Genomic DNA, 144179 nt, shown 5'->3' with positions numbered 1-144179 from the left:
TATTCCATGGACTCAACATGCCTCTCAGCAAATAGCTTGGGGTGTCTACTTTCCAAAATAGGGTCATTTGGGGGGGTTTTGTGCCATCTTGGCATTTTATGGCCTTCAAAACTGTGATAGGTAGCAAGGAGTGAAATAAAAAATGTACGCCCTTAGAAATCCTGAAGGCGGTGCTTGGTTTTCTGGGCCCCGTACGCAGCTAGGCTCCCAAAAAGTCCCACACATGTGGTATCCCCGTATTCAGGAGAAGCAGCAGAATGTATTTTGGGGTGTAATTCCACATATGCCCATTGCATGTTTGAACAATATATCATTTAGTGACAACTTTGTACAAAAAAAAAAAATTGTCACTTTCCCGCAACTTGTGTCAAAATATAAAATATTCCATAGACTCAACATGCCTCTCAGCAAATAGCTTGGGGTGTCTACTTTCCAAAATGGGGTCATTTGGGGGGGTTTTGTGCCATCTTGGCATTTTATGGCCTTCAAAACTGTGATAGGTAGCGAGGAGTGAAATAAAAAATGTACGCCCTTAGAAATCCTGAAGGCGGTGCTTGGTTTTCTGGGCCCCGTACGCAGCTAGGCTCCCAAAAAGTCCCACACATGTGGTAGCCCCGTATTCAGGAGAAGCAGCAGAATGTATTTTGGGATGTAATTCCACATATTCCCATTGCATGTTTGAGCAATATATCAATTAGTGACAACTTTGTACAAAAAAAAAAAAAAAAATTGTCAGTTTCCGCAACTTGTGTCAAAATATAAAATATTCCATGGACTCAACATGCCTCTCAGCAAATAGCTTGGGGTGTCTACTTTCCAAAATGGGGTCATTTGGGGGGGGGGGGGGGTTTGTGCCATCTGGGCATTTTATGGCCTTCAAAACTGTGATACGTAGTGAGGAGTGAAATCAAAAATTTACGCTCTTAGAAATCCTGAAGGCGGTGCTTGGTTTTCGGGGCCCCGTACGCGGCTAGGCTCCCAAAAAGTCCCACACATGTGGTATCCCCATACTCAGGAGAAGCAGCTAAATGTAATTTGGGGTGCAATTCCACATATGCCCATGGCCTGTGTGAGCAATATATCATTTAGTAACAACTTTTTGTAATTTTTTTTTTTTTTGTCATTATTCATTCACTTGGGCCAAAAAAATTAATATTCAATGGGCTCAACATGCCTCTCAGCAATTTCCATGGGGTGTCTACTTTCCAAAATGGGGTCATTTGGGGGGGGGGGGGTTGTACTGCCCTGCCATTTTAGCACCTCAAGAAATGACATAGGCAGTCATAAACTAAAAGCTGTATAAATTCCAGAAAATGTACCCTAGTTTTAGACACTATAACTTTTGCTCAAACCAATAAATATACGCTTATTGACATTTTTTTTGCCAAAGACATGTGGCTGAATACATTTTGGCCTAAATGTATGACTAAAATTGAGTTTATTGGATTTTTTTTATAACAAAAAGTAGAAAATATCATTTTTTTTCAAAATTTTTGGTCTTTTTCCGTTTATAGCGCAAAAAATAAAAACGGCAGAGGTGATCAAATACCATCAAAAGAAAGCTCTATTTGTGGGAAGAAAAGGACGCAAATTTCGTTTGGGTACAGCATTGCATGACCGCGCAATTAGCAGTTAAAGCGACGCAGTGCCAAATTGTAAAAAGTGCTCTGGTCAGGAAGGGGGTAAATCCTTCCGGGGCTGAAGTGGTTAATTAGATTCCTGTGTACAGTTTGTATTGTTAGGGTAATATGATCAGGAGGGAGTTGTCCTCCTGTGGGGTATATTTTCTGTGTGAGTTTGTTCAATAAAAGTTCCAGTTTTGCAGCTGAGCTAGTCCCGCTTAATTCTTAGTTGCAATATCCGGCTACAATACCTGATATCTATGTTCAGACTGGAGGAAGCGGTATACTGATGGAAGCACTGAAGCGGAGTGTGGGACGGTTCCATCACAACATCCTTGCCTAAATATTATAATGACTATATTTGGTTAATGTTGCCACCCTAGGTTCACCGGCACTGTGTTGACATTCCAGCAGTGCTGAGTATTGGTGAGAGAGGATCCTTGAAGCATGGGTCATTGAGGGGGCACGGATCATACTTAACCCTTACTCATTCACGTAGGGAGAGGGCTTCCTGTTTCCAATAAGTCCCCTCCAAAGATTCAGTGGTCCAATGATGTGGGAATGAGTTCCTTGTACCCCACACTGGGACAAGGTTCCTTGCAGTGGGAGGGAGGCTTTGTGACACCCCCTCCCAGTATTGAGGGCATGTGGCTTTGCGTAGTTTACTCGATGCCCACCCCTTTCAGGGTCAGCAAGGCTACACGTGTGAATAAAGGCATGGATTAAGTGAGTGGACCCCATGCGTTTTTTTTTCCATTAAGGCACAGTGCACATTTTTGTAAGCAATGGGGTTCTCCTAAAAATCCACATCAGACCTTTAAGTAGAACTATAGGCCAAACTTTTCTTTTCATCTTGGATAGAGCTGGGGTGGGGGGTTATAAACCCCTGCCAGATTTTTTTCCCGCCGTTTGTGTCCCAGTGCCGAAATTTCCCTCCACTTCTTGTCTCGTAGCCAAACAGGAAGTGAGTGGAAATTCCTGCAAATTAAGGGAATTCTTTGGGGACCCCCAGGGCATTAGAACCAGTATCCTCATTGGAAGATTTCTCCTCTATTACTTTTCTGGGGACAACCCAAAATTTGGGATTTTTGATTACTTTCATTTTCAATGATCATGGTAGTGGGAGTGGCAGCAATTTCAGCTAGTCAAGGCTCCATCTCCCAGCCCCGTAGCAGTCAATAGGGTTCTTTTACCCATGCAGGCAGCAGGAAGAAGAGTACCGGTTGGCTGCAGGCAAACATTGCAGCAGGATATGGCTGGACAGGATACCAGAACTTAGTAAAAATGAGCTTTGAGGTGGATATGTTAAATCAGCTCAGTGGGGGAGGGGTGTAAAAAACTGGTAGAGAATACATTATTGACAGTTTCCTTACCATTTAAAGCTGTTGTTCAGAAAAATTCCTTTTGTTGTTGGGGTATTTCTTTATGCAGTCCTTCATCAGGAAATGCTGCCTGCTAACTGTTGCAATGCCTGCATTTCGTATTGAGGAGGCTGATGACCTAAGACAGCTAGCTTTGTGTTGAGCAATTAGTCTCCTCAACATCACCACACTAGTACAGCAGGACACATTGTCCTGAAGACTGCTTTTCCTGGTGTAGCTGAAAACAGAAAAATCTTTGAGCTGGGTTATGACTCAGACTTTGAAGAAAGGCAAGATAAGTAAAAAATAAATGTAGCACACTACCCCCGAAGGAGCTGCAATTTGTGTGTTCTATCTGTAATTCACATTTGCCATCTAGCCCATCGCAGCCCAAAGAAATAGAAAACAGTCCATATTGTAATTTTCTCTTGCTTTTATTGATATAACGTGAACTGGGATATGAGAAGGGTTTTCTGAGATGCTCTTATAGTGCTTTGTAATTTTTTCCTTTGCCTGTTTCATGCAAAGACTTAGAACAATGCGAACTATAAGAAATAACTCTGAATGATTTCTTTAGTGGGAAAGACGGAAGTAGATTTACTAGAGAATATATGGTAAAGAGTCACTCTGAATAACTTCTTCACCTGCAGAACTTTTAAGAACAGTCTGTATCTCTATTTGTGATTGGAGCTTTACCGCCACCTTTTTACCACTACTTCCCGTCTGCATGGTACTTCCAAGTTGAGCTAAAGAAGAGATTACTCTGAATAATTCCTCCTGCCTGACTGATTGGAATCCCGGGGCATTGTTGAACCCAAAGTCACAGGCCATCACCACCTGTTTCGCTGACTTGCGTACCAACATCCCTCAGCCTCTGGTAGTACCCTTCCCCTGGGCTTTCACTCACTTGATCGATAGTCCATATTCCACTCACAAACAATCGACTGCCCAGATGTAGTCCGCTTAGTTGCTACTTCTTCCATAAGTGTTTCTCTGTCCCTTCTCTCCAATCTGGCACGCTCCCTTCCCCACAGGGTCGTTCAGCGACACCCGCCACTACATGCTGTCCGGTGTCATCAACTCCTCTCTTCCGTGTGTCCCGGTCTCCCCCCTGTGTCCCGGGGGGGCTCCACTTGGCTCCCCGCAGGGGAACCTCTCTCTGCGGGCTCTCCCTTTCTGGAACTCCAACACCACTCCACTCCGTTTCTGTCATGTGACCCCAGCTTTTATGAGAGTCCCGCCTCCTGCCAAACAAATTAATGATTGGCCAGAACTCCCCTACAAGCTGCCTGTCACTCAGATCCCAAGTCCAACCTCTCTTCCAAAATTACTTCATTGAAAGCAAGAGTGGGCATCTCTGGGTCCAAGCACAGGTGGCCACACCCTGCACTATACTGACACTCCCAGTTCCCAAAATAAACAACCAGGCCTGATATAATAGTACAAGCCTGCCTAAATTTTACCTGAAACTGTACTTTATCATTTAAACTCAGAAAGGGTCACCTACATGAAAGTAGGTGCCCGCTACATACACCCCCCACTTAAATCACAACTGTCCCCAGTTGTGGGGAATGAATTTAGTGTACCTCCTTAAGTTTAAGGAGAAAAAAGCATCTCATTACATCAGATGGAATGGGGAAAAGGAAAAAAACTTGAAACAGGAATAACATCAATATCACTGTACACAATAGCAACACAGCATATTTTCTTATACAATTTACAGTCTGACTGTACATCCCTACAGCTAACATTCCATACAAGTAGAACCAAAGCATTACTCCCGCAGGAGGAATACTCTGCTTACCACAGGCCTTCATCTGTAAGATAGACAGCCGTCACATCTTCAATTTACCTAAAAGAAGACACAAAATTATTTCTAACTACTACTAACTACACATTACCAAACAGAGGGGGTTATTATCCACTATTGGGTAATCAATCAAATATACAAAATCTTTTCTTTTATGGCATGTATGTTTCTGTTAGGGTCAAAGGAGTCTAACAGACTTCCTGCAGAGCGCTCCCTGAACAGACATGCTCAGCAAATGAATCCATCTGCCGTTGGCAAATAAACTTTCTGTTTGGCTCCTAAACAGGAGTCCTTTTAGAAATACTTGTGGCAAAAGGGACTTAGCAGAGACAGCACATTCTAGTGTCCATAACTTTGTCCTTGTCAGGCACGCTGAATGTGAGTCTCATGCTAAACAGATTATTTTTGGGGAAAACCCACCGTAACCCATCTGCCATCCTGCAGTCAATATGGGTACTGAAGTACGCTTGTGACTACCCCTCCAGCAGTCCTGCTTACAAGTAATACCTTGGGTCAGGTAACCTTTTTAGATTGTCCCCTTGTCCTCTCACTGAGATAGAGTAACTGCGGGTGTTTTGTCCAGCCTTTACCACCAGCACTCTGTCTTTGTGAATTGCTCTCCCAAGTCTCCATTCACGATGAATGTCTTTAAATCAGACTCAGACTTCACTATCCGGTGTCCACTTGGGCCTAGGAACATGAAGATAGTCCCAAACAAGATCGTCTTGGCACGCTTCCTGGGAACTCTCAACGATCTCCATAATCCATTCAGGAACGTAAGGATAATCTAGGCCCCACTCCTGAGCCACTTTCCTTTGAACTTCCCGCTGGAACCTTGAAAGTCTGGGTAAATCTTTAGCCCTTCCTCTGCCAGGCAAAACGCATGAGTCAGAAGCTCTACTGACCCACTGTTGGTATGTGGCTGCCCTGGTATGAAGAACAGTAGTTGAGACATTGAAAGGTGGTACTGGGGTTTTGGATGTGTTGAGTGATTTCTCTGACACTCCCGTAGAAGCTTCCACTGAGGTAGAACTCTCCAAGAAACATTCCTCCTCATTGCTAGACTCAGCCTCTTCAGGGGATGACCACTCAAATAGGTTGTCCATGGATCCATATTTCTCCAGGACTTGCGGTGACCCCCAATCCACAGCCCGGCCTCTGCTTACCCTGTCCGGCTCACCCAAGGGATCCCCCTCCTACAAACTAGGCTCCTTCTGGACAGGCACAACAAAGGACTTATTGCCAGCCGGCTCCTCAGGGGTTTCCTCCAAAGACTGTACACTAACTCCGGCAGTCCCTGGGGCCCCAGCCAGGCTACAGGCTCCCCCATTAGATCCTACCTGATCCTCTGGTGGCTCCGATTCAGCCGAATCAGACAGAAGCTCCTCCGCTGCTGCAGCAGGTGATACACGACCCTCTCCGGACTTCCAATTCACCTGTATCTGTGGCAGACAAAGTCCGGTTGTAGGACTGGCGATATAGTACTGGACTTCCTGTTGAACGGGTCCCAGTCGTGTTAGCTAAGCACCTCAATGCCCACACACCGAGCCCAGGCGACGACTCCAACCGTAGGCCTCCGACATCCGGGACACAACATGCAAAGTCTCTCCACTCCATCAATCACTCCTAGTGCCAGTCCTCCGGTGAGCTCTAAACGAACACCGGTATCGATCAGAACCTGGTCCTGCAACTCAGGTAACCGCTGCATGACGGGTGTACTCCCAACACCTTCCGCCATCTTCCTCCACCTGCTTCGATCCGGCACGTGGCACGCTAAACGTTGAACGCTGAACGCTGAAAAACTTTTCCTCTGGGGCGTGGCTCCACCCCCCACTTGTTGGTTCAGCGTGCAAGGAACTGTAGCTGCACATTTTCAAAGTCCTCCCCAGCGACACCTGGTGGCAGGCACTATTATACTGCAGACTATCTTGGCAACAGTTACTGAAATGCAGACTCCGTTGCTATGGGAGATGGCTAGTGGTCAAATATGAAACAGAAATCTCGGTGGAAGGAGCTGCAATTTGTGTGTTCTATCTGTAATTCACATTTGCCATCTAGCCCATCGCAGCCCATAGAAATAGAAAACAGTCCATATTGTAATTTTCTCTTGCTTTTATTATTATAACGTGAACTGGGATAGGAGAAGGGTTTTCTGAGATGCTCTTATACTGCTTTGTAATTTTTTCCTTTTCCTGTTTTATGCAAAGACTTAGAACAATGCGGACTATAAGAAATCACTCTGAATTATTTCTTTAGTGGGAAAGACGGAAGTAGATTTACTAGAGAATATATGGTAAAGAGTTACTCTGAACAACTTCTTCACCTGCAGAACTTTTTAGAACAGTCTGTATCTCTATTTGTGATTGGAGCTTTACCGCCACCTTTTTACCACTACTTCCCATCTGCATGGTACTTCCAAGTTGAGCTAAAGAAGAGATTACTCTGAATAATTCCTCCCGCCTGACTGATTGGAATCCCGGGGCATTGTTGAACCCAAAGTCACAGGCCATCACCACCTGTTTCGCTGACTTGCGTACCAATATCCCTCAGCCTCTGGTAGTACCCTTCCCCTGGGCTTTCACTCACTTGATCAATAGTCCATGTTCCACTCACAAACAATCAACTGCCCAAATGTAGTCCGCTTAGTTGCTACTTCTTCCATAAGTGTTTCTCTGTCCCTTCTCTCCAGTCTGGCATGCTTCCTTCTCCACAGGGGCGTTCAGCGACACCTGCGACTACATGCTGTCCGGTGTCATCAACTACTCTCCTCCGTGTGTCCTGGTCTCCCCCCTGTGTCCCAGGGGAGGGCTCCACTTGAACCTCTCTCTGCGGGCTCTCCCTTTCTGGAACTCCAACACCACTCCATTCCGTTTCTGTCATGTGACCCCAGCTTTTATGAGAGTCCCGCCTCCTGCCAAACAAATTAATGATTGGCCAGAACTCCCCTACAAGCTGTCTGTCACTCAGATCCCAAGTCCAACCTCTCTTACAAAATCATTTCATTGAAAGCAAGAGGGGTCATCTCTGGGTCCAAGCACAGGTGGCCACATCCTGCACTATACTGACACTCCCAGTTCCCAAAATAAACAACCAGGCCTGATATAATAGTACAAGCCTGCCTAAATTTTACCTGAAACTGTACTTTATCATTTAAACTCAGAAAAGGTCACCTACATGAAAGTAGGTGCCCGCTACATAAACAAGAGAATTTTCTGTAGAGCAGCCATTCTCAGCTAGGGTTCTGTGGAACCCTAGAGTTCCTCCAGATGTTGCTAGGGGTATGGACGCCAATGATCGTTTTAGCTATAAAGGTGGTATTCCGACCAACACTGTAAGAGGGGCATTCTTCCCACTGACCACCAATGTAAAAAACATTATTCTCACTCACCCCCAATGAATTATATTTTTAGCAAGGGTTCCCTGGACCTGAAAATTACTTCAAGGCTTCCTCTGAGATAAAAAGGTTGTGAAAAGCTGCTCTAGAAAGAAGGGTGGAAAACCAAGGGGCTTAGGTTTAGGACTGAGGTGGACCCTTACCTGCACAGAACCAAGTCCCTGATCAAGGATCTATATGTGCAGATTTTCCTCTTGGATTAGGCAAGAAACTGATTAGAAGCTTCCTGTCTCACATTAGAGTTAAAAAGAGCATTTTTGTGCATGCAGACTCACTCTGTTACTGCTATTATGTAGCTAAGGGAGAGGTAAGGAAAGTGAGAAGGATAGGATAAAAGAAGAGTGAAAGGATTGGGGGAAAAGCAAAGTATACCAAGAAAGTATACAGAATGAAAGGGTGAGTAAAGGGAAAAGTCAAGGTCATGTTTGTTGCTTGCAACTTTCACTTTATTTGGAATGTTCGTGTTGTCCTTTGCCATCAAGAGCCTCAGCAGTTCACATGATTTTTGAGAACATATGACGTCAGATTACATGCTTACACATAGAGGTGAATTTTTTTATAAAGCAATGAAGTATCATGAGTGTCAGAGGTCATGAGCAGGGGAGATTAAATTTGATGCAGGATGAAACATATTAGAAGTCTTGGAGGTGAAAATAAGATACATTTTTCTTACTTCATTATATATACTGTATGTATGTGAATTTTGAGTTATCCAGTATATATTGCAAATTGAAATATTTAGAGTTTGACATATAAAATTGCTGTGTCTGTGAAAATAACGTCTTTCTTAATGCATTTTTCAGAATTTCTAGAAATAATAAGCCCAGATCAGTGATTAGAATGAATGTTAAGTTTCCTTTATGTCCAAAATGAACTAGCTCAGTATGCATATCTGAAAGTCTATAGGGAACAATGTAGCATCTGGCTATGATTATATGAGTGTTCTGTATGATTTAATATCTAGTCAGATATATTCCCAGTCTCCTGTACCTAAAGCTTTACCCAAATCTCCATGCCGCTTTTGCGTGCAAAGTTCTCAAGGTCTTAGCTGTGATCATTTAATGGTTATTAAGGTTATTGTAATGAAAAAGTGAGTTAACTATGACATTAGCTAGAAAGTATATTCTATAGAAACATACACAATTCTTAAAGTGGTTGTAAAGTCAGTTATTCCAATTCCTGCCATGCCCTCTGTAATAACAAGATGTTATACACATATCAGCAGCCATTATTACCATGGTCAGCACACTAGGGGGGCCCCAGGAACAGGCAGGATCAACCAGGTATAATACAACATAGAAAGAGACAAATGACACCGCACAAATACTATGCTGTTTAACACGCTTTAAAGGAACAGGGTCTTTATACTGTGGCAGGTTGGCTCGGCTGTGCGAATCGCCATATGTGTACATCGGGCTCGTACATGGTTTTCTGTGGGCACGCGCTGATTGGCCAGTGAGGGAACCAATCAGCTGGTCCGGTGGACTCGATGTCCACCAGCCGTCCTCAATCATTCCCTGCAGAGACAGAACAGGGATCTGCTGAAGTAAACAAGGCAGATCTCCGTTCTGTCAGGGGATGACAAACAGATCCTGTCTTTCTGCTATGCAGGAAGACGGATCTGTGTGTTGTCCCAAGCAGCCCATCCCCCATACAGTTAGTAAATACACCCAGGGAACACGTTTAACCCCTTGATCGCCCCTGATGTTAACCCCTTTCCTGCTAGTGTCATTAGTACAATGTCAGTGTATATTTTTAGCACTGCTCACTGTAATAATGTCACTGGTTCCCAAAAAAGTGTCAAAAATGTCAGTTAGGTGTCCAATCTGTCCACCGCAATGTTGTAGTTCCGCTAAAAATAGCAGATCACCACCATTACTATTAAAAAATAAATTTAAAAAATGCCATATATCTATCTCCTATTTTGGGTAAACCATTCAATATAGGCTTATTGGGGTTTTTTTTTTACCAAAAATATGTAGCAGAATACAAATTGGCCTAAAATGATGAAGAAATGCTAATTTTTTACTTTTTTTAATAGGGTATGATTTATAGCAGGAAATAAAAAATATTGTTTTTTTGTTTTTTTTTCAAAATTGTCGGTCTTTTTTTGTTTACAGCACAAAAAATAAAAACCGCAGAGGTGATCAAATACCACCAATAAAAGCACTATTTGTGGGAAAAAAGGACATCAATTTTATTTCTGTACAGCGTCACGTGACCGCGCAATTGTCAGCTATAGTAACGCAGTGCCGTATCGCAAATAATAGGGACCACCCCCCCCTTAATGAATTTAGCAACAGGTGCACTAGATGGGCAACAATGAGATGACCTCCAAAACAGGAAAGGTTTTACAGGTGGAGGCCACTGACATTTTTTTCCCCTACTCATCTTTTCTGACTGTTTTCACTAGTTTTGCATTCGGTTAGGGTCAGTGTCACTGCAGGTAGCATGAGGCGATACCTGGACCCTATAGAAGTTGCACAGGCAGTCCAACTCCTCCAGAATGGCACATCAATACGTGCCATTACCAGAAGGTTTGCTGTGTCTCCCAACACAGAGCATGGAGGAGATTCAAGGAGACAGGCAGTTACTCTAGGAGAGCTGGACAGGGCCGTAGAAAGTCCTTAACCCATCAGCAGCACCGGTATCTGTTCCTTTGTTCAAGGAGGAAGAGGATGAGCACTGCCAGAGCCCTACGAAATGACCTTCAGCAGGCCACTGGTGTGAATGTCTCTGACCAATCATAAACAGATTACTTGAGAGTGGCATGAGGGCCCGACGTCCTCTAGTGGGCCCTGTGCTCACTGCCCAGCACCATGGAGCTTGATTGCCATTTGCCATTGAATACCAAAATTGGCAGATCCACCACTGGCACACTGTGCTTTTCACAGATGAGAGCAGGTTCACCCCGAGCACAAGTGACAGACGTAAAAGGGTCTGGAGAAGCAGTGGAGAACATTATGCTGTCTGTAACATCACTTAGCATGACCAGTTTGGTGGTGGGTCAGTGATGGTCTGGGAAGGCATATTCATGGAGGGACGCACAGACCTCTACAAGCTAGACAATGGCACTCTGACTGCCATTAGGTATCAAGGACCCATTGTCAGATCCTACACTGGTGCAGTGGGTCCTGGGTTTCCCCTGGTGCACAAAAATGTCTCATGTGGCGAGAGAATGCAGCCAGTTCCTGGAGGATGAAGGAATTGATACCACTGAATGGCCCCCATGCTCACCTGACCTAAATCCAATAGAACACCTCTGGGACATTAGGTTTTGATTTTGACGCCGTCGGGTTTCACCTCAGTCTATTCAGGAGCTCAGTGATGTCCTGGTCCAGATCTAGGAGGAAATACCCCAGGACACAACCCATTTTCTCATTGGGAGCATGCCTCAACATTGTCAGGCATCCATACAAGCACGTATACAAACTACTGAAGACCATTTTGAGTTGCTGCAATGAAATTTCAGCAAAATGGACTAGCCTGCTGCATCATTTTTTCACTTTGATTTTCAGGGTGTCTTTGAATTCAGCCCTTTGTAGGTTGATACTTGACATTTCCATCAAACAATGTGGCATCCTTTCATTACTAACACATTACCCAGTCCATATCAGTACAGATATCCAGCATGATATTTTTCCCTATTAGGATCTGATGTGTTTTCAAAGTGTTCCTTTAATTTTTTTGAGCAGTGTATATATATATATATATATATATATATATATATATATACTGTATGTATATCGTATCTTCATACTGTTAACCTGTTCTTAAGCTGTCTTTGGGAAATTCCTCTTTCCTCTACCGAGTCTGGGCTGTTATTCATGATTCGGTTGATCTATTGCCCTCCTTTGTAAAATGAATACTACTTTGCTACTGCAGTAAAAGCTGAGTTAATATAAACATTGATCTGTGTCATTTAAAGGTGCTGATGGAAAGATGTCTGAACCCAGAGTGTCAAGTGGCTCATGATGATGCAGATGAGCAGGTAAATCCAAGCAGTCCTCAAGGGACCGTGCTACAGAGGGATTTCTTTTCACTTCATTAATCTGAAAATCTGACAGGGGTAAAAACCCTCCCTTACTCTATCCAAAATGGAGAAAAAGCTTTGCTCTCATTTTTTTCTTAATGGAATTTTCCAGGAGTGTAATTGAAAGGATTGGGGTTTTTTCCCATGTTGCCCTCAAAGTTGCATTAAAAGGAGGTCCTTCACCCCACTGTGCAATGTTTAAACAGTTTGATCTGCATTTGTATCTGTACCCTACAGTGGTGCCCAGCTCCCATTGCCTTTTTGACAAACCTTTGCCTATTAGCCTTGAAAATTTTATATTTTGACAAATTCATCAATGCTCTTGTAAACAATAACTCTGGAAACCCAATACATACTTCTTTAAGCTTCTTTAAGCTCTAATTTCTTTTTTTGTAGAACTATAAACCTCAGCTGTCCAATAATGTTTTAGTTGAGTAATGAGTCTGAATGCATTTTTGAATGCAATAGGCATACAGAGTTAATTTTAGTCTGTAGTGGATGTAAAGAGGACAATAGATGTACCCTACCAAGACAGATAAGTAAATGCTTGTTACTACATAGTTGGGACTATACATAGAAGATCCTGAGGTCTGTCCTCTCAGCCCTTTTATACTGGGAAGTTCACAGGTTCATTTTTTTTAACAGCCAACCTATAGGACCCCACTCCTCCCCCAGGCCCCACAGCAGTCCAGTGGGCTGCCATAATTATTGTTATACCACTGTATATTTTTTAATTGCACATTTGCACTTTATTTCCTACTCAGCCTTCTAGCTGTTGGAAATGTTCCACATTATTACTAATGGGAACAAGATCTGGTGGATGATGAGACCTAGAAGTGAAAGGTGTGGGACTTAGGAATGAGGTCACGGACCCGAGTCAAGTATTCAAAGCAGATTCATTGCTACCAGAGTCCACTGATTAGGGTTAAAATATATGATGGCCCACTAAAATTATATGGACTAAACTTCTAGTGTTATACAAAAGTCACTGTTATAGCCCTGTACTGATTTTTTTCTTGAAACCTCATACGTTACTAGGCATGCCTGGTCATATTATCCATCTCAGACACACATGTCCTTCATTGTAATTCTACTATACATAACTATACAAGTCCCAGAGTGCCCAGTCACGTTTCTACAGGTATGACTGATAACAGAATTTTGTTTTGTCTTTGACAGGTGTGGCACAAAGCATATTCCTTAAACTGTAGCTTCATTGTCTAGTCATGCTATAATTTTCAGACTGCTGGTAAATAAGGTGAAATGTTCATAGAGTTATCATTATAGCTGGGCTTTGGCGTCTTCTGATAAATGTTAAGAATGCTGAGCACTCGCTTGTGTATCCTATGAGTAAGCTGAAGAAAGTTCATTTTAAACACGACACGTTCCACAGGTGTGGCTTGGGTGAATACTTCTGGTGAATTTAGGTCTGGAGTAGAGAACTGAGTGGCCTGGATAGTAATTACTGTTTTTCTTATAATGACAAAGGGTAATAAACTTCTGAGGGATGTCTCTAGGATTTCACTCTGAAGATGAAAGCAGCCTGTTGTCCTCAGGAATGTATTGACCAGTACAGAAGTATCCTTTTCTGCAGCATATTTGTCTACATGTTTGTAAGACTTGCTGAAGATAGGCAACTTACTTTTTAGATTTGTTTTCTGAATACAGTAGTAATCCATCCTATACGACCGGTCATTAAAGGGCCTTCTACCCAAAAGTGGTATTTCCGTTTTGAGTCACAGCTGGTCGACTAGTTTATCCAGTGCTTACCAATATCCCTTGTGAACTCCAGCAGTGACATACATCTTGCCATACAGTAGTTTCTAGGGTTTTTTTGGCCAACTTCTGAGATTTTCTATTTTTGCTGTTGCATTCAACATTATATACAGTAAATTTTAAATCTAATAGCAAGGATGAGATCTCCTCATCATTATGAGGGCAGGTACATAAACCTGGGATATCAAGCATATCAATGTCATCAGTGGGATTTTCTGGAGCAGCTGTTTTCAACCAGGGTTCTGTGGAACCTAGGGTTCCTCCAGACGTTACTAGGGGCAGAGGCAAGCAGGAGCAGATTGATCTCCCACATAACAGTGCCTACATAGTTCAGAAACCAATGTCTCTAAGCAGCCAATAGCAAGGGACCAGTGGAGACTTTCCATCCACTTACCACAAATGTAAGGGGGTAATGTTGGTTAAATTCGATGAACTTGTGTCTTTTTTCAACTTTACTACCATTATGTAACTATGCTGACTCCCAATTTAAGAGGACATTTCTTCACTAACTGCCATTTTTTCAATTCAATCTCTTCTTTATTGATGTTTAAAGGCAGACACAAGAACAGTATCAATAATAATAAATAGTGCTTCACAGGTTCACAGTTTATTATAACTACAACTTAGGGACACTAACCACCAATTTAAATGGGCGCTATAATTTTCAGAGTATGCATGTCTTTTCTGGCAACTATTATTATTTGTTTAATTTTAATCATTTTTATGGACAGCAGTTTTGTCATATGGAGTAGGGGGTGTTAAAACATGAGTATGACATTTTTACTTTCCTTATTCTTTTATTTATTACTTTATCACCAATTTAGTTATCATGCTAATGTATTGTGAGCTATAGACACAATTATTTTAGTAGGAGTTCCCAAGGCCTGAAAATAATCTCCAGAGTTGCTCTGTGGTAGAAAAAAGTTAGAAAGTCTGCTCAAGGATATTGTTAGGTACCTTTCCTGGTGGGCCTTGTTGTGTATCATTAAACTGGCCCAGTGTTAATTTTGTCGACCAAAATATTTTCGTAAGACTATTTTAGTCGACTAAAATACGACTAAAACTAAAACAATTCAGATGACTAAAATACGACAAAAACTAAAATGGCATTTTAGTCAAAAGTCTAAAAATATGACTCAAACTAAAATGGCATTGTAGTCCAAATTAATACTGCACTACCATATAAGAATACGTAAGGGGCATCTACTAAGCTGCTGAAAGAAAAACAATTAAGAAAAAGGCTTTTCTTATTTTTTTTCCTAATATTTAATGTTGGTAATATATTAAGGTAATATGTGCAATGGCATTACAGCCAGTAGAGATTATGTTTTGTTTTTTGTTTTTTATATTTTCAAGTTTGTACGTCTGCTTCTCAAAAAGCAATATTTTTGTTTGTTTATGAAACTTGGTTTTATTTATAAAGACGTAATATATCACGCGGCTAATGCTGGCCATACACTATACGAAAAATCAGCCGAAATTCGGTCATTTTGACAGTTCATTCGTTCTTCGACCAGTTAATGGGCACAAAAATCGATAATCGTTGGGACATTTTTGAGCTGAAAAAAGGACAAATTTGGAAATGTTCTGCCGAACGAACGATAAGTTGAAAGGTTAATGTGTTTCCCATCCAAACTGTCTGCACTAGGTATATGTAAAAAAACAAACAAAAAATGCATTCATTTATGTCCACTGAACGATATATCGGTCATTACATGATGGCACTATCGTTCGCGCTCACGGCCGAATGATCGTTTTTCGAAAACGAGTTAGGCTGGTTTTTCGTATAGTGTATGGCCAGCATAAATCTTTGTCTGTAGTGCATGTTTAAACCTTAATACCATAATAATAACATGTTATTAGATTTTTCTTCAGGGGTATATAATGTTTGGCAATTCTAAAGAAATAATGCATTAAAATTTAACTAAACCCATTAGATTTTAGTGGACTAAAATGTACTGGAGATTTTAGTTGACTAAAATACAACTAAAACAATTCAGATGACTAAACCTAAAATTACATTTTAGTGATCAAAAGACTAAAATAAGACTAAAACTAAATTGCCATTTTAGTCAAAAGACTATAACTAAGACTGAATAGAAATTTGCTATGATCCCTCTTGTATTGAATTGTATTGTAACTGTACTGTCTGCCCCCATGTTGTAAAGCGCTGTGCAAACTGTTGGCGCTATATAAATCCTGAATAATAATAATAATATTTAAAGGGCCTCTATACCCCAAAACAAATGCAAAAGTATTGAGTTATATCAAGGATTCAAATCATATCATACATAGGAATTATTAATGTGAACTATTTTGGATCACCCAGGAGGGGGAGTTAGCTTAGATCTTTTTATTAGTTATGTCTGTACTTTAAATAATACATTTTTTACATATGTAGCTGTATAAATTAAAACCCCCCATCCCTAAAACAGTTTATAAAAAATATTTATCTTCAGTATAATGGCTAACCCATACACTTGTGATACACCTTTTTTTCAAATTCATCTCTTATTTAGAAATAAGAATGCTGATTTTGGGGTGTTATTGGCTTAAGACAATAGACACACATTATTTCAATTGACATTTGCAAATAAAAGTGAAAACAATAATTATAATAAGTGCATGTATTATTATTATTATTATACAGGATTTATATAGCGCCCACAGTTTACACAGCGCTTTACAACATTAGGGCAGACAGTACAGTTACATTACAATTCAATACAGGAGGAATCAGAGAGCCCCGCTCATTAGAGCTTACAATCTAGGAGATGTAATACTTTTCCAAAGCTAATAACTATTAAAAAAGCTTCCCAAATTCCAACATTCTAATATTAAAAATAAATTGTCTCAGATTAACCATAGGTAAGAACAACTATTTATTATATATATTACCATATTTATCGGCGTATAACACGCACCGGCGTATAACACGCACCTCAATTTAGGAGGGAATTTTAAGGAAAAAAAACTTTTAGGAGGGAAGTTGAAGGGAAAAAAACTTATGCCGCGTACACACGGTCGGACTTTTCGTCTACAAAAGTCCGACAGCCTGTCCGACAGACTTCCGGCGGACTTTCGGCGGACTTGCAGCAGACTTTCTAACGAACGGACTTGCCTACACACGACCACACAAAAGTCCGATGGATTCGTACGTGATGACGTACACCGGACTAAAATAAGGAAGTTCATAGCCAGTAGCCAATAGCTGCCCTAGCATGGGTTTTTGTCCGTCGGACTAGCACACAGACGAGCGGATTTCGGGGTCCGTCGTAGTTACGACGTAAAGATTTGAAGCATGTTTCAAATCTAAAGTCCGTCGGATTTGAGACTGAAAAAGTCTGCTGAAAGTCCGGAGAAGCCCACACACGATCGGATTACCAGCCAGCTTTAGTCCGTCGGCGTCCGTTGGACTTTTGTAGACGAAAAGTCCGACCGTGTGTACGCGGCATTACATTTAAATGCCCATCATTGCAGCCTTCTCAGTGCAGCCTTGTCAGTGCAGCCATGTCAGTGCAGCCTTGCTAGTGCAGCCATGTCAGTGCAGCCTTGTCAGTGCAGCCTTGCTAGTGCAGCCATGTCAGTGCAGCCTTGTCAGTGCAGCCTTGTCAGTGCAGCCTTACTAGTGCAGCCATGTCAGTGCAGCCATGTCAGTGCAGCCATGTCAGTGCAGCCTTCCCCAGTGCAGCCATGTCAGTGCAGCCTTGCTAGTGCAGCCATGTCAGTGCAGCCTTGTCAGTGCAGCCTTGCTAGTGAAGCCATGTCAGTGCAGCCTTGTCAGTGCAGCCTTGTCAGTGCAGCCTTGCTAGTGCAGCCATGTCAGTGCAGCCATGTCAGTGTAGCCATGTCAGTGCAGCCTTCCCCAGTGCAGCCATGTCAGTGCAGCCTTCCCCAGTGTCCAGTCCAGCCTTGCCCCAGTCCAGCCTTGCCCCAGTGCAGTCTTGCTGAAGCCTCTGAGCTTCAAAATCGCCAACCGCGATTTGAAAATGGCGCCGCCGGCGCCGAAATACACAGAGCCGGTCCTCGGCTCTTCTCGGCGGCTCTCGTTTACTTTCGGTTCCACTCGGATGGTGAGCGGAGCTATCTGAAACTAGCCGAGTATACTCGGCTAGGTTCGGGCGGCGCTCGAGTGAAACCGAAAGCCGCCGAGAAGAGCCGAGGACCGGCACTGTGTATTTCGGCGCCGGCGGCGCCATTTTCAAATCGCGGTCAGCGATTTTTTCGTTCTGACAGGTCAGGATCGCAGGGGATCGGCGTATAACACGCACCCGTGATTTTAAGGGGAAAAAAGTGCGTGTTATACGCCGATAAATATGGTATATATTATGATAAACCTGCCCTTTCTACCTCATCATTGATATGTATGTAGCCTGTGCACAGTGAAGAGATGTGGGAGGGCCCCGCTAACTACAGACTGTCCCCAGAAATCTACAGAGTGCAAATACAAAGCCAGACACGCTGAACAAGGAGCGAGGGCAGCAGCGATCGGTCTTTGTTACAGGAAGATCCTGCACAAAAGCAAAATTCCTCACTGGAATACTGCCAGGGCCGGTGCTACCACTAGGCAAACTAGGCAGCCGCCTAGGGCGCACTGCTGCCTAGGGCGCCCGGCCACTGGTGTTCCTACTCTCTTCTCTCTGCAGCAAGCAACTAAGTCTCAGCATCAGCAGGAAGCCACCGCTCTTTTCTCACATTGCACATAGACTCCCAACTGAATGTAAGCAAGCAAACATTCATTGATAGTTCCTGCATTTGATGGGCACTGGTGAGGCTGCATTTGATGGGCACTGGTGAGGCTGCATTTGATGGGCACTGGTGAGGCTGCATTTGATGGGCACTGGTGGGCTGCATTTGATGGGCTCTTCATTAAAAAGGTGGGGTCTACATGGGCAGGGTAAAGGGGTGGAGTCAGGGGTGGAACCAAGGGGGGTGGCAATGTGAGGTTTCGCCTAGGGTGTCAAAAATCCTTGCACCAGCCCTGAATACTGCACGGATGTAGACAAAATACAAATAGGACACCGTACCTAAGTAAAAATAGACATGTCTCATACATTCAGACAATATTTGCCTTTCATTTAACCACTTCAGCTCCGGAATGATTTACCCACTTCCTGACCAGGCCATTTTTTGCGATACAGCACTGCATTATTTTAACTGACAATTGCGCAGTCCTGCAACGCTGTACCTAAATAAAATTGATGTCCTTTTTTTCCCACAAATAGAGCTTTCTTTTGGTGGTATTTGATCACCTCTGTAGTTTTTATTGTTTTCGCTATAAACAAAAAAGGACCGACAATTTTGAAAAAAAAAACAATATTTTTTATTTTTGCAATAAAACATACCCAATAAAAAAAAAATCAAAATCTTATTTCTTCTTCAATTTAGGCCAATTTGTATTCTGCTACAAATTTTAAGTAAAAAATTCACCCAAGACTCCATAAAAAAAATGCAGAGCTATTTCACAGGACGAAGGGCGCTGCAATTTTTTTTATAAATACAGTACACCCCTTACAGTAAGTAGAGCTCAAGCCACAATTTTTCTTTTAGCTTTGAGTAGAATAGGAAAGACTGTCTAAAACCTCACACGGGAGATCACCCCTCACTCCCTGTTGCAGTAAGGACTGTGCTGTGTATGGGCACACCCTATTATATACTATAGCCTGGTACACACTTTGAGTTTTATTTCCTTTCAACGCAGCGGGTTCAACAAAATAAACTGTCAGCTCCGGTCAGAGCCGCTATACTAACAGTACAGTTAGTTAGTACAGACGATCCGAGGTTAGTACAGCGATCTCCCTCGCTGAGCTGTTGTGTTCTGACAGGGGGGTGGCCATTGGCTGAGAGCGCTGATTGGGAACTGGTCAGCTGCTGGTTTTCCAGCATGCCCGTCTGACAGAAGCCGGCCAAATGGCCAGCTTCTGTCGGACCGGCTGCCGTACACATGGGCCAAATGAAGTAGTTTCTTATATTATCTGATTCTGGACTGATCTTTGGCGGTTTACTGGATTGCTCTCCTGTTTGCTGCCTGTAATATTTTTCCTGCAGGCCTGTTAGCAATACACAAAGTCAGAGTAAATAGTATATGACCTGGAGCCATCTGAGTACTGGTGGGCTTTAAGGGAAAGGTGGTTACTAAAGGTGAAGTATACTTACTCACTTTATATTTGGACCCCAGAGTATTTGCTTATGCAGCCTCACAAGCCGATCCTAGAACTGCCATTTTCATAACAGGCGCTCTCAAAGGATGAAAATTGAATGTTCAGAAACAAAGACAACCACTACAGTATTTATACAATTTTTTACAAAATAAATAAGAAAGATTATAAAAATTACATTTACTATCGGAGCACAATAACTTTGAAGAAGTCTAAAATACATGCAAGTTTCCATTAATTCAATGTATTCTAAATTTAGCCCTGGCCACTTCTTTGAAGTGTTGTTTTAACTTTAGTTGTCATGCAAATTCCCCTGACTAACTGCAATCCCATAAATAGTCAGAGGACACACAAGGCAGGCAATGGGTGTGCTACTGTCAAAAATGTTTATATAAAATCTGTAAGCTGCATATTCAGATTTTTACATCATGCTTCTTTATTCTGTAGAGAATTCTGAATATCAAGCTTGAAATAAACCATTTCTCAATAAAATAATGTTGTGACCATAGTACATACATTTTCAGAAATCATTAATTTCCTGCACAAACAAGTGCAGAATAGAATAAAAAAAACAATAGATTAGAATAGATAATACAAAAGAATTTAACAATATAACTGTTTTCTGAAATTCAAATTTCGATTAGAATAAATTTGAATTTAAAATAGAATACATTTGAATTTGAATAGAATAGAAACTAATAGAATATAGAAGAAAAGAATAGAACAGAAAATAAAAGAATAGAATAGAACAGAAAAAAACAATAGAATAGAATGGAATAGAAGGAATATAACCTTCTTCCAAAATTTGAATTTCGAATAGAATAAATTTGATTTGAAATACAATTTGATTCAAATGGAATTCAAATGGAATTTGAATCAAATTCTAATGCAATCGGAATGGAATTTGAATTTGAATTGATTTAAATTTGAATAAACTAAACTAATTTCAAAAACAAAATTAAACCAATATAAATAAACAAATTTATGTAAATATCAAATCAAAATGAAACAATTTTTTTTCAATCATATCTATTTTTTACCTTAATGCAAATAATGCATTAAGATAAAAAACCTTCTGTCTTTAGAATCACTTTCATTATTTACTCCCACCACCCTGAATGTTACATAGTTACATAGTTAGTCAGGTTGAAAAAAGACACAAGTCCATCCAGTTCAACCTTAAAAACAATAAATAAAATAAAAAATATTGTACAATCCAATATACCCAATTTTATACTCACAGTTGATCCAGAGGAAGGCAAAAAACCCCAGCAGAGCATGCTCCAATTTGCTACAGCAAATACCCAGTTATATTATGTACATTTAGGAAAGTATCCAGGTCTTTCTTAAAGCAATCTACTGAGCTGGCCAGAACCACCCCTGGTGGGAGTCTATTCCACATTTTCACAGCTCTTATGCCCCGTACACACGGTCGGATTTTCCGATGGAAAATGTCCGATCGGAGCGTGTTGTCGGAAATTCCGACCGTGTGTAGGCTTCATCGGACATTTTCCATCGAATTTTCCGACACACAAAGTTGGAGAGGAGGAGATAAAATTTTCCGACAACAAAATCCGATCGCGTCAATTCCGACCGTGTGTGGCCTGTTCCGACGCACAAAGTGCCACGCATGCTCAGAAGAAATTTTGACACGGAACAGCTCGGTCTGGTAAACTTAGCGTTCACAATGGATACAGCACTTTCGTCACACTGCAATGTTCAAAATGTTTTAATACAGCGCACTCTCTTCTTCTTTATAATGTGACAAGAATGAAGTAGTTTTGCTGCTCATATTCACACACACACTTCTCACAAACATTTTTTGTTGTTTTTTTATTGTGATTCACTGAATATATTGTTATTTGTCACATCGGACAGAATGTTTTTTATTTATTTATTTATTTATTTATTTATTTTTTTAAGCCATTTTTGGTTTAGATTTTATGTTTGTATTTTTTCCAAGGCTGATCTTTGTTTAATGTTGTTTTTAGTTTGACTCCAGGATATTTTTGTGTGTGTTTTGAGTGTCAAGTTACCACAACACCATTGATATCTTTTATTATTTAATCTCAAGGAGATTGTTTGTTGTTGGTGTCCCTTGTTAATTTCACATTGTATTTTGGAAATGTACCTGAATCCTCAACAACAAACTGTCCTTTTTGAAGTAAAACACACATAGGCAAGTATAATTCCAACAAAAATTCCTTTATTAAGGGCTCAGAACCAAACAAAGAGGGAGGCAACACTGGATCAACATGAGAAATTAGTGAAGCCTGGGACCCCCACGGCAGACATCAATTCTTGAACATCAAAATTGGTGGCCTGAGGAGTCCATATGTAAGGGAGGGCAGTCTGGTCCAGAAGTCGCAGAGATCCGGAAAGCAGCAGATGACATCTGTGTCCCCAGGCTGTGGTACCACAAGAGGCTGCATCTTTTGGCCGACCAGACTGGATCCAGGGTCCTCACTTTCTGGTCTTCCTTCCACGCTTCATTCCGGGCTGTGGCTGTGCTGTTGGAGATGTGGCAGGAGGAGGAGTAGGACCTGGAGGAGGAGGAGGACTGGGAGGACCTGGAGGAGGAGGAGGAGGAGGACCTGCAGGAGGAGGAGGAGGACCATCTGTGAGTTCGCAAAGGTGTGTCTGAGATGTAATTTGGCCCCTCATACCTTTATTAAGAGCCTCCAATATGAGGGACTCACACATGAGTTGTTGTCCCTCCTCCATCCTCTGCATTTTAGAGGCAATGAGGGCAGCAATGTCCTCCTCCACTGTGTGTGGTGCTCCCAGGGCCTCTGTAGCCCTCCAAAAGAGACCTATGGCAGCCTCCTCTAGGGCACTCCTCCTCCTGCCACTTTCTCTTTCCAGGTGTTGGGGAGGGACCGGCATATCAGGCAGGCGGCTCGGCCCAGCCACCTCCTGGCTGAGACTTCCCTGTGTATGAAAAAGGGACATGGTTTTAGTTTTTGCATCATCAATCACAATCCTAAATTAGTACTCCAAACTAACATCTAGTTAACATCATTGATTGGACAACCAGCAATATTTAGAGGAATGCTATACCTGGCTCAAGCTGGGCTCCTCCACATGTTGTTGCCTGGAAGGCCCAGGTTGGGCGTCAGAAGCCTCAGCTGGGGCGGAAGGAAGCGTCGAAGGAAGACTGGAGAGTGATGACCTGGGTTCAGTCTGACCTGCCAGAAAATGCAGCCTGTCATAGTACCACATCCTGGGGACATAGATGTTATCTACTGCTCCGGATCTCTGTGAATCCTGGACTTTCTGGCGCTCCCTTACATATGTGCTCCTCAGGCCACCAATTAAGATCTTCAAAAATGTGATGTCTGCCGTGGGGATCACCTGCTTCACAATTTCCAACAATTTATCCAGTGCTGCCTTCCTCTTTGTATGGTTCTTGTAATGTGGGTTGTTGATCTCCCACAGACATGGCAGCTCCCTTAACATATCAATGAATAGTGACATGAAGTCATTATCTTTTAATAAGATATTCATGTTCACTGCAAGACACAACACAAGACAAAGCCTAATGTCAGACAAAACTCTCCTAATCTTGTTACAATATAGGCCTCAATCTAGAAGCAGTATAGGCACAAGTTTGTCTCTTACCTTCGTTCTTACAATCGGCGTGTCCAATGCTCCTTCGTCCGCTCACAGATTGTACGTACTACGCATGTGTGTTACGCTTTATACACACTGCGCATGCGTGTAACTCCGCCCGCCCCTGACGTTCTTTCTAGTCTATTCCCCGCCCCTTTTCGTTCGGCGCAGTGGGTGAAGAGCACATGGCGAAGTCAGAGCAGGTGCGTGCTAATTATAGCAACGAGGAGGAGGAGGAGGAGGAAAGCCCTGATCCGGACACGTCCCGATCCAGAAGGAGACGATTTAAGGCCACAAATATGTCCTTTGGGGAGATGTTGGAGATGGTGGACATCATGAAGAAGGCCGACTATGATGGAAAGTATGGGCCTTACCCCAACCCCAATATCAGAAAGGCCAAGATCATGGCGAAAGTGATCAAAAGTCTGCACAGGAATTTCAGGGTACGACCATCGAAAGATCAGCTCAGGAAGCGGTGGTCGGACCTAAAATTAAGAGAGCCCGAGCAGTACCGAAAGATCCGGAGAGTGCTGCAAAAAAGTAAGTAGTTGTGCTGTGTTCCTATTCTTTTTGTCTTTATTACGTTCATGCTGCTCCATATGCTTTTCTTAATTGTACAGTTTCAAATGTCAATTTTAATGTTCATGGGCCCATTATTCGTTCGTATCAAACATTTTTTTTTTCGCCCTCTAAAACACCATTGTTTAGGCCATATGCATTTTCCTACATTTTTTAGGGCCTACTTGGATGCAAAATATTTGGTTGTGTAGATGGGTTTGTTACTAGAATGAAATGCAAACTAGATTCTGTGTAAGGAGAGGACACTCAGCAGCTGTTTTCACATCTGGACACTGGAGCACTAGTGTGGGACACAAGAACACCATTTTTATTAGGGGAGGCACACAGGTGCTCCAGTGTATACTATAGGGGGGTCTCCATCTGTGAAGCTTGTACTAAACAGGTAAAGTATTGCAGGTTGACAAAGGACAATAAAAAAGCGACATCTTTGAACTCTGCTAAAATTGACAATTGTACCCCACTTCCAAGCAATGTTTCCTATTTATAGTTCTGCCATCAAATCACTGTGTGCTAATTATACCCTTTTTGTTTTACATAGGGGAGAAAAGACTCGGAGGACACCCCTCATCCGAGGAGACCAGAGACCCCCCACCTGTTAAGAAGGTGAAATACCCCCAACCCAAGTGGAGCAGGAGGAGGAAGAAGATGTGGTTGAAATAGGCACCACAACAGGTGAGTGTCTGCGACCACAGACTCAGGTAAGAGATGGATGCTGGCAGATTTTTGATACCTGTTTTTGTTTGTTTTCTCTCTTTTTAGGTGATCGTGTTGTTAGGGATCGAGATCCGTTCACATCAGAAAGTGCCCAGATGCTGATCGGGGAGATCATGGGGTGTAATTTAGAATTGGAGAACCTCAAGTCAAAAATCAATGATGTGATTAAAAAAAATAATAACATCATTGATGTTTTGGGTTGAATTTAATACCCCACAAAATCACTTTGGTTTGGTACAATGTTTAAAATATTTTTGAAATGTTTCGAAAAGTCAAATTTGGAGGATGCACACAGTGTGCCAACTTGTGCTATCTGCCATCACGGGAGATCATTGGATGCGTTTTGGGGGTGCAACCCCTTCCTCAATAATAAAGTAGCGGTGAGGAAGGGCTTGCTCCCCCAAAACACGTCCCTTGATCCCCCGTGATGGCAGTTCGCACATGTTGACATTCGTAAATTGGTGTGCATCTTCCAAATTTGGCTTTTCAAGGGGTGATTTGACCCCATCTGAACGCAATATCAAACACAGTTCCTAAATACTCATGTCTGATATTGCCTTCAGGTTTTACCATATGTGAACTTTGTAAGTTCAAGTTTTTTGTCTTTCTTATTGGTTTTACACAGGCCTGTTTTATCATAAATGGACATTTCTATTTTTGATAATGCCACCCCAAAAATTGTTATACAACAAACATGTTGATTTGTTCTAAAAAACGTTTCTAAATGCACATGTGATTGTGCAGGTATTAAAAAGTTTGTTAATCAAGAATGTGTGGATTATTGTCTCAACGCGACAACATTTTGTGGTGATGTCATTGCTGTTTTCGTAAAAAATGGTGGTTATTTCCTAAGGGCAAATCCTCTTTGCACTACAAGAGCATTTTCATTGCAGTTTCAAGAGCACTTGTAGTATAAAAAGTGTATACGCCTTTAGTAAATAACAGCCAACAGTGCTTTGTATAAGGTTACACAATCACACCATTTTCAGGACTCCACACATTGCTGTCAGGGTCAGCTAAAACAAACACAAGCAGTAAATGTCCACAAAGAATTTCTTTTTTATTGGAAAAAGGCTTCACAAATTTGAAGGCATATTGATGGCAACCCTACACGCAAAGAACTCCAGGTATCGTAACCGGACATCACGGGCACTCAGGGAGGGCAAGCCAGGATGGCTGCTTTCAAGCGCCGTCAGTGTTTCAGGTATCACTCCGGCCTCAGGCCCAACTGAGCCAGCATAGTTGGCCGAATGTTTCCTTAAAAAGTTATGGAGAATACAGCACGCCAGTATAATATGGTTCAGTTTATACTCCGCCATATGGATAGGTGTCAGAAATAGGCGGAACCGGCTGGCCAGGATTCCAAATGTGTTCTCCACCACTCTTCGGGCTCTGGCCAGCCGGTAATTAAAAACCCTCTGTTCCGGGGTGAGGGTTCTCATCGGGAATGGTCGCATCAGGTGGTCCCCCAGCGCAAACGCTTCATCAGCAACGAACACGAATGGGAGTCCTTCCACATTGTCCTCTGGAGCTGGCAAGTCCAAGCTGCCATTCTGGAGACGCCTGTAGAACTCCGTCTGGGCGATGACTCCACCATCGGACATCCGGCCATTCTTCCCCACGTCCACATACAAGAAGTCGTAATTAGCCGACACCACCACCAACATCACAATACTATTGAACCCCTTATAGTTGAAATAGTACGACCCTGAGTTGGGTAGTGGGATGATGTGGACATGTTTCCCATCAATTGCCCCTCCGCAGTTAGGAAAGTCCTACCGCTGGGCAAAGTGGGAGGCCACAGTCTGCCATTCCTGTGGCGTGGAAGGAAACTGTTGAGGAAAACAAAAATAAATTAATATTGTTGCACAGAAACATGGCAAGCAGATTAGGCACAAACATTCTGGGGCAACCTCCAGATAGCATTTATTAAGGAGAATTTAACAACACCAAAGTATAAGGTACACCTATCATATTCTCCCCCCCCCCCTCTCATGGGCCATTTCGAACATTATGGGGGGTGTGGAAATCTTGGACAGTTAACCCTCTTCACTTCATTGAGAGATGAATGCCTAAATACAGGGTATTACTTGGAACAGCCCCTCAGTTACACTATTGGCAGCCCACTGGACAGGTAAGAAGTGTCCGAATACAAAGATATAAATACACATTGTACACATTTGAGCACATTTGAACATTCTGCTATTACCTGACTCAAGATAATAATAGTATCTTAAAAATTCAAACAGTACCATTGGAAAGTATACAGGCAGGCCCTTGCACTACATGCTTTGGGGAATTCATCCATAAATCAGAGCACAAAAGAGATGGGTATAGTGTGTATGGGTTTGGCAAAGTCAGCAGATAGATGATTGAGGATAGATAGAGAATTGGGATCAGCTGACTTAGCAGTTGGGGGAGGGAGGGTTACTAAAAATGATTTGGGGACACCACAAAAAATAAGCCTCTGCCACTCTGCCAGAATTTAAAGCTAAAATAACATTTCTAAACATTTTAGGGGGTGTTTGGGGTAAAGCACTACTATGGAGCTGATAAAATACATTGTTAAGTGACTACATGAGGTGAATATAGGGCCCGTAGAGCATGCTGGGGAGGTTAGTGAAGGACAATCTGTATGAAGGACCTAAAAAATTAATTACATAAAAATCCAGCATGCATGAGGACAAAGGGGACATTCACAGCATATTCCAATCATGGTAATTAGGGAACGAGGAAAGAAATACAATATATTAGCAAACATTAAACACAATAAAATGTGATATTAAAGGATAAAAATCTTACCTTCATATACTCCTTCTGCAGGACCTGTATGATGGCAGAACAGGTCTCTGGGATGATGATACCCAGAGCCTGGGGGGAGATGCCTGTCGAGAACTTCAAGTCCTGCAGACTTCTCCCTGTCGCTAAATACCGCAGGGTAGCGACCAACCTCTGCTCCGGAGTGATGGCTTGCCTCATGCAGGTATCCTGCCTGCTAATATAAGGGGTCAGCGAAGCCAACAGACGGTGAAACACGGGGTCCGTCATCCTGAGAAAGTTCCTGAAATCATCAGGATTATTCTCACGGATCTCACGGAGCAAAGGCATATGAGAGAACTGGTCACGCTGAAGCAACCAATTCTTGGTCCATGAACTCCTCCCCACCCTGTTCATGGACTGGACTTGTGTCAAGGTCAGGACCCCAACACCAAGCCCCCGCACAGCACGAACTCTACGAGGAGTACGCATACGCAACATGGCTAGAAAACGGTCGGCTGCTCAGAACGAAGTAACAGAACGCACTGAAGAACAGCAAGGCCTGTGAAGAGCGACCTGAAAAACAGTAACGAACGAACAAGAATACAATGACTAAGTCACGCGGAACTTGCTTGCACGCACTGAAGAGGCGATACAAACCCACAAGCACAAGCTGAACGGCAGAAAACGATCTGAAAACCACGAGTCTGAAAAAGCGCGAATCGTCTCTCACCAAACTTTTACTAACACGAGATTAGCAAAAGGTGCCCAAAGGGTGCCGCGCTTGGTTCTGAACTGGCCTTTTCTAGTCTCGTCGTACGTGCTTGACGTCACCGCGTTCTTGGCGATCGGAAATTCCGACAACTTTGTGCGACCGTGGGTACGCAAAACAAGTTTGAGCCAACATCCGTCGGAAAAAAACCTAGGATTTTGTTGTCGGAATGTCCGAACAAAGTCCGACCGTGTGTACGGGGCATTACTGTGAAGAAACCTTTCCGTATTTGGAGATGAAATCTCTTTTCCTCTAGACATAAAGAGTGCCCCCGTGTCCTCTGTATTGACCGTAAAGAGAATAACTGAACACCAAGTTCACTATATGGAACCGTTATATATTTGAACATGTTGATCATATCCCCCCTTATTCTCCTCTTCTCAAGAGTGAATACATTCAGTTCCTCTAATCTTTCCTCATAGCTGGGTTCCTCCATGCCTTTTATCAGTTTAGTTGCCCTTCTCTGCACTTTCTCCAGTTCCCTGATATCCTTTTTGAAAACTGGTGCCCAAAACTGAACTGCATATTCCAGATGAGGTCTTACTAATGATTTGAACATGGGGAAAATTATATCTCTCTCTCTGGAATCCACCCTCTCTTAATACAAGAAAGGACTTTGCTCGATTTGGAAACCGCAGCTTGGCATTGCATGCTATTATTGAGCTTATGATCTACCAAAACCCCCAGATCTTTCTCCACTACGGATTCCCCCAGTTGTACTCCCCATAGCATGTATGATACATGCATATTCTTAGCCCCCAAGTGCATAACTTTACATTTCTCAACATTAAACCTCATCTGCCACATAGACGCCCAATTAGACAGAGCATTGAGGTCGGCTTGTAAATTGTAGACATCCTGTAATGACATTATTCCACTGCATAGCTTGGTGTCATCTGCAAAGACAGAAATGTTACTTTTGATCCCAGACCCAATATCATTTATAAAGGTATTAAAAAGTAAGGGTCCCAGCACTGAACCTTGGGGTACACCACTGATAACCTTAGACCATTCAGAGTAAGAATCATTAAACACTACTCTCTGAATTCTGTCTTTTAACCAGTTTTCTATCCATTTACAAACTGCTATTCCCAAGCCTGTAGACTTTACCTTACACATGAGCTGCGTGTGGGGAACTGTGTCGAACGCTTTTGCAAAATTCAAGTATACCACGTTCACAGCCACCCCTCTGTCCAAGGTTTTACTTACCTCTTCATAAAAAGAAATCAGGTTTGTCTGATAACTTCTGTCTTTCATGATTCCATGCTGTCTGTTGCTTAAAATGTTTTTTTCCAGCAAGAACTCGTCTATGTTGTCTTTTATTAAATGCTCCAGTATCTTCCCGACTATAGAAGTTAAACTAACAGGTTTATAGTTACTTGGTAAAGACTTTGATCGCTTTTTAAATATAGGCACCACGTTCGCCCTGCGCCAATCCAGTGGTACTATTCCCATCATTAATGAGTCCCTAAAAATTAGATACAATGGCTTTGAAATTACAGAGCTCAATTCTTTTAGGATCCATGGGTGGATGCCATCAGGTCCAGATGTTTTATCCATCTTTATTCTGTCTAAATATTTCTGGACCGTATCACTTTTGAGCCATTGTGGATCATTCGGGGCTGTGTTAATACCACCCCCATTATGGACATGAGCTCCCCCATGCTCTTTTGTATACACAGAGCTGAAGAAAGTATTTAATACATTTGCCTTCTCTTTTTCTCCAGTCACCCACTCTAGATTATTTTGTAGAGGGCCTACATGCTCAGACCTGACCTTTTTACTATTAATATATTTGAGGAATTTTTTGGGGTTTGTCCTACAATCTTTTGCAATCTGTAGTTCGGTTTGAATTTTTGCATCCTTGATTTCCTTTTTACAAATTCTGTTAAATTCTTTGTAACATTTAAAGGACACTAGTGTTCCTTCATTTTTATATTTTATAAAAGCTCTTTTCTTATTGTTTATAGCTTTTTTAACTTTGACCGTGAGCCACATAGGTTTTATTTTTAGCCTTTTAAACTTATTGCCCATGGGAATATACTTTGCAGTGAGGTCCCAAGCGGTCTTTTTGAAGAATTCCCATTTCTGTTCTGTTTTTATCGATGCAAATATTCCCTCCCAGTCTAAATCCTGGAGAGCAGCCCTCATCCTTGGAAAATTTGCTCTCTTGAAGTTAAGTGTTTTTATCTTTCCCATATGTATTTCTTGTTTACAGCTAACATCAAATGAAATCATGTTATGATCACTGCTACCCAGGTGTTCCTTTATCTGAACATCAGTAATAAGCTCTGCATGGTTTGAGACTACCAGGTCAAACAGAGCTTCATTCCTAGTTGGGGCCTCAATAAACTGGACCATAAAATTGTTCTGTAATAGGTTAATACATTTTTGCCCTTTAACTATCCCAGCAGTACCATTACTCCAGTCAATTTCTGGGTAGTTAAAATCCCCCATTACTATCACCATCCCAGCCCTTGCAGCCCTTTCCATCTGTGCAAGGAGCTGAGTCTCCACCTCCTCGTTAACATTGGGTGGTCTATAACAAACTCCAATGATTAACTTTGAACTACCCACATCTATATGCAGTTCCACCCATAATGCTTCAGCCTCATCACACTCTCCGTCAACCAGGTCCTCTTTCACACTTGCTTTGAGATCACTTCTCACATAGAGATAGACCCCGCCACCTTTCCTTTTTACCCTGTCTCTCCGAAAGAGTGCATAGCCAGGAATATTAATAGCCCAGTCATGTGAGGATTGAAGCCAAGTTTCAGCAATACCTATTACATCATAGCTCTCCTCATGTACCAGAGCTTCCAACTTAACTATTTTGCTTGGCAGACTTCTGGCATTGGTGTACAAACACTTTAATGCATTATTACATTTTGCTCTGGTGTTTTTCATATCATTTTAAGTAGTACAAATGGCACTATAGTTTCCAATGGCTGTTTGCAACATGGGAAATTTCTTGTCACCTGCCATAACCCTCACCCCATCTATCCCCATTCCACCCTCCATTAATGTCTGACCCCCTAACTGACCTGTCTGCCCGATGTAATTCTAGTTCACCCTCCCCCTCAATCCTAGTTTAAATACTCCTCCAGCCTTCTCATAAACCTCTCCCCCGGCACAGCAGACCCCCTTACATTCAAGTGTAAATCGTCTTTAGCATATAGGTTGCACCCCAATGAAAAGTCAGCCCAGTGCTCTAGAAACCCAAATCCCTCCTCCCTACACCATGCATTCAGCTCTCTAATCACCCTCTGCCTTTCCTGTGTTGTGCATGGCACAGGCAATATTTCAGAGAATATCACCCTGGAGGTCCTTCCCTTCAACTTGCAGCCAAGTTCTTTAAATTGATTCTTAACGAGCCTCCACCTTCCATGTATACTGTCATTGGTTCCAACGTGGACCAAGACAGCTGGGTCATACCCAGCCCCTCCCAGTAATTTATCCACCCGGTCCACCACATGCCGAACCCTAGCACCAGGGAGACAGCAAACCATTCGGTTGAGGCGATCCTGGCGACAAATTATTCTATCAGTCCTTCTGATTATAGAATCCCCTATTACCACCAACTGTCTAGGCTTACCTGCACTCCCCTCACCACCTCTACTAGATGGGCTGCTCTCCCGGATGTTAGGGGTAGCAGTGACATCTAGATCTAGATCTAATCTAGAGCTGCCACCTCTGTGTTTGCCACCTCCACATCTTCACCCAACTTGGCAAATTTGTTTTGATGCACAAATACAGGACTGGCCTTCCTTTTCTGCGAGCCCCTTCCACTCCCTCTAACTACATTAACCCATCTTCCTATCTGATAATCCTGACTTGCCTCTCCACCCTCCACATCAACCCTACTGACCACCTGCTCAGTAAGCAGAGGACCCCTTTCAAGGTTGTCCTTTCTAAAATAGAAAGACAATCCTGGTAGCCACCAATTCCTAGATGCTAAAACGTAAATAAAATACCTAAAGCTGCTAGCGTTACACACGTCACATATATCGTGCAAAAACAATTATAAATATATATATACGCTGCGCTAAAAGGCATGTATAAGAAGTGCACAGTAAATAATTGATCACAAATTAAATAAACAATGAATCAGTGAATTATAAATGTTAATACACATATATCATACTATGGATATAGTTAAGTGCCTAGTGCTAAACTGTGTATCACAAGCCCAAAAAAAAAAAAAAATATATATATATATCTATATATATCTATATATATATATGTATATACTGTATATAGATATATATCTATATATATATATATATTATGAGCATAGCCTGTTCCAGGAGTATGCTCGTAATCCAATGTACTCGCATATCAAAGAGAGTAAGAGAGTGTTCCCATTGAAGTCAATGGAAGCGAAAATAATTAGTTCCGCTTTGACTTCAATGGGATGCAATGCCGCATGCGCCAGAGAGCCCCGGAAACGGCTGAAAAGGCCCGAGCACACTCCGGCAGGCCTCGGCAAACCTCGGAAAGACTCTGTTCATGAGCCTTTCCGAGGTTTGCCGAGGTCAGCTGAACTGTCCTCGGGTCTTTTCATGCATTTCCGAATGCCGACGATCGGCGCTGTTCAGCTCCGGCGCCCCCCACCTCAGGCCAAAAGCGGTACTGCACACCGCTTTTGGCCTGGATACTGCTCGTTTTGCGAGACAACACTCGCAAACCAAGTTAGAATTTTTAGAAATACAGTGCTCGTTTTGTGAAACGCTCGTTAACCGCGTTACTCGCAAACCGAGGTTCCACTGTATATCAAAGTGCTTCTGTGCTTTCATATAGTGTCCAAATAAGTCAATAATGACCGTGCTTTCATACAGTGTCCAAACATGTCAATAATGACCGTGCTGAAAAACAATGCTGTAAGTGATTTAAATTATATGCTAAAGTGCTCATGTACATGCAAGTAGCGACCAATTGCGTCACTAATCCAGTATTGATAAAGGTCCATATAATCCAAAAGCTGTGATCCAAGCAGTGCTAAGGTGTCATCACTCAGGTGCCCCCTTAGGTAATAAATGCTCACCTTGGAGCGTGCGACTTTGCAATTAAGCTAAGTCAAAACACGTATGTGAACCACCTCTGGGCTCTATGATGGTATTGGGCTCCTGGATTCCTCAGCATACACCAACCGGGATATGAAACAGGAAAAACTTAGAGCATGCGACTTTGTGATTAAGCTAAGTCAAAACAAGCATGTGAACCGCCTCTGTGCTCTATGATGGTATTGGGCTCCTGGATTCCTCAGCATACACCAACCGGGATATGAAACAGGAAAAACTCGATAGTGCAAGTAGAGTTTGAACCGTTTAAATTAACCGATTAACCGATTAAATAAAGCAAAAAAGATCCCCTTCAGGGGTACTCACACAGATTAGGTGCGTCAGTGCACCACTCTATAGTAAGCCTATACTGGTGTATACCAATGGTGGTATCGGGATGATGCGGGTGTCCTCCTCAGTGCTCAAGATACCTGCTGTGCTGTCCTGACCCCTCCCCTTTCTGTCCTTACTGCCCAGTGTTGCAACTTGCTCCTCCAGATCTCTAATGCGAGCTTCCAGAAGGGCAACCTGCTCACATCTGTCACAGCGGTATCCATCCTGGAGCAGTTGCACCAATTTTGCATACATGTGGCATACTGTGCACTGAGCAAAACCTTCAACCCTGCTAGCACTCATTTCCCAGTTACAATACAATTACTTAAAGGAAGTTTAAGATGTTACTTACCGGTTAGAAGACTCCTGTCTTAACTCCTGTTTTCAACTCCTGGTTATTAACTTTCCACTTTAGTTCAAAATTCCACTTATGTTCGCAAAATCCACATGCAAGCCACCATCAGCAGGGAGCAAAATGTTGCTCATACCTTCAGTCCTGATCCAATGACACCAAAAATTCAGGTATGTACTAATTATTACATATAAAAAACTGAAATCTGATCCCACTGACTCGTATAGTATCCAATTGGCGGCACTGGTGGATTGGGGTTTTGGGGTGAGAGCCCTAAACCCTAAGGAAAGAAGGTATCTAGTACCCAGTGCCAATCGCATACCTGTGATATACACATTACCTAAAGTGCATAAAAGTATTCAAAATCCCCCACCGCGTCCCATAGTAAATGGGATTGGATCCGTAACAGCAAGGCTAGGAGAATATTTAGATAAATTCCTCCAACCCAGTGTAAAGGCGACTAGAGCATATCTAAAAGACACCTCAGATTTGCTACGTCTGTTGGAACAAGTGAAGGCCTGAACTGATCTTCTACCGAAGATTCATTGATGATATCCTGCTGATATGGGAGGGCTCTAAGGATACTTTGGATATATTCCTTGAACAACTGAATAGGAATACAAATAACATCAAGTTGGAATACCTTATTAGTGATGCATCAATCAATTTCTTAGATGTTACGATTGAAAAAATGAATAACTCATTAAAAAGTAAGGTGTATTTTAAGCCGACGGACCGCAATAGCTACCTATCCGTAACTAGCGGTCATCATCCATCATGGATAAAAAATATCCCGAAGGGTCAGCTATTGCGGATCCGTCGTAACTGTACCCAGTTGGGGGATTTTTTGATGCAATCGAACACTTTAAAAGAAAAATTTATCCAGAAAGGATACAAAAATGAAGATCTCACCAAAATTGTGCATGAGGTAGCCAATATCCCCAGGGAATATTGCCTGAAGGAAAAAGAAACAGAAAGAGGAGATTCCCAGCATCAATTTAGCTTCATCTCGGGCTTCCATTATCAGTACAGGGAGATTGAGAACATTTACAAAAAGTACTGGTATATTCTCTGTAAAGACAAACACTTAGGAGGAATACTACCAGCATGGCCAAAGTTTATTTACAGGAAGGCCCCAAATATAGGTGACCAGATAGTAAAAAAGATCCTGGATCCACCAAAACCAAGATCTTTGTCCTTTGATTTTAAAGGTTTTTTCTGTTGTAGGAAATGCATTTGTTGTAAAACAGTTAGGGTCAGCAACAGAGGCATTACGAGTGTCACTAACAGAGAAGGGGAAAGGTTTGAAATTAAAGAATTTAGCACATGCACTACTACACATGTGGTATACCTGATGTGGTGCCCGTGTGGCCTGTACTATGTTGGGAGGACCAAGAGGCAGTTGAAAGTTCGTATTAATGAACATCTCACCAACATAAAAAATGGATACAAGTATCATAGTGTATCTATGCACTTTAGAGTCAAACACCAACAAGACCCCTCACTGTTACAATTTTGTGGCATCGATGTGGTCTATCCATCCTGGAGGGGGTCCAACAGGGTAAGAGACCTCTCACAAAGAGAGACGGAATGGATATTTCTCTTTAAGAGTTTGACCCCGAGAGGCCTCAACATTGAATTGGACCTAAACTGTTTTTTAAATGATTTTTAGACAGATTCTATTGGTAGGCAGACTACATAGTTCCCTATCCCACATATGCCCTTACGTTGTTATGAATGGGGGGCTATTTTTACGGATTGTCATTTTTATGGATTTTACATAGATTATTATGCCCTTGTAGTTTGACTAATTAGATATGTCAATAAGTCGATCTACTGTACTATTTCAGCAATAGAATTATTGACATTTTTTTAGAAGTATTATATTTTATTTTTCAATATCAAATAATGACCATTTTCCATTGAAAGTTGAGATCTGGTCATTTAAATGATATTATTTAGCCACTTCTATATATTTTTAATATTTTTAATATTTTTAATATCTATTCTATGTGTATTTTTTAATTATTAATATTGTTTAATTACACAGAATATAGTAAGCTCGAAATTAGATAGAGTCCCTGATTATAACCATGTTTAAGAGGTTGTTTCAATATATTTGACTGTGAGGATACTTATATCATTTATATTGATAAGCATTGTAATGTTAATGTAGGACTTTATATGTACATATCGCTCTAACAGGTGTGAAGCACAGTGTTGGTTTCATATATGACATGTCAGGGTTAATTAATGCTGTTGTATGCTCCACCACCCCGGGATGCCGCTATGGTAATGGTGGTAGAAAGAGGTGGGGAGATTGTTTTAACAACTTTAGGAGAGACAGCAGCATGTCATGTTCTGCTGTCACGAGTGACGGGGGTTTGCGCTCACGGGGACACTCGTAAGGCGCAAGTGCCGAGTAAATAGGTGCGCATGCGCACTAAGACTCCTCATTTGATTGGTGAGAGGAGGGGATAAAAGGAATGATGGGTATCTAGAGCGGCCTATCCCATGATTAAGATACAGGTGTATCGAAACATGTCGGGGGCGTGGCCGCATGAAGGATAACACCACGTACGAGTGACAGGAGAAAGTTAGCTGCACGGATTACCGAGTGGGGGAGACGGCTATACTCATTCAAGAAGCAGGCGGGGAGAGGGTGAGAGATACTTCCTATACGCTGGCTTTTAGAGGGTCCGCCGTGACCGCATACCCCCTAGGAGATTGATCTTAGCAGCCGGTTAATACTACACCGGACAGATTGCTGTGGAGTTTGCTGTGTTTTTATTTTTTACACAATGTGAGTGAAACTGTTGAAGTGGTATTTGCATTGTGAATCATTAAAAGTGTTTTACAGTATTACACTATTGGGAGTTTTCTTGTTTCTATATGGAACGCTCTTCCGGATGGATAAGAGTTTTACCCTTGCCGTCAGGAGCAGACATCTATGCCTTTTAGCCTCATACGTAAGTGGAGGCATGAGGAGCTGGTGAGTGGCTGTCCATAGGGAGAGTGGTCACTGAACACAGAGGTGTGGTGGAAGATTGCACTAGAAGAATCTACACTCCTGAAATAGAGAAACTTGCGGATGCACCAGTTTTATTGCTTTTATGAGCACTGATTTGGACACTTGTTGGCACACTTGTGTGATATTTAAAGGGACTTGATTTATATATTCACTTTTATGTAGAAGTGTGTGGTGATGCTCACGGATCGCCATCTGATGGGCTTATACATATGAGTTATCATATTATAACAGCATCTGAGTGATATTGACACTAAGTCACGTTTATTTATTTTTGTGGTGTTTTGACATATTGTTTAGACACATGTTTTTTTGATGTGGATTCATCAATAGTATGTTTTCATCTTAGTACTATTGTACACATCTATCCATTTTTTACACTATATATAGATGAGCACCGGTCAAGAGGTGTTTGTTAGATTTCGTTTTTTTACCTTAGGAGGTGAAATAGATTTATGAGTAGTAGCGCCACGATTTAATTTGTCACGTGTGGTCTTTGCACTGAGCACATAGCACTTATTTAAATCTAATACACAATGTACTAATTATTATATAAATGAATGTGGCTTTTAAGTGCAGCTAGTGTGAGTATCTGAAATGTATCTTGTTATCATCTTCCTGCAATTGTACAATATAACATAGACTGGAAAATAAAGCTGGCCATACACTATGTGAACAAGATGAAATTTGCTCTGTTGATGGCCCTTTCATAAACCATACAAAAAGCTCCTGGCTGGTTCTCCTTTCCGCAGTGAAAAGCTGTTTGGAGAATTTTGACAAATATATCCAAAAAATATCAAGTTGGAAAAGTACTCTTTTGCCAGTTAGGAAAAAGAGTAAACTTCCCTCATTTAAACAGACTCTTTCTCCAGTGTCAGGGACATCAGCCTCCAGGCAGTCGCGACGGCCTCCTCCGTCAGGTTCAAGAGGTAAACCTCAGGGTCAAACCCAGGGACAAAAGAAGTCCTGGGGGAGGAAACCTACAAGACAGAACGCTAAAGCCTCTTTATGAAGGGACGCCCTCCCTCGTTCGAGTGGGGGGAAGACTTCTGCAGTTCTCAAGGGTCTGGCAGGAAGAATTTTGAGACAGATGGGTGGTCTCCACAATAGGTCTAGGTTACAAACTAGAGTTGCGAGAATTCCCGTCTCCTCGTTTACTCAGGTCAAATGTCCCCAAAGATCCAGAGAAAAAGAAGTCTCTCTTTCAAGTGTTAGACCAACTTTTGTTGCAAAAAGTGATCATGGTTGTTCCCAAGGAAGAGCAGGGGTTGGGGTTTTATTCAAACCTTTTCACAGTGCCAAAACTAAATGGAGATGTCAGACCCATTCTAGATCTCAAAGATCTAAACCGGTTCCTAAATATCCGCTCTTTTCGCATGGAATCTATCCGATCAGTAGTCTCCATCCTACAAGGAAGAGAACTTCTGGCATCAATCGACTTCAAGGATGCATACCTGCATGTACCTATTTTCCCCGCTCACCAGAAGCATTGCCTTTCGGTCTAGTTCATGCACCTCGGGTGTTTACAAAACTTCTGGCCCTTCCTCTGGCCATATTAAGTACTCTAGGTATAACGATAATAGCGTACCTAGACAACCTGCTCTTGATAGACCGGTCAGTAGTCCGCTTGGACCAAAGTATGGTCACCACAGTCAACTACCTGGAATACCTAGGTTGGTTCCTTAACCTAGAGAAATATTCTTTAAAGCCAGTAAGAAGATTAGAGTACTTGGGTCTGGTTATAGATACAGCCCAGAAGAGGGTGTTTTTACCCCAGGCAAAGATCAGCGCCATAAAGGAGCTGATTCAGGTGGTCAGGTTGAAGAAGGGTCCTTCTATTCGCCTTTGTATGAGGTTGTTGGGGAAAATGGTGGCTTCATTCGAAGCGGTTCCCTCTGCTCAGTTTCATTCGAGACTGCTGTAAAACAGTATCCTGTCTGCCTGGAACACAAAGGTCCAAGCACTAGATTTTCTGATGCGTTTGTCCCCAAAAGTGTGCCAGAGCCTCAGTTGGTGGAGGATATCTGAGAATCTGCAAAAGGGGAAATCCTTCTTACCAGTTACCTGGAAGGTGGTAACAACAGATGCCAGCCTTTCGGTTTGTGGAGCAGTCCTGGAAGAAGCGTCTGTCCAAGGGAAATGGTCCAGAACCGAAAGGACCTTGCCCATCAACATTCTAGAAAAACTAGCCCTAAAGGTCAGGCCCTAAAGGTCTGGACATTCAGGTTGTGGGATTCTCCTGTCAGGATTCAATCCATAAATGCCACAGCAGTGGTTTATATCAATCACCAAGGGGGCACCAAAAGTCAGGGAGCCCAGGGAGAGGTAAACCATATTCTAACCTGGGCAGAAAAGCATGTGCCGGGCATATCGGTAATCTTCATTCCAGGGGTAGAGAACAGCAGTTGTTCCCGGGGGAATGGTCCCTTCACCCCGACATCTTCCTGGCTATATGCCAAAGATGGGGGATCCCGGATGTAGATCTGTTTACATCCAGGTTCAACAACAAAGTCGACAACTTTGTGTCAAGAACAAGGGATCCACTCGCATGCGGAACAGATGCGTTGGTGACCCCGTGGGATCAGTTCTCACTGATTTATGCATTCCCTCTTATTCTGCTGCTACTACGACTTCTTTGCAGAATCAAGCAGGAAAAGAAGTCGGTGGTTCTTGTGGCCCCAGCGTGGCTCAGAAGATCTTGGTATGCAGAAATAGTAAAGATGGCGGTAGGGGCCCCATGGACCCTACCATCACGTCCAGACCTGCTATCACAGGTACCAGTGTTCCATCCTACCTTACAAACGCTAAATTTAACGGTTTGGCTATTGAAACCCACATTCTGAGAATCGTGGGCTTTCAGGCTCAGTGATATCTACTTTGATTAATGCAAGGAAGCCAGCTTCCAGAGTCATTTATTATAGAGTCTGGAAGGCATATGTTTCCTGGTGTGAATCCAGGGGTTGGCATCCTAGGACTTGCCTTTCTGCAAATGGGGTTAGAGATGAAGCTGGCTATGAGTACCATCAAAGGCCAGATGTCGGCCTTATCGATTGCCACTTGCTTCGTATTCTTTAGTCCGAAGCTTTATACAGGGGGTAATGCGGCTTAATGCACCGGTTAGAGCTCCCCTGAACCCTTGGGACTTGAATTTAGTTCTGTCGGCATTACAGAAACAGCCTTTTGAGCAGATACGACATATTCCCTTAGTCCTTTTGACAAGGAAGCTAGTTTTTCTGGTAGCCATATCTTCTGCAAGAAGGGTATCAGAATTGGCGGCTCTTTCTTGTAAAGAGCCATATTTAATCATTCACAAGGATAGAGTAGTATTGCGTCCTCATCGTAGCTTTCTGCCAAAGGTGGTTTCAGGCTTTCATCTAAACCAGGATATTGTTCTACCTTCATTTTTTCCAGAACCCTGTTCTACGGAAGAAAAGTCACTACATTCTTTGGATGTAGTGAGAGCAATCAAAATCTATGTGAAGGCGACTGCTCAGATTCGGAAAACAGATGTTTTGTTTGTGTTGCCTAAAGGTCCGAGGAAAGGACAGGCAGCGTCGAAATCTATTATTGCCAAATGGATTTGGCAAGTATTTATTCAAACTTATGGTTTGAAGAGGAAAGTTCCACCTTTTCAAATCAAAGCACACTCCACCAGGGCTGTTAGTGCTTCATGGGCAGTGCATCACCAAGTCTCCATGGCTCAAATCTGCAAGGTCGCAACTTGGTCTTCAGTCCATATATTCACCAGATTCTATCAGGTGAATGTAAGAAGGCATGAGGATATCGCCTTTGGGCACAGTGTGCTGCAGGCAGCAGTATTGGTCCTCAGGTCTGATTGCACCCTACTTTTGTTGATGTCCCCTCCCCTCAGATAGCATTGCTCTGGGACATCCCATACAGTAATTACTGTGGCTCTGTGTCCTGTGATGTACGATAAAGATAAAAGGATTTTTATAACAGCTCACCTGTAAAATCCTTTTCTTGGAGTACATCACGGGACACAGAGTTCCCTTCCCTCTTTCTGGTTACACGTGTATTGCTTTGCTACAAAACTGAGATACTTCCGGTAAGGGGAGGGGTTATGGGGAAATGAACTTCCTGTCTAGGGTGTGCCAGTGTCCATCACCTGAAGTTGCCAAATAACCCATACGGAAATTACTGTGGCTCTGTGTCCCTGATGTACTCCAAGAAAAGGATTTTACAGGTAAGCTGTTATAAAATCCTATTTTTGAAGAAAGGCCACATGCTTTGCCAAAACGCACCTTTAAGATTCTGAGGCCACATGGAAAAAGGTGTTATGGGGAAATGAACTTCCTGTCTAGGGTGTGCCAGTGTCCATCACCTGAAGTTGCCAAATAACCCATACGGAAATTACTGTGGCTCTGTGTCCCTGATGTACTCCAAGAAAAGGATTTTACAGGTAAGCTGTTATAAAATCCTATTTTTGAAGAAAGGCCACATGCTTTGCCAAAACGCACCTTTAAGATTCTGAGGCCACATGGAAAAAGGTGTTATAGTCAGATACGACTAAAATTTAATTATTTGGCCTCAACATCAAAGGATATGTCTGGCAAAAATCCAATACAATAATCCATATAACATAATTCCTACAGTAAAGTATTAAGGTGGTAATATCCTGTTATGGAGATGTTTCTCTGCAGCACTTGTCAGAATAGAAGAAAAAATGGATGGGGCAAAATACCGTTGAATTCTTGAGGAAAATCTGCTGCCCTCTGCCAGAAGGTTGTCAATGGGAAGAAGGTTTACCTTCCAACATGACAACGACCCAAAGCACACAGCAAAAATGACCACACAGTGGTTAAAGGAGAAAAAGATGAATGTCCTTGCATGGCCAAGTCAGAGCCCAGAACTAAACCCCATTGAAAATCTGTGGAATGACTTGCAGACTGCAGTCCACATACGGTCACCATCAAATTTAACTGAACTTGAGCAATTCTGTAAAGAAGAGTGGGCAAATATTGCAAAGTCTAGATGTGCAAAGTTAGTAGAGATGTATCCCAACACACTAAAGGTTGTAATTAAAGCAAAAGGTGGTTCAACAAAATACTGACACAAGGGGGTGATCCTTTTTCCAACCCAGTGATTTTGTTTTTGATACAGCTGGATAAAACAGCAAAATGTGATTATTTTAAAAGGGAGAGGGGTGATTGTTTTCTATACCCACTGTAAAAATTAGTATCCAGTTATATTATGTCTAGAAAAGAATCCAGACCTTTTTTCAAACAATCTACTGAGCAGGGATGAGCTTTGAGTTCGAGTCAAACTCATATTCGACTCAAACATCGGCTGTTCACCAGTTCGCCGAACAGCGAACAATTTGGGGTGTTTGCGGCAAATTTGAAAGTTGCGGAACACCCTTTAAAAGTCTATGGGAGAAATCAAAAGTGCTAATTTTAAAGGCTTATATGCATGGTATTGTCATGAAAAGTGTTTGGGGATCTGGGTCCTTCCCCAGGGGACATGGATCAATGCAAAAAAAAGTTTTAAAAACTGCTGTTTTTTCGGGAGCAGTGATTTTAATAATGCTTAAAGTGAAACAATAAAAGTATAATATTCCTTTAAATTTCGTACCTGGGGGGTGTCTATAGTATGCCTGTAAAGGGGTGCATGTTTCCTGTGTTTAGAACAGTCTGACAGTAAAATGACATTTCAAAGGAAAAAAAGTCATTTAAAACTACTCGCGGCTATTAATGAATTGCCGGTCCGATAATACACATAAAAGTTCATTGATAAAAACGGCATGGGAATTCACCACAGGGGAACCCCGAACCAAAATTTAAAAAAAAAATGGCATGGGGTCCCCCTAAATTCCATACCAGGCCCTTCAGATTTTGAGGGGGACCCCCACGCCTTTTTTCTTTTTTTTTAAATTTTGGCTGGGGTTCCCCTTAATATCCATACCAGACCTGAAGGGCCTGGTATGGAATTTAGGGGGACCCCCCACACCATTTTTTTTTAATTTTGGTTCGGGGTTCCTCTGTGGGGAATTCCCATGCTGTTTTTATCAATGAACTTTTATGTGTATTGTCGGACCGGCAATTCATTAATAGCTGCGAGTAGTTTAAAATAACTTTTTTTCCTTTGAAATGTCAATTTCTGTCAGACTGTTCTAAACACGGGAAACATGCGCCCCTTTACAGGCATACTATAGACACCCCCCAGGTACGAAATTTAAAGGAATATTACACTTTTATTGTTTCACTTTAAGCATTATTAAAATCACTACTCCTGAAAAAACATCAGTTTTTAAAACTTTTTTTTGCATTGATCCATGTCACCTGGGGCAGGACCCAGGTCCTTGAACACTTTTTATGACAATAACTTGCATATAAGCCTTTAAAATTAGCACTTTTGATTATTCATGTTCGAGTCCCATAGACTAACGGTGTTCGTGTTCGAACCAATTTTTTGCCTGTTCGCATGTTCTGATGCAAACCGAACAGGGGGGTGTTCGGCTCATCACTACTACTGAGCTAGCCAGAATCAGCTCTTAAGGGAGTCTATTCCACATTTTCATAGCTCTTACTGTAAAGAAGCCTTTCCGTATTTGGAGATGAAATCTTTTTTTTGCTCCATGTGGATGGGGGAATCCTCCCTCGGCACTATTGCATTCTGACAGTGGAGAGACTTCCCCGCTGTCAGAATACACTGATCAGCATCGCAGGCTGTAGCCTGCAGCACTGATTGAGTGGTGAAAATCCAATGGCACGGATGTACAGAAGTCTATTGGTAGATGCAGGATACAGCAGCACAAGGGGCATATCACATTGAAGGTAAGTATTGTCCCATATACTATACATATTGTAACTTTGTGTTTAGCTGTTTGCCCAGAGTTCACACTTTTTAACTGGCACAAATTAAAGCGGAGTTCCACCGTTTTGGAAGTTTATTAAAAGTCAGCAGCTACAAAAAGGGTAGCTGCTGACTTTTAATAAACAGACACTCACTGTGCCGCGGTCCAGTGATGTGGCCACCCGAAGCCTCGCTTCTCTCCTTCTTCTCTTTGTGGCGCCCAGCTGTGATAGCTTGCGACTTCGCAGCCGGGCACGCACTGCACATGCGTGAGTGGCGCTGCGCTCTCTTAGTGGCCAGGCAATCTTCTGGGACCTGTGACTTGTCCCAGAAGAGTGCAGAGGGAGGGGCTGCCTAGGGGGAGAGGAGGAGTTGCCTAGGCGGCCAAGCGACTCCAGGTGGAAGTGGGACAGGAAGTACCTGTCAAAACCAGGTACCCATTCGCCCCCCAAAAAAAATTACATACCAAATGTGGCCTGTAAGGGGGCAAGGAGTGCTTAAAACGGAAGTTCTACTTTTGGGTGGAACTCCACTTTAAAGTAGAACTATAGGCAAAACTTTTTTTTTTTTCATTTTGGATAGAGTAAGGGAGGTTTATAACCCCTGTTAGATTTTTTGTTTCGTCATCTGTGTCCCATTGCGGAGATTTCCCTTCACTTTCTGTCCCATAGCCAAACAAGAAGTGAGAGGAATTCCTTGGGGACCCCCAGGTCACTGGAACTAGTGTTCCCATTGGAAGATTTCCCCTCTATTACTTTTGTGTGGACAAACCAAAATTTGGGATTTTGTTTTACTTTCACTTTGAATGATAATGGTAAACAGGACAAATAGAGAGGGTGAATCTCCTTAATGAGGGGCACAGACAGCAATAAAAACTGACAGGGGGTCCAATCCTTCTCCACTCCATCAAAACTAAAAGAAAAAGTTTGGTCTTTAGTTATACTTTAACTGTTTCCTGCATAGTGCTAGTAGTCTACTGACTGGTGTCACTTGTTTCTCAGCGTTCCTCTGTAGTATGTTCTCTGTTATCTCTGTTGTAGTGTTACACTAAATAGTATGGTTGACTCGCATATTTGTTTACAGGGCTCCTTGGTCTGAACTGCAAGCCAACCCTAGAATCTGCTGATTATTTCGAAACCGCAAAGTGTATAGCTGTTTAAAGAAAAGCTGAAGACAAATGATATCGTGCTTCACCCACCCTGAAGACAAGCAGTACGGCCTCACACATAAACTGCGTGTGCTGCTGAATGCTTGTGCTGGCTCATTGTAATAAGTGTTAATGTGTATCTAGCAGATCCATTTAAACCTTGCCTAGCCCAGAGGTCCTTTGTCTCACACCGTACATCTGCTCAAATAGACTTTTCCATAACTAGTTGCTAGGTGTGGTAACCAAACAGACGTAATGACACTAATATATTATATTCAATAATGTTATAACATGACCCTTCAAACAAACAAGAATATATCCTGACAGCTAAAGAGTGCACAGACTGGCACCGTTTGTAATACACACGTATTGTACATAGAGACGGGCAGGGGAATTCACAATTGCATTTACTCCACAAATCTGAAGTTACTCAGCTACATGTTACCTGTGCACCTAATTCACTATCACTTAAAGGGGTTGATTTACTAGAGGCAAATTCACTTTGCACTACAAGTGCACTTGGAAGCTTGTTCGCTGTAGATCTGAGGGGGACATGCAAGGAAAATAAAAAAACAGCATTTTTGCTTGCACATGATTGGATGATAAAATCAGCAGAGCTTCACCTCATTTCAGAGCTTCCCCTCAGATCTACAGTGATCTACAGCGACTGCACTTCCAAGTGCACTTCCAAGTGCACTTTCAGTGCACTTGGAGTGCAAAATGGATTTGCCTTTAGTAAATCAACCCCAATGTTTTTGATTAAGTACAAGATGTTGCCATATGTGACAACCATCTCTTCTGAGACATGCCAGAATACTGTGTACCTACCTAAGAACCTTCTTTAATCACCTCAACGGCCTATACCTATACATTGTCAAAGCAGTTGTGTTTCTAAACATGAAACACATCCTCAAAAGTCAGTATTTACTGCTCTTGCAGTCTTTACTGATTTCTATCATCCAACCATGTGCAAGCAAAAATTATGTTTTTTATTTTCCTTGCATGTTCCCCTCAGATCTACAGCGACCGCACTTCCAAGTACACTTGTAGCGCAAAGTGGAGTTCCCTTTAGTAAATAAACCCCAAAGTGTATATATGGTCAAAATGTAAAATGATATATTCATTTCCATATTGGATTTGAAATATTTCTAGCTTACTCCTTTAAATCTGAATAATCTTGAAATGTGTAAACTTACTTTGTGAGGATCCCCACATTTACTTCCTTAAAGTGGAAGTAAAGTTCCACACATTACTTTCACCTATAGGTAATGGTGCCCGTTTAGGAGATATTTACATTACATGCAGCCAGTGACATAACTGTCACATGCACTCTGAAGGAACGGCCAGCCGTGTCGTTCCTTCCGAGCTCTGTGTCATAATTGGCGGGTCCCACACGCCTGCGCAGGAGTGATGTCATCGCGGCTCCAGCCAGTCACAGAGCTGCAGTCTGCGAACCCGGTAGCAAGACAGGTGAAGATACCCGCTGCAGCTCTTTCAATCTCGGCACAGGAGGGCTTTGTTTTTAAGGTAAGTTTAACCTAAAGTGTTAGTATGCAATGTATACTAGCACATTATGCCTTTACATTGCAGGGTGTAAAAAAAAAAAAAGTCCAGCGGTTTACAACTACTTTAAATTCTGTGACATGTATTCACTATGCCCTGTAAATAGGCACTTGTGGGAGGGGACAGGAGTATGGTACCCAAGATAGGGAAATGGCACAAACAAAGTCCAGACAAAGTTGAACCGTTATTGTATTCAGTAAGTTGCAGGTCTAAAGGACAACAGGGTTGATGGCAGTCTGCAATCATTAGCAATAGTATTATTGCTTTATTGGGCTTGTAGTAACAGGCCCAGTAACACTGGTAGTGACCCTTGAAAATAGGTATGCAGAGGTATCACAAGGTGACACATAGGCATGGCCTACATTACCAGGGTGGCACCTGCAGTGGGGGGGTTGACTGACAGGGCGGTGGCTTAGGCGGCACTTGAGAAGGCAGGGTAGGTGGTATAGAGTAGATTCATAGACAGGTGGAAGGCGAGACATGCAGCGGTGTCCCTATCCTTACCCTAGACACAAAGGAGCCTCTCCCTAAGGCTGTTTAGCTGATCCTGACAAGCATGGATCCTCCCCTACACTATCTATTCAAATGCATGCCAAGATGTTTATTAGTACTGCCTGAACCAAGATGGTTGCAAAAGGTCACTGGGAGTTGCAGCAACCAATAAGACAGCTGCTTCACCAGTGACACCCAGGAAGGCTACAGGGGATCATCATTCCCCCAAGTCTCCACTCCATCCTTGAGCAGCAAGGTACCACCTGCTGGGTGAAGTAGAGTACACCTTCCAACCAGTGGCAGCTGGTGGTAATTTCTTTTGGGGGGGCGGCATACAGTGCACCCACAGCCGTGATTGGCGGCGAGGAGATTCAGTGTGAAAATAGCGAGTATTCATTCATTCGCTATTGTCACACAACTGGGTGGACTCGCTTTGCGGCACTCTGCGCCCTGAGCCCACCCTGATTTGAAGCTTATTTGAGCCTCTGGCTCTAAGCACGTGCTTCAAAAAAAACACCCCCCATTGGAATTCATGCATCGGGCATCCTGCATGGGGGCCGGACGCATGGTTGGGGGGGGGGCGGCACCCGTGTGCCCTTAATGGACGGGCCACCCCTGCTTCCAACACACTGTTGTGTCACACATTTCACAGAGCCTTCTTCGTGAACTACAGAGGTGATGAAAGTTGGACTATTATCTAATAACAATAGAAAAATGAGGTTCCCCTAAGTGGATTTTCCTGGCACTTGCACATAAATCGTGGGGTCATGTGTGAACCTGTGCAGACAACTCAGGAGTGTTCTGTACAGGAACTATTCTTACTGTTAAATATCCATCGTTAGTTATTTAGAATTTTTTGATTTAGCTAACCAATGTACTTTATACAGGAACATGTTGTCTCCTTATCAGTATTAAATATATACCATGTAAGGTAGGAATCAATTTGTACCTTGATATTTATATGGATTATTAATCCTATGTCTGCCAGTTAAAAAGTCCAATATATGATTATGTTTATTAAGATGATTTGACGCAACTAATGAATGTAATGACTGCTATGCTTATCTGCATCTGACAAGAATGAGTTAAATGTATAACATCTGAAATGTCAATGGACAACATACTATATTTAAGTCAATGAGATTTTGCATGCTATCCCTTAGTCCTTTATTTACACTGTATACCAGTCTCTGCCCACTGTAAGTTAATCATTCATATTAGGCATGTGTGAGTTTATAATTACATCCAATTTTTGTGGGTCTGGAATTTTTCTCTGCTGTTCCTTATTTACTTTGTAATATTAAGTACACATAATATAATGATCTTGCTTGGGTGTTGCAATTATTAAAAAACATCCCCAACAAGTTTTTACAACGTATAAATATAACTTTGTTTTTCCACCTTGTTTGTTTTCTTTTGCCCTTCCTGGGGTGCGTCTGGCCCGAGCGATTGCCCGGCACGGAAAGCCGCCCAGGATCCTTACCTGGGCGGCGCTACAGGAGGTTACCAGGGCGATCTTACATTCACGCCCACCACCTCCATATTGCCACTCCGGCAGACATGCCCAGTCCGCCGGAGAGGCAATATGGGACGGGTAATCTGTGGGACGGGTGTGCGCGACGTCGCCCCAACGTCACTGCGCACGCGCATGCGTGGCAGGGGCGGCACCAGGGGGCCTCTATGAGGTTTCCCAGCTGACGGGCTCCACAACACAGCTGAGCGGGATTACGGCACCAGCTGATTGGAGCCCGTCCATTATATAGATTGGCTCCACTCATTCCCAGCTAAGGCACTCTACCTGCCGGATGCTGGGATGCGTGGTCAGCCGAATCCATAGACTAACAAATTAAGGTATTTACCTACTTTTTTGGTTGTAAGAACTAGGGATGTGGCTATATTCCTCCTTTTTTTTCTCTATGCAATCTTTAGTTACCTCTGAGACTGCAATGTCAGTGTCTCCTGTAATCCAGGATTTGCACACACTGCTAATCTAGCACCAGGTCCACTTTTGTATACCATTTAGACTCTCTTCACCCCTTGACTATCATCTTTTTGCTACTCTCTAAATGAGTTTCATATGGTGGCAGCATCATTGTGCCAAATAAGTTAATATTAATAAAAGGGTTATGAAGATTGCATTATGAACTATATATAATCCATATAAGATCTCTACTTACCTGCATAGATCACACATATTCTTCTTGTAATGACTCTATAACGGTATTGTTTACATAAAAAACTCTGAATAAATTTATTCTATAATACAAGAAAATTATGCTATATAAACCCCAATGTGTATTTAATAATCATCTACACTAGCCTGCCCCCCAACTTTTTAATGTCAACACAATAGATTGTCCTTATACTTATGGTACTTTGACTTTTTGTATTTAGGGTTGCCTCTTTCGGCCCCAGTATATCGCTCTGGCCTGCACGCATCCGGGAGAGGCAGGGGTAGGTGAAAGCATGTACCTCCTTGTGGAGACTTGTTGTCTACCAATACCTAGCTAAAATCACAATAATCAAGGAACAGCATCTGTACCCACAAAAATACACTCGTTCACCATCTCTTCTAGCACGCCTTACTTTTTCATGTGGTTTTTTAAACCTTTCCTCAGAGCAACCAATGAAACATTTTCAGGTAGGTGATCAACCGATCATTTAACCTATAAATAGATATCCATTGAATTTTACTCAAAAATTGATTGATTTATTATATTTTTTCAACTAATCTAGATGAATCCCTCTTTTCAATTATGCCCCTGAAGAAGGACTGAAATACTAAGTACCCCGAAACGCGTCGGGCTTGAAAAGATTTTTTCTGTATACAACATAACTGTTTATTGATCGATATAAACTATGCTAACCATGTAATATGTTTTTGTTGCTTACGATGTCCATAATGTTTTTAGAAAATGAAATTCCTTATTAAATAAAAATATCCTTTTATTCTTTATACTAGTTTGTACTTTTCTACTGTATACAATTTATGTATTTTTCTATTGTTTATGCTTTATTGGATGTGGCACGGCTTCCCTTTCTTCCTAGGAGAGTTGGTCGCTTTTTTGCTATTATCTAATAACTGTTGTTTGTATTGTAATTATTGGGGATGAGCCGAACTGTCCAGGGTTCAGTGATTTTCAAAGGAGTTTAGATGCCAAACCTGAACCCCATTGCAATAAATGGGAACTGACTAAATCTATCAAATAAAAAATGACCATTTTCCTGGGCTAATAGGCAAAGGGTTGTCCCATAATAGCAAAAAGAGGTGGTCACTGACCTGGCAAACATGTACCAGTGCAAAAAAACATTTTTTCTTTTTAATTCTATTTGGCCGGGAGCAGTGATTTTTTTAAAACACTGACATGTACAAAGGAAAATGGTTTTAAATTGCTGCCAAATAACATTTCCCTTCCGGCTTCTATTTAAAAGAACGGCACACAGACTTCTCAAAAAGTCCCTTTTTTTTTTTTGTAAATGTCACTTTTGCTGTAGCACATCCCACAACATGAATGAAAACAAAATTTGTCAGCTCCTGTCAGAGCCCCTGTACTAATTATTAGAGCTGCACGATTAATCGTTAAGAATCGTTATCGCGATTTTTTTCCCCCTTGTGATCTTGGCAAAGTATTCCTGCGATTTCTCTGTTCAGCTGAAGCTGACAGCCATCAAAAGAAAGGAACAAAAGAAAAAAAAAGAAACAGGCAGTCTGCCAAGTATCACAACATTCTTTAGCAGTGGAACTAAGTATAAACATTGTAACGATTTGTCCTTTAGATCAAAGGTATACACTTCGTGTGTAAATGAGGAAAGTTTAACCACTTAAACACTAAACTTTTTTCTGACACTTGTTGGTTTTAAGTTTAAAATTTTTTTTTGCTAGAAAATTACTTAGAACCCCCAAACATTATATATATATATTTTTAGTAGAGACCCTAGAGAATAAAATGGTGGTTGTTGCAATATTTTATGTCACACTGTATTTGCGCAGCAGTCATTCAAATGCAATTTTTTTGGAAATAATTACACTTTAATGAATTTAAAAAAACGAACCAGTAAAATTAGCCCAATTTTCTTTTGTATAATGTGAAAGATTTTACGCCGTGGACTTGTGAGAGAATCGTGATTTTTATTCTAAGCAAAAGAATCGTGATTCTCATTTTGGCCAGAATTGTGCAGCTCTGCTAACTATGCAAAGTTAGTACAGCAATCTCCCCTGCTAAGCTGTTGTGTTCTGACAGGGGGACCCCTCCTCCGCCAGAACACTCTGATCAGCGCCCTCCGCCATTGACGCACCTGATTAGAACCAGAGGCTCTAATAGACTTTAAAATAGGGTGGGCTCGGGGCGCAGAGAGTGCGCCCTGATCCCACCCAGTTGTGTGACACTAGCGAATGAATGTTCTCTATTCTGCCACATTCTCCTACCGGCCAATCAGAAAGCACCTACTGGCCAGGGAGTCTTATGACTCCCTGGCCAATCGTGTCTCAGAACAGACTTCTGGGTTCCAATCGGCCGGAAAGGAGAATGCCTGTGTCTTCGCTGGAGTGGCCCGGCTCCTCCTTCTCCCTGCCTCCGTGTCTCCTCCATGCCTCCACTTGGTAAGGTGATCACTGCTGGCTCTGTCTACCGCCAAGGGGGTGGTGCTGTGGGTTGATGATCACTGTGGGGTGATCGCTGCTGGATGTGTCAGTGTCTGGGGAGGGAATGCCGCGGGTGCCTGCGGGAGGGATACTGCGGGGTGATCGCCACTGGCCGTTTCTGTGTCTTTGTCTGGGGTAGTTGTGTTGGTTGTGCTGTCCACTCCAAAAATAGTAGGCACCAGCCACCACTGCTGTACAGCAGCGTGGTGTGCTGCGCTGCTGTACAATGACATGCTTTCCTTCCTGTATGCTGCAATAAAATGCAGTGAATCATTGTTCCCAAGTGTAAAGCCCATTAAAGGGTAGACAGTGTGCTGGGGCTTTAATCATGGGCCTTGGTCAACCCAAGCCAAAAGCTTCTCCAACCACAAAACATTCTAATTTATTCAGCTCTGTAGAAAGGCAAAACAGCTCTTGCTGTCAACACCTCCTAAAATGTCATCCGTCTGCCAAATCAGCTTCAATCAAAAGACAAATATATGTGTTTTCTAGCCGCTTTGGGTGCTGTATGCCGTTCCATGCATGGTCAGTTCTTATTTTAGAATTGCTCTTGTGCTATGCAGCTGCCTTAACCTGCATGTAAGTAGGGGTTAGTGTCCTTTTAGTAAAGTCCCCCCTCTGGGTGGGTATGGTTTGTGAGTCTGGGTCCAATATATTCTAGATCCGGAAGAGCTTGGGAGAGAGTGTGATGGGAAAAGGCTACCCCTGGTATACTGATATGTAAGCCTATAGGAAATGAACCCTTAAGGGTAGGTCTCTGGCAAACTTGGAAGAATGACCCACATATGTGAAATATCTGTCAGGTCTCGGGAAGAGGAGATGAAAAATGGGAACGAACTATACATTATACTGTTGCTTTAGTAAAAGCGATAAAAAGCTGAATGAGTGGAAAATCCTTATTTCCTGAGATGGGCCTCAGGCCTGGAGAATGTGAGTGACCAAAGATGACAGCGTTTCTTTTTGTAACAGATTCGTGGGTGCCCTATCTTATTTCTGTTACAGGAGGACGGTAGAGGTGACTTTGGGCACCATTGGCATTGTATCAAGGCTTTGTACATGTAGGAAGTGACACAATGGGGTTGATTTGCACTGCAAATGCACTTGGAAGTGCAGTCATTCATGGAAATGAATATATAATTTTACATTTTGACCATATATACACTTTGGGGTTTATTTACTAAAGGGAAATTCACTTTGCGCTACAAGTGCACTTGGTAGTGCCATCACTGTAGAATTGAGGGTGTCATACAAGGAAAATAAAAAACAGAATTTTTGCTTGTACATGATTGGATGATAAAATCAGCAATCAGAACTTCACCTCATTTCAGAGCTTCCCCTCAGATCTACAGCGATCTACAGCGACTGCACTTACAAGTGCACTTTCAGTGTACTTGTAGTGCAAAGTGGATTTGCCTTTATTAAATCAACCCCAATGTTTTTGCTTAAGTACAAGATGTTGCCATATGTGACAACCATCTCTTCTGAGACATGCCAGAATACTGTGTACCTACCTAAGAACCTTCCTTAATCACCTCAACGGCCTATACCTATACATTGTCAAAGCAGTTTGTGTTTCTAAACATGAAACACATCCTCAAAAGTCAGTATTTATTGCTCTTGCAGTCTTTACTTATTAGGGCAGACACTTGCATTGTAAACTTAGTTTCAGTTGGCATGTAGGCACTCTACAGAAGGATTACAGGTCACTGTGCATAGCGTATTTTAAAAACAAGTTCCACATTGCCCAGGGAATACATACAGTACATAGTCTTACTTTTACTAGCACAAAACATAAGGAAATAAAGAATTCTGACTTTTCTCCACTTTTCATTTGGTGGATACTCAGTTTGGGTCTGTGACCCAGAAAAATAGAAGCTACTGCCATTTTCAAAAGAAAGAAAATACTGAATGCCTGCCAAATTCTTCTAATTAAGTGTACTTAAAAGCTTTCTGTCAAACTATAAACACGTGGAATGTGAACTAGGCTATTGTCATTAAAAATGAGCTAATTTTAAAATCTTTGGCACTAGACAATATCATTTATATACTGTAGCCATATTGCGCAGGTTATGGATAGTCTATAACACATGGCAACCAAGCTAACATTCCTCCCTGACAACTAATACTCCTCTTGGATGCCTTCAGGCAGGGAATACACCAACAACAAGAACAGCTGTGGCAGAATGATAGATTGGTCGAATTTTTCCTATATAATATTTTTACATATTGACCTGCAGATGCAAGAGGAAGTGAAACAAAAACTCTCCAGGGTGAGGTAAATTTCCTCCTTCACCTTTGTCACAAGAACAAGTGCCTCTGTTGAAAGATTTCCCCATCAATTCCCGATCTTGTGATAGGATAAATATGTAATTTTTGTTCAACCATCCAGGTTGGTGGATCCATACAACAAAATTTGTTTCTTGGCAAACAGTTCAACTAATAAGTAAATGTAGCAGGTCTTAAAATAAGGAATCAGATTTGCATGTCATAGAATAAAGTATCAATGTAGTTCCCCTTGAAAAGGAATGTAGACGATCATTCAAGTTTCAGTCACTTGTGTGTTGAGGTTTCACACCTTGCTCTGTTTGTGGTGCATCGTGATGCCTTTCATTGCATGTCAAAAAACAACAAACAAAAATTCCCAGCTAGCCTGCAACAAACGGAATTGACACCATCTAACAGTTCATGTCAAAAACAAGGGGTTTAGTTTGCATGCATTTACAAACATATGTATAAGCTGCAGCGGCCACGTCACGGCACCCCAGTGTACTGCAGTCCTAACTTTCATTACATGTACATATATACAAAAACTTTTAGGCCTCATGCACACTGGATGTTTTTACAGCTGCTGTTTTTGGCTTCAGATGTTTTTTTCTGCAGCCAATATACTTTCCAGCATGTTATCCTATGTGTCCATGCACACACAGGCTGTTATCAGTGGCGGAACTACCGCCATAGCAACCCACGCGGTTGCTATGGGTCCCGCGATCGCTATGGGGCCCCAGCCCGCTGCCGAGTGGGGCCCTCCAGCCGGGCCCTCGGCATCGGCAAGCTCCTGTGCAGGGACAGAATAACCGGCGCCATCTCTGTCCCAGCGGCGTGACGTCACTCGGCCGGAGCCGCGATGGGAGGAGAGGCGAGAACTACTGGAGCCTGCAAGCACAGGCAGCGCCGCCGAGGAGGAACCTCATACACCGGTCCGTGACCCACTATTGCAGAGAGACAGAGACAGAGTCAGCGAAGCGATCACTCACATTTCCAGGTAGGGAAGCAGCACAACTAAATTAAGCTGATGCAGCCACCCAGTGATGCCATGCAGTCTGAAGAATACGAACTGTCTTTAGGCTGTGACTTTGATTTTTGTAATATGCAGCATGGCAGGGGGAGGGGGGTAAATGTCCTGCACTGTAACTGACTGCTGTATTAATGTCCTGCAGGCTGCACTGGTCACAGTCACTAATGAATGATTTTACTGGTCACTGAGGAATTAATTTACTGGTCACTGAGGAATGAATTTACTGGTCGCAGTCACTGATGAATGAATTTACTGGTCACAGTCACTGATGAATGAATTTACTGGTCACGGTCACTGAGGAATGAATTTACTGGTCACGGTCACTGAGGAATGAATTTACTGGTCACTGATGAATGAATCTACTGGTCACAGTCACTGATGAATGAATTTACTGGTCACGGTCACTGAGGAATGAATTTACTGGTCATGGTCATAGATGAATGAATTTACTGGTCACAGTCACTGATGAATGAATTTACTGGTCACGGTCACTGAGGAATGAATTTACTGGTCACGGTCACTGAGGAATGAATTTACTGGTCACGGTCACTGAGGAATGAATTTACTGGTCACTGATGAATGAATTTACTGGTCACAGTCACTGATAAATGAATTTACTGGTCACGGTCACTGAGGAATGAATTTACTGGTCATGGTCATAGATGAATGAATTTACTGGTCACAGTCACTGATGAATGAATTTACTGGTCACGGTCACTGAGGAATGAATTTACCGATCACGGTCACTGAGGAATGAATTTACTGGTCACGGTCACTGAGGAATGAATTTACTGGTCACTGATGAATGAATTTACTGGTCACAGTCACTGATGAATGAATTTACTGGTCACGGTCACTGAGGAATGAATTTACTGGTCATGGTCATAGATGAATGAATTTACTGGTCACAGTCAATGATGAATGAATTTACTGGTCACGGTCACTGAGGAATGAATTTACTGGTCACTGATGAATGAATTTACTGGTCACGGTCACTGAGGAATGAATTTACTGGTCACGGTCATAGATGAATGAATCTACTGGTTGCAGTCACTGATGAATGAATTTACTGGTCATGGTCATAGATGAATGAATTTACTGGTCACAGTCATAGATGAATGAATTTACTGGTCACGGTCATAGATCAATGAATTTACTGGTCACAGTCACTGATGAATGAATTTACTGGTCACGGTCATTGATGAATGAATTTACTGGTCACTGATGAATGAATTTACTGGTCACGGTCACTGATGAATGAATTTACTGGTCACTGATGAATTAATTTACTGGTCACGGTCACTGATGAATGAATTTACTGGTCACTGATGAATGAATTTACTGGTCACGGTCACTGATGAATGAATTTACTGGTCATGATCACTGATGAATGAATTTACTGGTCACTGATGAATGAATTTACTGGTCACAGTCATTGATGAATGAATTTACTGGTCACTGATGAATGAATTTACTGGTCACGGTCACTGATGAATGAATTTACTGGTCACTGATGAATGAATTTACTGGTCACGGTCACTGATGAATGAATTTACTGGTCACTGATGAATGAATTTACTGGTCACTGATGAATGAATTTACTGGTCACGGTCACTGATGAATGAATTTACTGGTCACGGTCACTGATGAATGAATTTACTGGTCACTGATGAATGAATTTACTGGTCACGATCACTGATGAATGAATTTACTGGTCACTGATGAATGAATTTACTGGTCACGATCACTGATGAATGAATTTACTGGTCACTGATGAATGAATTTACTGGTCACGGTCATTGATGAATGAATTTACTGGTCACTGATGAATGAATTTACTGGTCACGGTCACTGATGAATGAATTTACTGGTCACGGTCACTGATGAATGAATTTACTGGTCACTGATGAATGAATTTACTGGTCACGATCACTGATGAATGAATTTACTGGTCACTGATGAATGAATTTACTGGTTACGGTCACCGATGAATGAATTTACTGGTCACTGATGAATGAATTTACTGGTCACTGATGAATGATTTCACTGGTAACGGTCACTGATGAATGAATTTACTGGTCACAGACACTGATGAATTAGAAGTACTGTGCCACATGAGTGTGATAATCTGTTGTTCAATGGAATTAGTTTTTTTTTGTGGGGGGGGGGCTGTTTGCAGGGGGGCCCCATACAACATTTTGCTATGGGGCCCTGTGATTTCTAGTTACGCCCCTGGCTGTTATCAGCAGTTTTTGGCAGGAGCATTTTCTGGCTGGAAACACCCCCCCCCCCCCCCCCGAAACTAGTGTGTTGTGAGAGGTGTTTTTGAGCTGTAAAAACGCTCTAACCCTGAAAAAAGCAGAAAAATGCCCAAAATATGCTGAAAAACACAGCTATTCTGCGTTTATCAGCATTTTTGAGCCATAAGCTTTTGTGAGAGTATAATTTTGTTAAAAGAAAGCTAAGAAACGATAAAGCTAAAAAATGCGAAAAAAAATATTCTACAGCTACAGCTTTCTACAGCTAACGCTACTGGCTTTTTTTTTATAACATCCAGTGTGTATGAAGCCTTATACCTTCCCATGTTAGTTTTCGTAATAATTAAGGTCCTTCTTGAAGAAGGGGTTGCATAGTACCCTGAAACAAAACTTTGAGAAATTGCTATTCCTCAGCCTGGCATTGCTGCATTGTTTATTTGGGTATTCGGCTGTTTGGCTCTTTTGATATACAATATTACCTGCTACATATAATGCTCAAGTTATAACATGTGGCAAGCAGCTTTTGACTATTTGTAAAAACACTTCATTACCATGATGTGCATTGCATTGATGTATCAAGGCATGCCATGATCTTAGTGCCATAGAGTCTTCAAACTCAAAATATAAGCATTTTTACAAACCGATGTGTTGTGAGCATGCTATTTCACATTTATTTTTATATAAATGACTTTGAGCATGCATGGTGTAGCACCCGGATGTTTAGGCGGGTTTGCTAGTAAATTTACGTGCCAGGTATAGTCGCCTTGGCCAAATGATAGGGGATCATTTCATTCCACTCTATTTCTGGATTTGCTGCACTTCTCTCTTCTGTCACTAGATGGCTGGGTATCTGATGGCATTAGATAAGACAAGGGCATTGCAAGGACAGATTAGGAATAGATGGGGTGTCTCAGCCAATGGGCAGGGATCTTCTTTGGTCCCTTGGCCTGCTAGGAGAGCCTATTTATTTGGGTGAGGTCAGGTGATCGAGGTTCTGTGCCACCTGGACAGTTGTCTGGGTGGACATGTGTTGTGCTGCCCTGGGCTGCTAGGCCAGAGCCTGAGGCCTATCCCAGGGACATCTGGCTGCTAGGCTGTCTGAGGACCTATCCAGAAGCAAGAGAGTGGCATAGGGTTGGGACTGCGGCTTGCAGTCCAACCAGAAGTGACCGTTCTGCCAGCCGGAGAACCTGTCATGGTTGGAGGTAGAGGGGAAGCTGTCGCCACTAAGGGACCATCCACCTTGTAACCAGGGAGCACTGTGAGTAGCTGAAGCAAATACCAGAGCAGTATTCTCACCAACCGGGGACCGTGAAGAATTGGGAAACTTCAGCAGGTGTCAAGCCAGGGACCTAGCCAGCATAGGTGACGCTTGCAGAGCAGCCTTGTGTGTCAGGCTAGGGACCGAGCAGGCCAGTGGGGTGATGCTTGAGAAGTATCTTTGATGCCAAGCCAGGGACCCAGCAGGGGTGACGCTTGAGGAAGATACTGAGTGAGAAGGTTTGAAGAGCTCAGGAGATCAAGTGGCAGGGGATCAGCAAGTCCAGTGAGAGAGACTGGGAGCTCAGTTGGGTGAAGATCTACAACAGAGGAAGTGTAAGAGTTCATTGTGACTTTTGTTAGGAACTGTTCAAGATCGTTGCCATAGGAGACAGCGTGTCTACACATGCAGATGTGGTGCCCGGCTGGGTGCCTTTCCCTGCAGGGCTGTCTAACTATAGAAGTCTCGGAGTCTGCTGATTAACATTGCAACTACTCATAACCCACTCTACACTGAAGGATGTCAGCTGACCCTAGCTCTGGAGGTCACCATTAGGCTTCTGGAGGCCCGGGACCTTGCTACAATAGGAAAAAGCCTATTAAAATGTAAGCATCTGAAATGTTAAATAATGCTACTATTAGAAGTTGTACAATAACCATAGTACTTACATTTATTTTAGTTTTGGTAATGTAAAGATGACCCCCAAGGAGCCACTGTTTTTAATGGGCCCTTCTAGCTTTTATAGTGGTGATTTGGCCTAAAGCTGCTCCATGGCACAAACCAGCAGCAACAAACAACCAAAATACATGTTGTCTTTGCTATCAGGTATTATTGGTTGTGACTAAAAATCCCCTTTCTTAAATAGAAATAACTTCAGCCCTTCCCATGGGCCAAGAGTGTGCCATTAGACTGAGACCAGCAATTCTTCAATGTGTGCCTTTAAAGCGGAGTTACACCCAAAAGTGGAACTTCCGCTTTAAGTACTCCTCGCCCCCTGACATGCCATAATAGGCATGTCATTTTTTTGGGGGGGGGGGGCTGGGTACTTGACAGGTCCCAGAACATTGCCTGGCCATTGATGGAGCGCAGCGTGGCTCGCACATGCGCAGTGCGCACCCGGCTGTAAAGCCACAAACTGTCACAGGCAGGCGCCCACACTCACAATGTCGGCGCCGCAAAGAGGAGGGGGAGAGAACAGAGGCTTCGGGCAGCCGCAACGATGGACCGTGGGACAGGTAAGTGTCTATTTATTAAAAGTCAGCAGCTATACTTTTTGTATCTGCTGACTTTTAATAAACTAAAAAAAACAGTGGAACTCTGCTTTAAGGTAGCATCAGCAATTATTCCATGTGGGCCTTTCCACTTGTGGAGTATTTGTACTGTCTTGGTATTATAGGGCCTCAAGAAATGAGATCAGTCAGTACATCAAGATTGATCAATTTTCAGATATACATACCATAGTTTTAGATGTGCACTGAAATGGGCTATTTTTTTTTACCAAAGAAATGTTGCAGAATACCCTTGGCCTAAATTTATGAAGAAAGATTATTTATTTGCAACATTTTAGAACAAAAACTATTTTTTTTTCAAAATACTTGGTATTTTTTAGTTTATATAGCAAAAAAAAAAAAAAACAAGTGGTGAATAAAGTGTTACTAAACCCAGGACTCTGCATTCACTATATCTGGTTTTCTCATCAGCAGTGTATAGCAGTCTTGTGACTTCTATGAGTGTCTGGTAAAGCTTGTAGGAGGAGTTTTCATTTTTCCACAATTGTCCTATCAGGCTTCAGGACCCCTGACCCTCTGCCTGGATAGTGTTGATTGGCCATGTGCTGATCACATGCACTCTCCCAAGAAAAAAAAAAACTCTTTAGCAATACACACCAAACTGAGCAGGTGCAGTCTGACTCCAAAGGCTCTGTGTTATCCGGACCTGTTTTGGAGTCAGTGGAAGGAAAAGAAGATCTGTGCATAGAAGATCGAACAGCCTTTTTACACAATGCAGAGGATTTACCCCTTAGGTTCCACAGTGAGTATAACAAGCAAGCTGCATATATACACTGATTTTACTGTTGTGGGTTTAGTAACACTTTAAATACTATAACTATAAAAGTATATGCTAGAGGACAAACACCCCATCCCCACACCCACACAGCAACGGGCAGAAGCAAACAAGGGTCTAGGCTTAGGGGAAACCCAACAAATGCAGAAAACAGTAACAATCACAGTTCAGGCTGGCTACAGCTTAGCTGCTTACTAAAGTTAACCTGGTGGCACTTCAGTTTTTGCAGGGCCTCTAAAGTAGTAACACAGACACATTCCTTCATCTAATTAAAGTCAACTTTTGCATGTCTATATTGTACAGTCCTTTTTCTACATTGGCGATTTATTTTTGATAGGGTAAAGGGAAGTGCTTGAATACATTTTTCCGATCCAGTAAGCAGTTGCATAGGTTAAATCAATGTATATGGGTAGCTTCAGTTGTTTGAATTAACCGTAAGGAATGACAAGGCATGTGACAGTGGATTTGCATGTCATTTCTAGTTCAAACACAACACGCTTCATGCTTCAAATCTATGCATGAGGAAAGATCAATTTTTTTTGTCTTTGTGTAAAGTGACACACAATTTATTTAGTAAAGAAACAGCTTGAGGCAAAAGGTGTGGAGATAGCAATGAAGTATAAACAAGACATCTACATTAGTATTAATGCTAGCACTGTATCCATCACAGGCATGTCAGGGAAAAACTGCTCCTTAAAGCAGAGTTCCACCTGGGAAAAATAATTAAAAGTCAGCAGCTACAAATATTGTAGCTGCTGACTTTTAATATATGGACACTTACCTGTCCAGGAAGCCCGCAATGTCGGCACCCGAAGCTGATCTTTGGATCGACTCACGAGTGCTGCTGCCACCATTCCTGGTAAGGGAACCAGGAAGTGAAAACTTTCAGTTTCACTCCTGGTTCCCTACTGTGCACGCACAACTTGTGCTGCGCGTTCTGAATGATCCCTACTGTCTTCTGGGATCTGTGTGTCTCCCAGAAGACAGCAGGGGGGGGAGGGGTCGGACATGGCGTAGTTCGCTGCAGAATGTGCGGCGATCTATGCCCGGAAGTGGGAGCAAATACCTGGATTTGACAAGTATCTGCCCCCCCCCTCCCGACTGAAAGGTGCCAAATGCAACACCGGTGGGGGGGGAGGATTCCGATAAGTGAAAGTTCCATTTCTGGGTGGAACTCTGCTTTAAATTGTTACTTTTTCCATCTGAAAGGAGTTTACTTCATTAGCCAGTTGCCGACCGCCTCACGCAGATATACTGCGGCAGAATGGCACGGGCAGGCAAAATCACGTACCTGGTACGTGATTGCCTTCCCGCGGGCGGGGGGTCCGATCGGACACCCCCCCCCGGTGCCCGAGGCGGTCGGCTTTGGTCTGGGAGCGTTCAGAGATGAGGGGGAGGCCATCCATTCGTGGCCCCCCCTCGCGATCGCTCCCAGCCAATGAGATCATTCCCCTGCCTCTGTATAGTACGCAGAGGCAGAGTAAATGACGTCATCTCTCCTCGGCTCGGCATTTTCCGTTCCGGCGCCGAGGAGAGAAGACTGCAATGTGAGTGTAAAACACACACACATACAGTAGAACATGCCAGGCACACAATACGCCCCCCTTTACCCCCCGATCCCCCCCGATCACCCCCTAATCACCCCCACCCCCCCCGTCACACTGACACCAAGCAGTTTTTTTTTTCTGATTACTGCATGGTGTCAGTTTGTGACAGTGTGGTAGGGCAGTTAGTGTTAGCCCCCTTTAGGTCTAGGGTATCAGCCTAACACCCACTAATAAAGTTTTAACCCCTTGATCACCCCCGTCGCCAGTGTCGCTAAGCGATCATTTTTCTGATCGCTGTATTAGTGTCGCTGGTGACGCTAGTTAGGGAGGTAAATATTTAGGTTCGCTGTCTGCGTTTTATAGCGTCAGGGACCCCCATATACTACCTAATAAATGTTTTAACCCCTTGATTACCCCCTAGTTAACCCTTTCACCAGTGATCACCGTATAACCGTTACGGGTGAGACTGGTTAGTTCGTTTATTTTTTATAGTGTCAGGGCACCCGCCGTTTATTACTGAATAAAGGTTTAGCCCCCTGATCACCTGGCGGTGATATGCGTCGCCCCAGGCAGCGTCACATTAGCGTCAGTACCGCTAACACCCACGCACGCACCGGACACCTCCCTTAGTGGTATAGTATCTGAACGGATCAATATCTGATCCGATCAGATCTATACTAGCGTCCCCAGCAGTTTAGGGTTCCCAAAAACGCAGTGTTAGCGGGATCAGCCCAGATACCTGCTAGCACCTGCGTTTTTTCCCTCCGCCCGGCCCAGCCCACCCAAGTGCAGTATCGATCGATCACTGTCACTTACAAAACACTAAACGCATAACTGCAGCGTTCGCAGAGTCAGGCCTGATCCCTGCGATCGCTAACAGTTTTTTTGGTAGCGTTTTGGTCAACTGGCAAGCGCCAGCGGCCTAGTACACCCCGGTCGTAGTCAAACCAGCACTGCAGTAACACTTGGTGACATGGCGAGTCCCATAAGTGCAGTTCAAGCTGGTGAGGTGGCAAGCACAAGTTGTGTCTCGCTGCCACCAAGAAGAAGACAAACACAGGCCCGTCGTGCCCATAGTGACCTTCCTTCTGCATTCGCCAATTCTAATTGGAACCCGCCACTTCTGCAGCGCCCGTACTTCCCCCATTCACATCCCCAACCAAATGCAGTCGGCTGCATGAGAGGCATTTTCTTTATGTCCTCCTGAGTACCCCTACCCAACGAACCCCCCAAAAAAGATGTCGTGTCTGCAGCAAGCGCGGATATAGACGTGACACCCGCTATTATTGTCCCTCCTGTCCTGACAATCCTGGTCTTTGCATTGGTGAATGTTTTGAACGCTACCATTCACTAGTTGAGTATTAGCGTAGGGTACAGCATTGCACAGACTAGGCACACTTTCACAGGGTCTCCCAAGATGCCATCGCATTTTGAGAGACCCGAACCTGGAACTGGTTACAGTTATAAAAGTTACAGTTACAAAAAAAAGTGTAAAAAAAAAAAACACAAAAAAAATATAAAATAAAAAAAAATAGTTGTCGTTTTATTGTTCTCTCTCTCTCCATTCTCTCTCTATTGTTCTGCTCTTTTTTACTGTATTCTATTCTGCAATGTTTTATTAAGTGTTCTTGCATAGCAAGACCACTTACTGTTATCTCACATATATATTATTCTTATTATTATAGCCAAATTTACCACCCTAACTCCTCCCACAGTTTTTACACTACATAGACAAGTAATATACCGAAATGTGCGGATTGTTCCCGAATGGTGTGCTATTACTTTGTGGAACGTTTCGCCGAATGGTTCACGAAATATCGTCGTTTTTGCGGCGAAATTGGTCCCATAGGAATGAATGGGGAAACTAGAGTGGGAGATGACAAAAGCTGGAAAATCAGAACATGATTTCTAAACTGCCGCCACTCCCTCATTTTCAAGCCCACCTACACAAATCTTATATCAAAACGTTCAGCTATCCCTGCTGCCACTAAACATGTCCACGGCTAAGCCATAGTCCTGATAGTTTTCACAATATGACCATTTGTTTGCAACTCACGCCGTCCATTGACATTCATTGAAACTACACTCTAGCCCCCTCCAAATTTGAAGGGCAATTTCTAAACTGCGACCGTGCCTTCATTTTTAATATTTCAGAGACATACTATACATCAAAATCTAGGTCTGGGTCTTGTGATTCTCACAATATAAAGATCTTCGCTGTAGGATGTATAGTTTTTAAAATACGGCCATTTGTTTAGAGGTCATTTCAGGAAATTTTAGCCATTAATCAGAGTGTACTGTTAGTGTTTGTTTTGTTGCCATGGTTACCAAAGCTTCTGTTATACACGGGGGAAGGTGGCTGGAGCATCTCAGCTGATTACAGAGCCCGGGGGAGGGGACAGACACACCATGTACTGATTTATAATAGAGGAATATGATGGGGCAGTTTTGATGAAGCAGTATTTGGGAAGCATAAACAGGGCATGAGCGTTGCTAGGAAACAGTGGTTGTAAACACAAGATGCTGAGACACTCCAAATGCATGTGACTTCATCTGCTAGACTTGATAATGCTTGTAGACTCCTCCCACAGTTTTTACACTACAGAGACAAGTAATATACCAAAACGAGCGGATTGTTCCCGATTGGTGTGCTATTACTTTGTGGAACGTTTTGACGAATGGTACACGAAATGTCGTTTTTGCGGCGAAATTGGTCCCATAGGAATGAATGGCGAAATGTTCAAAACTAGAGTGGGAAGTGACAAAAGCTGACAACCCCATGATCAGCCAAAACATTATGACCGCCCCATGTAAAAAAAAAAATATTTTTGAAAAAAAAAAAAATTTTTGAAAAAAGTAAAAAAATAATTTTTGAAAAAAAAATCATTTTTGAAAAAAAAAAAATATTTTTGAAAAAAAAAATATTTTTGAAAAAAAAAAATTATTTTTGAAAAAAAAAAATATTTTTGAAAAAAAAATTTCTTTTAAAAAAAAAATTATTTTTGAAAAAAAAATATATTTGAAAAAAAAAAATATTTTTGAAAAAAAAAATTATTTTTGAAAAAAAATTACTTTAAAAAAAATAATAATTTCGAAAAAAAAATTATTTTTGAAATAAAAAAATTCATTTTTGAAAAAAAAAATTACCTTTGAAAAAAAAAATTACTTTTGAAAAAAAAAATCATTTTTGAAGAAAAAAAAATCATTTTTGAAGAAAAAAAATCATTTTTGATTAAAAAAAATTCATTTTTGAAAAAAAAAATTACTTTTGAAAAAAATGTTCAGCTCTTTCAGCGAATGATGGAACTTTTTTACTACTATTTATACTTTTTAAAATATTAAGCTTTTTAACACTTTTCACAGTTACTCAAGCCACTCCACCCCACCCAGTTACTCCGCCCACTCCAGTTGTAGAGGCAAGAACACTTTTCACAATTTCCCCAGAAATTGTACCTTTTCTAGTTGTTATTATGTTTTTTCATGTTTGCTTTTCAGGTATGCAATTTTTTATACTTTACCGTTTACTGTGTTTTATTGTTAACCATTTTTTTGTCTTCAGGTACGCCATTCACGACTTTGAGTGGTTATACCAGAATGATGCCTGCAGGTTTAGGTATCATCTTGGTATCATTCTTTTCAGCCAGCGGTCGGCTTTCATGTAAAAGCAATCCTAGCGGCTAATTAGCCTCTAGACTGCTTTTACAAGCAGTGGGAGGGAATGCCCCCCCCCCACCGTCTTCCATGTTTTTCTCTGGTTCTCCTGTCTCAACAGGGAACCTGAGAATGCAGCCGGTGATTCAGCCAGCTGACCATAGAGCTGATCAGAGACAAGAGTGGCTCCAAACATCTCTATGGCCTAAGAAACCGGAAGCTACGAGCATTTTATGACTTAGACTTGGATGTAAACAGAAACATGGAAATTTGGATGCATTTTATCACACCGATCTTGGTGTGGTCAGATGCTTTGAGAGCAGAGGAGAGATCTAGGGTCTAATAGACCCCAATTTTTTCAAAAAAGAGTACCTGTCACTACCTATTGCTATCATTGGGGATATTTACATTCCCTGAGATAACAATAAAAATGATTTAAAAAAAAAAAAAAAATGAAAGGAACAGTTTAAAAATAAGATAAAAAAGCAAAAAAATAATAAAGAAAAAAAAAAAAAAAGCACCCCCGTCCCCCCCTGCTCTTGCGCTAAGGCGAACGCAAGCGTCGGTCTGGCGTCAAATGTAAATAGCAATTGCACCATGCATGTGAGGTATCACCGCGAAGGTCAGATCGAGGGCAGTAATTTTAGCAGTAGACCTCCTCTGTAAATCTAAAGTGGTAACCTGTAAAGGCTTTTAAAGGCTTTTAAAAATGTATTTATTTTGTTGCCACTGCACGTTTGTGCGCAATTTTAAAGCATGTCATGTTTGGTATCCATGTACTCGGCCTAAGATCATCTTTTTTATTTCATCAAACATTTGGGCAATGTAGTGTGTTTTAGTGCATTAAAATTTAAAAAAGTGTGTTTTTTCCCCAAAAAATGCGTTTTAAAAATCGCTGTGCAAATACTGTGTGAAAAAAAAATGAAACACCCACCATTTTAATCTGTAGGGCATTTGCTTTAAAAAAATATATAATTTTTGGGGGTTCAAAGTAATTTTCTTACAAAAAAAAAATAATTTTTTCATGTAAACAAAAAGGGTCAGAAAGGGCTTTGTCTTCAAGTGGTTAGAAGAGTGGGTGATGTGTGACATAAGCTTCTAAATGTTGTGCATAAAATGCCAGGACAGTTCAAACCCCCCCCCAAATGACCCCATTTTGGAAAGTAGACACCCCAAGCTATTTGCTGAGAGGCATGTCGAGTCTATGGAATATTTTATATTGTGATACAAGTTGCGGGAAAGAGACAATTTTTTTTTTTTTTTGCATAAAGTTGTCACTAAATGATATATTGCTCAAACATGCCATGGGAATATGTGAAATTACACCCCGAAATACATTCTGTTGCTTCTCCTGAGTACGGGGATACCACATGTGTGAGACTTTTTGGGAGCCTAGCCGCGTACGGGACCCCGAAAACCAAGCACCGCCTTCAGGCTTTCTAAGGGCGTAAATTTGCTATTTGCTAAGAGGTATAGTGACTATTTTGCAGACATCACTTTTTGTCACAAAGTTTTAAAAATTGAAAAAAGAAAAACATTTTTTTTCTTGTCTTTCTTCATTTTCAAAAACAAATGGGAGCTGCAAAATACTCACCATGCCTCTCAGCAAATAGCTTGGGGTGTCTACTTTCCAAAATGGGGTCATTTGGGGGGGGGGGGGTTGTGCCACCTGGGCATTCCATGGCCTCCGAAACTGTGATAGGCAGTGAAGAGTGAAATCAAAAATTTACACCCTTAGAAATCCTGAAGGCAGTGATTGGTTTCTGGGGCCCCCGTACGCGGCTAGGCTCCCAAAAAGTCCCACACATGTGGTATCCCCATACTCAGGAGAAGCAGCAGAATGTATTTTGGGGTGCAATTCCACATATGCCCATGGCCTGTGTGAGCAATATATCATTTAGTGACAACTTTTTGAAAATGTTTTATTTTTTTTGTCATTATTCAATCACTTGGGACAAAAAAAAAAATAATATTCAATGGCCTCAACATGCCTCTCAGAAATTTCCTTGGGGTGTCTACTTTCCAAAATGGGGTCATTTGGGGGGGTTTTGTACCGCCCTGCCATTTTAGCACCTCAAGAAATGAGATAGGCAGTCATAAACTAAAAGCTGTGTAAATTCCAGAAAATGTACCCTAGTTTGTAGACGCTATAACTTTTGCGCAAACCAATAAATATATGCTTGTTGACTTTTTTTTACCAAAGACATGTGGCCGAATACATTTTGGCCTAAATGTATGACTAAAATTGAGTTTATTGGATTTTTTTTATAACAAAAGTAGAAAATATCATTTTTTTTCAAAATTTCGGTCTTTTTCCGTTTATAGCGCAAAAAATAAAAACGGCAGAGGTGATCAAATACCATCAAAAGAAAGCTCTATTTGTGGGAAGAAAAGGACGCAAATTTTGTTTGGGTACAGCATTGCATGACCGCGCAATTAGCAGTTAAAGCGACGCAGTGCCAAATTGTAAAAAGTGCTCTGGTCAGGAAGGGGGTAAATCCTTCCTGGGGCTGAAGTGGTTAAATACTGTCGGGTAATGATTGTTCTGCGAAGTATTTCAAAGCTAGTATATTTCACAGGTAAGGTTGCCACCAAGTTAGTATTTTACCCACATGGCATGTAAAAATGGGATTTTCCAATATTACTAGTAGGATTCAAATTAAAAGGCTGTGGTTTTTCTCGGATTAACACTATGGCCAGAAAGGCGTTCTACTTATTAGTAGCTTGTTTTCCAGTATTTACATAGCTCTCCACACTTGGTAGCCAAAAGGCGCCCATTGCCTGGCTCTAGTGAGCAAGAATGACAGTTACCGAACAGTTTATGTTCTCAGTGTCCAGGTTAAAGGTGTATACAGACCCACAAAAGCATAGCTCCCAACTGTCCCTGATTTCGAGGGACAGTTCTTGGTTTGGAACAAAGTCCCTCTGTCCCTCTTTCCTCCTAATTTGTCTCTCATGCTGGTCTGATCTATATAGTTTTATATAAAATGCTATTTTTTTTCAAAAAGTCTTTCCCGATGCTAAACCCTTCATCCAATTTCTAAATTTCTGCATTTGTAAATTTTAAAAGCCAATATAATGGAATAGTAGTGATAAAAAAAAGCACTTGTGGGTTTAACTAATCATTTATTTGGTCTAAGAGGGCGTGGCAGGGGTGTGTGTCCTATCACTACATACTTTTGCTAATAAGTGTCCCTCGTTCCCATTTCAAAAAGTTGGGAGGTATGCAAAAGCATTAGATTTACTGTAATTAGTGGAGGTACAAAGTTACAACTATTTATACACCTCACACCACAATAAGCATAACATCTTTCATACATCTTTTATACCTGATCTGATACCAGACAGCCCCCAAGTAGGCATTATTTACATGTTGCCCAGGAAATAGCAAGATATATGTAGCATTCTGCCCTAGTTGGGCTAAAGTTAGTGTTTTGGCTCTGCTGTACTCAACAGATCATGCTTTTTTGGGGGGTCTGGGAAGGTTTCCATAAGCTTGACGATTGTATCCATTGAGTAATGAATATTAATCGTACCTCTGCCAATCCCTGGGAAGGGCACCCAGAAGGTGGCTGGGGTGACGATAAATGTTTGAGGGGTTTGACCTGAGTGTACTTGTCCTGGGACTGCTGCTAATGGGATGCGGCATCTGTACCCAGATAGCAAGGATAGCGTGCCACACATTTGTGGCAGTGTTGAATTGTAAGTCTTTTAACTTGCTGCACATTTTTATTTATTTTTATTCATTTTTATTTTTATTACACTTGCAGAGCACTCGAAGCACAAATTCTACACTTTTCCAATTTGAAGCAAATTTGCATGGTAAATCTCTTGCAAGAGAAAAGTTACAGTGGTGAGTCTATAGCAAGAGCTCTGCAAGTCTACAGCATGAAAATTCAGCCACAGTGACCCCTGTGGTGGGATGGCTATTGCACATCAAACTGAACCAGAACTTGCAGCAGACTTGCAGAATGTTTGCAAAGAAAGTTGATACGGAGTCTTACAACCCCCCCCCCCCCCCCAATCAAAGACTATTACAAGAGGATCCTGTCTAATCTTTCTCCATCTGTTAATTTCTTCTAACGTTTTAGAATATCCTGCTCAAGTTTTCTGCAATAGGTCCTCAAAAAGACATCTCCTAGACTGAGCCTACATTTGTCAGTGTGCTTGGAACTGTTTCAGCCTCTGTATTCTAGCAAGGGAGACCTGATCATTCTCAGCGGCCCCTTCGGAGGAGAGTGCTACATATATTTTTATATTTTATATATATATATATATATATATATATACACACACACACACACACACACACACACACACACACACACACACACACACTATTACCAAACGTTTTGGGCCTTTACATGCACCTGAACTTTAATGGCATCCCAGTCTTAGTCCGTAGGGTTCAATATTGAGTTGGCCCACCCTTTTGCAGCTATAACAGCTTCAACTCTTCTGGAAAGGCTGTCCACAGGGTTTAGTAGGGTGTCTATGGGAATGTTTCACCATTCTTCCAGAAGCGCATTTGTGAGGCCAGGCACTGATGTGGAGGAGAAGGCCTGGCTTGCAGTCTCCACTCTAATTCATCCCAAAGGTGTTCTGTCAGGTTGAGGTCAGGACTCTGTGCAGGCCAGTCAAGTTCCTCTACCCCAAACTCGCTCATCCATGTCTTTATGGACCTTGCTTTTTGCCCTGGTGCGCAGTCATGTTAGAACAGGAAGGGGACATCCCCAAACTGTTCCTACAAAGTTAGGAGATTGAAATTGTCCAAAATGTTTTGGTATGCTAACGCCTTAAGAGTTCCCTTCACAGGAACTAAGGGGCCAAGCCCAACCCCTGAAAAACAACCCCACACCATAATCCCCCCTCCATCAAATGATTTGGACCAGTGCACAAAGCAAAGTCAATAAAGACATGGATGAGCGAGTTTGGGGTGGAGGAATTTGACTGGCCTGCACAGAGTCCTGAGCTCAATCCGATCCAACACCTTTGGGATGAATAAGAGCAGAGACTGCGAGCCAGGCCTTCTCGTCCACATCAGTGCCTGACCTCACAGATGCGCTTCTGGAAGAATGGTCAAACATTCTAAGACTAATGCCCCGTACACACGGTCGGACTTTGTTCGGACATTCCAACAACAAAATCCATGGATTTTTTCCTACGGATGTTGGCTCAAACTTGTCTTGCATACACACGGTCACACAAAGTTGTCGGAAAATACGATTGTTCTAAACGCGGTGACGTAAAACACGTACGTCGGGACTATAAATGGGGCAGTGGCCAATAACTTTCATCTCTTTATTTATTCTGAGCATGCGTGGCACTTTGTGCGTCGGATTTGTGTACACGCGATCGGAATTTCCGACAACGGATTTTGTTGTCTGAAAATTTTATATCCTGCTCTCAAACTTTGTGTGTCGGAAATTCCGATGGAAAATGTGTGATGGAGCCCACACACGGTCGGAATTTCCGACAACAAGGTCCTATCACACATTTTCCGAAAATCCGACCGTGTGTATGGGGCATCAGACTGGGATGCCAATAAAGTACATGTTCGTGTACCAATAAGTACCAATACTTTTGGTAATATAATATAATATAATATATATATATATATATATATATATATATATATATATATATATATATATATATATATATATATATATATATATATATAAACAAACAGTATCTCACAACAGTTTAAATTTTGATGTCCCCTCAAAATAACTCAACACACAGCCATTAATGTCTAAATCGCTGGCAACAAAAGTGAGTACACCCCTAAGTGAAAATGTCCAAATTGGGCCCAAAGTGTCAATATTTAGTGTGGCCACCATTTTTTTCTAGCACTGCCTTAACCCTCTTGGGCATGGAGTTCACCAGAGCTACACAGGTTGCCACTGGAGTCCTCTTCCACTCCTCCATGACGACGTCATAGAGCTGGTGGATGTTAGAGACCTTGCGCTCCTCCACCTTCTGTTTGAGGATACCCCACAGATGCTCTATAGGGTTTAGATCTGGAGACATGCTTGGCCAGTCCATCACCTTTACCCTCAGCTTCTTTAGCAAAGCAGTGTTCATCTTGGAAGTGTGTTTGGGGTTGTTATTATATTGGAATAATGCCCTGCGGCCCAGTCTCCGAAGGAGATCATGCTCTGCTTAAGTATATCACAGTACATGTTGGCATTCATGGTTCCCTTAATGAACTGTAGCTCCCCAGTGCCGGCAGCACTCATGCAGCCCCAGACCATGACACTCCCACCACCATGCTTGACTGTAGGCAAGACACACTTGTCTTTGTACTCCTCACCTGGTTTCCGCCACACACGCTTGACACCATCTGAACCAAATAAGTTTATCTTGGTCTCATCAGACCACAGGACATGGTTCCAGTAATCCATGTCCTTAGTCTGCTTGTCTTCAGCAAACTGTTTGCGGGCTTTCTTGTGAATCATCTTTAGAAGAGGCTTCCTTCTGTAATGACAGCCATGCAGACCAATTCGCTGCAGTGTGCAGTGTATGGTCTGAGCACTGACAGGCTGACCCCCCACACTTCAACCTCTGCAACAATGCTGGCAGGACTCATATGTCTATGTCCCAAAGACAACCTCTGGATATGATGCTGAGCACGTGCACTCAACTTCTTTGGTCGACAATGGCGCGGCCTGTTCTTAGTGGAACCTGTCCTGCTAAACTGTTGTATGGTCTTGGCCACTGTGCTGCAGCTCAGTTTCAGGGTCTTCGCAATCTTCTTATAGCCTAGGCCATCTTTATTTAGAGCAACAATTATTTTTTTTCATATCCTCAGAGAGTTCTTTGCCATGAGTTGCCATGTTGAACTTCCAGTGACCAGTATGAGAGAGTAATGCCCTGTACACACGGTCGGACATTGATCAGACATTCCGACAACAAAATCCATGGATTTTTTCCGACAGATGTTGGCTCAAACTTGTCTTGTCGGAGTTGTCGGAAAATCCGATCGTTCTGAACGCGGTGACGTAAAACACGTCGGGACTATAAACGGGGCAGTAGCCAATAGCTTTTGTCTCTTGGTTTATTCTGAGCATGCGTGGCACTTTGTGCATCGGATTTGTGTACACACGATCGGAATTTCCGACAATGGATTTTGTTGTCGGAAAATTTTATAGCAAGCTCTCAAACTTTGTGTGTCGGAAATTCCTATGGAAAATGTGTGATGGAGCCTACACACGGTCGGAAGTTCCGACAACAAGGTACTATCACACATTTTCCATCGGAAAACCCTATCGTGTGTACAGGGCATAAGAGCGATAACACGAAATTTAACACACCTGCTCTCCATTCCCTGCTCTCCATTCACACCTGAGACCTTGTAACACTAGCAAGTCACATGACACCGGGGAGGAAAAATGGTTAGTTGGGCCTAATTTGGAAATTTTCACTTAGGGTTGTACTCACTTTTGTTGCCAGCAGTTTAGACATTAATGGCTGTGTGTTGAGTTATTTTGAGAGGACAGCAAATTTACATCGTTATACAAGCGGTACACTCACTACTTTACATTGTAGCAAAGTGTCATTTCTTCAGTGTTGTCACATGAAAAGATATAATAAAATACTTAATACTTACAAAAATGTGAGGGGTGTACTCACTTTTGTGAGATACTGTATATATATATATATATATATATATATATATATAAATAAATTTGCTAGATAACGCTCCTTTAAAAATAATGGCATTAGGTGCAGCCACAGGTCATTGCAGTGTTAAATATAGGTAAAACACATGTGTTCAGTTGACATATTTAAAAGTATCTGAACACAAAATGATCCATTTGAATTATATTTAAAACCAGGACCTGGAGGGCAGATTTCACCTGAGAAATGACACTGCATTCACAGCTTGGGTGTGGCCAGCATTGACACCTTCAATCTCCATGTAGCAAACCCAGGTGTGTTCACTTCAAAGGAACCTGTCCCACCTCACACTAAACAACAGGCAGACATTTTTTGGGCAAACAAAGCTAAATTCTCTGTGGACACACTCCCCCCAGCTACATTTCACTTGACATAATGGCTTGCCTAATTACAGGTGTATGCTTCAAATTTATGAGAAAGAAAAAGAGCGTTAAGGTGTATCGTTACAAGGCATGCTACTGAACTTGTGTGAAATGAGTGATTAAAGGGAGACGAATTGCCCCCCACCGTATGTCTAAGTGGCTTAATCTCTTTAGCCTAGGAGGATGTGGATCATGTCAGTATGACAAATTAGAGATAAGATCCACAGAGTCGGGTCAGGCAGGATATAAGGTTCCATGTCACCTCTATCAATTGTTTTTTTTTTTTTTTTTTTTGCAATGGATGTTCTGTGTGCCACATCAGTCAGGTTTATGCTTAAATACTGTACATCAGTTGTTCAGAAGCTACATGCATACAGATATGCCTACGCAGCCTACCAGCCCTTTTTCAATTTTTCTATCATGCTTTTACTCTACGTTCACACCTATGCTTTCTTTGGTGCATTTTGCAGAAACACACTACAATCCATTTAACATGGTTTCCAATGGTACACGTAAACATAAATGCGTTATTCAGCTGGTGCATTTTTGGAAAGGGTCTGGGACTTTTTTCCCGCAACAGATTGCGTTTTGCGTGTAATAGAATTCAATGGAGTCACACCAGAAATGCAAGCGTTGTGTAATGCTGGTGGTGCGTCTGCTATGGACACATATCCAAGAACTGTGGGCGGTCTGGATTCAGAAACCCCTCTAGCCCATGTTTAAACTACCGACTACTGGGGCAGAGGGATGACCCCCAGAACCAACAACCCAAAGTCCCAGCAAATCAGAGGACATGGTCGCACCAAGCCCAGTGGTAGCCACCTTAGTTAATGGGCAAGAAGTCCCATGCCTGACTGACACCAGGTTAAAGGTCATGGTCATGGAGTACGATTTCTATGTGCAGAGATTTGGAGCATGAGAACAATTAGACCCCTGCCAGCTGTCCCTCAGAGTGTCCAATAATCCTGGTCATCATGGTCAAGGGCATCACCTGGGTAAGATTCAGATTGAAGACTAGGTGGTGGAGCGGGGTAGTAGTGACCCGTGGCCCAGTCAACCCAGCAGTACCATGTCTTGAAACACCTGGACTTACCCCATCTGCTGGCCATATAAAACATTCAGGCCAGTGGGTACATGGCTTTGGCCTGTAAGCTGTGTGGCTCCAAGTGCTCCACGTCTACAAGGCCCAGAAGCAACCAAAGCAAGTAAGAGTGGTCCTTACACCCCCCAAGCAAAAGTTATTCTTGGCACCCCTGCAAGAGGTGGTCTGGTCACTTCCTGTTAGGACCCACCAGAAATTACAGGGGGCCACCATTATGGTAGAACCCCGCAAGGATTCTGCAACATCAGGGTAGTGGCTGGTGGAATGTATCCTATCCATTATTCATCTGGGAAGAGTCTTGTTGCAACTCATCAACCTGTGAACAACACCAATATCGCTGCCCAGACACGCCATCTTGGCGATCTCTATGCAGTGCCTCGCCACTAGGAATATATATATCCACTGTGTACAGTTTAGCTAGATCTCACTGCAGTCCATTCCTGGTGGTGTACTATTTCTACTATACTTCTGGCAGGCAGGTGATTTAGTTATCTGCAGTGTATTTCATATACATATACAGTCAGTCCTATATATATATATATATATATATATATTTTTATATCCACTGCATATAGTTTAGCTAGCTCTCACTGCAGTCCGTTCCTGGTGGTGTACTGTTTCTACTATACTTCTGGCAGGCAGGTGATTCAGTTAGCTGCAGTGTATTTCATATATATACAGTCAGTCTAGTATATATATATATATATATATATATATATATATATATATATATATATATATCCACTGCATACAGTTTAGCTAGATCTCCAAAATGCTAGTAGTGGTGATTCTGCCACACCTCTCTCCACCACCTCCTCCTCTTCTTCTTCCTCTATGGCCTCTTCCTCTGTACATTTCTCCTCTGAACCAGCAGTGCTCCGTAGACATTCAAGGGGCTACGCAAGCACTCGGGCAAAAAGATGCCATGTGGTGCTTGAGTTGGTCTGCTTAGGGGACAGGAGCCACACTGGGGCAGAGATTCTGTCAGCTCTGCATGGGCAGACTCAGAGGTGGTTGACACCACGCCAGCTTCAGGCAGGAATGGTGGATTGCGACAATGGCACCAACATCCTCTCCGCCCTCCGACAGGGACACTTGACCCATGTTCCCTGTTTGGCTCACGTCCTTAATTTGGTGATGCAGCAGTTCTTGTGCAGGTACCAGGGCTTACAGGATCTCCTGAGGCAGGCCAGGAAAGTCTGCGGGCAATTCCGCCGGTCATATAATGCCAGTGCTCGGCTGGCTGACCTTCAAAAGGAATGCAACCTGCCCAAGAACCGCCTCATTTGTGACATGCCCACCAGGTGGAACTCAACATTGGCAATGCTGCAGTGGCTGCACATGCAGCAGAGGGCCATCAATGAGTACCTGTGTGAGTATGGCACCAGGACAGGGTCAGGGGAACTTGGCTTTTTTTCGCTTCACCAGTGGATGCAAGCACTGTCCTGTCACCATTTGAGGAGGCCATGAGAATGGTGAGCAGCGACAGTGCATGCATCAGTGATACTGTCCCTCTTGTCTTCCTGTTGGAGCACACGCTTCGTGGAATAATGGACAGGGCACTTGAGGCAGAACAGAGGGAGGAAGAGGAAGACTTCCTTACCTCTCAAGGCCCCCTTTATCCTGACAGTATTCCTGCGGGCCTGCCAATCACACAGGAAGAGGAGGAGGATGAGGATTGTGTCAGCACGGAGGTGGAGCCTGGCACTCAGCTTCAGCAGCAGTCTTCAAGGGATCGTTTTCAGTCCCCAGAAACCCATGAACTTGTATGTGGCTGGGAGGAGGTGGCTGTGGATCATGTCATCCTTAGTGACCCAGAGGACTCTGGATCGAATGCCTCAGCAAACCTTCACTTCATGGCCTCCCTGATCCTGCAAAGCCTGCGAAAGGACCCTCGGATTCGTGGAATCAAGGAGAGGGATCATTATTGGCAAACCTTCTTGATCCACGTTACAAGGGTAAGGTTGCAGAACTTATCCAGCCTTCGCAGAGGGAGCAGAGGATGAAACATCTTCAGGAGGGCTTGAAGAAAGGTTTGTGCAATGCGTTTCCAGAGCCTGGGAGGTTACAAATTCCTGGTCCTCCTGGACAACGTGTTGCTGAGGCTTCGGTCAGTCACAGAAGGAGCGGTGGAGAAGGTGGATGACTGACCGATGCGTTCAGACAATTCTTTAGTCCGCAGCCCCAAGTTCTGATCGGTTCCAGCAACTATCGCCAGCGTCTGATTTACATGGTGCAGGAATACCTAGGGGCAAGATCAGACTTGGAGACCTTTCCAACCGAAAATCCACTGGGTTACTGGGTCTTGAGGATGGATCACTGGCCAGAGTTTGCACAATATGCAATTGAGCTACTGGCCTGTCCTGCATCTAGCGTTCTTTCTGAAAGCACATTCAGTGCTGCTGGAGGCTTTGTAACCGATCATAGAGTGCGTCTGTCCACAGACTCAGTTGATCGGCTCACCTTCATAAAAATTAATCAGTCTTGGATCACCAGCTACCAAGCGCCTGATGCTGATGTAACCAATTAATTTTTCTATGAATGTGAGATCCCTTGAAGACTGCCTATGCTGAGTGACTATCCTGTTATGCTGAGTGACTATCCTATTCCTCCTCAATGTTCATGTTGATAGCTTCTAAGAACATTTTTGTTTCACTGGTTAGTAGACATTAAGCTGGCGTGTGTTGCAGGAATTGCATTTATCCGGAGAGGAGGAACGATGAGGGTTGTCGATGTGCTGACCAGGAGCCATCCAGGTTGAAAGACCCGAGGCTGGGGTAGAAAGCCACAGGCATGTACGATCTCCTTTAAAAAGAGATCTTAGGAGCTGCTAAGCGGCAGTATTTTCGTTGGTGGAGGCACCCTTCTGTCATCACATTCTTCCTGGTGTTACGATTGCATGATTTATATCGTCTGGACGTTTGCTAAGCCATCACTTGGAAGATTGTTCTGCTAGTGAACCTTTTTTCCTATAGCCCATTGGAGTGGACTTTACATCATTCATTTTACTCATGTTTCTTATTATATAATTTTCTTGCACTTGTCACTAGTGACTACGTTTCAGTGTGTATATAATAATTTCCTTTATTTAGAAGTGATAGAATTTTTTGCATTTATATATATCTTTTTTTCAATGTATTTAGTGCAGCTTTTTTTTGTATGAATTATTTAGTGTGTGTGTGTCTCACATTTTAGTTGCAGCTTTATTCACTTTATACATTGTATATTCTCTTATACATGTTTCATGGGGATAGCGCAGTAATTTTACCTGTTTTAGTATGTAATTACAATATTTGCTCTAATTTTTCACAGCAGGGCTCGTTCTTGCGCTCAACAACAGAATCTGTGAGAGGTTACAGTGTTGTGGCACCACCACCACTGCCTAAGACCCAATTTTTCTGCCCATGCTTAACAGGGGCATGTAATTACAATTTTTGATCTAATATTTCACAGCAGGGCCCGTTCCTGCGCCCAACAAGAGTATCTGTGAGGGGTTACAGTGTTGTGCCACCACCACCACCACCGCCTAAAGCCCAATTTTTATGCCCCTGTTTAACAGGGGCATGTAATTACAATTTTTGATCTAATATTTCACAGCAGGGTCCGTTCCTGCTCCTATCAAGAGTATCTGTGAGGGGTTACAGTGTTGTGCCACCACCACTGCCTAAGACCCAATTTTTCTGCCCCTGTTTAACAGGGGCGTGTAAATACAATTTTTGATCTAATATTTCACAGCAGGGCTCGTTCCAGCGACCACCAAGAGTAACTGTGAGGGTTTACAGTGTTCTGGTACCACCAGCACCTAAGGCCCAATTTTATGCAGAGTGTATAGGGCAGGGTAGTATATACAGGCGGTCCTCTATTTTCAAACATCTGACTTACAAATGACTCCCATTTACAAACGTAGGGAGACAACAGGAAGTGAGAGGAAATCTACCCCTAGGAAGGGAAATTCTCTCTTGTAGGAGTTAATATGGGAAAAAGGTGTCTCCACTGATGCTTTATCACCAATCCTTCTTTCCCTAATAACCCCAAATTTTCAAAATCCAATTGGCATTGGGACAGAAAGTGAGGTGAAATCTTTTGAACAAGGGCACAGACAGCAAACAAAAATGCTACAGGGGTGATAACCCTGCCTTATATTATCCAAAAAGCTTAAACATAGATTTTGGGGTTGGAGCTACACTTAAAAAATGTACCTGTTCCAAATTACAAACAGATTCAACTTAACAACAAACCTCTCTGCTGTCCAGAGTATATAGAGCCTGGGGGCCCCAAGCCTTTTTTTTTATTTGAGTGCGGGTTTTCCCTTAATAACCATACCAGACCCAAAGGGCCCTGCGGGGGGCAACATTACATTACAGCCGCAAGTAGTTTTAAATAACTTTTTTTCCTTTAAAAATGTCATTTTGTGCAGGGACTGTTCTAAACACGGGAAACACGCTCCACTTTACAGGCATACTATAGACACCCCCAGGTACGATATTTAAAGGAATATTTCACTTTTATTTTTTCACTTTAAGCATTATTAAAATCACTGCTCCCGAAAAAACGTCCGTTTTTAAAACTTTTTTGCATTGATACATGTCCCCTGGGGCAGGACCCGGGTCCCCAAACACTTTTTAGGACAATAACTTGCATATTAGCCTTTAAAATTTGCACTTTTGGTTTTTCACATTCGAGTTCAATAGACTTAAACGGGGTTTGCGTGTTCGCACGATTTTTTTTGGTCTGTTCACATGTTCTGCCGCTAACCAAACTGGGGGGTGTTCAGCTCATCCCTACTCACCACTGTATCTCTGTGGCCCAACCTGGGGTGGAAGTGATCTGCACCCTTCTACAGGCAGTTATGGCTTCCTGGGTTTAGAAGCAATACAGGTCCCTACTAGAGCAGCTGGACATCCCCTTTAAAGACTTTTTTTTACCCCAACAAAGACTGCTTCACCAGCTTCTGGAAAAACACCTTCTGGTGTTTGCCACCAATCCAAAGAACTATGGGTTCACCAAAACCATCGACTACCCCATACACATGGGGGACACACCGCTCATCTTAGTGCGGTACAGTCACATTCCCTCAGCACTGTGACAAGGAGGTTAAGGAGTTACTCCGCAACATGCTTCAGAATGGAGTTATCAATTAAAGCTGCAGTCTATGGGCCGGTCCTGTTGCCCTGGTGCAAAAGAAGGATGGCAGTCAACGGTTCTGTTTGGACTAATGTAAGCTCAATGCATGCACCCACCGAGATGCCTACCCACTTCCTTGGGTCAAGTAATCCTTAATGGCCCTCAGACAAGCCAAGTTCTTCTCCACCTTGAATCTGGCAATCGGGACCAGGACCTAGAGAAGCTTGCATCCATCATGCCCTTGGGACTATTTGAATTTAATCGCATTCATTTTGGCCACAGTAATGCCCCCAGCACCTTCCACTACCTAATGTAACAATGTCTTGGAGACTTCCATTACAAGACTGTGTTTGTTTACCTCAATGTTATCATCATCTTCTCCAAGACATTTTAAGAACATGTTAAACAGCTGGACTGGGTGTTCTCTCACTTAGCACAATATGGACTAAAGCTTAAACCCGGCAAGTGCCACATGGTGAGGCAGAAGATACAGTACTTGAGACATGTTGTTGAGGCCAGAGGCATATCGCCCGACTCAGCCAAAGTACAAGCAGTCCAGGACTGGCACCCTCCAAAGACTATCACTGAGCTGCACTCCTTCTTGGGTCTGGTGGGGTATTACCGGCGGTTCATCCCAAGGTTCGCCCAGATATTTGCCCCCCTTACCCAGTTGCTGAGTGGACACAGCACCCAAAGGAAAGGTGGATCCTCACCTTCTATTCAGGAGCCAATGGCATGAACCCCAGCAACAGGCCTTCAAAATGCTAAAGCAGAGACTGACCTCTGCTCCATTGTGGGCTTATGCAGATTACACCGTGTCTTTCTGGGTGTATACGGATGAAAGCCTGCAGGATTTGGGGGCGATTCTGACCCAAATACAGAGGGTGATTGCTTATGCCAGTCGGAGGCTATCTTCTACAACCTTTCAGTGGCCTGTTGTAAGCCCTGTTCTTTTGATACGCCTTACATGCATCCCTTTAAGGACTCCAAACCAGGCAGTTGACCTGAACAACAATGTTCTTTTCTAAAGTAGTTCAAGGTAACAGACAAACAGTTCTCCAAAACACCTTTCAGCTTACATAACTGTATAAAGCTCTCTAGTGCCCCTGAATAGTACCCAATGAGGTAGTCATACTTAAGCAGATACCTAAATCCATAAAGAGTCCTAAAGGCAGATTTAAAAAAACAAAAACAAGTATGTTATACTTATCTGCTCTGTGCTGTGGCTTTGCACAGAGCAGCCCTAATCTTTATCTTTTTTTGTCCCAAGCTGGCACTCCTGGCTTCTCCCTCCTGCTGAGTGCTCCCATAGCAAACAGCTTGGCATTCAAATATGGAGCACACCAAGGCCATGCCCCGCTCTATCCTCATTAGCTCACTGGCTGTAACTGACAGTAGCAGGAGCCAATGGCTCCCGTTGCTGTCTCAGCCAATGACGAGGAAGAACCATTGCTCTCATGGACATCGCTAGATTAAGATGGGGCTAAGGAAAGTAATAGAGGGGGCTGGGGGCTGGTGCACACAGAAGGTTTCTTACCTTCATGCATAGAATACATCAAGGTAAAAAACCTTGAGCCTTTACAACCACTACAAGGCAAGAAGAGTCCCACTTAATGTAGCACACATTCATGTAAACCCATAGGTTCCAGACCCCACTGAGAACCCTGAAGGGGTGGGGGGGCGACCCAGCAGAATAACGGCTACATCTTCACAGTAGATCTGGAAATCTCTCCCTGGGGCATTACTGACCCCTACTTATATGGTATGACTTGCAGATGGAGGTATCCTTCTGAAAAATAGCAGGAAAACCTGACCAGCTGTTTTAACCCTTAATTCTCAGACACCATTAGCTCAGCAGGTCAACCTGAGGACACAGTGCAACCTATCTACATTGTAACAATTTGAAACATGGTTGACCTGGTTAACCTTAGAGTATGACCACAGTAGAAGAAACCTTTTAACACTTTAGAAGCCTCTTGGAAGCATCTGCTTACAAACGGTCTTGCTTACTACAAAGAAACAAAATTAGCAGCTAGCTAAGTGTCACATTAAGCTTCTGCAGTATAGCTACTGCTGGAATCCAAATTTGGAATTGATATTACTGCTGAGGTATTGCTTCCAACACTTTCAGACCATGAGTCAACAATGTGCTGTGGGAAGGCTGTAAGACCTGGAAACTCAGCAGCCTGCAGTGCAGTAATGCGTGTAGGATTGGCCCTCTTGCTAAGATAGACAGAACCAGACCTGAGACTGCTATTTGTGTAACCTGTCATCTGATAGCAGTTAGGTAAATGTTATTTTTCATTCTCTCTAATTGAGTGTGCATTATCACTGGTACTTAAATTGTATATATTATTTGTTTCCTTAGGGTCACTACAATTGAACTTACAATAAACAGTGACAAGTAATTATAGATCTCTTAAATATCTAATCATTAAAGTGGATTAAACTCAAAAGCAAACATTTATTATATTGCACCTTACCATTTCTTAGAAGAGATGGCTGCATTCATTTTTTTAGGCTTTCTTCTATTTATAGCTGGTGATCCACCCAGCAAATCTGTTAGATTTACCTTCAACTATGTACTGCAAGGGCCTGCCTGATAGAAATTGAAAGTGTTTAGGTTTGACCTAATATTAAATGGTTATGGTAAATCTAAAGGAAAATTGTACAAGAAAATTGTATAATGTGTGGCCAGCCTAAGCCTAAGGGCGGGGTAAAATGTGTTAGAGGGTGTGGCTGCTGGAGCAGTGCCAACTGAGGCCATTCACTTCAACGAGCATTAGGTTGGTTGAGCGGCGTCCTGCCCTCATTAGCTAAAGTTTGGCTTCAAAGTGTTAGTGTATCTAAATCTGCTAGTACATCTAACATTCCACTCACCTTAGACTGACAATACTGCTGTCCAATGGTGCCCCCTGTTCTCATGTATCCAGAGTGTGGGCACTCTAATACAGGAGGTGTATTACTGGTCAGATAACCAGGTGAAAACAAAGGGGAAAAAAATGAATGCAGCCACCACATCAAATGATTGGTAAGCTGCAAAATATAACATTTTTGGTTTTGAGTTTAATACCACTTTAAATAATCATGTGGTAAGATCAAGTGCAAAAGCACTACAACAGGATATGGAAGAGTAATATTTAGCCTGCAGTACATTTACTGGAAATAGCTCTTCTTCAAGTTTTAAATGATTTTTTTTATTACAAAAAAAAAAAACAGCATGATTTTTGCTTCTCAAAATTAACCAGTTGACACTCCAGGCATGGGGGCGGGTATTGCCATATCACGCAGCTCCCCTTATTATGCTAATAGCAGCTAACATATCCTTTTAGGCTGGATTCACACTTATGCATTTTTAGTGCTTTTTGCATTTTGCAGATTTGCACTACAGAACGTGTTCCATAGGAAACCATGGTAAATGGACTGAGGTGCAAATCTGCAAAATGCAAAAAGCACTAAAACTGCACAGGTGTGAATCCAGCCTAATGGAGAAAAGCAGAAAATTATCTGGCATAAATCACAGTGACAAGCCTCTATCTCCAATAGTAGTTGCAAACAAGAAAAATCTTTGGTCATGGGACTTTATATGAGGGAAGTCACTGGAAAGATAATATAATGAAAATAGGTAAAAATGTAATTATAATTTATTCTGAAATTGGAATCAAACCATATCATGATTGAGTACATGCTGCAATAAATTAATACATTCATGACAGGCCATGAAAAAACTGACATATATCACATAGTAAATAAATGAATTCATAGTATACAGTACATAATACATTTTTACATAAAAAAAGAACATAATAAATAATAGTATATACATCGGACAGTCCAGACCTGTAATTTGTACACATGATTGGTAGGAAGCATACATGATAAACAAATGCATGATACTGTAGGCATGAGTGATTTCATAAAGATGCAATTATAAAAGGTCAGATGGTCTTGGTATAACAGAACTCTACGCGTTTCGTGGAGTAATATCCACTCATCAGGAGTAAGATGTAAAATGTCTGAAAAGTGTAAAAAAATCTGAAAAATATGTAAAAATGATAAGACAAATTCCCTAATTAGGATCAGATGCATGGGGTAGTACTTACATATTAGCTAAAGCAGAGCCCATCTTGATGTGGGAAAAAGGGAAGGCATCAGGTGCAATGTCTCACCTGGGGCTGAGGCAGGAGCAGCCCTATTGGACCATGGCAACAGCCCAGAGAAGGGTCAGGATTTCCAAAAGATAATGCATGTGAGGTGAATAAATAGGGTACACATCTGACCTGCACCAATCTGAAAAAATGCATGACAGTGTATAAGTATAACTAAGTAAATATATGAATAAATCGAGAAAAGGTGAGGATATTGTCAAAAATGTGCCCAAAAATCTGGTATGGTCTATGTATGGTATGTGAAAAAAAATAAAAATAAAATAAAAATATTGGGTAGCAGACACCCTGGTCTCCATTGATCTGCCACACCGCAATTAGTAACCAGATTAATTACTATCCATACTTCATATATTATACATATTTTTTATACTTTTAGATTGCTTCTCCATATCGCGTTGACAGATTCATCAGTTTTAGTATTTGTTCCATCAGTTGTGAGCTCAGCTAGTGGGCATGGGCCATAGGTTTTTTGTTCATGTCCGGGGCTGCGATGCATGGCAGTGCCTTCCCGCTCCGTCCCTGGACTTGGGATGTGGGTGGGTCGTGTTCTCCCTTGCATCAGCATCATGCACGCATGCACGCCTTGCCCGTGACATCACCTTGTCACGATGCGAGTGCGGCATTTATCCATCTTGGCGCCAGAGGATGTACATGTCTAGACTAGCGTCCGGCGTAAACGCCGGATGTTGGCTCTGTTCCCTTCCTTTTCCTCCTATTGGTGTCTATGGTATGAAGTCGGCGGGGGATCCACCCCGGATCTTGGCATACAAGCTCTGATCATTTCCTCTGCTTTCTTCACATGAGAGTCATGTTTACCCCAACACAATGTTATTTCTTTGCACCAGTAAGTCCAAGGGTTTATACAACGTCTTTTACTGTTTTCATAGTTTAGATTTCATTATCAAGTTTTTTGCTTCTGTGTTTTTTACTTTTTTAATAACTTGCAGTGGAAGGCAGCTCACTCATGCCTTCTCCCCTCCCCCCCCTTTTTTTTCCCACATGCTCACGTTTTTCCAGATTTTTGGGTACATTTTTCACAATATGCTTACCTTTTCTCAATGTATTCATATATTTACTTAGTTATACTTATACACTGCCATGCATTTTTTTTCAGATTGGTGCAGGTCAGATGTGTCCCCTAAATATTCACCTCACAGGCATCATCTTTGGGAAATCCTGACCCTTCTCTAGGCTGTTGCCATGGTCCAATAGGGCTGCTCCTGCCTCAGCCCTGGGTGAGACATTGCACCTGATGCCTTCCCTTTTTCCCCACATAAAGCTGGGCTCCACTTTAGCTAATATGTAAGTACTATCATTTTTACATATTTTTCTGATTTTTAAAAAAATTTCAAACATTTTACATCATACTCCTGTTGAGTGGATATTACTCCACAAAACGCGTAGAGTTCCGTTATACCAAAACCATCTGACCTTTTATTATTGTATCTTTATGAAATTGCTCATGCCTACAGTATCATGTATTTGTTTATCATGTATGCTTCTTACCAATCATGTGTTCAAATTACAGGTCTGGACTGTCTGATGTATATACTATTATTTATTATGTTCTTTTATATATATATATATATATATATATATATATATATATATACATATATTTTATGTATACATTTATTATGTACTGTATACTATGAATTCATTTATTTACTATGTGATATATGTCAGTTTTTCCATGGCCTGTCATGAATGTATTACTTTATCGCAGAATGTACTCAATCATGATATGGTTTGATTCCGATTTCAGAATAAATTATATTTATATTTTTACCTATTTTCATTATATTATTTTTCCAGTGACTTCACTCATATAAAGTCCCATGACCAAAGCTTTTCCTTGTTTGCAACATATCCTTTAACACTAGGGCGGGTGTTTTGACAGAGTTAACAGGTGAGCAGGCAAACAAGTTGAATGTTGAAACATAAGCAAAATCTTACAAACTGGGTACTGTCTACTTTACCCAAGTGCATAATGGCAGTAATGTAAGCAGCAACTATTTTAGTTAATTTTGGCAACAGAGTTAAGTTAGACACACCATGGCAAAATCTTAGTTTATGTGGTAAAAAGTTATAGCATTTATATTGCAGATATAATAGGATATAAGATATAATAATTGTGCTAGGCTCGTTACAACACTATCCCATTGTACCCAATGCAAATACTGCAAATACTGCAATTCTGACCTGCTTTCATTACAAAGTGTTTACATGCATAACACGGATATAAACACCATGGGGTTGATTTACTAAAGGCAAATAGGCAGTTCACCTTGCAAGGGAAATAGCACTTTGCAATGGAATTTTCCCCAGTGCTTAGTAAATGCGTTCACTTTGCAAAGAATACCCATGCATAGGGTGTAGCGATGAGCTGACATCATCGTGTGTCTCTGATCCTGGAAGTGCAGGTTGTCTGCTGTATGCCAGCTGGCGAGATTTCTTTTAGAGTGTTTTTTGCATTGTATGGATGTAAGTGCAATCTTATATTTTTAATAAAGTCGTAAAAAGGTTTTATACTATGTGGAACATCTTTTTCATGTCCTTGGGGGTGAGCCTGTGAGGATAATACAGAGATGAATATCACTGCCCGGACATCTGCCTCCAAAGGGACCCTAGACGAATACTACACTTAGACCTTGGTCAGGTTGTAAGACTACATGCTCTACTGACTTTTCTTTCTAGGTCTTGCAAAGTTGGTAAGCTTCCATTTATTCCACAATGAGGTGGTGGTTTCATGTCCTGGATTTATAATGGTGATGGATGTTTACTACACACATGGAATTCTTTGAATATACACTATGTCACCAAAAGTATTGGAACACCTGCTTTTACAAGCACATGAACTTTAATGGCATCCCAGTCTTAGCCCGTAGGGTGAGATATTGAGTTCAGGGCACTGAATGCTGTGACAGCGACATAGGAGTGCGCAGCCTATTGCATTAGGGTGTGCTCCCCAAAGCTCAAACACACATGCTTTTGTGTGTATATATATAAATATAGTCAAAAGTATTGGAACACCTGCCTTTACCCACACATGAACTTTAATGGTATGCCAGTCTTAGTCCGTAGGGTTCAATATTGAGTTTGCCCACCCTTTGCAACTTTAACAGCTTCAATTCTTCTGGGAAGGCTGCCCACAAGGTTTGGGAGTGTGTCTATGGGAACGTTTGACCATTCTTCCAGAAGCGCATTTGTGAGGTCAGGCACTGATGTGGATGAGAAGGCCTGGCTCGCAGTCTCCGCTCAAATTCATCCCTAAGGTGTTCTATTGGGTTGCAGGCCAGTCAAGTTCCTCCACCCCAAACTCGCTCATCCATGTCTTTATGGACCTTGCTTTGTGCACTGGTGTGTAGTCATGTTGGGAAAGGAAGGGGCTATCCCCAAACTGTTCCCACAATGTTGGGAGCATGAAATTGTCCAAGATGTCTTGGTAAGCTGAAGCCTTAAGAGTTCCCTTCACTGGAACTAAGGGGCCAAGCCCAACCCCTGAAAAACAGCCCCGCACCATAATCCCCCCTCCACCAAATGATTTGGACCAGTGCACAAAGCAAGGTCCATAAAGACATGGATGAGCGAGTTTGGGGTGGAGGAACTTGACTGACCTGTACAGAGTCCTGACCTCAACCCAATAGAACAGGCACCATCAGCACCATCAGTGCCTGACCTCACAAATTCTTCTGGAAGAATGGTCAAGAATGGTCAAATATTCCAATAGACACACTCCTAAATCTTGTGGACAGTCTTCCCAGAAGAGTCGAAGCTGTTATAGCTGCAAAGGGTGGGCCAAATCAATATTGAACCCTACGAGTTAAGACTGGGATGCCATTAAAGTTCATGTGCGTGTAAAGGCATCTATTAAATCCTCTGCCCTTGTTGTTTTAACTTTGGATAGTAATAAGTTTTTTTTTCTGCCAGCAAATACCTTATGCAGCCCACTTCCTGTTTCTTGTCTGGTAAAAACCCTAGGCTTATGACATCATGCACAGCTCTTTCTCTCACTCTTGTCAGAGTTTGCCAGAAAGGGAGGGGGGATGAGTCATTAGAGGGCCAATGAGAGCTGCAGAGCTGGAGGTGTGCCTCTGTGTGTCTGTTTGGCGACCGGCTCACACCGATATACATCGGCAGAAGGTCACATACATACATTTTGTTTGGGAGCCACGTCGCACGACCGCGCAATTGTCAGTTAAATCGCAAAAAACGCTCTGGACTTTTGCCAGCCAAATGGTCCGTGGGTTTAAGTGGTTAAAATGGACACAGCCAGACTCAGTGGAGGGAGATTTCTGCAGCATATTTGGCAAGTACAAAATCACAGTATATATAAAATATTATGCAAAGTGGTTGGAGGGAAGCTTCAGAATGGCAAATATGTTTTATTACTAATTGTGAGCAGACTGCAGTTACTCTTTAATTTTGCTCACTGAATTATACTTGGACTTTTTGTGGATTGGCAAATTTTTGAGCATATTATTTATGATCGTTATATAGTTACAGTTGCAATAGAAAGTATGTGAACCCTTTTGGAATTATATGGATTTCTGCACAAATTGGTCATAAAATGTGATCTGATCTTCATCTAAGTCACAACAATAGACAATCACAGTCTGCTTAAACTAATAACACACAAAGAATTAAATGTTACCATGTTTTTATTGAACACACCATGTAAACATTCACAGTGCAGGTGGGAAAAGTATGTGAACCCCTAGACTAATGAGATCTCCAAGAGCTAATTGGAGCGAGGTGTCAGCCAACTGGAGTCCAATCAATGAGATGAGATTGGAGGTGTTGGTTGCAGCTGCCCTATAAAAAACACACACCAGTTCTGGGTTTGCTTTTCACAATAAGCATTGCCTGATGTGAATGATGCCTCGTACCAAAGAGCTCTCAAAAGACCTACGATTAAGAATTGTTGACCTGCATAAAGCTGGAAAGGGTTATAAAAGTATCTCCAAAAGCCTTGCTGTTCATCAGTCCACGGTAAGACAAATTGTCTATAAATGGAGAAAGTTCAGCACTGCTGCTACTTTCCCTAGGAGTGGGCGCCCTGTAAAGATGACTGCAAGAGCACAGCGCAGACTGCTCAGTGAGGTGAAGAAGAATCCTGGAGTGTCAGCTAAAGACTTACAAAAGTCTCTGGCATATGCTAACATCCCTGTTAGCGAATCTACGATACGTAAAACACTAAACAAGAATGGATTTCATGGGAGGATACCACAGAGGAAGCCACTGTTGTCCAAAAAAAACATTGCTGCACGTTTACAGTTTGCACAAGAGCACCTGGATGTTTCACAGCAGTACTGGCAAAATATTCTGTGGACAGATGAAACCAAAGTTGAGTTGTTTGGAAGAAACACACAACACTATGTTGTGAGAAAAAGAGGCACAGAACACCAACATCAAAACCTCATCCCAACTGTGAAGTATGGTGGTGGGGGCATCATGGTTTGGGGCTTCTTTGCTGCGTCAGGGCCTGGACGGATTGCTATCATCGAAGAAAAAATAATTTTCCAAGTTTATCAAGACATTTTGCAGGAGAACTTAAGGCCATCTATCCACCAGCTGAAGCTCAACAAAAGATGGGTGTTGCAACAGGACAACGACCCAAAGCATAGAAGTAAATCAACAACAGAATGGCTTAAACAGAAGAAAATACGCCTTCTGGAGTGGCCCAGTCAGAGTCCTGACCTCAACCCGATTGAGATGCTGTGGCATGACCTCAAGAAAGTGATTCACACCAGACATCCCAAGAATATTGCTGAACTGAAACAGTTCTGTAAAGAGGAATGGTCAAGAATTACTCCTGACCATTGTGCATGTCTGATCTGCAACTACAGGAAAGGTTTGGTTGAAGTTATTGCTGCCAAAGGAGGTTCAACCAGTTATTAAATCCAAGGGTTCACATGCTTTTTCCACCTGCACTGTGAATGTTTACATGATGTGTTCAATAAAAACATGGTAACATTTAATTCTTTGTGTGTTATTAGTTTAAGCAGACTGTGATTGTCTATTGTTGTGACTTAGATGAAGATCAGATCATATTTTATGACCAATTTGTGCAGAAATCCATATCATTCCAAAAGGGTTCACATACTTTTTATTGCAACTGTATTTATTTATTTCTGTAATAGTACACTTTTAGATCACACTGCTGTCACATTTTCTTTTTTTTGCTGTTTTTTCAATTTGTTGTAGCGCAACTCTTTTTTATGCTAATATATCAACTCCAATGTGTTAAGCTGCATTTGCAAAGTCAGTCCTAGAAGACGCGGGTATTTACTTGTGCACCCTGGTTTGGTTGCAAGCAGACTAGGACAAATTGATCTTATGTTACACCATGAACCTATGCTGTCGGGCCAAAATGCAATACACTATACAAAAAAATATAAATAAAATTAACCCTAAATTATGCCAATTCTGGCCACTCCACAAAAGGACAGTGTAAGATTTTAAATGTGATGTCACCAGCTAAAAATATTATTATTATTCTACACGATTTCTATAGCGCCAACAGTTTACAATGTGCTTTACAATGTAGAGGGGGGACAGCACAATTACAGTACAATACAGAAGGGTCAGGAGGGCCCTGTTCGTAGAGCTTACATTCTAAAGGGAGGGGGTGGTGGTACAAAAGGTAATAGATGCAGGGAATGATGATGACTGCATGCAAAAAAGTTCAAGACACTTAAAAATTTGCTTTTGTACATACCCAATAAAGCTCTTTTCATATAGCCCTGAAATTATGTGATTCACATCAAACCCAGGATGAAGTTCCTTAAAAATAGATTAAAACACAGACACAGACATCCTCCACAGCTGAAAGACTGGGCAGCTCCAGTCAATGGTTGACTTGTTTAGGCTGCCAGTATTTCTCTTCTAGGGGAAGACAGTAATCAGTGCAGTTACCTAGGAGAGCTACAGACTGAGAAGTCATACTGAGAATACACAGCGATTGGCTGTTCTGCTGGGCTACAGAGAAAATATACCATTATTTTCATCATCAAATAAGAAATGATGGTCAAACTAAGTGAATAAAGAGCTAGTGTTAGTCCTGGAAGAAATTCTGCTATATGTTGTGTGGATGATATATTTCTACGACGCCTCGACACAAAGCATTGAATAAAGAACACAGCCAGTCCTTTATGTACTGCCACTTCATCAGTCCACAGACACTCACTGTCATGGTCAAACAGGACACACATGGCTGTAGTCCCAGTTTTTTTTTCAGAAGACCTTACGTTATCCCTTTATTAGCAATTTTTTTAAAGTAAAGCCTCCTTCCCAACCATCTGAGAAAACTTGCTGAAGAGGAAGGAAATTGTTTATTCCAGAAGCTATTTTATAATCATATTAGTTCTCTGTAAAATACCTGTCTGAGAAGCTTTGGATGGAAGCTGTCGTTTTCTGACTCTAAAGCTGCTTACTTAATTTAGAGAAATAAAATGAAACCCACTCAGCTTTGCTGCAAGTCACATCAATGCTGCTGGATATGCAGCATAAGGAAGCTTTCTACTGAGACCGATGCAACCAACTGATGTCTTCCTGGGTGGGCTAAACCTTTCATGGAAATTCCATGACATAAGTTACCAGTCCTCACCCTCTGCCACACTTACTATAAAAATAGAATTACAAGAATGTTATTGTTAATACTGTTATTAATATTAGAAGTAATAATGGAATAATAGTATAACACTTATGGGTAGAAGTGTGCAGTAGGTGCCCTGGATACCTGATCAGAAAGATATAAAGGGTAATTGCACTTTGTTTTTATAGGTATTTGAAAGTTAATAAAATGTTAAATAAGAAGGTTCTGTGAGCAGAGCCAAATTTCTGCATTGCCAACATAAGCTTCGGCCAGGAACAGCAGGGCTGTCAGGGGTGGCACGCTATCATCCACACATCATACGGCTGACTGTCAGTAAAACATTTCTATTTATAATAAAAGGTTCCACACTGCTGGCCTGTCTACCAGTTCAATCTGACTGGGTCTGTATTACTGCTGTCCCTGCACAGTATGAGCATTTTGTTGCTGCAATAGTGTACTGTGTGCTCACATTTTACCCATTCGTTTTTTATGCACCCAGATCCAAACTGATAGTGGAGCATTCTTCCAGTTGTCAGTTCTAGGGGTACTAATACCGAGTGGGAAGAATATCTCTTTTTTTCCACTCTGCCCCCAGCCTTGGTATGCTTTATGCCGCGTACACACGAGTGGACTTTTCGACCGGACTGGTCCGACGGACCGAGTCCGGCGGACAATTTGACCATGTGTGGGCTTTGTCGGACCTGCAGCAGACTTTTTCGGTCAAAAATCTGACGGACTTTAGATTTGGAACATGTTTCAAATCTTTACGTTGGAACTCCGCCGGACCCAGTTCCTATCGAAAAGTCCTCTCATCTGTATGCTAGTCCGACGGATGAAAACCGACACTAGGGCAGCTATTGGCTACTGGCTATCAACTTCCTTATTTTAGTCCGGTCGTACGTCATCATGTACAAATCCGTCGGACTTTGGTGTGATCGTGTGTAGGCAAGTCCGTTTGTTCGGAAAGTCCGTCGGAAGTACGCCCAAAGTCCGTCGGATAGACCGTCGGACCAGTCCGGTCGAAAAGTCCGCTCGTGTGTACGCGGCATTACTGGGTTCTGACATCTTATGATGATGTTGATGTGATACTAAGGCTAACCACATAACTGAGATAGCAGGAGGCAGCTCAAGACTGGTCTTAGTCTTAGAGGGGCAGAAGGTATACGTTTGGTGGTGTTTCTCAGCTACATAGAGCCGTGGGCTGGGAATTACAGACATAATCATATTCATTACATTAAAAAAAAGAAAAATTGGTGGTAGAACAATAGATTTGTAGGAACCAACTACACAACACTGAGAAGGATGCATTCGATGAGGCCTATTGTATGGTCCCATCCTAGAGAAACCTAGTTCTTCTAGGATTTCCTCGTTCACAGGGAGGCAGCTATCTGACTGGAAGCTGGAACTACATGTGACTTTGGCCACCATCTTTGGTCAGGCAGAGCCTATTTAAGATCCTGGCTCCCTTGTTTGGCTCGCATTTTATGCGTAGCTAGAGTAGGAACAGCTCACCCCTCTGTCAGGGGCAGTGCTAGGAGTTGGGGAAAGGTTCCAGAGGAGTAGAGAAAGTGCAGGGACACACCATCCTTCCTGGAAGCCTTCCCATTTGGGCACAGAGCGGCCAGGCAGCATTCTGCTCCTCAAGACAGATGCTGTCAGCAGTGCCGGGACAAGGTCACCCAGTGCCCAGGGCGAAGATGCCAAACAGCGCCCCCCTAAGTGGAGCAGCAGGAGGGGTGGGGTCAATAACGATGCATGCAGCATGCCTCACCAAAACATGTAACATATAAGTTTAACAGTGGTACACATTCTATCTAATATGAAATATGGGGAAATTTCCCTGTATCAGTGTAACAATAAGATGCTCCCATTGGTGGTGTCACTGGAAGGAAAAATGTGTCTGTTATGACATTAGTAGGAAAAATGTTCCAACATCTGTGGTGTGAGTCTAGAGTCCCCCTTCTTTGTTAGATAAGGGTCCTAAGTCCCCCCTCCTTGCATCAGGGTTCTTAGAGTTCCCCCTTTCATTAGGGTCTCCAGAGCCCCCCCCCTTACATCAGGGTCACCAGAGTTCCTCAGTTACAGCAGAGCCCCCCCTTTCAATAGGGTCCTCAAATCCTCCTCCTCCTTATATCAGGGCCCCTAGAGCCCTCCCCCCTTAAATCAGGATCCCCAGAGCCCCCCCCCTTCTTACATAAGGGTCCCCAGTGTTACCGCCCCTTACATTAGTGCTCCCAGAGCCCCCCCTCCTTAAATCAGGGTCCCCAAAGTCCCCCCTTAGGTCAGGGTTCTCAGTGCCCCCCTCCTTTCACCAGGGTTCCCAGATTCCCCACCTCACATCAAAGTCCCAAAGGCCCCCCTCCCTTTATATCATGGTCCCCAGAGATCCCACTTCCATCACTGCAGCAAACAGCTACAGGACAGACAGATGGAAGCCAGGGCAACGGGACCCGACAGGTCTGCAGTAGGAAGCTCCGTTCCCCTTTAAAAGTCAGAGCCTGGGGGCGGGGCAAGCATGTGATTGGTTGCTTGGATGACGAAGCAACCAACCAACTACTAGTACTGACAAGCAATTAGTGGCGCCTGTGGGCGGAGAGTGGATGCTGTCTGTCACGTCTGATCACTGCGCTCAGTGTGATCACGGCAGCAGGGATACTATCTAGTATTTGTGCAGAATGCTCGAGGCAGGGGGACCACCCACCCAAAAGCCATTACTGTCTCCTTTAGCAGAAGCAGGGCACTGAATGCTGTGACAGCGACATAGGTCTGCACAGCCTATTGCATTAGGGTGTGCACCCAAAGCTCAAACACACATGCTTGTGGATATATATATATATATATATATAATCAAAAGTATTGGTACGCCTGCCTTTACCTGCACATGAACTTTAATGGCATGCCAGTCTTAGTCCGTAGGGTTCAATATTGAGTTGGCCCACCCTTGCACCCCTGCAGCTATAACAGCTGCAACTCTTCTGGGAAGGCTGTCCACAAGGTTTAGAAGTGTGTCTATGGGAAGGTTTGACTATTGTTCCAGAAGCGCATTTGTAAGGTCAGGCACTGATGTTGGATGAGAAGGCCTGGCTCGCAGTCTCTGCTGCTTATTCATCACAAAGGTGTTCTATCAGGTTGAGGTCAGGACTCTGTGCGGGCCTGTCAAGTTCCTCCACCCCTAACTCGCTCATCCATGTCTTTATGGACCTTGCTTTGTGCACTGGTCCAAATCATTTGGTGGAGGGGGGATTATGGTGTGGGGTTGTTTTTCAGGGTTTGGGCTTGTCCCCTTAGTTCCAGTGAAGGGAACTTATAAGGCATCAGCATACCAAGACATTTTGGACAATTTCATGCTCACAACTTTGTGGGAACAGTTTGGGGATGGCCCCTTCCTGTTCCAACAGGACTGCGCACCAGTGCACAAAGCAAGGTCCATAAAGACATGGACTTAGCAAGGGTGGTGGAAAATTAACTTCAAGTGCAAAAATTCACACTATAATAGTAACTAAAACATATAAAATTAGGTGTAACAATCTAAAAAATAAAAATTCCAAAATGCTATAATGGTGGGAACCTCCCAACTAAAAATCTGCTGCACTTGAAGTTAATCTGTATAGAAAATATCTATAGGAGGGATTTCCCCCATCCCTGCAAAGTTTCATTTTATACAGTATGTCTTATTTTCAGTTTGATGTGTATTATATGTGAAGTTGCGTATCACAGACACCGGTGTTGTGGTAATATTGAAGTTTATTGAGATTTCCATACATTAGTGCAGTGGTTCCCAACTTCTGTCCTCAGGACCCACTAACAAGCCAGATTTTAAGTATTACTTTGGGGAGATGCAGACTAGAATACTGCAATCATTGAGCTGCAAATGATATCACCTGTGATGTATTTCAGTTTTCTTGCAAACTGTTACTGGGTCCTGAGGACAGGAGATGAGAACCACTGCATTAGAGGGTTCCACCATTATTGTTAAGTTATTGATCAGTAAGTTAGCGCTGAGCTTTTTTTTTTGTGGTGTAGGAACATGTAACAGTGCTTAGTGGCAGGCCTTTTACTGACACTTTTTTTTACCTGCAGTAGTATACATGGGCAATGTACCTGGCTCCTGAGTTCATCTTCTCATCCCTGCACTCAGTGCACTGATTGGCACTGATTGGCAGCACTGATTGGCACTTATGGGCTGCACTGATGGGCACTGATTGGCAGCACTGATGGGCGCTGATTGGCAGCACTGATGGGCGGCTTTGATTGGCAGCACTGACTGGCACTGATAGGTGCTACTGATTGGCAGGACTGATGGCCACTGATTGGTGGCATGGATGGTCACTGATTGGCAGCACTGATGGGCACTGCTTGATGGCACTAATAGGCAGCAATGATTGGAACTGATAGACAGCATTGTTTGGCATTGATTGACAGCACTGATTGGCACTGATAGGCAGCACTGATAGGCGGCACTGATAGGCAGCACTGATGGGCCCTGATTGGCATTGATAGGTGGCACTGATTGGCAGCACTAATGGCACTGATAGGCTGCACTGATTGGCACTGACAGGTGGCACTGATTGGCACTGATAGGTGGCACTGATTGGAAGCACTGATTGGCACTGATAGGCAGCACTGTTGGGCACTGATAGGTGGCATTGGTTGGCAATGATAGGCGGCACTGATTGGAAGCACTGATAGGCACTGACAGAGGAAAGGCTTGTAAGAGCTGCTCAGTATGTGAAACTGTCATGCAATGTAACTACATGCAGGGAGAGAGACCAGCTCTAAAAATTCAGCGGTGATGTCAGGGGTGGGCGGGACCGAACAGTTATCAAACACCAGCCAATGGTTGAGCTGCTTAAGAAAGGGCCACATACACATAGTGGCCCACCCAAACCTTATCCCCATTGGCTGGTGTTTGATAGCTGTTTGGTCCCGCCCACCCCCGACATCACCGCTGAACTTTGACAGCTGGTGTCTCTCCCTGCATGCAGTTACATTAAAATGAAAGTTTCATCCACTAAGTGCCTCTTACAAGCCTCACGATCTGGTCAATGTGAAACTGTCTCACAGGCAGCGCGGGCTACACATTGGTTGGATGCAGCCCTTCACTGCAGCCCAGTGGGCAGATCTTGGGAGACAGCCAGCATGCGGCTAACTAAACACACATCACTAATGCAGTGGAGAGTTTCCTGCATGTAAGTGCCACTGGAAATCTGGTGCCCCCCCAACCACAAAAGACTCCGCCCAGGGCAAGTGCCCCCCGTACCATCCCTGGCTGTTGGCCCCTCTGGTCCATCACTCTACTGCTTCTTTGTGCTGTTACAACTGTGGGTGCTCCCAGTACGGTTTTCTTCCCTCCAGGCCTGTTGAATTGCTGGACTTCTGTTGCAATATATTCTTGTTACTGCATCTGGACCAAATGGTGCCATAGAACAAGGGAAAATCCAACATGAGCTGAAGCCTGTCAAAGCTAGACTGGTCTCAGGTGATTGCTTCCCTTTGCCCACAGTAAGGAGTTCAGTATATTATCACAGTACAGTATTTCAGTACTTGTAGAGGTTTCCAGTAACTCTGCTGTTAGTGGAGTTCATTAGAATTTCCTGGCAAATAGGGTGGCATAAAAGTTTTTGATTTTATCATTTTTTGTTATGCAAAAGCTTTCATCAGAGCACCCATTTCTATGAATGTTATCATTTATCCAGGTCAAGGTATAGTGAGTAGTAGTTAGTCACATTCAATTGGACTCGTACTGCAGTGTTGAAGACATTTTGCTGTTCATCCCAATAGCTTCTTCAGTTCTAAGTATCAGGAACATACCCCCAGTATTTATAGCCATATGGGGTCACATTAATCCACTCACAATGTCAATGGGAGGTGTACCATCAGTGGATTAACTCTGTAAATACAGCTGAAGGAAATCTGTACTGACAAAATGTGGAGACTACCATTGCTTATTTTCTTCTGAAAAAGCTGATTGAAAAAAAAAAAAAACAGATTCTTCCATCGACACAAATAAGATTTTGAAACGCGTCGGTTGGTTTAGTGAGATTTCCCTCATTCAATACCCTGGTGATATTCTGTATCTCATACATGTTATCCTTGATGCAATTGTTTGTATGTATCATTTGTATTTGATTCAACTATTTTATATGGTGTATTTTCTGTCATGTGTTTGTACTATATAATAAAAAAAATTTTTTTACCTATTATGTATTTTCCATGGTAATGCCCATAAAATCCCACCTTAGGGGAACCCCTTGTTGTTTTTTTTCTGTTTTGGGATGTGGCATACATTTTTTGTTTGCTACTTCTGGTCAGAGCCCTTTCAAATAAGATGGATAGAGGACATTTTATCCTGATAGCACTTGGCTGCATCCTTTCATTGATGGATATTTTTCCAAAATTTCCCTTCAACAGAAGTCAACGGAACAGTCAATTTCTATCCAGCAGGGGAGCCCACACACTGATCAAAATTCGGCCAGTCAATGCTGAATTCCATTTAGTCTATGACCAGCTTAATTACTTGGCTGTCTTTGGATTTCGGACTATTCTACAATGTAAATCACTGACCTGGAACAAGCATATACTGTAGAGTGAAGTCAGAACACTTGATCTGCATACATATTCAAGATCACTGATTTTGATTAGGGAATTAATATTTTCAGCCTCAGGACAGTAATGGAAGCTTTCATATGTTTTCCAGTAAAGGTTTTCTTTCATTGCAAAATGATGATTTCTATGTATCATAAGCATTATATTCTACAGTACACATTAAACATTTTGTTTGTCTAACTAATGGTAGAGTCAAGGTGTCTGTTCACAACACCTGCTATTTTATTTAATTTGGTTACATAATTTCTTTTACTGTAGTTTATTTTCCTTGGATGTCTTCATATTCACAATAAAAAATGAACTTGTTACTTGTGCTGCATTATGTAACCATCCCATTCATGCCAGTTTAATAGAAAACATTCCTAATGGTTGTTTTCTATTTTTTCTTACTTCTAGGAAATGTTTATATGCACATTTCATTTGACAGAAGGGCCTGTATGATATAATCGGGAGTTGCAATATTTCAAATTCCGATCAGTGTTTGATATGTTATCACTTAAAATTATGTAAAATGTCTTCTCTGCAGATAATCCGAGTACCGTATATACTCGAGTATAGGACGACCCGTATAAGTCGAGGCACCTAATTTTACCACAAAAAACTGGAAAAACGTATTGACTTAAGTATAAGACTAGGATGGGAAATGCAGCAGCTACCGGTAAATTTCAAAAATAAAAATAGATACCAATAATGTTTTTGAATATTTATTTAAAAGTAAAACAGTAAAATAGCTCTGTAAGTGGAAAAGAGGGTCAATAAAAACTATATGGTATCAACAATAACTTTAAAAGTACAAAAACCTTAGCTCAATCAGCAACCAAGCTAAAACACAAGAGTTAAAATCCTTCAAAACTGGATTCCTCCTCATCATCTGTATGTCCAAACAGAGCTTCAGTATTAGCTGGTGTGAGGTTATCAGCATAGACATTGTCATCATCACTGAGTTCGCAGTCATCACTGTCACTGCTGTCATTCTCAAACAAAGCGCTGTCTTCACTGCCATCCATAGCATTACTAATGCCACATTTCTTGAAGGCGCGTTGCACCATGTCCTCATGAATCTCTTCCCATGCATCACGAACCCACGTTGCTATCAATTCTATGTCGGATTTCATCAGATTTTCACCTTTTGTCAGTCAGGTGACCAGATGACATCCATTCATGTCACATCTTTCGCACGCGGTCTTTGAAAGGTTTATTTAAACACACATCTTGCAACTGCAATACAGATGTAAGCCCACCTGGAATAACGGCCAAAGTAACTTGAGAAGATTTTGCCAATTTTTTAATGTCATCAGATGTGTGGGCTCTGAATAGGGATGAGCCGAACACCCCCTGCTCGGTTCGCACCAGAACTTGTGAACAGGCAAAAAATGTGTTCGAACACACGAACACTGTTAAAGTCTATGGGACACGAACATGAATAATCAAAAGTGCTAATTTTAAAGGCTTATATGCAAGTTATTGTCATAAAAAGTGTTTGGGGACCTGGGTCCTGCCCCAAGGGACATGGATCAATGCAAAAAAAAGTTTTAAAAACGGCCGTTTTTTCGGGAGCAGTGATTTTAATAATGCTTAAAGTGAAACAATAAAAGTGTAATATTCCTTTAAATTTCGTACCTGGGGGGTGTCTATATATGCCTGTAAAGGGGCGCATGTTTCCCGTGTTTAGAACAGTCTGACAGCAAAATGACATTTCAAAGGAAAAAGGTCATTTAAAACTACTTGCAGCTATTAATGAATTGCCAGTCCGACAATACACATAAAAGTTCATTGATAAAAACGGCATGGGAATTCCCCACAGGGGAACCCCAAACCAAAAAAAAAAAAAAAAATGACGTGGGGGTCCCCCTAAATTCCATACCAGGCCCTTCAGGTCTGGTATGGATATTATGGGGAACCCCGGCCAAAAATGTTTTTAAAAATCCCAAAAAATCCATACCAGACCCTTATCCGATCACGCAACCTGGCAGGCTGCAGGAAAAGAGGGGGGGATGAGAGAGCGGCCCCCCCTCCTGAACCGTACCAGGCCACATGCCCTCAACATTGGGAGGGTGCTTTGGGGTAGCCCCCCAAAACACCTTGTCCCCATGTTGATGGGGACAAGGGCCTCTTCGCTACAACCCTTGCCCGGTGGTTGTGGGGGTCTGCGGGCGGGGGGCTTATCGGAATCTGGAAACCCCCTTTAACAAGGGGACCCCCAGATCCTGGCCCTCCCCCCCGTGTGAAATGGTAAAGGGGTATAAAAGTACCCCTACCATTTCATAAAAAAACTGTCAAAAATGTTAAAAATGACAAGAGACAGTTTTTGACAATTCCTTTATTTAAATGCTTCTTCTTTCTTCTATCTTCTATCTTCTATCTTCCTTCGGTTTCTTCCTCCATCTTCTTCTTCTTCTGGTTCTTCTGGTTCTTCCTCCGGTGTTCTCATCTGGTATCTTCCTCCGCGGCGTCTTTTTCCCTTCTTCTCCACGGGCCGCTCTGAATATATGATGGCATGATGGGAGGCTCCCGCTGTGTGATGCTTCTCCTCTTCTGACGGTTCCTAAATAATGGGGGGCCACCCGGTGACCCCTCCCCCTCTGACACACGGGGACTTGATGGGGACTTCCCTGTGGCATTCTCCGTGATGTCAGAGGGGGCGGGGTCACCCGTTACGTAACCCCGCCCCCTTCTGACATCACGGGGAATGCCACAGGGAAGGCCCCATTAAGTCCCCATTATTTGCCCCTGCCCCCATTATTTAAGAACCGTCAGAAGAGGAGAAGCATCACACAGCGGGAGCCTCCCATCATGCCATCATGTATGCGAAGCGGCCCGAGGAGAAGAAGGGAAGAAGACGCCGCGGAGGAAGATGCAGGACGAGAACAGATGCCGGAGGAAGAACCAGAAGAACCAGAAGAAGAAGAAGAAGATGGAGGAAGAAACCGAAGGAAGATAGAAGATAGAAGAAAGAAGATAGAAGATAGAAGATAGAAGAAAGAAGAAGCATTTAAATAAAGGAATTGTCAAAAACTGTCTCTTGTCATTTTTAACATTTTTGACAGTTTTTTTTGTGAAATGGTAGGGGTACTTTTGTACCCCCTACCATTTCACACATGGGGAGGGCCCCCTCCCATGGTGATCCCCTTGTTAAAGGGGGCTTCCAGATTCCGATAAGCCCCCTGCCCACAGACCCCCACATCCACCAGGCAAGGGTTGTGGGGATGAGGCCCTTGTCCCCATCAACATGGAGACAAGGTGTTTTGGGGGGCTACCCCAAAGCACCCTCCCAATGTTGAGGGCGTGTGGCCTGGTACGGTTCAGGAGGGGGGGTGCTCTCTCGTCCTCCCCTCTTTTCCTGCGGCCTGCCAGGTTGCGTGCTCGGATAAGGGTCTAGTATGGCGTGACCCCACGCCATTTTTAAAAAAGCATTTGGTGCGGGGTTCCCCTTAAAATCCATACCAGACCTGAAGGGTGTGGTATAGATTTTGAGGGGGACCCCACGCCATTTTTAAAAAAAATTTGGCCAGGGTTCAACTTAATATCCATACCATACCTGAAGGGCCTGGTATGGAATTTAGGGGAGCCCCCCACGTCATTTTTTTTTTAAATTTTGGTTCTGGGTTTCCCTGTGGGGAATTCCCATGCTGTTTTTATCAGTGAACTTTTATGTGTATTGTCGGACCGGCAATTCATTAATAGCCGCGAGTAGTTTTAAATGACTTTTTTTCCTTTGAAATGTCATTTTGCTGTTAGACTGTTTTAAACACGGGAAACATGCGCCCCTTTACAGGCATACTATAGACACCCCCCCCCCAGGTACGAAATTTAAAGGAATATTACACTTTTATTGTTTCACTTTAAGCATTATTAAAATCACTGCTCCCAAAAAAACGGCTGTTTTTAAAACTTTTTTGCATTGATCCATGTCCCTTGGGGCAGGACCCAGGTCCCCAAACACTTTTTATGACAATACCACTCATATAAGCTTTTAAAATGAGCACTTTTGATTTCTCCCATAGACTTTTAAAGGGTGTTCCGCGGCTTTCGAATTTGCCGCGAACACCCCAAATTGTTCGCTGTTCGGCGAATTGGCGAACAGCCAATGTTCGAGTCGAACATCAGTTCGACTCGAACTCGAAGCTCATCCCTAGCTCTGAACATATCCCAAACTAGCCATGATGGTTTTTTCTTTAAGGCTGCTCCTGGTCGTCCATTCCAAAATTCTTCCAGCCATTTTTTTGTTCCGTCTTCATCCATCCACCCTTTAATATGTGCACGCATTGTAATTCGTGGTGGGAATTTGACCTTTTTAGGCAAGGTCTTTCTTTTAAAAATAATGACAGGCCACAGCTTAGTTCCATTAGCCAAACATGACAGAACGAATGTGAAATGTTTTTTTTTCATTTCCTGTGATTCTGAGAAAAATAGTTTTGGCTCCCAAACTTGCCACAGTTCTGTTGTTGGAAGATCAAAGGTCATAGGTGTTTCATCCATATTTCCAATATCTCCCAGGTCATAGTTATGGATCCTTCTTTGTTTTATGATGAATGAATGGAATGACATCACTTTTTCATCAAGGTCTTTTGGCAACTTCTGTGAAATCTTTGTTCTTTGCCGCAAACATAGGCCAAACCTAATTCATGAAGCGGTTACACCATCCTGCTGACGCAACAATTTTCAATGCCTGGTGCTTTTTATTTGTCATCTTTAGCCATTTGAAGGGCACGTAAGCAAATTCCCATGCGTGTTACGCAGTAACCATTTTGACGACACTCCATAACCCATTTATGCAATTCAGTCTCTAGAGCCCCATATGAAGTTGTTAAACCACGTCAAGCTTCTTTTCCAAGTCAGCTTTCATTTTCCGCCAGTGTCCATTATATACAGCCTGCCAGTGTCCATTATATACAGCCTGCCAGTGTCCATTATATACATCCTGCCAGTGCCCATTATATACAGCCTGCCAGTGCCCATTATATACGGCCTCCAGTGTCCATTATACCGGTATATAGCCTGCCAGTGTCCATTATATATACGGTAGCCATTGTAAATGTCAAACAGTTTTTGTCTCAACCATTGAAATACAGGTACCACTTTGAAAGAAAGTTAAAATAACACTTGGGGTAAAAAATTCTATTGAGTGACCATAATACTCCTGTTGATGATGTGTGTATTGGGACCAGAGCTATGGTTGATACAGGTAGCAACCTGTACCAACCATAGCTCTGGTCCCAATACACACATCATCTGGTATAACATATACCGATATTTGGTTTCTGCAAATGTCATACAGTTATTGGAGTGGGGCAGTTCACTCACCGCATGTGAGATCCCGCTGTGTCAGATCACCGTGAAGCCGTGGTAGCGATGTCCCGCCTCCTATGACATGCAGCACAGTGATTCCTAGCATTCGAACACTGTGCCGTCTGTCACAAGAGGAGGCGGGACATCGCTATGTGGCTGGTGATCTGATACAGCATGGGAGGGAGGGGTAACACAGGCCTGACAACACAAGGTGGAACATCATTATGAAACACACATTGCACAGTGATCTGACACAGCATTAGGGGAGGGGAAACTCCCAGGGGCACCGGGCCATTCACGAGCACCACCCAGTGGCACGGCCCCGTCCCCTTTTCTCCTCCATTTCAGGCATTTTTGTTCACTGACTCGAGTAAATGGGCTGAAAAATTCGACTTATACTCGAGTATATACGGTATATTGGTTTCCAAATCCCAAAGGTCACCCTTGTGTCCTTAATATAAAGCGTATTCTATGTGCTGTCTGCTATTAACAAGCAGACTATCACATCATATGTAATTCTGTATGTGTAAAAATCTAAAATGTTGCTAATGACCTTAAAAATGTATTTAATTCCACTGTTACATAACCACAAAGGCTTCACTCAGATCTCTGTTCTACATAGGAACCATGGTTAGAGAGGAGGCATCTGGCCAGTCCCTGCTGTCAATCAAGCCAAGCAATGTTGGGATAGAGCTTCATTCAGATTCCTCTTCTGCATGGGGGGCCATGCTTGGAAAGCAGGCATCAGGCCAGTCCCAGCTGTCAACCAAACTGAGCAGGTCTGATTTAAGTATAAAAGAGTCAATGATTTATGTTGCTACACAATCACATCCTTGTATGAGTATGAGGGTTAGGAGATACATTTGTTAAATGTGAGATGATAAGTAACAAATAGACAAACACTAGGTAGGTGTAGGTGGGGGTGGTGAATTATGGAGATAGAAAGAAAGGGAAAGGGAGGGGAAAGAGGGGTTCAGGTAACTCAGTACGTCTTTGTGCAGTAGTTCGATCTAGTTTAACCATGAATATAAATACATAAAAAATAATATCATACAATCCCATATACACAATCCTTCACCCACAGTGTATCCAGAGGAAGGCAAAAAACCCTAGCAAAGCATGATCCAATTTGCTACAGCAGGGGCAAAAATTCCTTCCTGATCCCAGAGAGGCAATTGGATTTTCCCTTGATCAACTTTACCTATAAATGTTAGTACCCAGGCATATTATTATGTACATTTAGGAAAGAATCCAGGCCTTTCTTAAAGCAATCTACTGAGCTGGCCATAACCAGCTCTTGAGGGAGTCTATTCCACATTTTCACAGCTCTTACTGTGAAGAAACCTTTCCGTATTTGGAGATTAAATTTCTGTTCCTCTAGGCGTGAAGAGTGCCCCCTTGTCCTCTCTGTTGACTGTAAAGTGAATAACTCAACACCAATTTAACTATATGGGCCCCTTATATATTTGTATATGTTGATGATATCCCCCCTTAATCTCCTCTTCTCAAGAGAGAATAAATTCAGTTCCTATAATCTTTCCTCATAGCTGAGCTCCTCCACGCCTCTTATCAGTTTGGTTGCCCTTCTCTGCACTTTCTCCAGTTCTCTGATATGCTTTTTGAGAACTGGTGCCCAAAGCTGAACTACATATGCCAATTGAGGTCTTACTAATGATTTGTACAGGGGCAAAATAATATCTCTCTCTCTCTCTGGAGTCCATACCTCTCTTAATGCAAGAAACTGCAGCTTGGCATTGCATGTTATTATTGAGCTTATGATCCATCAAAACCCCCAGATCCTTCTCCACTATGAATTCCCCCAGTAGTACACCCTTTAGTATGTATGATGCATGCATATTCTTAGCCCCCAAGTGCATAACTTTACATTTATCAACATTAAACCTCATCTGCCACATACAGTTGTGCTCCTAAGTTTACATACCCTGGCAGAATTTATGATTTCTTGGCCATTTTTCAAAGAATATGAATGATAATACAAAAACTTTTCTTTCACTTGTGGTTAGTGTTTGGCTGAAGCCATTTATTAACAATCAACTGTGTTTACTCTTTTAAAAACATAATCACAACAGCAACTACCCAAATGACCGTGATCAAAAGTTTACATATCCTGTTGATTTTTGATTTTGGCCTGATAACATGCACACAAGTTGACACAAAGGAGGTGGATTGCTGTTAAACACGGAGGTGGATCGCTGATGTTTTGGAGATGTGTGAGCTACAAAGGCACAGGAAATTTAGTCAAAATTGATGGCAAGATGAATGCAGTATGTTATCAAAAAATACTGGAGGGATCTTCTTTTACCTTGCCAAATGGTCAATTACATCGTTTAAAGCACCATGTTACATGTCTAACTAAAGGGGTCATTTATATAATTTTGTGCCGATGTGGAGCGTTCTACATCGGTAAAGCTATTAGACCTTTATGGAAAAAGAGTGAAAGATCATGTCTACTATGCCACCAATGGCATACTGAACAAGGCCATTGGATACCATGTGGCATTTAGGCATAACTACGATCCACATACATTCAAAATTGCCGTTCTGGATCGTATTTATGACGATCCCAGAGGCGGCAACTTTGATCAAAGGGTACTCCAAAGGGAGACCCAATGGGTATATAATTTACAAGCTACTTCATACCCTGGTGTCAATGATATGCTGAGTTTCAAACCATTTTTATAGTTTTTTTTTTCCTCTATTACCACTAATGTATGCATATTATGCAACTAACAGGATTACCAGAAATAAAATAAAATATTCTACTTAAAAGTACTCCATTATATCCTTGAGCAAACCTGTTACTATAATTATATTTATTTCTCTGTATTTACTCATTAGGAAATTATTCCAATACATACTATATTGTTTTTATACTTTCTTAATGTATTGTACTCCAATGTTTTCATATGTGGTCCATGACAGAATATGTTTGTCCATTGTCCATCTTCTTAGGTTCCCCTCTTTTTTTTTTTTTTCCATTTCCGGTCCTTCAGTGGCCACTACTTCCTGTTCTATACAGGATGTAATATGGTTCCTGATACAGAGACTTCACTTCCTGTGTCAATGTGCATTTTAGCCACTTAGTGTGGTTTTCTCCGCCTTTTTGCTGTGTTATACCTCAGTACTTCCTCTCTGTGCCCTATTGGTCAATTTTTGGCGCTGATATGGTCTGCCACCCCCCCCTTCCCTTTTGGCGCCAAAACACACTATATAGCATTTGCTCACTCACTTCCAACCCAGGAACATCTCTGTATCCTCCTGGGGACTTACATCCAATTTTACTTCAAGTGAGTACTTCATCCTCTGCTGTAATGCTACTATATTCACTCGTATTGAAGCACCAATGTACCTTCTAACTTACGTTTTTCTTTTTTCTTTATTTATTTTATTTTTCTTTCTCTTTCTCTTTCTCTGTTATATTTTTTCACCATAGGCTCCTCCAGTGCATTTTGCACGGCTCCATATGGACCATTGAGCAGATACGGTCCATGAGCTCTTTGATGCCCTCTGATGGTTGCTGCAGTGCGACTATTTATCACTGGCTATTCATTGGCTCTTTCTTTGTTGAAACCAAACCCTGAGATTGGTTATAACTGGAAATAGGTATACATCATCTTATCTTCCTACATTAGGACATCTGTATACACATATACATATATTTTTTCTTGTTTTCCTTATTTTCTCCCTCTTTCCCTGTTATTTTTTACCATAGGCTCCCCCAGTGCATTTTTTCATGGCTCCATATGGACCATTGAGCAGATAAGGTCTATGGGCTCCTTGTTGCCCTCCCATGGTTGCTGCAGTGCGACTATTTATCACTGGCTATTTATTGGCTTTTTCCTTGTTGGGACTGAACCCCGAAATTGGTTGTAAATGGAAACAGGTACATATCATCTTGTCTTCCTACATTAGGATGTCTGCATACATATATCCTTGCTTTTCTTATGTTTTTTTTTTTTTCCCCTCCTTCCCTAGTTGATGGTTATCCACATCTATTGCTAAGACCTTGACGTCTATACATGAATGAATTTGAATTACTGTTCTTGAGCTTGCGAAAGCCTCTGTACAAGGTAATATAATGTACTAATTTAGTGTCTGATCTCTGGGCATGGGCTATTACCTTTCATCCATTATTGTATGATATTATATGTTTATGTGTTCACGTTTTTATATAAATCTTTTCTCATTTTAGTGACACCCCTTTGTGTATTAACTGAAACTTGAATGCATCCTGAAGAAGTTCTATACGAAACGCGTAGACACATCTGGGCTTGTGTCAGGGACGTTCCGGTGCCCGTCGGGCGAATATACCTGCGCGCATGCGCACACAGGGATTGTCCAGGGCAACACAGTTGAATTCCCCCACTGGTGGGCGCCAGCGCGCTCCCGCGCCCGTGCGCGCTAGCATTGTTTGGCGCCAAGGGCCCTTTAAAAGAATGTCAGCTGCACTCATGAGGTGCTGTTCGTCTGCAGCTCTGCACCTGAGTTCCTGAATCTGCCTGCTGATTGTCTTTGCTGTTCATCGACCTGGTTACGTCTGACCCTTCTTCTATCTCCAATCCGACGCGGCTTGCCTGACACTGCTATCTTCTTGTGACCCATTGCCGAACTCCTGCCTGCCTGACTACTCTGCGGTTATCCATTTGCTAATACCTGCCTGATCTCCTGCCAACCGGACTGTCTGACTCTGCTTTTGCCTGTGTCCTGTATCGCTGCATTCCAGCCCTCTCATCCAGCTCTAGGTTCTGCTGCTGCTACACCATCTACTTGCCTGCATGCTGATCTGCTTCTGCCTGCCTGCATCCGCAGCTCAGCCATCTCTGAAGGACTCCTTCCCAGCTCCTGTGTCGGCCTCTGCAAGAACCTTCACCAGGCACTCCTACCCACTGTGCTCACGAGACCACTGTTCCCACTCCAGTGGCTCCTGAACCAGCGTGTAAGAGGGGTCTTCTCCTACCAGTCGGGCTCAACTACCAGGTACCTAACAGCTTGTATCATGTATATTTCTATATAGATGATTTTTATTACTTTTTGTCAATGTCTTTGTACTGTATGTATTTATATTTAATACAATTGATTATATTGTTATTCTGACTATACTTTCTCAGGTTTGTTGTGCCTCTAAATTCTGCCCAGGGTGTCCTTGTTGACCCCCTTTTTTTTCTTTTTATGACATACAGTTTATTCGGATGTGGATATAGGAGTGTCCCTTTTTTTCTATTTTGTCCAAAAAATACTGGAGGAACAGAATGGATGTGGCCAGAGTTAGGGGCGTGACCGGATGCAGGAGAGAGCGAGTGTGAGAGAGTGAGTGTGTGAGGTGTCTCTCCTCTGCTCCTCCGCTGCTTATCATCTTTGGATGGAAGACTCCTAGTGTGGAGCAGTTAGCAGCCTGGAAATATTGGTGTGTCTGTTGGTGGAGCTGCCTGTCCCCCCCCGGCCCCCTTTTGGGGGTCTTTGTACTGTATAGAGGGTCGGTGTTTGGACTGAGTGGGGCTGAAGCCAGCGCTCCCTCTCCTGAAATCGAGAAGGCTGAAGCAGAGTACCGGAGCAGGAAACGCGCTGGGTATGGAGACGCTCGCAATCTCGCGAGATTTTGCAGGACCGAGATCTCACTATTGGATTTCCTAACTTCCTTGTGCGGCTGACACATTTGGCTGACACGCCGAGGAAGGTAGATAGAGAGAGAGCACTGCAGCTCCAATCCCTCCAACTCTTCCTCCTTTACAATAACAACAACAATCCGTGTGCACTTACTTATGTCCAGAAAACGTGGGATAGAGGAACAGTTGCCCCAGGATGTGGCTCAGGGTACACGTGCCACAAAGGAAAAGGGGAATCAGGCCACCACAGCGGCAGCAGCCAAACTGGAACATTACGCCCATGCACCTTCCTTGTCACCGGCCAAAGGGAGTAATCAACAGGTAACAACACAAGTCAAATCCCAGGTAGACAGGAAGAGCCAAGGACAAGCATTTTCAAATCCTACCAGTTCAGCAAGCGCCAAAACAGTGAGTACTAAGGGGCTGGGGGGAGGAAAACCAGGAACTGCATCTGTAACACCTGCTATGGTATTGGGGATGACCACTGTGGCTGGTCCTATATTGAAGAAGGAGGAACCTACATTAAGAGATGTACTAAATGCCATCAATGCCTGTAAAGACTCAATTACTAATCTTGATGGCCAGTTGGAGAGTATTAAGGGGGAAATATTCTCAATGAGCCACAAGCTGAGTAAGACAGTGGAAAGGACTATTGCTTTAGAAGAGAGACTTAGCACAGTTGAGGATGATTTGTACCCACTAAAGTGAGAAATTAAAGGGTTGAGGGAGCAAATGGACATACAGGTGGCTAAACTCGATGAAATGGAGAATAGAAGCCATAGAAACAACGTAAAAGTGATAGGCTTGCCAGAGCGGAGTGAGGGCCCCAACCCTATAACATTCTTAGAGGGATGGTTTAAAGAAATGTTTGGGCCTGCTACCTTTACACCATTGCTTGCGATTGAAAGAGCCCACCGAGTCCCTTTTTAAAGCCTGGCAGGCAGGCGATCACCCCAAACCGCTACTCCTGAAACTCCTCAAATATAACGATAAGGTTATCCTCCTACAGAAGACCAGAGAGGCAGGAGATATGAAATACAATGGGGTTAGGGTTTCACTGTACCCTGATTTTACGCCAGACCTCCAGACCTCCAGAAGTCGAATTTATACAAATTAAGCGTACTTTGCAGAAATACAAGGTTGTATATGCTTTGCTGAACTCAGACCGCTTACAGGTGACAGCAATGGGGCGGAACTGTGTTTTTCAACTCACTGGCTGATGTGGCACAGTGGTTGGAGGAAAATAAGAAAGACCTGTAGAATTGCAAAATATAATGGACATGTAAATTATTTTTTGATTTTGTAATATGTATTATGGATTATTGGGGGGGGATGGGGCAAATCGGTGGAGATTTATTCTTTTTATTACTTTTCCTTTATTTTCTATTGGTCTTTCTCCTCCCTTTTCCCCCGCCTCCTCCTTTTTTTTTCCCTTTTTTTTTTCTCAACTCACCGGCTGATGTGGCGCAGTGGTTGGAGGAGAGTAAAGAGTTATTTGTAGAATTGCAAAATATAATGGACATGTAAATTGTTTTGATTTTGTAATATGTATTATGGGGGAGGGGGGGTGGGGCAAATCAGTGGAGATTTATTTTTCTTAATTTTTTTTTCTTTTTTCTTTTCTTCCATATTTTCCATTGGATTTTCTCCTCTCCCCCCCCCCTTCCCTTTTCTCTTCTCCCCCCCCCCCGCTTTTTTTTCCTGCAAATATATATATATATATATATATATATATATATATATATATTTCTCTTTTACTATCACTGTAATATTGTGGGTTGATCATATTTGATAGAGTGGAGGAGGGGTAATGCACTTTGGAATGAATGTTATAGATGTATGTAAGAATGGGAGTAAAAGAAGAATGAAGTTCCCATATTGGTTACATTTTGCACAAAAATCGACAGTATCACTGGCTTGGAATGTAAGGAGGGAATGGTGGGAGAGGTACAGAAAGGTCACAGGTGAAGCCCTTAGGGGAAGCCCAGGTGGGCAGGAAAGGGGAAGGAGGGTGGTGGCAGGAGGCGGGGATAAGAGTAGGGTGGGGGGGAAGAAGAACACATCACAAATATTAATACGACAGATGGCACAAATAGAGAGAAGGGTGGGATATGGGAAGGGGGAGGAATACATAGACTGGAGAAGGTATTTAGGGTGGAGGGGAGGGTGTGGGATTGTTAGTTGGATTATTTTCTTATTTTTTCTCTTTTTTCTGCTTTTAACCTTGATTTATTTTTGATATTTGTTCCATGCAAAATAAGACATTTAGTATAAATTCCTGGAATGTCCAAGGCCTAGGGGATCCAACTAAGAGAGACATTATCCTGTCTGCATTGGAGGGGATTGGGCCCGGACTACTCTGCTTGCAGGAGACCCATTTGACCAGTGCCACTGTGGCACAACTTCGTAACCAGAAATTCCAAGCACAATATCATTCAGTCCACTCCTCCTACTCAAGGGGGTGAGCATAATGACTGGAAGAGGAATGATGTTCTCCTGCAGAGAGAGTTGCATTGATGAACAGGCCCGGTATATTTTCTTGTTTTGTTTGATTGAGAATAAACCATATGTGCTGGCAAATATCTATATCCCCTCCCTATTTAAGCTGGAGGTTTTACATAAACTAGTAGAGTTCACACTGGACAAAGTGGGAACTCCAGTAATAGCGGTAGGAGATTTCAATGAAGTCCTTGAAAAGAGCCTAGATAGATTTCCGCCTGGAAACAGGCCTAATACATCAGGAGAGGATCGGTTGTCTTGATTCCTGGAGGAAATGGGGTTAAGTGACATATGGCGAATGCATTACCCGCAGGAATGACAATATTCCTGCTTTTCAGGTTCCTACCTCACCCTCTCAAGAATCGACGTGGCCCAAAGTAATAGGGATGCTATATTGTTGGTAAAGAGCATAGAGTATGGTCCAAGAGGAGTGTCAGACCACTCCCCACTCGTGTTGACAATAAATACAGAGGGTAAAATCCATCCAAGAGAATGGAAAATCAGCCCTGGTTGGCTGGAATTGATTGGCGACCCTGGAGAGGTGGTAACCAGACTGCATGAGTTTGTATAAATCAATGCAGGTACGGCATTACCCGGAGTGGTTTGGGAGTCCTTGAATGCCTATCTTAGAGGTCTCTTGATCCAAAAAGTGGCAAGAACTAAGGGCAAATCAACGGAGTGGGAAAGCGACATCAGGAACGAGGTAGATATTGATAGTGATATTGGCAGAGAGGCGATATGTCGAAGACCCAACCCCAGGCAGGCAAAAGGAGTGGCTAGATAAGCAATAAATCTATAAAATGGCCATTACAAGATGGTCAGAGAATAGACAAATATTTCAGAGACAGTGTCAGTTTGGAGAAGGGGAGAGAGTGGGTCGTATGCTGTCCCTGTTGATTAGATCTAACACCCCCCCTCCACTGTTTCTGCGGTTAAGACACTAAGCGGAGAGATCTCCACAGGTGGGACAGAGATAAAACAAACATTTTGTGAATATTACAAGTCTTTTTATAAATCTAGCAGGGGAGCAGAGAGTGAAGAAATGGATGTTTTTTTCCAGGGAATAATAATTCCAACTCTGTCAGAGAAGGACAAAAATGATATAGAGGCACCAGTGACCCTGGGGAACTACAGCGAGCAGTGGCCGGGATGTCCAATCAAAAGTCGCCAGGCCCGGATGGGCTCCCAATAGAAATATATAAACGGTATTGAGAGGTCCTGCTCCCAGAATTGCTGAAGACATTGGGATGGGCATTAGTCAATGGGAGACTACCTACCTCAATGTCGGAAGCCACTATTATTGTAATACATAAGGAGGGGAAAGATCAGTTGGACGTCTCTTCTTATCGTCCAATTTCTTTATTATGCACGGATATAAAAATTCTGGCTAAAGTGCTAGCAACCTATTAATGGATGTATTCAAAATCTTATACATCCTGATCCCTCAGGTTTTATTCCCAATAGGTCAACAACTATCAACATCAGAAGAGTCTTTTTAAACATGCAGATTCCAACAGACAATATGGGCTCCAGGGCCATATTGGCCTTGGATGCCGCCAAGGCTTTCGATAGCCTAGAATGGGATTACCTATGGAGGGTGTTAGAAAGATTTGGATTTGGTCCCTCCTTTATTAGATGGGTGAATATACTTTATAGCAAACCAAAAGCAAAAATAAAAATTAACAATGAATACTCTGAACTGTTCAGGTTGGAGAGAGGGATGCGACAGGGTTGTCCTTTGTCCCCTTTATTGTTTGCTCTCGCGATGGAACCACTAGCAATTATGACTAGATCTATATTAGATATACAGGGGTTCTGGAGACAGACAGAAGAGGACAGGATAGCACTGTTCACGGACGATGTCCTTTTTTTTTCTTGTAGATGTTGAAACTTCATTATCACTGCGATGCAATTAGTGAGGGAGTTCTGACAATTCTCTGGTCTGGTTATCAATTGGGAGAAATCGGCCCTGCTGCCGGTTGACACTCTTGGTAGCCAGATATCGTTGGGAGCTCCCTATCTAAAAATAGTGACAAAACTGAAATATCTGGGTGTCTGGATCATGAGTAGAGATGAGCCAAACACCCCCCCGGTTCGCACCAGAACCTGCGAACGGACCGAAACTTTGCACGAACGTTAGAACCCCATTGAAGGCTATAGGACTCAAACGATTAAAATCAAAAGTGCTAATTTTAAAGGCTAATTTGCATGGTATTGTCCTAAAAAGGGTTTGGGGACCCGGGTCCTGACCCAGGGGACATGTATCAATGCAAAAAAAGTTTTAAAAACGTCCGTTTTTTCGGGAGCAGTGATTTTAATGATGCTGAAAGTGGGAAAAAAGTGAAATATTCCTTTAAATATCGTACCTGGGGGGTGTCTATGGTATCCCTGTAAAGTGGTGCGTGTTTCCCGTACTTAGAACAGTCCCTGCACAAAATGACATTTTTAAAGGAAAAAAGGTCCTTTAAAACTGCTTACGGCTTTAATGTAATGTCAGGTCCCGGTTATATGGATGAAAATCAGTGAGACAAACGGCATGGGTACCCCCCCCCCCAGTCCCTTATCAGGCCCTTTGGGTCTTGTATGGATATTAAGGGGAACCCCGCACCCAAATTAAAAAAAAGAAAGGAGTGGGGCCCCAGGCCCTCTGAACAGCAGTATACAGGCGGTAAACAAGACAGGGACTGTAGGCTTGTTGTTAAGTAGAATCTGTTTGCAATTTTGAACTGGTACATTTTTAAAGTGTTTAGTTCCAGCCAAAAAATCTATTTTAAGCTTCTTGGAAAACATAGGAAAGGGTTATCACCCCTGTGACGTTTGTTTTGCTGTCTGTGCTCCTCTTCAGAAGATTTCACCTCACTTTCTGTCCCAATGACAAATGTAATTAGAAAATTTGGGGTTTTTAGTGAAACAAGGATTGGTGATAATGCATCAGTGGAAAGGAGAAATATTTTTTCCATAATAACTCTTACAGGAGAGAATTTCCCTTCCTAGGGGTAGATTTTATCTCGCTTCCTGTTGTCTCCTTCCATTTGCAAGTAGGAGTCGTTTGTAAGTTGGATGTTTGAAAGTAGGGGCCTGCCCTATATACTCTGCAGAAATTGGGGCCTTAGGTGTTGGTGTTGCCACAACACTGTAAGCCCTCACAGGGCCCTGCTGTGAAACATTAGATCAAGAATTGTAATTACACGCCCCTGTCGAACAGGGTCAGAAAAATTGGGCCTTTGATGATGGTGGTAGTGCTGGTGCCACAACACTGTAAGTCCTCACAGTTACTCTTGATGGATGCTGGAACGGGCCCTGCTATGAAATATTAGATCAAGAATTGTAATTACGTGCACCTGTTGAACAGGAGCAGAAAAATTGGGCCTTTGGTGGTGGTGCTGGTGCCACAACACTGTAAGCTCTCACAGGGCCCTGCTATGAAATATTAGATCAAGAATTGTAATTACTCGCCCCTGTTGAACAGGGTCAGAAAAATTGGGCCTTTGGTGATGGTGGTGGTGGTGCTGGTGCCACAACACTGTAAGTCCTCACAGTTACTCTTGGTGGGCGTAGAAACTGATCCTGCTGTGAAATATTAGATCAAGAATTGTAATTACATGTCCCTGTTGAACAGGGGCATAAAAATTGGGCCTTAGGCACTGGTGCCACAACACTGAAACCCCTCACAAATACTCTAGCTGGAGCGCAGGAATGAGCCCTGCTGCAAAGTATTGAATCAAAAATTGTAATTACACGCCCCTGTTAAACAGGGGCTGAAAAATTGGGCCTTAGGCACTGGTGCTGGTGCAACAACACTGCAACCCCTCACAGATACTCTAGTTGGAGCACAGGAATGAGCCCTGCTGCAAAGTATTGCATCATAAATTGTAATTACACGCCCCTGTTAAACAAGGGCTGAAAAATTGGGCCTTAGGCACTGGTGCTGGTGCCACAACACTGCAACCCCTCACAAATACTCTAGTTGGAGCGCAGGAATGAGCCCTGCTGCAAAGTATTGCATCAAAAATTGTAATTACACGCCCCTGTTAAACAGGGGCAGAAAAATTGGGCCTTAGCCACTGGTGGCAGGGCCCAGAACCAAAAATATTCTTACAAGCTATCAGCACGATCATTGAGGAGGAAGAGGATAGTCACTCAGCATAACAGGATAGTCACTCAGCATCAGCATAGGGAGTGTTGAAGGAATCTGACATTTCAAAAAAAATTATTCGTTTACATCAGCATCAGGTGCTTGGTATCTGGTGGTGATCCAAGACTGATTCATTTTTATGAAGGTCAGTCAATCGACCGAGTCTGTGGACTGGCGCACCCTGTGATCCATTACAAAGCCTCCAGCAGCAATGAATGTGCGTTCCGAAAGAATGCTGGATGCAGGACAGGCCAGTAGCTCAATTGCATACTGTGCAAGCTCTGGCCAGTGATCCATCCTCAAGACCCAGTAACCCAGAGGATTTTCGGTGGGAAAGGTGTCCAAGTGAGATCTTGCCCCTAGGTATTCCTGCATCATGTAAAACAGACGCTGGCGATGGTTGCTGGAACCGATCATACCTTGGGGCTGCAGACTAAAAAACTGTCGGAACGCATTGGTCAGACGGCCACCTTCTCCACCGCTCCTTCTTTGACTGACCGAAGCCTCAGCAACACGTTGCCCAGGAACAGGAGTTTGTAACCTCCCAGTCTCTGGGAACGCGTTGCACAGACCTTTCTGCAAGGCCTCACGAAGATGTTTCATCCTCTGCTCCCTCTGTGACGGAAAGATAAGGTCCGAAACTTTACCCTTGTAAAGTGGGTCAAGGAGGGTTGCCAGCCAGTAATGATCCCTCTCCTCGATATCATGAATACGATGATCCTTCTGCAGGCTTTGCAGGATGAGGGAGGCCATGCAGTATAGGTTTGCTGAGGCATTCGGTTCAGAGTCCTCTGGGTCACTAAGGACGACATGATCTGCAGCCACCTCCTCCCAGCCACATACAAGTCCATGTGTTTCTTGGGACTGTAAATGATCCCTTAAAGACTGCTGCTGATGCTGAGTGCCAGGCTCCACCTCCATGCTGACACAATCCTCCTCCTTCTCCTCCTCCTCTTCCTGTGTGATCGACGGGCACGTAGGAACACTGTCTGGATAAAGGGGGCCTTGAGAGCTAAGGAAGTCCTCCTCTTCCTGCCTCTGTTATGCCTCAAGTGCCCTGTCCATTATTCCACGCAGCGTGTGCTCCAACAGGTGGACAAGGGGGACAGTGTCACTGATGCATGCACTGTCACTGCTCACCATCCTCGTGGCCTCCTCAAATGGTGACAGGACAGTGCATGCATCCCTGATCATGGCCCACTGACGTGGGGAAAAAAAACAAGCTCCCCTGACCCTGTCCTGGTGCCATAGTCGCACAGGTACTCATTGATGGCCCTCTGCTGTGTGTGCAGCCGCTGCAGCATGGCCAACGTTGAGTTCCACCTTGTGGGCATGTCACAGATTAGGCGGTTCTTGGGCAGGTTAAATTCCTTTTGGAGGTCAGCACTAGCATTATACGACCGGCGGAAATGCAAACAGACTTTCCTGGCCTGCCTCAGGACATCCTGTAAGCCCGGGTACCTGCACAAGAACCGCTGCACCACCAGGTTAAGGACGTGAGCCATACAGGACACATTTGTCCCTGTCGGAGGGTGGAGAGGAGGTTGGTGCCATTGTCGCAAACCACCATTCCTGACTTAAACTGGCGTGACGTCAACCACCTCTGAACCTGCCCCTGCAGAGCTGACAGAATCTCTGCCCCAGTGTGGCTCCTGTCCCCCAAGCACACCAGCTCAAGCACCGCATGGCATCTTTTGGCCTGCGTACTTGCGTAGCCCCTTGAACGCCTACGGAGCACCGCAGGTTCCGAGGACAAAGCACAGGAAGAGGCCATGGAAGAAGAAGAGGAGGGGGTGGAGGAGAGAGGTGTGTCAGAATCACCAGTAGTAGCATTTTGGAGGCGTGGTGGCGGAACAACCTCCAACACTACTGCACCTTGTCCTGCATCCTTCCCAGCTGCCAGTAGAGTCACCCAATGCGCCGTGAAACTTAGGTAATGTCTCTGTCCATGCCTGCTGGACCGTGAGTCAGCGGTAATATGCACCTTACTGCTGACCGCCCTGTCCAGCGAGGCCAAGACATTGCCTTCCACATGCCGGTATTGAGCCGGAATCGCCTTCCATGAGAAAAAGTGGCGTTTGGGAACCTGCCACTGAGGAACCGCACATTCCACAAACTCACAGAAGGGGGCAGAGTCTACCAACTGAAAAAGGTAGCAGTTGAAGTGCTAGCAATGTGGCCAAGCTAGCATTCAAACGCTGGGCATGTGGATGGCTGGGAGCGAACTTCTTTCTGCGGTGGGTGCAGCAGCTGGGGCAGGGAAATTTGCCTGGTACAATCTGACATCGGTGTACCGATAGCAGATTGCCCGCAAGTACTTGGCTGTGACACACCTAATTCTACACCTTCATTCCTCTCAGTGCAGGTCTCAGAGAGGACTGAAGGTATAGTGGGGTTGGAGATCCCAGCTGATGAGGAGCAAGGAGAGGTCCTCTTTGTTCTTTGGTGTGGGTCTTTTAGGTACGCTTGCTAACGAACTGCATGGCAGGTCAACATATGTCTGGTCAAGCATGTGGTGCCCAAGCGGGAGATGTTTTGGCCACGCGAGATACGCTTGAGACATATGTTGCAAATAGCAGGGGTGCGATCTGATGCACTTGTCTCAAAAAAGGCCCACACCAAAGAACTTTTGGAATAACGAGCAGAGACAGCAGCGCCCTGCACATGCGGAGCTCTGCGGTGTGATGCAGTCAGTGTGCTGCCCTTAAGCTGGTCCCTGGAGGGCATCCTGCCTCATTGGTAATGTGCCTCCTCCTCCTCCTCTCTCCTATCAGGCACCCACGTGGAGTCAGTGACCTCATCATCCCCTCCCTCCTCATCACTGGAGCAAACCTGGCAGTGTGCTGCAGCAGGGGGAACATGACTGCCAGATTGCTGTCCTTCTTGGGCACCCCCTCTGTCTGGGCTCACGTTACTGCCTTCCTCTAGCTGAGTACCATCATCAGAGCCTTCAAAATGCTGGGCATCCTCCTGGAGCATGTACCCAACACTGTGGTCAAACAGTTCGGAGGACTCCTCAGGAGTACATGGTGGGGCTAGGAAAGGAGTGACTGATGCTATTGAGCCGAGGGAAGAGGCTGCGTTGGCAGCTTCTTTGCCAGACAAAGTACCCTGGGCCTGGGTGAGAGAGGATGAGGAGGATCAGGATGGCTTGGTCATCCACTCGACCAAGTCTTCCGCATGTTGCGGCTCAACGCGGCCAGCTGCCGAAAAAAAGGCCAAGCGTGTCCCACGGCCACGTGCTGATGAGGATGCACCGTGTCCATGACCAGCACTGTTGCCTCTAGACACAGAGCCTGCTTGCCCTCTTTTATTGGCTTGTGACTGTCTGCCTCTCCTTGTTGGCCTTCCAGACATACTAATGGCCTGCAGTGAGATGTAGCTGCACAAAACTGGGATGTATATATATACCGATTATACTGCAGCTAGCAGAATCAACTGCCTGCCTGTAGTATTATTAGTATGAGAACACCTGCACTTGTCTTCAGGTAGCTATACTGTAGGTGCAACTGTGCAGGGTACACAGTACACTAACTGGAAATACTTCAAGAGCCTGCCTGTGCTATTAATAGGATCAGAAGAAGCACACAAGCACTTGGCTTCAGGTAGCTATACTGTAGGTGCAACTGTGCAGGGTACACAGTACACTAACTGGAAATACTTCAAGAGCCTGTCTGTGCTATTAACAGGATCAGAAGAAGCACACAAGCACCTGGGATGCATATATATATACACAGTACACTCTAAGTGCAGCTAACTGACTCAACCTGCCTACTCTATCTGACAAATCAAATGACACTGTCTCTCTGTCTATCTATCTCTCTCCGCTGCAACACACTACACAAGGCCGCCACGCAGGTGGCCTTATATAGTGTGGGGCGTGTACTAAACCCCCTGAGCCATAATTGGCCAAAGCCTCCCTGGCTTTGGCCAATTACGGCTCTCTGTACACACGGCGCTGTGATTGGCCAAGCATGCGGGTCATAGTGCATGCTTGGCCAATCATCATCCAGCAATTCACTGCGATGCCGCAGTGAATTATGGGCCGTGACGCGCCACTCAGATTTGGCGTGAACGGCCCATAACGTTCGTAATTCGAGTCGAACATGCGTTTGACTCGAACATGAAGCTCAGCCTTAATCACGAGTGATATAAATCAGTAAATTAATGCAAAAAGGGGACATCTGGAGTCGACTCCCTCTATCTGTGGCAGGGCGTTGCAATCTAATAAAGATGATATGGCTGTCACAGATACTATATCTGCTCCACAACTCTCCGATTTGGATAGGTCAAAAGTGGTTTAAGAAAATAGAATCCTTTTTTCGGGAAATAATTTGGAAAAAGGGCCCCACATAACATACTTGCAGAGGTACTAGAGGCAGACTAATTTATTTACAGATGCCCGACGATAAAACTAGTCAGTAAAGTATGGCAGGTACCAAAGGCACTACTGGTATATAGAGGGGTAACTGAATATACCCCTCTATGGAACAATAGAAACCTAGCGGAAGTAAAGAGTATAGAGCGGTCTAGAGAATGGGAGAGACAGGGCAATAACCGATTAATCCAACTATATGAGGGCAATCTTATGAAAACCTTCCTAGATTTAAAAAGAGAATTTAGTATATCAAATAAATCATTTTTTAAATATCTCCAAATTAGACATGCCATCCAAGCCTAGTTCAGGTCTCAGATAATTCAATGGTCCCAGATCCCTACTCTCCTAAAAATAATTAAGCCAGATACATCTAAAGGACTAATCTCCGAATTGTATGCTAGCTTGGCGGCTAGAATAATAAGTAGAGTAGGGCCTTCAAAGAGTAGAGCGAGTTGGGAGAGAGATGTGGGGGTAATGACTACGGAAGAATGGGACAGGATCTTGAAACGAGGAGCACTGGTCTCGATCTCTTCTTCACAGAAAATATCTAATTTATTTTTAATATACAGAGTCTACTATACCCCTAAAAAAAATGTTCAAACCTGGGTGGAGACAAAATGATGAGTGCCCCAGGTGTAAGGCAGCAGGGGACTTTATCCACATGGTATGGAAATGCCTGAAGCTATTTAGATACTGGGTGGAGATAACAGACAGAATAAATAAAATTTCTAATGTCTATTAGGGAGTTTGGAGGAAGTAGAGTCCCGACTGATACCATTGAAGTAGTGCTGAGATGCCTATTCCAGGCGAGAAAATTAATCGCACAGAAATGGCAGGCACAGATACCCTGACTGTGAAGAACTGGGTTGAGACCATTAACTCAATAGTTTGGAGTGAGAAAGTGGTACTTGTTAGGCAAGGTAACTACAAGAAGTTTGAGAGAATGTGGAAGCCTTGGCTGGACGAGATGGGGTGTCCCCTATAGGAGGATGGTGAAGAGTGAATCCTTTTTTTTTTTTTTTCTTTTTTCCTTTCTCTTCTCCTCCATGGGGGACAATAGTCGACTTAGCCTACTATACTGCTCTTTACCCTTTGGAGTGCTCCTCTCTTGTCCCCCCCGAGACTCTGCAACTAATAGAATTACATGCACAAATAATGTTAAGGTAGTGTGGGTGAGGTGGGGAAGGAGGGGGGAGGGTGGCATAGGAAAGTCAGGGCGGGAGGGAGAAGGAGGGTAAAGCAATAATAGATTTATACACTGTAAGACACTGCATGATATTTTATAATGCCATATTTTTTACTGTTTTTGCTACTTGAGAAATAATAAAAAAGTATTTTAAAAAAATGTATTAAGGGGAGCATAATGTATCTGATTCTATATAGAGAGTACATAAGGATAAGGTGGTGAAAGAGGTATTGATTTTTATAAACAATAAAATAATAAAAGTAATAATAATCATAATGGTTAAATTATAATATCAATTAACTAAACAATGGTAATAAAATGGTCTGGTATTGTAGACTAAGGAGTTTAATGTACTAGGGACTTAAGATTACATCTTTAATGTAGGAATGTGTATGGGAATTATGTATTAGCATCAGAATAAATTCATCAGATTGTGTGAAGAGCCACCAATGTTTCCACATCTTGTGAAATTTTGTAGTTGTTTCTTTTTGCATTGCTAAGGTTTCTTCCATTTTGTAGATATTATTGACCTTTTCAAACCAGTCCTTGATTGTTGGGACATGAGTGGATTTCCAATGTAATGGGATAAGGGCCTTGGCTGCGTTTAAGAGATGCCTAGTAAGCGATTTCTTATATTTTCCAATTGAGTAAGAGTTTATATGCAATAAGCAAGCTGCAGCGTCTAAGACCAGTTCAGTTACAGTGATATGTTTAATCCATTTTATAATCTGACATTTTACCATATGTGTAAAAATGTGCCCTTATTCAAGCAGCATCTCCAGCAAGTATTAGAAGTTGATGGGAACCGTTTCCTGGCTTTTTGTGGTATAACATACCACTGTGTAAGAATTTTATATGATATTGATATTGATATTGATATATGATACCGCATCAGCATGACCACTTCAAAAACTCCTTTCCATGGATATACACTTGCTTCTCTCTATGATCTTGAATACCATATAGATGAATATCATTTACATCTACTTTAACATTTAACCTAACCCCTAAAATGAGCCCTTAAATAAAGAGTAAACTCTAAGGGAATTACATTTAGATTACTAAAGCACTATGTATTTTAAATGTTTTCACCTTTTCTTCATTCTTTGTTTCATCTGAAAATATATATATTTCTATATATATTACATACCTGGACTCTAGTGATGGCTGCATGGCCTTTCTAATGGGGGGATAGGTACATAGTAAATAAGCCTTTGCCAAGACTCCCTTGGGCATTGAGGGTGCTAAGGGGCCTGGTGGCCTTCAGCATCAGGCACCAGTGCTTTAAGTAAAGAACCCTATTTTTGAGGAGAAACCCTTTCAAAATAACTAAAGGTAATAAGAAATGGGGAGCTGTACACTAGCTGCTTCCTTGCTATGGGCATACCAGCCCACATTTTTGGCTTCCCAAACGGATTAGTATGGGAAGGGGAGACTAGCTGTTTTTTTATGATTTGTAGAAAAAAAGAGTGACCATTAACCCTCTTTATGGGATAGAAGGCAGCAGGCAATACATTTTTTTTTTGTTAATAAATTGATTCCAGACAAACATTGTAAGATTTAACAAACAACTTTTTTGGATTTTATAGGCCGCGGCTGTTTTATTGGTATAAACTAATATATTAATATAAAACTTTTACCAAAATATATTAAAACACCTTATAATATCACTTTACCAAATACAACCTAGCCACTATGGCTCAGGCTGAATGATATTGTATTATATCAATAACAAAAAACCATATTCCTCATACAAGGAGAGAGATAATAACACAGAAAAGAACACAACCTAGCCAGTACAGCTCAGGCTGAATGATATTGTATGAAACCACATAAAAATCTGTGACAAGGGAGTGGGGGGGGGGGGGTGGGGAGCTGTCTTCTTCAGTTTTTCTTGCCAACTGTCAAAAAATCGTTATTAGTGACCTTTATTTGTAGGGGTACCTTTTTGTTCTAAATCATTTATTGGTGGAGAAATATATTTAACGGACCGATTATATTCAAATTGATATTTTATAATATTCTAACTGGCTATCTTATTTTGACCAATTGAAATGTAGTAAATTTCAAAACTGATATTCTAATAATTTTAAGCCGCTGCCTCAGATCCCATGAGGAAAGGGGGGTCTATAAAAAAAGGCTCTTACCCCCCTTTTCCCACATTCTGAAACATTGTATAAACATAGTTTCAGCACCATGGAGAGCTTTTGCCAGCTGATTATTTCCCGCAGGGGAAACCAGTCTTGAGTGGCTTGTAAGTCTATAATTGATTGTTTGGCGAGTAAAACTGGCCATAGATGGATTGTTTATTTTTCTTTTTGATAATGCAGCTGGCTGATCAAAAAAAAAATTAACAGATTCCTCTATCCACACATTCAAGGGGAATGAAGGAATCCTCCTGCTGTGTTATTGTATTCTGGGGGACTACTGTCAGAATACACCGATTAGTGCTGCAGCCAATTGGCTGCAGCCTATATCGATTAAAAAATTATGTTGGCTTTCGCACTGTCATTTTAGGGTGGTTTTGCCAGTTTTTAATTATCGAGACAAGTAATAACATGATAGAAAGCTAGCTGCAATAGTAAAAACATTTAATATATCAATTATGCAGTGTAATTCATCAAAAGACAGTATACAATTGTTAGTTTGGTTTATTAATGGGACTACACATTCCCTGCGCAGTCCCATGTTATCTGGAGGCTGCATTCTCATGGGGAAATTAATACAACGGCATCTTTTATATTGTACGCCGTAACGTTGTAAAGCGCTGCACAAATAGTTGGCACTATATAAATGCTGTATGATAATAATAATAATATTGGTGCACATTTTTCAGTCAATTAGGCCACTTTCACACTGAAGCACTTTACAGGCATTTTAGCGCTAAAAATAGCGCCTGCAAAGCGTCTGTAAAGCTCCTCTCCCGTCACTCCAGTGTGAAAGCCTGAGTGCTTTCACACTGGAGCGGTGCGCTTGCAGGACGCTAGAAAAAGTCCTGCAAGCAGCATCTTTGGGGCGGTTGAGAAGCGGTGTACACGCCGCTCCTAAACCGCCCTGCCCATTGAAATGAATGGGCAGTGCTGCCGAAGCGCCTGCAGAGCGATTCCGCAGCGGTGCTACATGGGCGGTATTAACTACTTCAGCCCCGGAAGGTTTTACCCCCTTCCTGACCAGAGCACTTTTTACAATTTAGCACTGCGTCGCTTTAACTGGTAATTGCATGGTCATGCAATTCTGTACCCAAACAAAATTTGCATCCTTTTTTTCCCACAAATAGAGCTTTCCTTTGGTGCTCTGTTTTTTTTATTTTTTGCACTATATACAAAAAAAGAGCAACAATTTTGAAAAGAAAACAATATTTTTTACTTTTTGCTATAATAAATATCCCCAAAAATGTATTTAAAAAACAAATTTCTTTATCAGTTTAGGCCAATATATATTCTTCTACATATTTTTGGTAAAAAAAAGATTTATGGCATTTTTATGGCATTTTTATTATTTTAATTTTTTTTACTAGTAATGGCGGTGACCTGCGATTTTTAACGATATTGCGACATTGCGACGTACAGATCAGACACTTTTGACACATTTTTGGGACTATTGACATTTATACAGTAATCAGTGCTATAAAAGTGCACTGATTACTGTGTAAATGACACAGGTAGGGAAGGGGTTAACACTAGGGGACGATCAGGGGGTTAAATGTGTGTTCCCTCCATGTGTTCTAACTGAGGGGATAGGACTGAGTAGGAGAGGAGATATATCGATGTTCCTACTTACTAGGAACAGGGTTTCGCGCAGGGGAGACATTCTGCCCCTGTAAATACATGTGAGGCAGTCAGGAACTGGTTAACTCCTTCTTTGGCTGCTAATGGAAGTTAAAAGCACCCCGATAGCTGCCAAAAAACGCAGCTAAAAAGATGGTAAAGCGCCGCTAAAACTAGCGGCTCTTTACCGCTGACACTCTCATTGCCCCAGTGTGAAAGTGGCCTTAATGAGGATACTTTTTAAATTCCAGCAGGGGCAGAGATCCTATACTATAGATAGGACAGAAAGATTAAATAGATACATCAACTAGGAGGAACAAGAGTGGGTCACAGGTGGTCAGGTTAGAGGAGATCCTTCCATTGCATTACTAACGTGACATAAGTCCTTCTGTAGTGATCATACCTCCTATACAGATTCTTAACGGCCTAAAGCTGAACTATGGGAAAATGCAAAAATTACCCTTGCAGTCTTTTTCCTCAAGGTGTTCGCTGGAAGAAGAACTGAAGAGAAAATGAACTTTTTACCCCTGCAATGAGCTGGCTGTATTATCTGGCAGATACAAATCAATACATTCTAGAGTAAACATCTAGCACACTTCACAGGAGTTAACCTCCTTATGCCTTATGGATTTGTACATGTTTGTGGCTGACATTACTTAAATACTTAAAGTGGAACTACATTGCATCTGAGCGCCACAAACCAAAAACACTATTTAATCCATGTTTATTATTCAAAAGAAAACTCGTCCATCCATGTCTCCATGCTTTATTTTGATGAGAAATCACTCAGTGAAACACCCAATAACATTTCGGGCCATGGCCATCATGAGTAAGCGCAGATGATTTATGTAGCATTTCTTTCCTGGAATCCATCTGCCCTTAGCACAGACATGCATGCTGGAGGGTGTGCTTAGCTAAGAAAACCCCTCTTCACCGCCTGAAGAATCCTGGGATGTATGACATCAATTGCCTAGGGCTGGAAACAAGGAAGTAATTAAAGAAATATAAAAAAAAGTTTAAAGCAAGAAAATATAATATACTTTCCTAACTATTTACTAATGCTAGCAACAGAAGGATCGAAAATAGTCAATGTTGATTGAGAGAGTGACGTTCTCCTAAAGTGGTTGTAATGTGAGCAAAGCACATATATCTGTAGAGTTTACTTATCTCTCTCCAAAGCTATAAGTGTCGCTTCTCTCTGGTGCTTCGTTCCTCTGTTATCAGCATGAGTCACTTCTGAGAAGTTTTCGAGACGCATGCGATAAATTTGTGTCGGGGATAGGGGGAGAGAGCTCAGAACAGAGCTTGTCTATTAAGAACATGGTTCTTCTGCTGTGTGGAGGGGGTGTGTTCCTTTCCTCTGATCATCAGCTCTCACACAGTGTAAATGCAGTCTCTCCGTCCTGTCTTCTATGCCGCTGACATATGAAGAAAGATTTTTAACATGATCTGCCCTTTTGAAGGGGTGTAGGGAAAAGAAGACTGCAGATAAACAAGTAAAACTGATGTAAGGATATTTGTTTCATCTCTGTGTATCATCTGAGACTGTTCACTTCACTGGGTATATGTAAAGCCCCATACACACTTTCAAATTTTCTGATGATTTTTTCCTTCAGATTTACCAAAACCATATAATATGAGGTCAAACCTTAGGAGTTTCCATTTGTATGCAATCAGGCAGGCCCTTGCACTACATGGTTTTGGTAAATCTGAAGACAAAAATCAGCAGAAAATCTGATAGTGTGTATGGGGCTTAAGGGTTTACATCCACTTTAAGTTCATTCAGCTTATATTTGTCCGTCCCTGGTATCTCCACTTCATCAACTGGCTAATTAAATTTTTAAATAAACACCTTCCATTTTTAATTTCATACATTGTTTTAGACATAGTGATGTCATTGCTGGGCCTTTATACTTCTCTTTTTATTGCTCCATAGCTTACAGAAAACATCAGAGCGCTGCTTCAGTGCCCTTCTCAAGAGACTTCAGCCTCAATACAAGCAGTCAGCTGGCTCTTGGTAGGAGTTATGCAGATATCAAAATGCCTAATTGGTGGATGACAGTCTGGAGTAATGGGCATTGCAGGCAGGCTGTATTTGCATTCAGACTGCCCCAGGCAATACCCCCATGCAGTGGTGTCGGGAAGGGGGGGCTGACAGGGGCTGGAGCCCCAAGTGTGCCCCCAAAAAGCCCCGAGTCTCGATATCCCTAAATGTATTATTAGGCCCGAGCCGTTTACACAGGCAAGAGGGAACGATCTCATGCTTATTCAGCGTGGCTGAGTGACATACAAAAAGTCCCGCCTCTGGAATCCGGCTCCTATGATGGACGTCCCACTGGTCCAATGCCAAGACCGCGGGACGTGTGACGTCTATCATAAGCGCTGACAGGTCCAGGAGGAGGCGGGAATGACACTGCGCCGTGCTGGGCACTGGGAGATCCCCGCTCGCTCTGTGTAAATGGGCAGGCAACGGAGCGGCTCTCCTATCCTGGCTCTCTCTCCCTGGTGCGTGCAGCCTGCTGTCTTGAAGTGGTCATGAATGAAATGGACTACACTACACAGGTAAGGCTGAGCTGCAGGAGTGTCAAGAGATCAACTGTCACAGGGGGGTCAATGTATGTGTCAGGGGGTCAGTGTATGTGTCAGGGGGTCAGTGTAGGTGTCAGGGGGTCAGTGTAGGTGTCAGGGGGTAGTGTATGTGTCAGGGGGGTCAGTGTTGGTGTCAGGGGGGTCAGTGTATGTGTCAGGTGGATCAGTGTGAGTGTCAGGGGGGTCAGTGTAGGTGTCAGGGGGGTCAATGTATGTGTCAGGGGGTTCAATGTAGGTGTCAGGGGTGGTCAGCGTATGTGTCAGGGGGGTCAATGTAGGTGTCGGGGGGGGGTCAGTGTATGTGTCAAGGGGGTCAATGTAGGAGTCAGGGGTGGTCAGTGTATGTGTCAGGGGGGTCAATGTATGTGTCAGAGGGATCAATGTATGTGTCAGGGGGGTCAGTGTAGGTGTCAGAGGGTCAGTGTATGTGTCAGGGGTGGTCAGTGTATGTGTCACGGGGGTCAATGTAGGTGTCAGGGGGTCAGTGTATATGTCAGGGGATCAGTATTTGTGTCAGGGGGGTCAATGTAGGTGTCGGGGGGGTCAGTGTATGTGTCAGGGGGTCAGTGTATGTGTCAGGGGGGTCAGTGTATGTGTCAGGGGTGGTCAGTGTATGTGTCAGGGGTGGTCAGTGTATGTGTCAGGGGGGGGGTCATAGGTGTCAGGGGGTCACTGTATATGTCAGGGGATCAGTGTATGTGTCAGGGGGGTCAATGTAGGTGTCGGGGGGGTCAGTGTATGTGTCAGGGGGTCAGTGTATGTGTCAGTTGTGGTCAGTGTATGTGTCAGGGGGATCAATATAGGTGTCAGGGGGGTCAGTGTAAGGGTCTGGTAGGTCAGTGTAGGGGGCAGGTAGGTCAGTTTAGTGGTCAGCATGGATGGGCAATGGTGAGCCAGGCAGTAACCAGCAAGTGAGCCTACCCCCCCCCTGGGCTTGGACTTTGGGCTGAAGCCCCTGGTCTTTTTCCCACCTAGCAACGCCCCTGCCCTCATGTGATACTGAGCTTCTGTGATTGAAAAAACTAAAATCCAATAATTGAAATAGGCAGGATAGAGACAGTCAAGATGGGGTGGAAAGGGCTAGATTACACTGGGTGTCCTAAAGCCATGTAATACAGTAGGCTCTATCTGACTGTCTGCAGATTCCAATGCACAAAAGCTTGCAATGTGCACTGAAATGAGAATACCCAATTTCAATCTATGAGAAGAACTTGGACAACTGTGCAAGACTGAAGGCAAGGCTATATTTAATTAAAATGTCACTTTAAACAGAATAGTAACATGGATGAGCAACTTGTCAGGAATCTAGGTGTGTTTCAAAACAACTATATCGCCAACATAGGCGTGCACACGGGGTGTGCCGGATGTGCCTGGGCACACCCTAATCCCCGCTGTACCTGTAATTTTGATTGGTATGTATACCCCTAGACTCCCCTTATGAGAACTGCAGCCGCAGAGTAAGCTGACAGCTGGCCACATTTCCCGATGCTCCCTCTATAGTCCCGGCAAGTGATCTCTTACTGTAAGCGGCGTAGTGATACAGCTGCACTCCGCCTACCCTCCAGGGCCTCTTCTGCTGCCATAGGATAGGAGGTGCGCAGCATCTAGTGGGGAGCATGGTGAGTGAGCAGTCCCTCAGCTCCCTCCCCTCTGTCCCCCATGTGCCTACCCCCCCCTTCCTCCAGGAGCTGCCAAGTTGATTTCTTGTCCAGCTAGCACATAGGGATGACTTAACTGTTAAGTCAGGGGGCACTGTGCCATGCTCTGATGTCAGGGGGCACTGTGCAATGCTCTGATGTCAGGGGGCACTGTGCCATGCTCTGATGTGATGTAAGGGGCACTGTGCCATGCTCTGATGTGATGTCAGGGGGCACTGTGCAATGCTCTGATATCAGGGGGCACTACTGTGCCATGCTCTGCTGTCATGGGCACTGTTCCATGCTCTGATGTCAGGGGGCACTGTGCCCCTCTGCGGGCAATCTGATACTAACTGACACTGGCTGGCGGGGTCACGAACTAACATGTCACTAGTACAGTGATAATACAGTAATACAGTGATAATACTGTACACTGTACTAATGACACTGGCTGGGAAAGGGTTAACATCAAGGGGTTAACTGTGATGCTAACAATATGAAAAAGTGTGCTGCTTTTACTTACTAGTCTGGCTGTTTTTTTATCCCTGCTCTTCAGGGACAATAAAGGACCAGATCAGGATTCCTATGTACACAGAGTTCTGTGTGTTTGGTTTGTGTGAAATATATATATACAGTATATATATATATATTCACGTGTGTTTGAGCTTCTGTTTGGGGTGCACCCCCCAATGCAATAGGCTGCGCACACCTATGATCGCCAAAATAAATATATGACTGTTGTGGTCAAAGATTCATGTTGACAACTCATATTCTGCTTGTATTATATTGAATGCTTTGTTGGGCCATCTCTTAAGCATCTCCTGCCCTGAGAGAAGATCTTATGGAACCCTTTGAGAAACTTGGCACAAAAAAGTGGCCATTTGTCCATTAAGCTCTTCCAGCCTCCTAATCTGCCTGCAAATACAACTGCTAAAAGCCAGAGCCTAGAAATCTCTCCACATTCTCAGTGCCTATCATGAGAAAGCCTGATTTCTATTTTTTGCTCAGGCATTGGGCATTATATCATGTGATGAGGGGTATCTGTGGGGTTCACAGAATGCTCTCGAAGATCAGTGCGAAAAACTGGTATCCTGTAAATATTCTGACACCATGGGGTGCCTACAGTTATGAATCCTATTATATTATTCCAATTACATTAAAAACCTGTTGTTTTGGTGTGAAGGTCATGCCATGTGTCCTGAAAGTGGAACTTCAGGAATCATCTTTTTTGCAAACAGATCATGGTCCAGAAGTTAAAGAAAAGTCCTCAGTGCAATAACTATGGTGTGAATACACAAAAAACCCCAAAAAACAACCCCACTCTTCTTAGCCCTTTCATGACTAAGTCTATTTCTTACATTTGGTGTTTACAAGTTAAAATCTGTATTTTTTGCTAGAAAATTACTTAGAACCCCCCAATATTATGTATATTTTTTAGCAGAGAATCTAGAGAATAAAATGGAAATTGTTGCAATATTTTATGTCACACGGTATTTGTGCAGCAGTCTTTTAAACGCAACTTTTTGAGGGAAAAAACACTTTCATGAATTTAAAAAAAACAAACAGTAAAGTTAGCCCATTTTTTTTGTATAATGTGAAAGATGATGTTACGCTGAGTAAACAGATACCAAACATGTCACGCTTTAAAATTGCGCACACTTGTGGAATGGCGACAAACTACGGTACCATTCACTGGTCAACCCGGAATTTAAGTGGAAACAGTTGATTTTACGTCACTTGATCTTTATTCGCTGTTTTTCACGGAAGATCTCTATAGATCTATTGTGGACCAAAGCAATTTGTATGCTGGTCAATTAATCGCCGCTAATCCCCAATTGACCCTTGCCAGAAGTTGGAGACCTATTACGGTCTCTGAATTTAAGACCTTCCTGGGCCTATTCCTCCTCATGGGCATAACTAAAAAAAGTGAGTTGCGGTCATATTGGTCCACTGACCCAATTCACCATATGCCCGTGTTCTCTGCTTGCATGACCAGGACACGATACGATCAGATCTTGTGGTTCATGCATTTCAATGACAATGAACTCTGTCGTCCTCGGGGTGACCCTGAATAGGATCAGCTCTCCAAAATTCAGCCCCTTGTAAACCACTTCAACCAGCAGTTTGCAGCCTTGTTTACTCCCGATCAAGTTGTCTGCGTTGATGAGTCCCTGATTAAGTTTTCTGACAGTATCTTCCCAGCAAGCATGCCAGATATGGGGTCAAGATGTATAAGCTCTGTGACAGGGTAACATGCTATACAACTAGTTTTATGGTTTACGAGGGAAGAGATAGTTACGTAGAGCCGGTGAACTGCCCAGACTACATAGGGAGCGCTGGTAAGATTGTGTGGGACTTGGTGTCACCCTTATTCGTAAAGGGGTACCACTTGTATGTGGACAATATTTACACAAGCGTGCCACTTTTTAGTCACTTGTTTGATCATGGAATTGGCACATGTGGCACCTTGGCCATCACATTTTGAGAGACCCTAATCTGGAACATTTACAGTTTACAGTTTATATAAGTGCAAAAAAATAAAAAACACACAAAAACACAAAAAATAAAAAAGCCAAAAATAGTTGTGGTTTTATTTTTCTTCTCTCTCTATTGTTCTCTCTCTTATGTTCGCTCTCTACTTGTCCGCTCTATTGTTTGCTCTCTATTGTTCTATATATCTATTGTTCTCTCTCTATTGTTACTGTATTTTAGAACTGTAATGTTTTATTTTTACTATGTTTTATTGTATTTGCATTGCAGGTATGGTATGTCTTACTGTTATACTGTAATGTTACTTTGTTTTATTGTTAACCATCATTTGCTTAGCAGGTACGCCATTCATCTGCAGCATGGTTTATTTATTCTGACAGCAACAGCGTTTGTTCACACGATACGTAAAGCCTCCAGCACTGTAGGAGGTGATTTGACCACTACAGTTAAAAAAAGAGCATATATGCCATATATGGGGGCAGGGGTGGAGGAGCGATTTGCTCCTAACATTAGGGGCGGATTGCCCCCATGCTTCGACATATATTTTTTAGGCACAGATTGCGTTAAAAAATCAAGTTGTTTTATTGAGTTAATGTTTTATCATTATCATTCTTTTCTTTTCAGGTACGCCATTCAGCTGCAGCACTGATTTATTTATGTTGACAGCAACAGCGTTTGCTCTCACGATATGAAAATCAGTGACTGCAGCGCTGTAGGAGATGATTTCACCACCACAGTTAAAAAAAAAAAAAGGAGAATGTATGCCCATTATTAGAAGTGAGGTGGATGAAGGGCGGTATTCTAATAGTGGGCATACCCACCGATCAATCTCTTTTTTTCGTGCAGCCCACAGGCTGCATAAAAAAAAGAACATTACACTATATGCCTAACAACGTACTGGTATGTTGCTGGACTTTGAGTGGTTATACCAAAATGATGCCTGCAGGTTTAGGTATCATCTTGGTATCGTTCTTTTCAGCCAGCGGTCGGCTTTCATGTAAAAGCAATCCTAGTGGCTAATTGGCCTCTAGACTGCCCCCCCCACCATCTTCCATTGTTTTCTCGGGCTCTCCTGTCTCAACAGGGAACCCAAGAATGCAGCTGGTTGTTCCGCCAGCTGACCATAGAGCTGATCGGAGACCAGAATGGCTCCAATAATCTCTATGGCCTAAGAAACCGGAAGCTATGAGCATTTCATGACTTAGGTTTTGCCAGATAAACTAAGCACCATTGGGAAATTGGGAAAGCATTTTATTAGACCGATCTTGGTGTGGTCAGATACTTTGAGGGCAAAGGAGAGATCTAGGGTCTAACAAACCCCAGTTTTTTCCAAAAATAGTACCTGTCACTACCTATTGCTATCATAGGGGATATTTACATTCCCTGAGCTAACAATAAAAATTAGAAAAAAAATAAAAAAATGAAAGGAACAGTTTAAAAATAAAATAAAAAAGCGAAATAAATAATAATAAAAAAAAGCACCCCTGCCCCCCCATGCTCACGCGCAAAGGCGATTGCAAGCGTCGGTCTGGTGTCATATGTAAAGAGCAATTGCACCATGCATATGAGAACACCGCGAAGGTCAGATCAAGGGCAGTAATTTTAGCAGTATACAATAGGAACCTCATTTAATTGGGATTTTTGAGGCAACAAAAAGAAAGAAATATTTAAAAATTAGATAAGTTTTATTTATACAAAAATTGTTAAAAAGTAATTAAACATACGAAGATATACATTAACGAAGAATAAAAAATGAAAAAAAAAAAAAACAAAAAAAACTAACCTTGCAACAAACCTGCGGGTTTGTATGCCTTCAAAAATGAAAGAATTCAGTATGTAGTAAAGAGGGGAAGTTCCCCTTCCTAGAAACAAAAGGAAGAGGAATCGAAATAAAAAATGCAAAAAAGAATGAAAAACAAATGAAAAAACAAATGAAAAAGACAAATGAAAAAAACACATTGCCCATTGTGTCCTAATATTTAGGTGGGCTTAACCCAAAAGGGGACTAAATCTAATGTGTGAGGGAATATAAATTTAGCTGAATAAAGAATATTATCGGTAATAAATTCATATGGAGGCAATAAAACCTGAGGGTATAATGAAGAGGTGGAATAAAACCCAAGAGGAGAGATTACTTTCTTAAATGGTTGAAAAAATTGTATGTGATGAATAAAAAACCAGGGACAAAACGACCAACAAAAACCTTGCTGGCCATGCGTTCATGGCCAAAAAACAGGTTTATGGAAGCAACCCCATAGAGAATGACTAAAGAATATATATTTTTCACTCCCCAGATACTGTCCACAGGTAGGGAAAGGGGTCTGGAGAGGAAGTGGCAAAGAATAAAATGTATCCATTGATGGAAATAGTGATTTGAAGCTTACCATAATTTTAACAGCATATCTCCCGCAGATGAGCATAAGTGAATCCAGAATCTACCAGGGGTCCAGGAAGAAACAGAGATCCGCCCCGAGCCCAAGCACAAACCCACGATTGTCCACTCTCAGCAGCAAGCAGCAGAGAAATGACGCTGGCAGCTCGAGGGCTCCCGGCGTTCTCCTTATAAGTCCGTGCTGATGAATGGCTTAACGAGCGCGAGGGGATGACGTCGCCCCGAGAGACGTAGGCGACGTCACCTCCGCCGCTCACATTACAAGTCATGTAGGCGCCTGTGTATCCGGACGTGAAGGGAGACAGGCCGGCTTCCCGCCACGCCCACCCCCAACGTCAAGAACCGGAAGGACACAGGAAAGAGACACACATTGCTGACACTAATAGAGCGCCCGTACGTCAGGGCATAGGGAAAGACAGGCCGACACTCTGCTCGGCCCCCCCACTCGTCCAAGACCAACTGGGCGCATACAGGAAAACATGGACTGCTAACAAAAAAAGAGTCCAAAGCCAGATCTCGGAGGAGGCAAAAACGCCCCTCATCAGATCCGCGCAAGCAAGAGGGCCCGTCCAGAGACAGTTCCCACTCCTGTAGATTGAAGAATTATAATAAAGTGTACAGCAGGGTCTCTAGAGAATAAATTATAGCAAATAAATCAAAAAATGTCATAAATGGCTGGATATGTGGGAAAAATACCCCATATCCAGTGTTGAAGCAGAGACTTTTTTAGAGGAAGCATATCCAAAAAGGATAAATCCTCAAAAGGAGAACAAAAAGCCCCCGACACAGGAAAATCCATCCAACGCCAGAGGATGGCGTCCAATAGACGTCTCGAATGGCAATGGAAAAAACAGGGGCCCCCAAACTTGAGTTCGAGCCCCCCCCTGTGCTGGGTGCACGATATGACCACAGATCCGAGTGGGGGCGATTGGAGGACCATCCGGGAAACAGTCTAATCACAGAAACTGAAGCAAACAAATACATACAAATGAATAAATGAATAAACAAATCATGAAAAATATATCATGGACGGGACTGGGGGAACACAGGGTTCTCCCAGCCAGCCCACGAAACATCAATATACAAAACACAAAAATTCATAAATCATATATAAATAGAAATATACCCCAGTAGACATTATCATTCCAAATGCTGATCCATAGGCTATGTATGATGTGAATAGATAGGAAGGTGAAAGGGGAGACACAGGGAGGGAGGATAAAGAAAGAGGTTTGAAACATCAAGATGAATGAAAGGCAGAGGAGATTGTATTCAGTCTGTTTTACCAGAACTGAAACCTTCCAGAAACGGTCTAAAACTTTCTGCCTCATTTAGGCCTGGCGGGGTGGTGGCATTAAGATGTCTTATCCAACGCATTTCGCGTTGTAGAAGGATTTTATTCCAGTCACCACCTCGCAAAGGGACATGGACACGGTCTACCACCGTGAAATTCACAGATGGCATCCTGTATCCATGTCCCTTGGCTACATGTCTGCCAAGGGGAAGGTACAAGTTGCCAATCTGCATACTTAGTAGGTGTTTGCTCACGCGTTGTCTAAATTCTTGGCGGGTTTTGCCAATGTAAAAGGCCCCGCATTGGCATTGCACCAAGTATACTACCCCTTGGGTTTGGCAGTTTGCAAAATGCTTTAATTGAAAACGTTCCCCATTGGGTAGTAGGAATGCAGTCCTCTTCCCAATAACATTGCAAAAAGAACAGTTACCACAAGGGAAGGTCCCCCATGTTTTGCAAGGGTCCCCTCTTTTGTTCCCCTTGTATTCGCTTTGGGTTAGTAAATCTGCTAGGGAACCTGCCTTCCGGAAGGTAATTTGAGGTTTTGAGGTTAGCAGACTTCCCAAAACAGGGTCGTCGGTCAAAATTGACCAGTGTTTTGTAAGAATTCTTCTTATAGTGCTGTGCTCGTTGGAGTAGCGTAAGATGATCCTTGTTGTGTCATCAGATTTACGAGTTTTAGACCCAAAAATTAAAGTATGCCTGTCTTGGTTTTTGACACGATTAAAGGCTTTTTTCAAAGAGGATTTAGTGTATCCCCTTATAAGTAATCTTTTACTGAGTTTGTCTGCTTCACATTGGAAAGTTTCCATCGTGGTACAGTTGCGTTTTAGTCTTAAAAATTGACTAAAAGGTATGGATTTCTTCAAAGGTTCCGGGTGGAAACTGTCAGCATGCAGAAGGGTGTTGCCGGCAGTTTCCTTCCTGTACAGTTTGCTAGCAACTTGACCATTCTTGTCCTTATAGATGGTTACGTCCAAGAAGTTGATCTGTTGATGATCATAGGACATAGTGAAGAAAAGATTCATGGTATTGTGATTCATGACTTTGAGACAGCTTTTTAAAGCCTCTTCTGGGCCATTCCATATTAAGAATATGTCGTCTATGTACCTTTGCCATAAAATGACATGCTCCGTATACATAGTCAACTCGTCATTCGTCAGAAATCCCTTTTCCCACTCCCCCAGGTACAGGTTTGCATATGAGGGGGCGCAACATGTCCCCATAGCAACACCCTGTACCTGGAGGTAGTGGGAACCCCTGAAGAGAAACACATTGTGTCGAAGGATAAAATCCAGCATTTCAAGAATAAAATTGTTGAATTTCCATTCCGTCGTCGCCTTTTGGCGTAGAACGTGACCAACCGCAGCTACTCCCAAGTCATGTGGTATACTATTATACAGTGACTCGACATCTATAGTTACTAGAATAGATGACTCTGGAATCACAAGGTTCTCCAACACCTGTAACAGATGGATGGTATCCTTGGTGTAGGATGCCAGTTCAAGAACATGGGGTCTGAGGTGTTGGTCAATGACTTGACTAATACCCTCTGATATACTGCCATTGCCGGATATGATAGGGCGGCCCGGAGGATTGTGTAAATCTTTATGCACCTTGGAAAGTGCATACATAGTGGGGATACGGGGGTGTTTAGTACGTATAAAATCCAATAGCTCACCCGTGATGGCTCCCATTATAAAAGCTTCATCTACGAGTCGATAGAATTCCTGATTGAATCCATCAACCAAGGATGCTGAAATTTTTCGATAACACTTTCGATTATTAAGGATCTTTAAACACATCTCCTCGTATTTGGAATTATCCATCAATACGATGTTGCCGCCCTTGTCGGATCCCTTAATGGTTATATCTAAATTGTTTTTGAGGGAGTGTAGAGCATTTTGTTGCTCAGGGGTAAGATTCCTGATTGATTTGTCTTTATTTAAGGATTCAATTTCCTTGGCAGTTTGTTTAACAAACAATGCCAAGGCTGGATTCTGACTGAGTGCTGGAAATCTGTGTGATTTCCTTTTAAATTGTTTATGTTGTTTTGAATCATCTATCATCTAAGGGCCTTAAAGTCCGCTGTTTTGAGATTTGGTTAATAATATTCAGCCTATCATCTACACAATTAATTGTGTAGATGATAGGCTGAATATTATTAACCTATCTTCACACACATTGACTGAGGCTGAGAAGGAGGTTCTTTCTCTGGGACTCTTTTTGTCCCAGTAGAAGCCTTGACAATTTTGAGGTAGTTAAAGATATTTTTTTGTTTGCAAGAAAACTACTCTTCAAGAGTATGTACACTAAAACTAAGAAAAGTGAAGAGATAATTGCACCAAATCTCAAAACAGCGGACTTTAAGGCCCTTCGGGACCTAAATCTACTGCTACAGGAGAATGAGGGAATTGAGTCAAGTTGGCTCGATGCCTGGGAAAGTGACGATAGTGAAGAGGAAAAAATAGATGATTCAAAACAACATAAACAATTTAAAAGGAAATCACACAGATTTCCAGCACTCAGTCAGAATCCAGCCTTGGCATTGTTTGTTAAACAAACTGCCAAGGAAATTGAATCCTTAAATAAAGACAAATCAATCAGGAATCTTACCCCTGAGCAACAAAATGCTCTACACTCCCTCAAAAACAATTTAGATATAACCATTAAGGGATCCGACAAGGGCGGCAACATCGTATTGATGGATAATTCCAAATACGAGGAGATGTGTTTAAAGATCCTTAATAATCGAAAGTTTTATCGAAAAATTTCAGCATCCTTGGTTGATGGATTCAATCAGGAATTCTATCGACTCGTAGATGAAGCTTTTATAATGGGAGCCATCACGGGTGAGCTATTGGATTTTATACGTACTAAACACCCCCGTATCCCCACTATGTATGCACTTCCCAAGGTGCATAAAGATTTACACAATCCTCCGGGCCGCCCTATCATATCCGGCAATGGCAGTATATCAGAGGGTATTAGTCAAGTCATTGACCAACACCTCAGACCCCATGTTCTTGAACTGGCATCCTACACCAAGGATACCATCCATCTGTTACAGGTGTTGGAGAACCTTGTGATTCCAGAGTCATCTATTCTAGTAACTATAGATGTCGAGTCACTGTATAATAGTATACCACATGACTTGGGAGTAGCTGCGGTTGGTCACGTTCTACGCCAAAAGGCGACGACGGAATGGAAATTCAACAATTTTATTCTTGAAATGCTGGATTTTATCCTTCGACACAATGTGTTTCTCTTCAGGGGTTCCCACTACCTCCAGGTACAGGGTGTTGCTATGGGGACATGTTGCGCCCCCTCATATGCAAACCTGTACCTGGGGGAGTGGGAAAAGGGATTTCTGACGAATGACGAGTTGACTATGTATACGGAGCATGTCATTTTATGGCAAAGGTACATAGACGACATATTCTTAATATGGAATGGCCCAGAAGAGGCTTTAAAAAGCTGTCTCAAAGTCATGAATCACAATACCATGAATCTTTTCTTCACTATGTCCTATGATCATCAACAGATCAACTTCTTGGACGTAACCATCTATAAGGACAAGAATGGTCAAGTTGCTAGCAAACTGTACAGGAAGGAAACTGCCGGCAACACCCTTCTGCATGCTGACAGTTTCCACCCGGAACCTTTGAAGAAATCCATACCTTTTAGTCAATTTTTAAGACTAAAACGCAACTGTACCACGATGGAAACTTTCCAATGTGAAGCAGACAAACTCAGTAAAAGATTACTTATAAGGGGATACACTAAATCCTCTTTGAAAAAAGCCTTTAATCGTGTCAAAAACCAAGACAGGCATACTTTAATTTTTGGGTCTAAAACTCGTAAATCTGATGACACAACAAGGATCATCTTACGCTACTCCAACGAGCACAGCACTATAAGAAGAATTCTTACAAAACACTGGTCAATTTTGACCGACGACCCTGTTTTGGGAAGTCTGCTAACCTCAAAACCTCAAATTACCTTCCGGAAGGCAGGTTCCCTAGCAGATTTACTAACCCAAAGCGAATACAAGGGGAACAAAAGAGGGGACCCTTGCAAAACATGGGGGACCTTCCCTTGTGGTAACTGTTCTTTTTGCAATGTTATTGGGAAGAGACTGCCAAACCCAAGGGGTAGTATACTTGGTGCAATGCCAATGCGGGGCCTTTTACATTGGCAAAACCCGCCAAGAATTTAGACAACGCGTGAGCAAACACCTACTGAGTATGCAGATTGGCAACTTGTACCTTCCCCTTGGCAGACATGTAGCCAAGGGACATGGATACAGGATGCCATCTGTGAATTTCACGGTGGTAGACCGTGTCCATGTCCCTTTGCGAGGTGGTGACTGGAATAAAATCCTTCTACAACGCGAAATGCGTTGGATAAGACATCTTAATGCCACCACCCCGCCAGGAGTAAATGAGGCAGAAAGTTTTAGACCGTTTCTGGAAGGTTTCAGTTCTGGTAAAACAGACTGAATACAATCTCCTCTGCCTTTCATTCATCTTGATGTTTCAAACCTCTTTCTTTATCCTCCCTCCCTGTGTCTCCCCTTTCACCTTCCTATCTATTCACATCATACATAGCCTATGGATCAGCATTTGGAATGATAATGTCTACTGGGGTATATTTCCATTTATATATGATTTATGAATTTTTGTGTTTTGTATATTGATGTTTCGTGGGCTGGCTGGGAGAACCCTGTGTTCCCCCAGTCCCGTCCATGATATATTTTTCATGGTTTGTTTATTCATTTATTCATTTGTATGTATTTGTTTGCTTCAGTTTCTGTGATTAGACTGTTTCCCGGATGGTCCTCCAATCGCCCCCACTCGGATCTGTGGTCATATCGTGCACCCGGCACAGGGGGGGGCCCGAACTCAAGTTTGGGGGCCCCTGTTTTTTCCATTGCCATTCGAGACGTCTATTGGACGCCATCCTCTGGCGTTGGATGGATTTTCCTGTGTCGGGGGCTTTTTGTTCTCCTTTTGAGGATTTATCCTTTTTGGATATGCTTCCTCTAAAAAAGTCTCTGCTTCAACACTGGATATGGGGTATTTTTCCCACATATCCAGCCATTTATGACATTTTTTGATTTATTTGCTATAATTTATTCTCTAGAGACCCTGCTGTACACTTTATTATAATTCTTCAATCTACAGGAGTGGGAACTGTCTCTGGACGGGCCCTCTTGCTTGCGCGGATCTGATGAGGGGCGTTTTTGCCTCCTCCGAGATCTGGCTTTGGACTCTTTTTTTGTTAGCAGTCCATGTTTTCCTGTATGCGCCCAGCTGGTCTTGGACGAGTGGGGGGGCCGAGCAGAGTGTCGGCCTGTCTTTCCCTACGCCCTGACGTACGGGCGCTCTATTAGTGTCAGCAATGTGTGTCTCTTTCCTGTGTCCTTCCGGTTCTTGACGTTGGGGGTGGGCGGGGCGGGAAGCCGGCCTGTCTCCCTTCACGTCCGGATACACAGGCGCTTTCATGACTTGTAATGTGAGCGGCGGAGGTGACGTCGCCTACGTCTCTCGGGGCGACGTCATCCCCTCGCGCTCGTTAAGCCATTCATCAGCACGGACTTATAAGGAGAACGCCGGGAGCCCTCGAGCTGCCAGCGTCATTTCTCTGCTGCTTGCTGCTGAGAGTGGACAATCGTGGGTTTGTGCTTGGGCTCGGGGCGGATCTCTGTTTCTTCCTGGACCCCTGGTAGATTCTGGATTCACTTATGCTCATCTGCGGGAGATATGCTGTTAAAATTATGGTAAGCTTCAAATCACTATTTCCATCAATGGATACATTTTATTCTTTGCCACTTCCTCTCCAGACCCCTTTCCCTACCTGTGGACAGTATCTGGGGAGTGAAAAATATATATTCTTTAGTCATTCTCTATGGGGTTGCTTCCATAAACCTGTTTTTTGGCCATGAACGCATGGCCAGCAAGGTTTTTGTTGGTCGTTTTGTCCCTGGTTTTTTATTCATCACATACAATTTTTTCAACCATTTAAGAAAGTAATCTCTCCTCTTGGGTTTTATTCCACCTCTTCATTATACCCTCAGGTTTTATTGCCTCCATATGAATTTATTACCGATAATATTCTTTATTCAGCTAAATTTATATTCCCTCACACATTAGATTTAGTCCCCTTTTGGGTTAAGCCCACCTAAATATTAGGACACAATGGGCAGTGTGTTTTTTTCATTTGTCTTTTTCATTTGTTTTTTCATTCGTTTTTCATTCTTTTTTGCATTTTTTATTTCGATTCCTCTTCCTTTTGTTTCTAGGAAGGGGAACTTCCCCTCTTTACTACATACTGAATTCTTTCATTTTTGAAGGCATACAAACCCGCAGGTTTGTTGCAAGGTTAGTTTTTTTTGGTTTTTTTTTTTTTTTTTCCATGGATGCATTATCTCCCTTACAGATGATGATTGTGATTATATATATATATATTTTTTTTCAGATTTCACATTCCCCCTCCCCCCAGCATCTCCTTTTTGCTTGGGACATTAGGCGTCTCTCATTGGATCTCAATATCTGAGGGCTCCTTTGCGCGATATAAGACCGTTTTCTGGCTGGATGGGGGTTTTTGGAGTATCACACTGAGAATCCGCTGGGTCAATCATGATTACTGTAAGCCTCTTTACACATATTTTTTGTTGGTTGTTCAAAAAATATATATGTATGTATATTTATGTTACTTTTGTGCCTTTCAGATAATGGCAAAAATTTATCCCTGAAGAAGAAATTTAATCATTTTGAAACGCGTTGGATCATATAATTCTTTGCCACTTCTGTAGTGTATCATTTTTTATTCTTCGTTAATGTATATCTTCGTATGTTTAATTACTTTTTAACAATTTTTGTATAAATAAAACTTATCTAATTTTTAAATATTTCTTTCTTTTTGTTGCCTCAAAAATCCCAATTAAATGAGGTTCCTATTGTATACTGTTTAGGGATGATGGCAACTCTGTCACACTAATTTTTGAGAAGTCTATATTTATTCCGTAATTTTAGCAGTAGACCTCCTTGTAAATCTAAAGTGGTAACCTGTAAAGTATTTTAAAGGCTTTTAAAAATGTATGTAGTTTGTCACCGCTGCACGTTTGTGCGCAATTTTAAAGCATGTCATGTTTGGTATTCATGTGCTCGGCATAAGATCATCTTTTTTATTCCATCAAACATTTGGGCAATATAGTGTGTTTTAGTGCATTAAAATTAAAAAAAGTGTTTTTTTTTTTTTTTCAAAAAAAATGCGTTTGAAAAATTGCTGCGCAAATACTGTGTAAAAAAAAATTGCAACACCCACCATTTAAATCTGTAGTGCCTTTGCTTTAAAAAAATATAATGTTTGGGGGTTCAAAGTAATTTTCTAGCAAAAAAAAAAACAAAAAGTGTCAGAAAGGGCTTTGTCTTCAAGTGGTTAGAAGAGTGGGTGATGTGTAACATAAGCTTCTAATGTTGTGCATAAAATGCCAGGACAATTCAAAACTCCCCCAAATGACCCCTTGTCAGTTGTCTCAGCAAATAGCTTGGGGTGTCTACTTTCCAAAATGGAGTCATTTGGGGGGCTTTGTGCTATCTTGGCATTTTATGGCCTTCGAAACCTTGATAGGTAGTGAGGCGTTAAATCAAAAATTTACGCCCTTAGAAATCCTGAAGGCAGTGCTTGGTTTTCAGGATCCTGTATACGGCTAGGCTCCCAAAAAGTCTTACACATGTGGTATCCCCATACTTGGGAGAAGCAGCAGAATGTATTCTTGGGTGTAATTCCACATATAACCATGGCATTTTTTTTGTCATTTTTCAATCACTTGTGACAAAAAAATAAAATATTCAATGGGCTCAACATGCCACTCAGCAATTTCCTTGGGGTGTTTACTTTCCAAAATGGGGTCATTGGGGAGGGTGGGTTTGTACTGCCCTGCCATTTTAGCACCTCAAGAAATGAAATAGGCAGTCATAAACCAAAAGCTGCGTAAATTCCAGAAAATGTACCCTAGTTTGTAGACCATATAACGTTTGCGCAAACCAATAAATATACGATTATTGACATTTTTTTTACCAAAGACATGCAGCTGAATACATTTTGAATAATGTAAAATAAAAATAAAAATGTAAAATACATTTCTGAATAAATTG

The sequence above is a fragment of the Aquarana catesbeiana genome, linkage group LG01, assembly GCF_042186555.1.
Source record: "Aquarana catesbeiana isolate 2022-GZ linkage group LG01, ASM4218655v1, whole genome shotgun sequence".
NCBI lineage: Eukaryota > Metazoa > Chordata > Amphibia > Anura > Ranidae > Aquarana > Aquarana catesbeiana.
Note: the sequence above shows the minus strand (reverse complement) of the source record.